Source organism: Dromaius novaehollandiae, chromosome 3 (genome assembly GCF_036370855.1).
Source record: "Dromaius novaehollandiae isolate bDroNov1 chromosome 3, bDroNov1.hap1, whole genome shotgun sequence".
NCBI classification, from domain to species: Eukaryota; Metazoa; Chordata; class Aves; order Casuariiformes; family Dromaiidae; genus Dromaius; species Dromaius novaehollandiae.
Genome location: NC_088100.1, coordinates 56,772,608 through 56,916,786, shown reverse-complemented (window position 1 = coordinate 56,916,786; position 144,179 = coordinate 56,772,608). Strand labels below are relative to the sequence as shown.

General features: G+C 36.9%; 1 protein-coding gene across 4 annotated transcripts; it reads left to right on the top strand.

Annotated features, from left to right (window-relative positions):
* Window positions 1-29,554: 29,554 nt before the first annotated feature.
* TBC1D32 (TBC1 domain family member 32) lies at window positions 29,555-127,656 on the top strand. Of its 4 annotated transcripts, none has more exons than XR_010388349.1 (34): window positions 29,555-29,885; window positions 32,225-32,379; window positions 35,815-35,976; window positions 38,930-39,107; window positions 39,767-39,838; window positions 41,088-41,213; window positions 42,147-42,225; window positions 42,364-42,464; window positions 42,559-42,620; window positions 43,134-43,266; window positions 44,011-44,070; window positions 45,577-45,676; window positions 45,927-46,064; window positions 47,440-47,532; window positions 47,830-47,972; window positions 52,107-52,234; window positions 53,341-53,542; window positions 56,463-56,545; window positions 57,210-57,348; window positions 58,070-58,160; window positions 59,591-59,709; window positions 60,431-60,547; window positions 65,885-65,973; window positions 79,170-79,292; window positions 80,491-80,599; window positions 81,452-81,545; window positions 91,320-91,445; window positions 100,350-100,433; window positions 112,565-112,634; window positions 113,505-113,620; window positions 114,583-114,737; window positions 116,394-116,534; window positions 118,117-118,233; window positions 118,474-118,601. XR_010388349.1 is itself a non-coding variant. In XM_064508929.1 (34 exons), exons 1-34 carry the CDS (start codon window positions 29,778-29,780, stop codon window positions 126,156-126,158), a joined length of 3,927 nt encoding a protein of 1,308 aa, XP_064364999.1. In that variant the 5' UTR covers window positions 29,555-29,777; the 3' UTR covers window positions 126,159-127,656. The 4 variants fall into 4 exon arrangements, 3 of the variants coding, with proteins under 3 accessions (XP_064364999.1, XP_064364998.1, XP_064364997.1); XM_064508929.1 differs by lacking the exon at window positions 118,117-118,233 and adding an exon at window positions 126,039-127,656 and having other exon boundaries at window positions 57,288-57,348; window positions 118,474-118,662; XM_064508928.1 differs by lacking the exon at window positions 118,117-118,233 and adding an exon at window positions 126,039-127,656 and having other exon boundaries at window positions 58,073-58,160; window positions 118,474-118,662.
* The last annotated feature ends 16,523 nt before the right edge of the window (window positions 127,657-144,179 follow it).

The window sequence follows — 144,179 nt, the reverse complement described above, 5'->3', positions numbered from 1 at the left end:
TGGACAAATACAGGAATTTAGGACACCTAAGATGCATTTAGACACCAACATGTAGATATCTAAATGTAGATTTCTTAATGTGAAACTCACCCTTAAAGCTTGATTCAACTGCACATTATATTTGGGTACCCACCTCAGCTCCAGGTGCTGCCCCAGAAAAGCATGCATCTTGCACAGATCCTGTCATATCTACCCACCTCATGTACCAAGCACGTACCAAGCTCCCTAGCATGTTTAAAATGCACTAGATATCTGTGTTCGTGCAGCCAAATCAAACTCTACAAGTCTATAATTCAAAACTGTCATTAAAAAAATGTGCATGTAGTGGACTCCTAAACATAGCACGTACCTCTGAGTTTGATCAAGAATTCCCAAGCATCTACATTCTGGCTCCTGTGAATTTTCTGTACTTATTCCAGTAAAGTTTAGTGCTATATGTCCTAGTGTGTGTGTGTGTGTGTGTGTGTGTGTGTGTGTGTGTGTGTGTGTGTGTGTGTGTTTTATTAACAGGCAGATTATTTTCCTATCATTATCTTAATATTGTTCCAAAGCATGTTCAGTACATCTGCAGGGTACTTTACAATCCTTATTGCCAATGAAAACTCACAAATACCAAGCAAGATGGCTTTGCATTGCACAGTTCTGCACAGCACTGTTTCACATAGCCAACGGAGTAACGCATGCGATACTCCATCACTATGAGCCCAGGTAAGGCAGGAAGCAATTTTATGAGACTCTGCTCATCCCTACCAAGTTGTCACTAAACTGAATGCTCTTATTAATTGCTAGTTGTACTCTCTTTCTCAATACTGGTGATACAGAAATGAATGACCTCAATGTAGTCGGAGCTGAAGTGAAGGCTAGTGATTGCTGCAAAAGCCTCTGCGGCAGGACGGGAAGAGTTGCAGGTCTTGAGAAGCAGTAGGGCCTCTAGTGCCAAAAGACTCAATAGGAAGAGAAGGGCTGTGAGTGTAAGGATTCATTTCTTCTTCTTGGCAAAGCTCTTGGGAGGAACCACTGGAAGTCACTCAAACGTTAAAAACAGTTACTGAATACTCAGACGTAGAGCTACTGTTTGAGTTACACATCAGTGTGTGGGTGCACTTGTATCCCAGAGCGTCTGTTGGGGAGAAGGGGCTAAGCAGTTGCATAACAAAAGTGCTCTAGCAGAAAAACTATATAACATAAAGTCTATGAATCCATGACTTAACATGGACCACACCCTAGTTAATTCAGTTTGTGTTTTCTTTTGGCTCCTGGGTATGTGACTCATAATTGCTGAGATTTCTGAATGTTCATTTTAGCCTGATTCTCCTGTCAGTTACCATATTACAAATGGAGGATGACTTCCAAAAGACTAACTTACTAGTGTAAAATAAGCAAAAATATGGAAAGAATCAAATAATTTTAGATTGCCCACATGCCTTCCAACCATTTACCTGGGTATTACCAATCTCTCCCATTTAATCCCCTGTGAATCTGTTTACTTACGCTTCTAGTTAGCAGTTTCTCCAGTAAAGAATGTAATTTTCCTCATTTTCTTATTCCCAGAGTCACAGAATCATCTTAAAGAACCAAGTTCAATATTTTATAAAATAGCAGCTCCATACCCTACTTCCATTTAGCAGTTTTCATTAATGTAAATGCTTTTAAACAAGTTAAGTGTTATGCCTTTATTATGTTTGAGATTTACAGTTCTAAATGCATTAAGATTTACTTTGCAGGATACTTAGCAATCATGGCAGGTTATCAGGGTAAAAATAGTAACAAGTGCAAGGATGCAAATCAGTGAGTTTATAGAGCAGAAAGGCAAATTAAGGAACCTTGAGCACTGAGAAAGTTGTGGGAAAATATTAAACTGAAAAAGCTCAGTAATGACAGTCTGACATTTTTGAAGAGATGTGCTAAGGTATGTCAAGAGAATAACTGGAGGCATTAGTTTGTGGCTGAAATTAACACTTTGTTGTTCGAAACCGTGTATGCAAACATTTCAAGGGTAAAATACTAGCTACAGAGAAAACTGTTTGTGAGCAGTGCCAAGCTAAAAAGCATAGGACAAAGCCCATGAGAGTATGGGTACAAAGAATTCCTCATAGAGGGATCCAGCTATGGAAAGAAAATCAGAAGAGATTAGAATCTGACCTTTAGGAAACACAGCAAAACCTTAAACAGAGAGGATTTTCTATTCTGAAGAAGGACCCCTCCTGGCACTGAGAAATAACAATCTCCCCCCCAAACCCTTGCAGAAGTCTGAGAAATAATAAAACAAATTATTAGGATCTAAAAAGGTAAAAAACACACATCTAAGGCCAAGCAAAGATCTACAATGAAAAAGAAAGCTGTCGGAGTCTCTTTGAATTCCTCTAGGGCTATCAGTGCTGCTATTGTTTAGCATAAAAGATGATCGGATACTATGATATTGAATTGCAGAATAGAACTCTATTGGGAGTTATTTTCAAGACAGGAGCAATGCAACTGGCTAAACAAAATGTAAATCTGATTATCTGTCCTCTCCCAAAGGTTGATGTTTCTGCCGCATCAAAAACAAAATGAAACAAAACAAAACAAGCATGGACCAGAAAAACCTCCTGAAATATCCCATGGGGAAAAATCTTTGACAGGCATGAGGACAGCAGTTATGACCTTAAGGGCCAGCTTTCAAAGGGCTTTCAACTTGATAAATTGAGTATGCAGTCTGCAGGAACAAACAGGATCTAGGCTTGCAGATAAGATTTTGCAATGTTCTCAGATCACTGCTGGGTCAGTCACTAACATGCAGTGGATATATAGAGAGTTTAATGTCCTCTTGTAAGGTTGGTATGACGGGTTATTTCCTTCTCTAATTCTACGACAGCATATGTTAATCTATGAACAACTTATAACATTAACATATGAAAGAATGTTCCACACTCTATATCCAGCAAGACAAGGTTTCCATCAACAAGTGCAGATGGCACTAAACAATAAGTTTACTTATTGTTTCTGAACTCTGTCAGTGGGAGCACAACTTTGAGTGCACTACCAGGGAAAAAGCATCCCATTATTTATTTATAATGCTAACTTTAATTTCATTGTGGTCTTGTCTTATTTCACCTTACCTCTTTCTTTTTAGCCCCGCTACACCTTTTCCTCTTTTTCTCTAGGTCTTTCATGCTGGTCTTTCTATCTCTCTTTCCTCCCTCCTACTCCAGCAAAAAGCATCTGTTCTGAGTTTGCAAGAGGCTGCAGGTTTTACTGTGTTTTCTGGCATGTCTAAAGCTGTGGATTTTTTTTCAAAAAAGTTAAACTGGAAGAAAGAAAACTTTTTATGCAGCTTCCTTAAACAGAAATTTCAACTTTCAATTTGCTGCTGTAATGGCCAAGCACCACAGGATATACTGGCACACTCAGAGAACAGATGCCATTAGTTGGAGAGGAATGGTATTAAAAAAAGAGCTGGAATGTTTTAGCCATAAAGCATGTTTTTCTTGTGATGCTACAATGGCTCTTTTAATTGCTTATGTTTGTGAGGCTTCTCTCATCACATGGAGTTGATGCCAGTATCAGCGACTGCAAACATGTGGCCTGAGATTTTAAAAAGTGATTGGAGGTGATATGTGCAAAGGAAATACTCAGCAAATTTCAGGGCATGAATACATAGTACTTCCTAATAAGCAGGCCCCACCAAATTTTCCTGAAAAATGCTTAAGCACCCCTAAAATCAACTATCTTTTTGGAAAATTATGGCTTTAGCATTTTATTGTCCTCATGCTATGTCACTCTGAAGGAGCAGTTTACAATAACCTTTCTCATGCTGAGTAGAACATTGTCCCACACACGATCCCACTGAACTTCTCAAGTCATTTACAACATGATCAAAGTGAGCAGAAGAATCACAGCATGGCTTATTACATTTAAAAGGCCACCCCTACCACTTTAAATAACCTAGATCAGCTGGGGTTTTATTTTATGCCCTTGGCTTCCTTCAGCAGCCACCGCAAAATCAGCATGGCAGGAATGATCTCTCCATTTCAACAAAAGTCCAGCCTCTCGGCCCTTCCACTATCTTGGATGCAACCACCACTATCCTGTCACTCAGGCCATAGACTGAACTTTCTTCACATCCAGTCTTGTCATTAAAATGTATTGAGACATCACTGTGTATACATAATTCATTTTTTGTTCCCTTCCATCCAAAGACATTGTCAGGGCGCAGCGAGGGCTGTCTGCTCCCTAAAGGATACAATTGCACTGAACAATGCAGGATGCTCAGAATTAAGAGAAAGTTTTAGCTACAAGCGACATGCAAAATGAGGTCAGCATGGAAAAGACCATCAAGAAGCTGTGCTGGAGAAGGCAAAACAGTAAATGCAGTGTCTGTATAGGTTTTTTTGAATTAACAGAGAAAAAGTATTTTCTTGCAATTTGTTTTATTATACCTAACAAGTTTGTAATACCCCAGTGTTTTTTAAAAGCAAACACACAACCTCATCAATTTTTCCTATTTCCCTTTTATTTATATTGTTACAATGGAAGGTTTGCTATGAGACAGAAAAGCAGCCTCAGTAGAGAGAGGCAAAGACACCATGACTTTTTACAAAATCCATTCCAAAGACATAGCAAACATAGTAAGCTTATCTCAGTATGATATTTTACAGTCAGTGCTTAATATACTCAAGTTGCTGAATCCACCAAACCAGAATGTGGCACTGGCTAAGTGTCATCTCTGGTGGGAGAAGCAGGAGCTTAATGGCCAGCTCCTGCTTTCAGATTTTTTCTCTGATCCGGTGGAGGTTTACTTTGATCTCTGCATCCTATGCAGCTGCCTACTTGTTTTCTTCAATGGACCATGGTTTTCTTTTCTTCATACCAACTCAGGTGTAAGCTGAACATTTCATAGAGGGGGAGAGTTCTATATTAATGGCATAAGCATTATTTGTAATAAAAGTAATGGAAAGTTAAAATGTTTGCAGTAAACTTATGTAATGTGCAACTAGGAATATGGGGCCATGCTGTATGTATGGTACCATGCTCAAGGAAAAGCCTGAAGCAATGAAAACACTTGTTTGCTCCTAAGTATTTCTACCACCAGCATAGCATTATGTATAGATATACAGATACACAGAGAGCAACTGCTGTTTGCTTTCTTCAGTAATCTACTGAACACATGCACAGTCAGATGGGCCTACTGATGACTGCTTGGGCTCACGTCAGGGCCACAGGCTCAGGTATGAGGATGGAAGACTGTATGAGGTTAGTTGTACTGTGCATGTAATTAGGCACAGCAGACCATTACCAAGGGGAAAAATCCCCCAGCCCTGCTGATTCAGTGGGGATCATACCACTGATGCCCAGGGAGCAGGTTTCCTCCACAGGCAGCTTGTGTTCAGAAGGGAACACATTTAGGATTTAAATTGCGTATCGCTTCATTTCCGTAAATAATAATCTTTTTCCTTTGAATGAAGAAGTGTAGCAGCTTAGGATAGACTCACAATGTCAACTCTTTGGATTTTTTCCCACAAAAAATATCAAGGAAAGGAACTTGTACTGAACTGTTACCTGCACTGAAATGGAGCTCAGCTATCACTGCAGCACTATCTCCCCAGCCCCATTAGACTTCCTAAGAGCTATCTGCAATTTTGCAACTGCTCAGGAACACCGAGAAAATAAGATTTTATTATTATCTGGTCCCACTAAAAATAACTGAAAAAGATTCTATAGCCTAGAAAAAACTGTAGGAATATGAATGAAGTTAACTCTATCTTGTCCATCAGTTGTTTAGTATTTTGAAGAATAAGAATTTCTTTCAAGGTTTTCCGCTGTCCCACCAAGCCTCAACCAAATATTCATTAGCTAAATAAATGATGTTTATATTTACTGTTTTGTCCTGAAGATCTGGGCAAATTTAGGTTTTGATGGTTTTTGGTTTTTTTCCCCCACTACTTTGCACAGGCTGCACAGCCAAACTTTTTCAATGCAGTTTCAACTTTTTAAGGAGTTACAGTCAGTGAGGCAACCTGGCCCTACATTACAACCCTCTTGCTCTTTGCTGCCTTGCAGACATATCTGTCTTGCCGATTTCATGCTTCCCTGTTCTCCCTCACTTTAGCAGACCACCAGACCACAACCACAGGCACAGCGGGGAAATGTTCCTGTGATGTGGTTTCTGAAATTTGGCTTGGTTTTTGTTCACTTGGCAAAGCTTTACTCATTTCCATGCTCTGAGCCAATCCTGTTCCCAGTCAATGATAGTTGTGTACATGCATTTCAGTGCTGAATTTGGCTTTTTGCGTTCAGCTGGTTTCACAATGAATTTTCCTGACTCTGTGCACATTCTGGGAAATGAATTTATTTTTTAATAAGTAGTATTGACATTTAGCATTTTTAGTAAACAGATCTATTCCTACTTCAATTTGATTTTTTATTTTCTCTCACGTGAAAAAAAAAATAAAAAGAATCAAAGCCTCATTTCTAAAACTGTTCAGAGCCCACAGCAGATTAAATTTTCAGGTGAAGTATTACTCAGCCTTAGTAGATTTCAGTGATGTCTGATATCTCAGGTGAGTAGTTTAAGAGTTATTTACATTGTAAGAAAAGTCTTTCAAATCAAACAAACAACTAGCATCATTTCCAAACGTTTCCATTTCAGAATGCAGCCATTGCCAAAGATATAGCAGAAAAATGCTTCAAAAATCACCAAAGACTGGATGAGGAAAAAGCAGTTAAGTCCTGTGGTCTGTGACATCTTATCTGCAGTTCAGGACCAGCCATAGACCTGGCATTTCATTAGAAATCTCAACAAAAAATATTGAATCACAGAGTCATAAACAGTTCAGGCTGGAAGGGAGCTCAGGAGGTCTCTGGTGCAGCCCCTGCTCAAGCCGGCTCAGTTGTGCAGTTAGATCCAGCTGCTCAGGGCTGCATTCAGTTGGGTGTGGAAAATCTCCAAGGATGGAGCCAGCACACCACCAGCCTGTCCTCGATGGGAAAAGGCTTGTCCATACACCCTGTCCGAATCCCTCTCGTTTCGGATCCTGCCCGTTGTCCTGGCTCTGCTGTCCCAACCCCTCCCCACAGCACCGGGCACACGCTGCCCCCGCAACCATCTCTCCCTACCATCTGACCCAGGCTTGGCCCCTCGGCCTCCCTGCACAGGGCCAGGGCTCCAGTCCCCACCAGCCCGGTAGCCCCCACCGAACTCGCTCTGATTTATCGACATCTCTCCTGGAGTAGGGGGTCCAAGACCAGACACAGCCCTGAGATGTGGTTTAATGGGCGCTGCATAAGTGGGATGCTCCCTTCCCTTGATGGCCTGACCGTGCCCCTGCTTGTACAGCCCTGCACACTGGTGGCCCTCGCTGCTGCCTGGGCACTGCTGGCTCCTGTGCAGTTCACTGGGCACCGGAGCCCCAGGGCTTCCCGCAGAGCTGCTCCATCCTCGAACCCATTGACTGCGCCCTCCAGTTTGCTGTCATCTACAAGCTTGACAAGAGCGCAGTCCATCACTTTCTCCAGGTCATTGACAACGATAACAAACAGAACAAATCCCAGGCAGACCCCTGTGGTACTCCACTGTTATGAGCCTCCAGGCAGAGTATGATCCATTAACCACTGTCCTTTGAGCCTGATCATCCAACTTTTTTTTTTTTTAAATACATCTAGTTGTTCACCCATCCAGACAGCAATGTCCCAACTTACAAAAATATCATGGGAGATACTGTTGGAAGCTTTGCCGAAGTCAAGGTAAGTGACATCTGCTCTCCTCCCCTTGCTCACAAATCTAGTCATTTTGACATAGAAGGCACTCAGGTTGGTCAGGCATGATTAGTCCATTTATCAATGCTGGCTGTTTCCAGTCACCTCCTCCTCCCTCAAGTGCCCCAAAATGTGCTCCAAGAGGCCTCGCTCCATGATTTTCCCAGGGACTGGAGTCTTCTGGAGACTCCAGAGTGGTAGAGATCATTCCAATATTGCAGTAAAATATATTGTATTGCATTTCCTTCTAATCTACTAAATGGATTTGAAATCTAAAAGTGGGATACAACATCTAGTTAACCACTTAAATTCATTTTAAGTTGATGCCTTTAGGTATCCTGTTCATTAAATTCTACTTCTTTCACATGAGCTTTTTTTTTGTCCATTACATGACAGTGGAATTTAAAGCTTGGGCTACACAATCCCGCCAAAGCTGATGAATATATCCAAGAGCAACTTTTTTTCCAGAAGATATGTGGTGACCATAATAGTGTCATTTGAAATCATTAACAAAAAAAGTCTTTAGTTCCATGTATTATTAGAGTTGTACATATATATTCATGTGCCCCTAACTGTCTATATTAAAACAACCTGATCTATAATTTGAAGTGTTAAACATGAAAAAGTTGGGAAATACTATGCTTACAATTGCTTGTGCACCCATTTGTGTATTAAGCCTGTGTTTGGGGTATGAGGCCAATCCTAGTATACATGAATGCCCCCCCGAGATGTCTGGAAGATGGTTTTAAATTCATTTGACATTTCCAGATTTTCAAGGGTTCAACCCAGAAAATATTTTTTCAGTATATGCCTTCTTGCTTGCAACTATTATTTTTATGCTCTGAATGTAGACTGCGACAGGGACTGTCTTTCTGTTCTGTGTTTAGACACCACCTAGAGCAATACAGTCCTTGTGGATGTCTGAGGCTCCCAGCAGTAGCAAAAGAGAGGGATAGAGAGCAGATACGAAGCTGCTAAGTTCTACTCCTAGATACAGTGTCACATAACTTTCCTTTCTCCCTTCCCTTCTACCTACCCACATAGCTCTATATGATGAAAATGGGGGTAGTAATTCTCTCTTCTGCCCGTATAGGGTACTGGGGATAGTTAAGAAGAAGCTGGATTTTCTTCTCCTCCTCCCTCTCTGTATCATACTGCAGGGGAACAGAGGGGTTTGGGGCAGTGCCTGCAGCAGATTTGGAGGTGGAACTCCCTCCATTGTTTCAACCGTGTATTTTGGCATCACACATGGACTGCATTAGGAAGAAAAACTGTTTCTGCTTTGGTTTCTGAATCAGTCAAGCTATGCAGCTCCATGGTTTGTGAATATCTGGCTTGCTGCCATAAATTTTTCCTGTGGTTCATGGGTGAAAGAATGGAAATGGCAACATCAAACATTTATACCCCAGCAGAAGCAAGGCAGAAGTTAACAGAACAAAAAAGAGATACTTCTTTAACCACTCCTTCTCCTCAAAATCCTCCTGCAAATAATATAAAATGAAAATGTCTCATAGGAAGAGCTGTAAGAATGTTAATAATGGAAAGTGTTAAGAAACCAAGATATATAATCCCCACTTCACTGGGTTTCGCGCCAGTGACAAAAGGAGTAGAACCCTAATATTCTGGAATTAGGAAGATTAAATTAAATGTCAATATAGGAAAATAGGGGTAAAATAATTTCATTCTTAAATATGTTTCTGAAGGCTGCTTTTAACTGTGCCATTACCCAGCACAAATGAGGATATAGTTTTTAAGGAAGCAAGCCCTTAACTTTTTCTTTCAAGTCTTCTATAAAGACCTTAACATTGGCCCAGCAAGAGATATTCACTACCGCATTCATTGAAGAACAGACTTCATTTGGCTTGAAGTCCAACAAGAATAAATATGTAGTTCATGAATGAGCCAACAGGTCAAATTCAATGTCTGGAATAATTTTATTGAGTCAAATTCAATGGTGTGGTCTCCAAAGGCACATTTGCTCAACTGCCTTGGAAACAAAGTGGACAAAACAGCAAAAGATGCTATTTTGTAACATTTAATTTAAAATCAGCTGTGCTCCTAGGAACACTGGTAATCTCTGGAGCACCAAGCAAGTTAAATCGGCAGATATCTCTACAGAAAATACTTGTTTTAAACCCCAGACAAAAACTTTCATTTTCCATTCAGTTCAAATTTCCATTCCTCCATTTTTTTCCATGCAATCTATTCAATACTTTTAAAGAAGATTGCTTTGAACAAAAACACAGACAAAAATTCCTGCATATCCCTTTCCTTTTGCTCATAGGTAAACCACCTGGTTTGATCGTTTAGGATGCTTAGCTTTGTAACATCTCCTGCCTTTCATGGCCTTGAAACAATTTTTATCATCTCCTTTGTATATTTCAGTGGTGTCTCTTTCTCTCTAATAAAACTGCTGCAGACCATCACACATGTATGGTCAGAACATTTCTAGTCCCAGGAAGACAGTAATTTAGTTTTCCCCACTTTTAAAGTTTTATATTTAGTAGAGACCCTTTCTTCAAATGTTGGTCCTCAGAGCCATATCCAAACCCAAGGCTACTACTGAAAACATATCCAGCAGGGACCTGGACTAACAGATTAATAAACTAATAAATAATAGTGGGAGACTACTAAGTAGATTCCTTACTCTCGAAGGAATTTCTGAAGTGAGGTTCCCATAAATTAAGATGGGCAAATTGGTGACATGGAAGAAAAAGGAGTTCCACATTCATAAATCAAGATCTAGCACCTCATGCTCTACCCACTATTCTTCTTAAGCCATTGCACAAAGTGTGAAGACACTGCAAGACGATACATGAAAGAATTGGAGATGTCAGCTGCTAAAACCTCTAGGATTTATTTTACACCTTTAATAGGCTGGGAGGGTAAGAGTAGAAAGATCTTAGGGAATCCATTCTTATTCTGTTAACCTCTTCTAAGCTACAGTAAGAATGTTTGCCAACATTTAGAAAGGCACTTTTGCTTAAGAAACATCCAAATGAATAATCTTGTTTTTGACACACAGCACCCTCCAAGCAGAAAACATCGCGTCAATGGCTTCTCCTCATGAGACTAAGGACAGAGGAGGTCAAATTCATGTCCAGAGAAATACAAGTGGTCTCTTTTTGATTAGATTCCATACTGTTAGTTTCTTACTTAGTATATGGTAACAATCACAGAGTTTGTTCATGGTCATTTCTCAAATTCCATTGACAGAGGTCAGAGTATGTTTTAAAGCAAGACAGTTTTTTATATGCAAGACCTGCAGGAATCCTCTCCAAGCCTGAAACTGAGAAGCATATGGGACAATTCACCATTTGCTTGCCTGAATGTCTGATGATCTTCTTAGTTTCATCCTCTTTCCAGTTCTCTTGGACTCATGAATCTCATGAATCTTGGATCTCATGAATCAGATATGATAAATTATTTGAGGACTTGGTTTTGACATGAATGGTTTTGTCTTCTCTCCTTGCTTCAATTCAGTTAGCATTGAACAAACTGCTTATCTGACTCATATTATGGTTCATTGATTGTGAATTCCGGCTGTCTAAAATTGCAAAATTATCATTGTTGCAGCCACCCTTTTTCCACTTATGAAGGATGATGCTGGATTTTTTTTTTCTAAATCAGATTCTTTTTAACATATCCGTTGGCAGAGATATAGAAGAAGAAAAATTACAGAGTCAAGAAATCATAACAAAACAAGAGAGAGTAGAAGATTATAAATACCAACCAACAACACCTCATCTGTGGATCAGTTTGCATAGATTTTATACATTATTCATCCAGCATAACTTTAAAGCACAGACTCAGCACATCACACACCCAAGAATTTAAAACCATACTAGATTCTAGTTATCAGAAAGAAGTAAAAGTCCCCAGAGAATTTTCTGCTTTAGTCTTAAAGCCTGGTAAAATGGCAAAATTGCATCTTGAGGTGAAAAGTAACTGGCAAAACACAATTACAGAAGAAGGCTTTTTCTGAAAGTTAAGTCAACAACTCATGAATACCTAGGTGTACATAGTTAGGAGATACATGCCAAGATGAGAATTAGGAGCTCTAAGCTTTCCAAAGTAATTTCTTCAATAGTTCATTAAAAACATAAATATCCCGCAGATGTTTATGGTCATCCCACAGATGCCCACATTGTTGTATCAATTTATCAGTCAAATGTTGAAATTTGAATAGGACAATTTGGCTAATAGGTTTAGAGTTCTAAAATTAATTTCAACATTATTGAATGAAGAAGAGGTTCAGTGAAGAGTAACTGGAAGGGTCAGAGAGCTGGGAGTAATCATTAACAAGAACTGAAAGTGCTAAATATATTGAGCTTAGCAAAAGGTTGACTAAATGGTAATGCAGCCACAGTCACAAATATTTTAAAAATGTTAATCTCAATATGACATAGATACAAGGTAATGCTGGAAAGAATTGGCTAAATATCAGGAAAAAAGGCGAGAATGAGATTTTCTAGAGGAAAAAATGAATAAAGTTGCATAGGGAACATTTGGCTCAGGAGGCATCCCTGTAAATTTGCTCTAAGAAGTCTTCGTTTGGGGACAGATGGAGCGTATGAGTGAGTTGGCCACTATCTTTGTTAAAAAAAAAACCCAAAAACAAAAAAGTTTTTTTGTGAAAAGGGAGCAAGATTTCTTAATATTACCATCAGTGAAAAAGAAATTAGATTTTAAATAGCTCAAGACAAGAATCAAGAAAGAGCTCCTCATTGTAGCCCTAGCTACCACTAACTCTAACAGCATACAAATGTTCTGGGGAATTATGGTGAGCTTTTACATTCCTTAGGATTGTTGGATATGGTTACTATGGTGTATAGAAAGAAATTCTGACCAATGCAACTAGTCCCGTGGTCTCTCAGACACTATCCAAACTTCTTTGAAATTATCAGGAGTCTTTCCCCTGACTTAAATAGGCTCTGGCCTTCTCTCACAATGAAATGAAGCTACGGGTAGCACCCAAAGTTCAGGGAGGCCCAGGGAATGAGACGCCAACCTCTCTATGCCTAACCAAGGGAGAGGAACATTAGGAAGGGAGGAGTCTAGGCAGGCCTTCCTTGTAAAGAAGAAAAGCAACTGTTGAGTTTTCTTCCTCGAAGTACATCTAAGGTAATGATACATGCTGGGGCCCTGCTCAAAATTGATAGGGCTAAGAGAAGGGAAAGGGATTGTAGGAGGCTGAGCCAAGGAATAGGAACGCTGAGATAGGAGAGAACTGCACAGCAGAGGAGAATGAAAAATGCAGAGGCAGCACTTCCACAGAGCTCCTTTTAGAGCTGCAAGAATTTAAGATGGGCTATGTACCTTATGAATTTCTCTCCGTTTCCTTTTCACTAGGTTCATATTACAAATTCAAGCAAAACTATGCAGCTGAGGTAACAGAGGGAAAAGAAAATCGTTTTCTTTCTTAAGGACCTTCCATCTAGCCTTTGTTTTGCTGGCAAGGGGAAATAAGCAGGCCAATTCTGAGGAAAAAATAATAATGCAAATTATAGACATATAAAAAGCAGTATATCGTATAGTAGTATATCCTATAATAATACTGTGAGCTTTAAGGTTCTTAAGAACTCAGAACTTCTCTGACTACATATAAAATGTAATGTTCTGGAAATGTACATGACAAAATAAATGAGGAAAAAGACTAATATGTTCTCATGTTTGATCTTCTCCAGTAGATAATAACATTTGGTTCTTTTCTCATTTAAGCATTGAAAGCAGTTACCCCATGGTGTCAAAAAGAGATGTGTTCCTGGCTTTTTGCCCCAGCAACCTGTTTAAAAGCAGCTGAGGACATTATTAAGGGAAAAGAGTTTAAGGCTTTCAGTTTCTTCTCTTAGAGTCTATTGTTCCAAACACAGCAAGACTTGTATTTATACTAGCTGAACAAAGTTCATGGCTTGGCTTTTCCTGAGAAATGGTGTAAGGACTAAATAAGCTTACAAAGAAAAAGAAAAAAAAAACACCCACTGCAGGTAAGGTAGCTTCTTTTCAGTACTGATTTAAAAGGACCCAGGACAACAGGGATCACCTGTGGTATGCCTACCCACAATTCATCAGCTCAGAGACACTGCAAGAGCATCAGAATGCTGCTTAATCTCAGAGTTACAGAAGCAGAACATCCAGAATAAGAAATTAATGGAAAACTGTGTGCTTGCAGTGGACATTTACTGTGTGGAGTCAGAAAAATGACAGTCCACTCCCTTCTTTTGTCACTACCTTGAGTGACACATACTCAGTGGTATATAACCATCCAGAAGGGTCCTACCTCAGAACAGCAGCTTTGTGGGCCTCAACACTCACTACCAACTTCAAGTGGCAGAAATGAAAATTTGAAGCACGTCATGGTTTCTGTCCTTCTATTAAATTTAGAGATTTTAATATAGTTCCCTGGCAAGGGACTTATGCCCAATATAAGTGGAGATAGAAGTTTGCAACCGATTCTGCCATAGAAATATCATGTATAACATGCCACATGCCCTCAAACATATTGTACAGTTAAAGGCATAGAGCAACCACAAACTATAAACATCGCCAGTTAACTCAGTAAAACTTATTCTTCCCCTTCTGTGGGGTATAGATATTTATAAGTTAAATTTCTTTTCCCAGTCATAATGATCTATCCACCTACCTACCTATTAGATTAAATGAAAGACAAAGTAGGGGAATACTTGCCAACTCTCCACCAAACAAATTTATCCAGCAGAAAGTGAACAGCTAAGACAATTTTGTTAGAGCTTGATAAAATCAGAAAATATTGCTATATTTATTAATAGTTATTCTACATAGCATAACTATACCTGAAGATACTTATAGCTTAACCTGGAAGAGTTCTTCTGCTCAGAAAAACCTTGCAGTTGAAGATACATAATCAGAAAAGATGATTAAATATGGCATGGGATAAATGGCTCCTTTCAATATAGGGCTATATTACTGTGTGTGGAGCAGAATGGCTCCTCTGAGAAAGGGATTATGCGAACAGATGTGAAGAAATAGAACATGCACATCAGAAATCTGTTGACATCAATAATAATAATAATGTAGTCACATAATGGAAACAGCATAATACACAGCTAGACTGATATTGTAGACTCTTCAGCTCATGGTGCTAACATGAATCTATGCTACAGTTATAAACTGAAGGATAACCAAGGGAACTGGCATAACTACAAATAATCTATTGCATCTCAGTTTCCTTTTATTACTGATGCTCTGTTCAGTTTGTTTTACTTGATAGAAACTATTAGAGAGAAAGTGGCTTAATCTATTGATTTTATTACAAAACCAGCAAGGAATCTGTAAGACTGTGATTAGCTGCAACTGTGCTAAACATTTCAAAGCTTACTTCAGCAGAAGGAAGCCATATATATCTCTGAAATTATCCATCTACACCAGGCTTTGAAATCCTTAGGGAAATGTCAGACTACTCTGTAGTTAGAAAGTTCTTAAAAGTAAGAATGACTATTAACGCATTCAAAAAAGTCTTCCATGTACTCCACTAACGTGTTATTTACAGCATGGAATGTATTGACAGCTCTATTTCTGAGCTGCAGCTTGTGTTAACAGCATTTTAACTTGAGAGTTAATCAGCATCTCCCTTCCACTGCACAAAGGCAGCCTTAAAATTTGTCTTCTGGGAGGCTACAAGGCTTGTCAGTCACAGACTAACTGTGTAACCACTGCTGAGGGGACTGTCCCTCATCAGGGTACACAATGCATTTGGCCAGTAGTGACTTTAGTGGAAAGTTTTTGTCTGCTTCCCACTGTCAGCCAGTTCTGTACAAATATTTACTCAAATGGGATAAATAGTAGAAATAATTTTTGAAAGAAACAGAAATTTGGTTTATTAGGACTGTGGAAACATAGTGCCAGACATTTAAAAGTATAATCCAGCCACAACATTTAGATTCTATTTAAACCTAAACTATTTTTGTAACTTATTTTTGATGAATCAGCCTTTTAAAAATCTTTATGTAAACTGTACTTTGGATTTATATGCAAATACTACCCTTTGTAAATGTTGGAATATATTCTTACCACTCTTTGTTGACACTTAGTACAGTTTACAAGCAGCCAAAGTATTTACCTTTCAGATTATTCCTGGATCTTTTGATGGTAAATAGCATCCAAAGTAAGGAAAGTGCTACCTTTTAGTATAACAATAAAATAAACAAGCTTGGGGACCACAAAGGTCCCTCTGCTAACACACAGGCAAGGAGGCTAATATAAACAAGATTTGTTAGGTTGATTTTATTCAGATTATTTACTTAGTATGTGCAATAAGAAGAGATTGGACAATTAGCTGTATTATAAATGAGCTACTTCAAAGACAGCTAAAATATGTCAAAAGTCATTTTCCCTTTTGTTGTTCCTAGCTGACCAAAATGGAAGTTTTTCTCAAGTTGCATGGAAAACAGAATTATAGAATCTGCTAGCCATTCTGGAGGTTCCCAGAAAAAGAATGGTACTCTTGAGACTGGAACTGAAGTGAAATTTCTGAATCATGTTAAATTCAAAATGAGTAAAAAAGCAATCTCATAAAGACCTGTTAAGCTTCTCTACTAGACCAAATATGCTCAGGAAAAAATAAGACTGGGAAAGGGACTGTGGGCATCCCTCTGCTTGCAAAAGAATTGTTTCCTATTCTCTTCTGCCCTAGATAAGGGCAAAGAATCTTCCATCCTTTTATATGCCATATGCTACTCCTGAAGTAATTGATGTTTTTTAAACTCAGGTTATATTTGGACTAACTTCTACCTACTCTCATGCAAGTTTCCACACTTAAACAAGTGCTCTTGTGTTAGAGATATCTTCATCCCTGTCCAGTAACCTCAAATGATCCAAAGAGTCAGTAAGACTATGGAAAAGTAAACTTGCAGTCAGAGTTAATGGAGTGAGATAAGAACTGAGCATGGCTATAGCCTTACACATATTAAACGGCTAGTTACAGTGAAAAGTCCTTGTGCTCACCTTTTAAGAGGAAGGGAGATTCAAATTCTAGTTTGTGTTGCTTCAGACTTCCAGGATGTCTTTCCACACCCTGGATAGCAGGTAATGCTCAAAGTTATTATTTAACTGAAATGTCTGCAACATCCATCCTGCTTTTTGGTGTGGTCTATAATTAAGTACCTAAGATACCTCATATCGAGGATGTCAGGTACAGTCAGCTTCATTTATGGATTGCTCACAGCAAGAATTCACAAGACACTCCCACTGAGGAAAAACATCTGCCTAACATGCAGAAAAATATAAATATAAAACCCCTACAGCAACACATTTTTACATTATACACAGTATAATGCCCTAGCTCACACCATTTGCTGTTAGCACATCCTGTACAAAAACCCGCAAGCAATGCATTTTAAATGCAAACACACAGAATAAGATATAGTGGAATAATAGTGCTATAACACACAGACAAAAAATTATTTTCTTTTTCTCAGCATCAAATCAAGTCTTGTTTAAGGAGATACTAACAATATTTAAGTGTCAAGGACTCAGATGTTTTAAAGAACTAAGACAAAACTCTATATAATACTAAAAAGGCTAGTAAATGTAACAAGGTTTATCTGGGGAGAAGCTTAGCTTATTCCCACTTTTTTTTTTTTTTTTTAATGTCTGCTTTATTCCTTGGTGGTGCTGAAGCAAATTAGCAACATGGGGAAAGTACTAGGGGAAAACAGAAGGTGTACATTAATTTCACACCTGATTATTAATTAATTTGCTTAGGCTGTGCTGGAATAATCAGCACTTGAACAGCTTCGCTTGTTCTCAATGAGCTGCTGCAGTCGCTCTGTTTAAAATTCCATGGGGGTCACAATTGCAGCAGGCTGAATAGTAATGATTGCAGAGTGCCTCCACTGGCCTTTCCTTCATGCAGCCTGCCCCATGCTCACTTTTAAAGCACCAAGTGTGATTATGTCTCTAACACCAAAGTAGGTAGATGTAATTTCTTTCTGATAGTTGAGTTATACCAGCATAAACCTGGAGGAAAAGTGAATTTAGGTGAAGTAGCTCAATTTGTCTAGCATCGCTGTTAAATCATGAGTGTCAAGACAAAGCCAGCATTACCGACATTGGAAATATTATCCAGGACAAGTGAATTTGCATAATGTAGCACAAACAGAGCCTTGGTGCTCTGATACAAGCAATGAAGTGTTAGGAGATGACAGGTTCTGCTAACTTCTTAAATATCACACAAATCATCTCTGACAGACAGATGATATAAAAGGCTGGCTGAAATTTTCCATTATGCAGCCTCTTTTTCAGATAAAACTTCTAAAATATAGTACATATAAGCATTTTCTTGTACATTTCATCCAGTTTGCCTTTCACTCCCTTCTGTATACCATGTGGGTTGTAATTTGCTACAACATCTGTCTGATGAAAAGCCTTTCATTTATGCAAAATAAATGGCAACTTGAAAAACAGCACTGTGCTCGTATAAAGATATGATACATCCTTAACATCCTATCCTTACTATAATATCCTTGGTATCAGAACATGGTGTAAGAACTGCTATTGACCTTCGGTAGAGAAGCAAGCACATGTGCAAAATGGAAAATATGTAAGACAACATTTTAAAAGGAACTCTGGTATAAACAGGACTAGGTGAACTTTATACTCCAAATTAAAAATGAGGATGCACCCTCCTCTTGCAACATAAGGATCCCAAATGCTGCACATCTCTTTCTCCGTCAGTCCCACAGAGCTCACTGATATTATTTAGCTCAGTCCTATAAACTGGGAATCCAGTGCAAATAAATGTGCCCCCAGGAGGGTGTTACAGTTGGTGAGGAGTATGCTCAAATGAGCAGAACTTTCTTCTTCTCCTGCTGAGATTTTGCTGAGGAGGTTGAGATTCTCCAAGGAGAAAGGGAAAATCAACAAGAGGGAGCTTGACTCTGCAGAATCACTAAGACATTTTGCTGGGAGTGAAATGATGGGATCAAGTCTCTAGTGTTAGTGTTATGCATTTTATATTAAATAGTCACTGGATTTAGGAGCAGCAACAGTGAAAATACTGACACTCTGACATCAGTGCTTAAACTCTATGCTACAAAATCAAGCTCCATCCTGGTATGCCTGCGGCTGTTCTCTTGACTCTTGCTCAGGCTTTGGGCATAACACGTGGTTCACGCTAAGGCCTGGTGTATGCTGGGAGCAGCACCATTAAACTAAAGCAAGAGAGACATGTATGCCAGACACTCAAGGACAGAAAGAACAAGGTCTGCTATCCTTGTAGTTTTACAAGTAACCACTTTTTAGCTCCTCATGAGACTGAAATTCTTCAGAATTAAGCAAGATTTTGCCCAGTAACCGAAACAACCATAGGGATGGTATAGATCAAAAGTTTGAGCTGGAAGGTGCAAATACATCCGTTCACCCAAAGAGCCTTTGAAGTGTATCCATCAGCAGCTGGACTGTGGAGGCTCTCGTGCTTTCTGGTGTAGTTCAGGGGATGCCCACATTGTGGTGGAGGAGGAAGGATGAGTGCTCTTGCCATCAGCTAACTATTTTGCTCGTAAGTGCATGAATTAATGAAGTAACAAATTAGAGAATTCAGAATTTAGGCTAGTCTATTGAAAAGGGATTGAGCCTTGTTTGCTTTCTACCTAATGAGCTCATGAGTTTCATTCACACAGTATGTTGTCCTGTAAATTTGAGAGATGCAAACAAATGCCCTCTTCAGCTTCAGGTTATTTATACTCTACTGCATGCAATAACACTGTGTTGGGCAACTTCCTTCTCCTCCCTGCCACGCTTAGATTAAAGACTGCTGATAGAGACATTCTGCTGGGAGAAGAAGGTTTGGGGTCCCTTAAGTTGAAGGATTTGTAATATAGAGATCTTCTACTGCCAAAGTCTCCTCATACAGAGCTAGGATACACTCTGAAAGGACATCAGGAGCTTTGCCAAGTTTATTCAAGAAATCTTCATGGGCACTTAGTCTCCACAGAGAAAGTGGACTCTGAATACCGAGCAGATAGAGGCACATGCCTGCACCCCGAAATACGGCACCAAAGCTCCAGAGTGGAGCAGGATTTCAGGCACACTACCTCACTTTTGATTTCCTACCTGCAGCTTGTTTGCTCGGGATGCTGGGGGAAGACAAAAGAGCAAACAGCAATGAGCTGAGGGCCTTGGGTCACCAAACCTTCCCATACACTGCCTAAGAAATGCTATTTCATGGTTCCTTTTTTGATACCAGGTCCCATTTTGGAATCAGGTGCATAAAAGGAGAGCCTTGCAGCATATTTTTTTCTTGATCCAACTGTAAATAATTACAATCATCTGCAGAGAGCAACTCACCTCAGTAAACTCAACTAGGTATTTGAATCTCTTGTGGGATGGGTATTGGAATGTTCTGGTTAATTTGTACAAATGTTATATATGGGTAAATAAGAGAAAGAATAAATGGTTCAGTTCTGCAAAATGAGATTCTTGTCATTCGTTACCCTCAAAGACAACTGAGAATGTGCAATAACCCTAAGGACTGATCTCCAAGTAACCTCTGAGGCAGAGCATTACAAGGATAAGCTAATTTTAAAAATCAGGTGTAAAAGCCATAAAATTCTAGCAGAGCTTATTTCCTACTTTATACCAAGATCTATGTTTGTATAAAATTTCATGAAAATTGTATCTAATTTACCATGGGTTATTTCTTGAATAAGAAGTAGGAAGAAAGGGAATAATATTTTGCCTATATTTTTATATTATTTTCATCACAGTAGGCAACCTACCTGTAATAAAAAAATGCAGTAACTCTGTTCTGCAATGTTATGTTTATTGTATTGAGTTATATACAATATAATATACATCGACACCATATGGTGCATAAACAGTAAAATAAGGAGTATGAAACACAATAGCATTGCAATTATTTACTGCTATAAACACTATAAAGCATCAAAGAAGCTAGTGAAATTATGCTGAAAACTAAGCAGGAATGTTTTTTAAAGCTTTTTGAGAACTTTGCCAAGAACTACTCAGCAGTAAGTACATCCTCCTGAAAACTGAGGGTGGATTTTCCACTGGAGAAAATTGCCATAGCTCTATCAGCATGAATCAAGTTAATCAACATACACCAGCTTATAGTGTATATCCACACGGATTCTTCCTTTCAGGGATCTCATTATTTTCCAGTGCAAGCCAGAGAACAGTGCTGAGCAGAAAGAGCATGCTAAAAGGGGAAAAGACTTTAAAATATTAATTGACACATTATGAACATACTTTGCATTGCTATCATAGCTCTCATCCAAGAATTCCAAAGAGATTAATCAGTCTTCAATCAGGTCGTAAGTTCACAAAAGCCAATTTACAGATGAGATATTCATTACATGAAAGAACTGAAGATTAGATTCGTCCTTACCAAATCAAAATGTGCTTATATGTCCTCTGACTGTAAAGATAGGTTATGAAGCTCCTGACTCTCACCATTAGCTGACATTTCCCATCCCAGAATCCCAGCTCTCTTCTCAGTGGTACTGATCTGTACACTGCAAGTCTGGTGCAGTAAACACGAGGGCTCACAAGCTTGGAAAAACCTACCTCCTAAATCAAGAGATTCCCACCTGGCAGATTTAAATAAATTTCCGACCCAGGAGAACAGGGAGTAGGTGTATGTTTTTGCAGGTAGTTGTCCCAAATCGGTATGCGCAAATAAATTCCCTAGATGGAGGAGGTAGTTCCTTTAACTGAATTGAAGAGATGAGTTTTCTGACCTGAAGAGGAAGCAGAGGGGTGCACATAGGTATTATTTGAAAGCTGCCCAGTTTTCTTAGTTTAGAGATAGAGATTAAAAAAAATCCAGAGATGTTACATCAGACTGACTGTGATGTTCAATGTCCTGGTTGGCAGGAGGCAAGATTTGTCTACCTGAAAGTACATTTGCACTCTTTTGCATCCTAAATCACTGGCAGAAAGCACTACTAATCTTATGCCTGCTCTGTAGATAGATTACTTAATTTTGCTGAAAGCCACATAGCTTCCATGAAAATTACATTTTTTTTCTCAGAGTACTAAAATAAAGTAAAATATGGCTAATATTTTATTTCCTTGACAATACCTCTCTGGGACAATGATTTAGGCTGGGATAATATGTGCATTACAAAATCTGTAACAGTTGCTGAGAAGGTGTATCAAGAAATGAAAGTTTATTTTATTCCTTGCTGAAATGAGTTGGACTGATAAAACCATATCTCTTTGGACTTCTACTCTTGCTATGAGACAATTAGAATGAATGTCAATGAAAATATTAAGTATTCTGTTTGTTACTTGGAGAGTTATGTTATTATTTGTGACAGAAATATATTTGCAGACTTACTGAATCAAATTCATCCTTAACATAATTCCACTAAAATTTATGGGAATTATACCGTAGATGAGTCTGGCCTGTTAACAGGAACATATGTAACACATAACTTTTTACTTCTTTGAGGGAATAGGATTCATTACATTAAGGGATGTTTGTGTGTTACCAGTTGGATTCTGTCATCCAACAGATTCTGTCAACAACAATCTTAAAATCAGTTTTCATTAAAAGATCAGATTTTTTTGTGCAAAGGCATTTGGGACTGGTGTTTTTCTTCATCCACCTTTCTTTACTTCAGCCACTGCATTTGTTTAGAGAAGCTCCAAAAACTTTTCTCAGATGTAGTATTAGTAGAACCCCAGATATAATTTAATTAAAATTAAAAAGAGTAAAAAAAAAGTAAATGCAGTGCTTTCCTGAATTTAAATAAACTGTAAAAAACTCAAGCAATGTTTTTAATTTTTATTTAAAGCATCATTTTGAGGGGTGAAGAAGTCACAGTTTGCTACAATGCTAAATATTCGAAATATAAAGCACGCACTACTGTATGTCCAGTACATATAATTTATGTACAGAGGAACATAACATGGCAAACTAAGGGCCAAATTCTGTCCTCCTAGGCAAACATTATTAAAATGGTCTGAGAGCATTATTAAAAAGCTGCTCTGAGAGCGGAGTTTTGTTACTTTTCAATCATTTTAAAGAAATTGCAGAAATGAAGAGAACAAAGATTTCTAAGCATCATATCTGGTTAGATTAATCTGTGTTCCTAGAATAAAACCCTTAAAAGCAAGACTATAGCTTAATTTATATTAACAATGTAATATAAAATTAGTGTTAAGCAGCACATGTCTGAAGTTTGACTGCAAACATTTGGATTACGGAAAGCACTCTGTGGGGTGCTCTAGAGAGGAACAATATTTTGTTTGATACTGATATTCATAACTATACCAGGGGCAAGTAAAATTCTAGTATTTCTTGATGGATACAATTTTGATATGAAGGATGGCAAGCAGAGGATAGAGAAAGTGTGGCTGCTCTACAGCAAATCATTTACACAGGCTTTAGAGTACAGATGGGTCTAATAAAAGAAGTGATAGCAATGACACTTTTTAGGTAAACCGAAGACAGACAGAAATCCGAAGAGGACTAACTGTAGGTGTCTGCAGCAGAACACCACATCAGCAGTTGAGAAGAACTGATGAATGAGTTCTGAAACACCAGTGTGGCAGGTGCAGGAATTAAGGCTAAGCTTTGCAGAAAATCTCAAGCAAGTTACTATTGATCAGAGATATTGTAAAACCGATGAACATAAAATCAGGCAGTTATAAAAATATTCAGTTTCAGGATGATTTTGGAAGTACCATATTGCATGGCAGTATGGACAGTAATTGGGGAGGACAAGACAAAAGACAGATGATTGTAACATGTAGGAGTCCTTATGTACAGACACAACAAAAGGCCACCAGGTTTGCTGAGCAGACGCCTTAAGAAGCATAGTGTAATAAGAATACATTTAAAATTGTAGCTTTCTTGTTCCATGCACCTTTATGTGGGGAATCACTCACATAGGAACTTACATTTAAAACCAGTGGAGTTCCTTCCTTACTTTTCCCTCAGCGTGATACATTCAGCTCCCAAAGTAAAAGACGACTATTGACTTGGCTCAGTAAAAGAAATATTTCACAATTATGCAAAGCATACTGAGTCTAAAGCAAAAGGAGAAGTGTTAATGATGATTTTTGAATTAAAATACTGTGCTGCTGCTGCTGCTGTGAGGTACAGGTAGCCTGAGTGACTCTAACAGTGATTAGAAATGATTAAGATCAAATGGAGGAATGGAACTGAAAGGAATCCTATAGACTGGCTGTAATCATCCCTCAGTGATCCTGGACAAATTTACAGTGTTTTGAAGTGCTAATGTAGTGCCCACACATTAACTGAACAATTCACTTCAGAAAAAATATATGTGATCCAAAGTTCACTGGAGTCAATGGAATAGGTAATTTTAATTGCAAGCAAGAGTAAAATGTTAATTCAAAATATTTAATACTTACTTTAGGAATATTCCTTTAGCCGCTGATTTTTTACCAGACAGAAGAACAAACAACACCTCCCTCCAAGTCAACATATTTTCTTCATATTCTATGTTGATATTGCACATTGTATGTGCACAACTATAACATCTGTGCAATCAAATTTTGATTTTAGTATACTATAAATAACAATAGACATCTACTTATATGCTGTTTTTCTCATATATTAATTCAGATGATTATAAATAAGTATTGAAAAGTCCTATTAGACTGCTCTCCTGTACATTTACATTTAAACGAAAGCAATGTTCCATGTCAATAGGTTCAAAAGTCAACCTGCGCACAACTGTTGAGTATTGCTGCCACCTTCAGGAAACCCATGATAAAAAAAGACCCCAACACATTAACTAGAAGAGGAACGGCAAATAAATCAGAGACTTGGTTATTGTGCTTTACTTCAAATAGAGACATTAATTTTCATAATGGCATATAAAGCTAATTTTCTTATCCTCATTTGCCAACAGGAAAGCAGGATTCCAGTGTTAAGAGATTTGCCTAAGGCCATTAACAGTCAGTGACACATATGTCTTTAGCTCCTTGAAGTTTCACCTAGAAAAATTTGTGGATCACAAACCATTTGTTTGTCATTTGTTAATGTGTATTTTCATTGAAACTTATTTTGTCATTGATTCTTCGAGGCAGTTACTTAGCATTTCAATGCAGATTTTATCTGCTGAACTGAACCTCAGTTCTAGTTGCTTCTACAAGGAAAATGTAGGTTGCTAAAGCCTTGCTTTTTTCCCCTTTTTCAATCATGCACAGAGTATCTACTGCAAACTTCTTTACAAAATATATGTGGAAAATCAGAGTCTATAAATTCACTATGCTAATTTTTTTAATCAATAAAATTCCTAATTGTTATTGGACAGGATGGTTCTGAGTTGGTGCTTTACAGTGTTATGCCAGAGTCCTATTGATTTCCTGCCACTTTCCAGTCAATTGTTTTCCTCAGAAGTAAGAAATCAGGAATAGCAATGTAAGATCTTCAGCCTTTATGAAGTATTAGCAAAACTACACCAAACACAGAAATTGACCCAACTTTCATTTTTTGTTTCTTGTAAGAGCTTACCTGTGACTTATCTTGGCTTAGCTCTCACTAGTAAGGTACAAACTCATCTGATGTAACTTTAGACCGAAGTCATGATTGTTAAAGTTTTTTTAACCAAACACATGTAAATTCCATGTATGTGTTCAGTACACATGTACTGTGTACACAGATCTTGTAAGCGCACATGCTTTAACACAGGCCTTGCAAGTAGAGGTGAAAGTACTAAGTGATCCAACCTGGTACTTCCACGTCCATTCACCCACTGTTTCCTTATCATTTTTTAAAGGAAACATTTGGCAACAGATTAGTATTTCCCTAGAGCGCATAGGGACAAATGCAGGGTCTGTGAAATGGAAAATTTCCTCTGGAGATTCCTTAAAAGGATGTTCCCGTCAGCAGTAAGATTTTAAGCAGTTTCCTTTATGATTCTTACGAAAGATTATGATGTAATGAGCAATCAAAACATGCTCATTGTTCCTCTAAATTTGGGAAACTTAGAAGTGACATCGTCATCAACAAAACAGGGCAGAAGTGGAATCACCTCAAGCATACGCATGAAAACAAAGAAGTGTCTATGGGACAGTATTATGGGGAAAGCTCTCATGCCCTTTCTGGGAAACAGGCATGCCGGGGTGCCTCTCTGAAGTGCCTGTACAATAATGTGCACAGCAAGGGGAACAAACTGGAGGAATTAGAAATCTGTGTACAGTTATAGGGCTACAGTCACACTGGGTTCATGGAGATGTAGTGGGATAGCTTACATGGCTGGAGTCCTGCCATGGATGGACATAGGCTCTTTAGGAAGGACAGGGTGGGATGGCGAGGAGGAGGAGTTGTCCTGTATGTGAAAGAGCAAGAGGAGTGTCTGGGATGCTGCCTGGGGATGGGTGAGGGGCCAGCTGAGAGATTATGGGTCAGGATTAGTGGCAGACTAATGTCGGCAACACTGTGTTGGGTATCTGTTACACACCCCCTATTCAGGAAGAGAAGTACCTGAAGTCTTCCTCAGATAATTGGTAGAAGCCTCACATTCACAGGCCCAAATCCTCACAGGGAACTTGAGCAGCCTATGGTCTCCTCTGGTATCTGCTGGAGGGACAACACAGCAGGGCACAAGCAATTTAGGAGGTTTCTCCCATGCACCGATGACAACTTCCTAACACAGGTGATCGGGTCGCTGACAAGGGGAAATGTTCTGCTGGATGTCATACTTAAACGAGGAAGGACTAGTCAGGGATGTGAAAATCAGGGCAGCGTTAGCTGAAGCGACCATGAGATGGTGGAGTTTAGGATCCTGTGAGGAGAGAACAAGACAAAAAGCAGGATCACAACCCTAGACTTCAGGAGAGCAGACCTGTTCAGGGATCTGCTTGGAAGAATCCCATGGGAGATGGTCCTGGAGAGAAGAGGGGTCCAGCAGAGCTGGTTGATATTCAGGGATCACCTCCTCCCAGCTCAAGAGTGGTCCATCTCAACAAACAGGAAATCAAGCAAAGGTGGCAGGACGCTGGCATGGATGAACAAGGAGCTCCTGACAAAACTCAAACATAAAGACGACATGTACAAGAGGTGGAAGAAGGGACAAGTGAGTGAGGAGGATTATAGAGACCCTGTCCAAGCATGCAGGGATGGGGTTAAAATAACCAAAGCCACCTGGAGTTGAATCTGGTGGCGGACATGAAGGGCAACAAGAAAGGCTTCTACCTAAGGAGCCTAAGAACAGAAGGGAGGCTGTGAAAAAAGTGAGTGTGCTGCTAAATGGGGTAGAGGACCTGGTGAAAAAGGACATAGAAAAGGCAGAGACATAGAATGTCACCTTTGCCTCAGTCTTCACTAGCAAGACCAGCCATGAGCAATCCCAGATCCCTGAGACCAGAGGGAAAGTCTGGAGCAATGAAGCCTTATCCTTCGTGGAGAGGGATCAGGTTAGGGAGCACTTAAACAAACTGGGACCTGATAGGATGCACCCACGAATGCTGAGGGAGCTGGCCAATGTCACTGTGAAGCCACTCTCAGCTCTCTTCGAAAGGTCACGGTGATTGCGAGAGGTTCCTGAGGACTGGAAGAGAGCAAACGTCACCCCATGTTCAAGAAGGGCAAGAAGCAGGATGCACTCCTACCATTAGCTGTAAAGAAGATTCCTCTGTTGTCCATGGGTTTCTCCTTTGTGAACTCTTACATTGGAGGAATACTTTATACTTACAGAAATTTGGAAGAAACTGGTCCCAAGGTTGGTATTTCAAATTCTGGGGCATGTTCAAGGTAGGAAGAGAGAATCTTCTTATTATCAAGTATGGAAATTCTCTGTAATATTTAAATGACTGACATCCCTGTAATATTTCACACTTTGAAACTTATGCCTACCTTATATCCTACAAGGTACAGACAGTAAACATTCCAAGAACAAATACATTCTAAGTACATTTGTTCTTCCCTTAATTATCCTCTAGTTCCTCTATTTAAATTAGTGGCAGAAGTCCACACTGTGATGTTCTAAGAACCCTGAAATCCTAACAGAACTTGTTCATATATCATGTCTTCCCGAGCTACGGTTAGGAGCCAGGGGTCTTCCTGTGTGGACAACTGGGGAGAACATATGGAAAATTTTTGTCATTGAGAAGCATGCTTGGCTACAGAAGACAATGAAATTGCACTAGTATGAAATACACATGAGCAATTTCACAGTGATTGCAACCTCTCTCATGTGATTGACATGCATGTAAAAATAATGTACGACAGAGCAGTGTCGCTCACTCTGGAGTAGCATCCCCATGCTCCCTAGTTAGTGATCATGCCAAACGGTACCTCTGATCTGCCAACTCTGCTGAGGAAGAAGGGCTCCAGGCCCTCAGTAGTCACTAAACATGTGCCAAAAGCAGCTGAATGAAATGCAGAAGGTGGAAGAAGGTAGTTTCAGAAGCGCCACAGACACCATGAAAACATCTTGCTATGATGCCACTGCAATTACAATTTACGATGCTTTATAAGATAGGAAAGGCATGCTAACATGAAAGATCTTACATTAAGGACTAGGGACCCTGACAATTACGTTATTGGGCCTATTTATTCCACACTGGCCAAAAAACTGAGATGCTGTCACCTCTGTCAGCACTTGCAGTAAAACAAAAGCTGCAAAGGGAGGAAATAGAAATGCTGTACCACAGCATAGCACTTCTCAGTTGATACCTGGACAGAAAGAAAGCAAACTTCTCTGTTGCCCTTGGAAGAAGAGCCTGGCATAGGCCAAGCATAAGCTGCTACTGCTTGTAGCCAGTTCCAAACAGTGCACTTGGAAGACCTGGAGACTGCAAGACAGAGCTAATAAGACTCTGGTTAGTCTACCGAAGATCCTGTTCCTTTCAGAAGCTGCAATCAGTGCAGCAATGAAGCAGATAATTGTTTTCTGCATGTCTGAGGGCACTGGCCACTTCCAAGAGCTTTAGAAAGCAGTGCCAGAGAGGCTCCATGGCAATGGATCAAAATCTTGTTTCTGAGGAACTAACAATAAGACAAGTGTGTGTTTCAATTCCTGAATCATCACTGTTTTATAAAAATATTGCATTTTACGAGTTTGGCCACAACTTGCTAGTAGCTCTACTGTGGTAGAGTGGATACCTACATTTAAGCAGAGGTCTATTAACTGAAGGGATTACAGATTCACTTACAAAAATATTTCAATACAAAAGATCAGCATTACTGACATTATCAAAATCATTAGAAAAATAAGAATAAAAGTTAAAAATGTATATTGTTTCACCTTACATGCAGGCACTGTAAACCATAATCTGTTGATTATGTATGTTAACTGTAACACACCTCTGGCTTGTTACAGCTAAGCTACTGAAAAATGATTTCAAAACCAAGTGTTTTCACAGTTCTCTGTTGCGCATTAATTTGTATGTAGAATGGAAAAAGTCTCATTTGGAGTTTTACAATATTTCCTCCTTCCCATGGATAAGAGTTAAAAGAGCACAGAACAAGATCTTGCCACGCGTATTTTCATTTATTAAGACATTCTGCTCCCTTGCTGATGTAAATTGATAGTAACCACGTTAGTGCACTCCCTTGATTTTAATGGAAAACCAACGCAACACAAAACCACCAGGGCCACCGGTTCCCCATCTGAATGAGGTTGGAAGGCGTGAGTCCTTACCCGCCAAACTGCAGTATGTAAGCTTAGCTAAGTCTGAATGTTTCATAAACACCAGGTTTCCCGATCAATGAGTCCCAGCTACCCAAGCCACGGATTTCTCCGTGGAAAATTCGCCTGCGCGCAGAGCAAGGCGCTTCGGTTTGCCGGATTAGAAGCGAAGGGGCAGACCCGCCCTTCGCGAGGTCTGCGCTATTTCCCCGCTTTACGTAATTCGGCCGACAACGCAAAAAACACCCAAACAGGTCGCAGCCAAGGGAAGTGTCGGAGACCCTGACACCGAGCTAAACACTCCCGCCCGGCGGCAGGAGTCCCTCCGCGGGAGAGCAGCCCCAGAGCGCCAGCGCTCCGAGCGGCCAGGGGCAAGAGCAGCCAACCGGCCGCAGCCGCCCGCAGCCGCCGCGGCCCCGCCGGCCTCTCGCGATGTTGCTAGGGGCCCTGCGAGACTCGGCGGCGGCGGCGGTTGCTACGGGCTGTGGCGCGGAGAGACGCGCCGGGAGCCCGGACGAGGAGGGCGGCCAGCGCCGCAAGGTGATTCGCCCTCGCGCTGCGGCCGCGGCGGGATCCGTGCGGGCCGCGGGCCGAGCCCCGGCGCTGTTGCAGCGAGGGCCGCGCTGGAGCGGCGCCATCTCCGTGGGCGCCTGGCGGCCGGGAGGAGGAGGGAGCGCGGGTCGGGCCGGGCGGCGCCCTCCCCGCGGGGTGCCGGGGAGCAGGCTTGTCCGCCGAGGGGTGTAGTGGGGCGCCGCGGGGCGCTCCGGCCGGGGCAGTACGCGGCGCCGCCGGGGCGGGCGGAGGTGCGGGGCGTGGCAGAGGGCGGCGGGGGAGGCTTGCGCTCCCTTCCCGGCCCGTTAAAAAAGAAAAGGTATTTTGTTGCGTGTGCTGTCGCTGGGGGTTGCCAGCAGCGCGGGCGAGGAAGTGCAATTATAGGCGAGGAAAACTGAGAGAAGTAGGGACCTTTGGACTATTCATTCTTCTCTTAACTGGAGGCATTAGTTTGTGGCTGAAATTAACACTTTGTTGTTCGAAACCTTGCCTCAGTCAAAGCCTCCGTCAAAAGCTTGTTTAAAAATCCTTGTCAGAAGAATAACCGCTCTCCAACAGGAAACGAAGCCTCAGCCTATAGTTTTGGGCACAGTCTTTCAAGTTCTGGGACAGTTTCCATAAAATAAATTTTACAACAATTTATTTCTGTAAAAAAAATTGTAAAATAAAAAAAAGGCTCAGACTGCACAAAACGAGACTTGGTATAATGCTTCTTTAGAGGGAAACGTGGCAATTAAAGGTTTGTGGGGAAAACTGAATGAGGAGTGTGCCTACTGAAAAAACACACCACAAAGCCTTTGCAAATGAATTTTAAGATGAGTATCTCTGTTGGTGATTACGTAAGTGGAAGAACACTTTTCAAAGCAGACTGGAGATGAAACTGCAGTATTCATGATTTGTGTTTATAAATGTTCTGGAATGGTACTTCACGTTGCTTGCTAGCCAGTAGCCAGATATTTGCACTTTAAAAAAAAGTCTAGTTTTACCAAAATGCTAAGTGAAGTTTTTTGCAGGGTGATATGATACCAAGGTCAAAATGTAAGATTTATGACAGTGATTTATTTAGACCTACACTGACTGTACCTACACAGTACACTGACCTTGATTGAATGTCTAGAGACTAGAATTTATAAGAAAGAGGGACTGCAAACGAGGAAGTTGAGAGAATATCACAAGGGGTTTCATTTTTTATTTTAATGCCATTTCTGGTATGATGATTGAGTTAATTTTGAATTATGTTTGATCAAAATAAAACATTCAGCAACTGTGCTCCTTACCATGGAGAACTGCTAAATCAGCTACCCATTACGTTCAGTAAAGGGTAACTCCTCCAGTTGGTGCTGTATGGCTTTGATTATTTTTTTGTTAGTTAATAGTATTTAAGTCTGAAGAGTGATTTATTATATTGTCTCTTCCAACCGTGCATATCATTTATTCACAGGTGCTTACAGAGTTTTTGATTGACTTTTTTTTAAAAAAAATCTCTAAATCATTCCTCCTCAAATAGATTAGAAATATGTAAGATGTAACTGCCACAGGGGATTGGAAGTATTCCTTGGCATATGAAAAAGTTTAAGCCATTAACTTAGGTTGGTTAATTAATTAATTTAGAAATGGAATTTTGATTTCTTTTTTCTTTTTTTTTTTTTTTTGAAAACTAGAGAATTGAACTGATAAGACACCGTCTTCTAGACTTGACTGATATTTCTCACTGCTGCTGCTCCCGCTTTTTCCCAGTAGTTGTAGTGCTGAATTGGTAAATCTCTGTCAGGTCACTCCGCTGTTGATTACCACAGGCAAATTAAACTGCTGTGACAATTTCGCCTGGCCCCTTCCGTCATGGACACTGCAGCAGCTCTGAGTGGAGGGATCCAAAAATCAGAACTGAGTAGTAAGAGTATATGAGATGAAGCTTAGAGACTTTTAGAGGTTTCTTATCGTGATATAGCCGTTCCATCTGTATAACCTCCTTTTTAGCTTGTTTTCTTTTTTACTAATTACGGTGGAGTCTTGTGCCTATTAGGTGAGCACATCCAAAATATTCAGGATTTTCTTAATGCAATATGTGGGTTAAGAGTATTGTACTGTGATAACAGGAGGTCCATTAAAACTGATTAGATTGGTTTGAATCTAGTTTGTCTGGAGATAGGCCCTATCAAAAGAGATAACCACAGGCAGAAAGTACTTGATAGAGAATATAGTCTCGTACTGTTCATAACAGGAAAAAAGTGATAATTTAAGGCTTTGATGCTTTTCTTAGAATTTTAAGGGAAAAAACTCTCTAAGAAATATGAAAGCATGTTATTCTTATCATTTACTTAATACAGATGTCTCACTTTACAAGTGAAGATGAAGCTCTGTTACAGTCTATGCTTAGACAGTTGCTGCAGAGTGTGAAGGAAAAAATCACAGGAGCCCCATCAGTAGAATGTGCAGAAGAGATTCTGTTGCATTTGGAGGAGACCGATGAAAATTTTCACAAGTAAAAATAATTTTGCTATTTTTAGTGCTTTGAAAGAGGTTAAATATGTTTAACTATGTTATTTATGGGAAATTGTTACAATTTATATTGATGCGTGTGAATGCATATGCATTTTCATGTAGTTTCCTGTGGCTAATCAACTCTAGAAAGATATTAATTTAGAGGGTAAAGTGAATCTTGATATTTTTCAATTTTTTTGTTATATATATTATTGTGACTGTAATGATAATTGAGGAACTGTTTGTGAGAGGGAAACTCACAAAACTAGCTAACTTGGCCAACTCTAATGTACTAAATGCACAGGCAAACAGAAGCTAGAAGAAATCCTAACTGAAGAATGTCAGTCAGTATTTTTAACACCTGCTAGGCAAAATAGTTTTGCTTGTTAGAATAAGGTACGTTTTCGAAAGACTGTTTGGCCGCAATCTATAATTGTTCTCTGTGGACTATATTATCCAACCCTTCTATATCTTGTCAGACAGTTGTGATTTTTAATGTACATTGTGAATGAAGCAGAAATATATCCCTTTCTCATTTCTGTTAAATCAAGCTTGGCAGTGTCATCTCGCTGACATGCCGTCTGGAATTTCCTGAGCCTACACTTCTCTTTCCGTTCCATAGTAGTCAAATATATTCCTAAACTACAAGATGTAGAATTTTTTTTTTACTACATGGGGGATTTTTAGGACAAATCTAAGCTATGTCAAGAGAATATCACGCTAAATGACCTTGAAGACATTTTAATAAGTCAGATCACAGAACTCAGGTCCTTCTGTCATTTTAACTCTTATGTATTTGCATCTTCTTGAGATGATAAATGATTTAGATTTTAGTTCATTTTTAATTTGTATTATGTATTGCAGCAGATAACACTTTTAATATGTTGGCAATTATTCAGAATTTGAATACTACATGAGAGTAAAAAAGGCTGGTTGAAAATATATCAAAATTAAAAATGACTTTTTTTTTGAAAGTAACACATTTTCATTTAGGTGAAGACACATACAATAAAAAAAAATCTGTCAATATGTCTTCTGAACAGCTACTAGAAAAATACTGAATATGAGGGGTCTCTGTTTCTACAGCTGGTAGAAAAGATGCATAGCTTCTCCATTTAGAACAGTGAAACCATGGCAGCCATTATTCTGTCTAGTATATTACAACATCAGGGATTACAAGTATATTTACTTTTCTTGAGAGAAGTTTTAACTTATGTATAAATTTAAATAAAAGTCCAGTGATGCTTCAAATACTGAATGGGAGCATTACTGTCTGGTGTTGGAATATTTTTGGAGGCATTCTAATTTTAGCATATCCATGATCTGTGGCAATACAGATTTTTTCATGGAAGCTCAGAGAGGTCAAATGGAGATTTGTTAGTGATGCCATTAAGAAACTTTCTCCTTGACCCTCACCCTACCCCTTCAGACTTCAAGGTCCTTTATTAGAAGTATGTGCTTTTGCTTTGCACAGTATACCAGTGCAGCTCTGCATTTTCATCAGCACTGTTTCTGCCCCATAGTTATTCTGCCTCAGTAATTCTATTGGATTTTGAGGCCTTTAAACTTTGTTCCCGTTTTGATGTGGAAGAAAGAGGAACGTGGGGTCCTCAGAAATCTAATAAAAAGGCAAATTGAATCAAATTCAAAATTTATGTGCAGTGCTAGAAAATCAGAACTTTTTACTGTGTAAATAGCATGGTTTGTGTTTTGATCTTTTGTTTGTTTTCTTAAATACTTAAGGTTTTCTTAGCACTTTTTTTCCTGGTGCTTCCTTTGTAAGCTCTGACAACTCAGTTTGACTTGCTTCTTCATGTAAAGTAGTAGTTCTGTGAATGTTGAAACCCCTATTTTGTTACAAACCATTTTAATGCTGGTAGAATAATTAAAGATCAACACTATGGCAGCAAGCAGACATAAACTTAGTGGCAAGCTAAGCGATACAGCCTTTCCATGCAGGATTGATGATGTGATTGGCGTGTATTTGAGAATGAAGGCAGTCACTGCAAAAATATGTACCCTGAAAATGTTACTGTCATAAAACAAATGGGAGGAATTTTTATGAAAGCTTTCGTTCAGTAGAGAGTAATGTGCAATTTCATTATTGCAGTAGTAAAAAGCTACTTGAGGACAATCGAAAACACAAACAAAAGTAAACATGAGCAGAAGAGTTGCAATTTTTTTGAGATATATTTCTGTTACCTTCATTAAGATCAGAAATGATGTCGGAAGGGAAATGCATAGGAAATGGAAAAAAAATAGGGCTCTTATATCTGATAGAACTTTGGATAGGAAATGCAGTGAAAAAGTATGTATTGTGACACAAAAAAGTGAACATAAAGTTGTCTTTTACCTTGAATGTAGTCTGTTTTTTCTAAATATCTGTGAAAGGTAAAAGCTGCCAACTGTTGGAACGGTTGCTTTTATTTACATTTGCATTTTATAACATTGGACTTTGTATGTACATAATGAATTTTTTTTTTATTTGAGTGTGCTCACTCTGTGCATTGATGCTAATTCATGTTAAGTACTTGAATATATGCTCTTGGTATAATGAAAATATAATGATGCCTCTACTGTTTTAATATGATTACATTTTTCTGTGGATCGCTGTGTGCTTCATCCCTTATACAATTTGGAATATTAACAAAAAACCTGTTTGTATGTTCTGGACACTATCTCTAAGCAATTTTTGCTGCTAAGATAGTGTCTGAAGAGTAATGCCCAGTGAACGGTGTTCATTGTTGAAATTCTCACCAATTATTCTTTTTAAAAACTGTTACATCTCTATAAATATTCAGTAGTCAGAATGCAAAATGCCTTTTTTTTAACCGTTAAACATGTAAATGTAATCATAGATAGGTAGTTTATCAGTTTGGTTCAGTAAGACCTTCGGCATACTATCATGACACACAGACTTGCTTAGGCCTTAGCTAACTCATCTTAAGGCCTTAACTCATCTGCTAGAATAATTTGTAAAGGGAGTTTTCTGTGTTTTTTTTCATTTTATATGTAAACCATACAAATGATACTTCCAAACAGGTATGCCTTCAGACAGCGCTGTGTTCAGCATACTTGAATAAATTTTTCTTTTTGAAATTTAAATTTAAGATTTAGTGGTATTTCATTATTTTTGTCCACAAAACCTTAAATTGTGTTTGGGTAGATTTTTACATTTAGAAGAAGCACAAAGGGAAATTAGAAACTATTTGGTAATATTCCTTCATAGAATATACTGATAATGAATGTATTAAAGAAAATCAAAGCTGATTGTGTTTTTTGCACAGCTGAAGTTTGTTTTCCTTTCAGTTGTAAACACTTATGTTACAGTTAGAGATCTGGGAGAAAAAAATAGCTATATTAATATAATACTGAAAATGTTTGACGGTGAGCTCAAGAAAATACGTTACATTCTAATTTTGGGTATTTGTTGCAGCTATGAATTTGTGAAATACCTTAGACAATATATAAATAATACTCTGGGATCTGTGATTGAAGAAGAAACAGAAAAATGTACTTCTGCTCAAAATCAGGGTGAAGTATCTGGCTATGACACTCTTGTTCAGCGTGTTACTAAGAAGACCCGTGAATCGAAAGAGTGAGTATATACACATAATTCGCATGTTTGTTTCTTTTTGGTCTTTGTATTCATTTTTCTTTTCTAGAGCTTATTTTGAAAATATAAATTCTCAACTGTAACGGTTACAAAAGTGATTCTTTTCTTTTAAATATCAGTGCTAAGCATTTCAGATTTTCCTAGTCCTTAGATTGCTATTCGTCATGCTTGTTCTTACACTGGAAATAAGAGTATGAACTGTTGCATAAAAAGACTGGTAGCACATCTGTCAAGATATTGAGACATCTAGATTTGGAGTTGGAGGGGTACGATTTGAGAGAGAGGAGTCACTACTTGATAGTACTTCGCTAGTTGCATATTAAATTCAGTTGTGATGTATAAGTTGGCCTAAAGGAGAAATTTTTTTCAAGTATTACCGTATGGTAATTTCCTTAGATATGAATAGATATTATGCCTGACAGTGGTTTTAAAAAATAAAAAAGTATTAAAACACAGGTATTTTTCTAAGATCACCAGAAACTCTTTTCCCTTCTTGTGGGTATTAAAATAACTTTTCCTTGGAATATTGGGGCTGGTAGCTTTCTACTGAATTTTCATGCTTCAGATTTCAATTTTGCTTATGCAAATAGTTGTTATCATTCTTTAAAGCTTTGGTAGGTCGTACTTACAAAATGGCTTTTATTAGGTACAGCTGTTATTTCCAGAAAGTATGTGAAACTTCACAACTTTAATTTATATATCACTTTTTTTTGGTGCTTCTGTTTCAAAGCAGGAGAATAAAAGCAAATTGTAAAAATGACAGAATTATCTCTTACTAAATCTGTAAATCTGAAGTTAAAAACTGCTTCAGAAATTGTGGCTCTTCATACTTCAAACAACTTGTTTTTCTCCAATTTGAAACAGAAATGTGCTTTGTCACAGCTGCTGTGATTCCAGTTAGAAAAAAGAATGCTATTTAGAGTCAGTGTTCATGTTAATGTGTTGTAGAGAAAGAAACAAAGGAAGAAGATTCATGTCTTTCACTTGTTTTAGCCCCTAAAGTAATTTTATACAGTACTACAGCCAAAATGTTTTTTCTTCGTTCATTTTTATTGCACAATCTAAAATTCATTTCAGTCTCTCTTTGTAGTGGAATTCAGTTTTTACTATGATGTCTATTGTTTATTATATGTTCTTAATAAGAAAGAAATTAAATGATAGTGTATGTGTCTGTTTCAGGAGATTTTATTTTCTCTTTGTTTCTAGAAGATTTCATACGTAGGATACAAGAAGAAATCCTATATGAAACATGCTTTTATAGGGCCTTTTCTTGTCATCTGTTCCCAAGCATTTTGAATCACAGAATGGTTGAGGTTGGAAGGGACCTCTTGAGATCATCTAGTCCAACCCCTCTGCTCAAGTATGGTCACCTAGAACATGTTTCCTGGGACGGTGTCCAGATGGCTTTTGAATACCTCCAAGGAAGGAGACTCCACAGTCTCTCTGGGCAACCTGTTCCAGTGCTCTGTCACCCTCACAGTAAAGAAATTTTTCCATATGTTCAGACGGAGCTTGCTGTGTTCCAGTTTGTGCCTGTTCCCTCTCATCCTGTTGCTGGGCGCCGCTGAGTAGAGCCTGGCTCCATCCTTTCTATGCCTTCCCTTCAGATACTTACGCAAATTGATAAGATCCCCCCTCAGGCAGCTCTTCTCCAGGCTGAAGAGTCCCAACTCTCTCAGCCTTTCCTCATATGACAGATGCTCCAGTCCTTTAATCATCTTAGCAGCCCTTTGCTGGACTTGCTCCAGTACGCCCATGTCTCTCTTGTATTGGGGAGCCTACAACTGGATGTAGTCCAGATGTGGTCTCACCAGGGCTGAGTAGAGGGGGAGGATCACCTCCCTGGTTGAGTCTCATTAGGTCTTGCTGTGATAATCTTGATATTATTTCAAGATCATTCAAAGTTCAGTTTTTATTATTTGTAACTTTTTTCAGGTGGTTAGGATGTATAAAGATATTTTTGTAGAAAAATGCATTATGAAATTTGACTGCTTAGTGAAACATTCTGTATTTTCTGTAGTACAGTCACTTATGTTTAGAAAGTAGTTTGTAATCAGCCATACCTGGCTTTTATTTTCACTTTCAAAATAGCTATTAAGATGACTGTTTTTCAAATCATGCTCTTTATGTCTTTGTGTTTTGATGGTCAGGATCTTATGGTTCCTGTGCTCATTAAAGTTGACAGTAGAAGCTCCAATGAACTAAATATGTTTCTGTGTCTTACATCTTTAATTAGAGTTCAAGGAGGATATTAAAGCACAATACAATAATTGATATTATCTTTGGTGACTGTAAAATAAATAATAGTAGTCTTAAAAACTAATTTGAAATAAAATACCAAAATTTTACAGTGGCATTTTTTTCTGAGGCTGCTTTTATTTTGAATTGTTTCCTTGTGGAAATTATTATTCAATCTATGTAATTGAAAAAAATCCTGGTTTTGTTGAAAAAAAAACTTGCATTGTGTGCATGATCTCTACTTAGAATTTTGAATCAGGAGGTTGTATTCTCTTGTATTGGTTCTGCTCAGGGCTTATATCAGAAGAAAAATTGCATGTTGAACTTGAAGAAGCATAAACAGTAGCAAGTATCAGAGCTGATCTTTTTTTGGGGGGGGGATTCTCCCTTTAGGGAGGTTCATATTGTTCCTTTTTAAGAACCTCTTAGTATAGGATTATGTTAGCGGTGGTTTCATTGAGAGGTTTTAGAAAGGCGTAAAGGAGTTTTATTATAATCTTAAAATAGTTATCTAAAATATCTAAGATATATGCATGTTTTGTTGCTGATTTTGTATTTGTATTTGTTTTATTTTCCTTCACGATCATTCAGTGAGTTCAGTTCTAAGTGGCATTACACCATATTCAGTTATTCAGGATTTCATTTGTAATTTTTTTTCCCATTCTATCTAATATTAAATATCATCTTTACTTTGAAGGTACAGAGAAATGATGCTTGCCTTGAAGAATGTCATGATGGTTGTGGTAGAATCTTTGATTAACAAGTTTGAAGAAGATCGGATGCATAATAAGGAGCTGGATAGTAAAACTTACAAAGAATGTCAAAGTGGTTATTATACAGACAACTGCTCTGACAGTGACTCCTCATTCAACCAAGTACAATGTGTTTTCTGTCTATGTTATGAAATAAGCATGAAACTGAAAATATGTAAAGTTCCTGTGTAGTTGGTGGAGATTGAGAGGCAGCCCTAGAAAGTGATTCATCCTCCCTGTCTTTGATACCTGTCCTAAAATGAATGGATTGCCATTCTTCTACTCAAGTACTGAGCTTATACTAGATGTCTAAACTTTAGACAATGTATGCTAGATGAAAGTATCCTGCCCCTATACTCTAAAGTACCTGTTCAACTATTATAAAAAAAAAAAAAAACAAAATGAGAAAAGCAATACATTATCTAAGTTTTTGTGATTTTTACTGTAGGAGCTAAGTAATGTGCAGTTCATATGCAGACTGCTGCACTATTCTATATTACTGAATGAATTATTTTAAGATAATTATTATAAGATATTTTAGAAAGATAGAGTAAACTTCTAAATAAAACATAAGCAAAATGTATAAAAGTATTCTGTTGCTGTAAATTTAACTTTGGCCAAACAGAAAACACTTAGAATGTTGATTTTAATGTCAAATTAGGATAAATGTTAAAATACTAATTATTAAAAGTAAGTTAGATATCCAGAAGACTGATGATTTTAATCTTCTGCTGTTCATTTTAATAAGATATACTAATCATAATTTTAAATGCGTGTTACAGAGTTACACGTTCATGAATCAAGAACAATTGCAGCTGCTTGCAGAAAGGCTAGACCCTATTCAGCCTAAGGAAGTAAGTTTAAAGGAAGAAATAAAAACTTGTTGATACAAACAAATATTTATGGTATGTTGGAAAACAGAGTGCATGTACATAACCCTGCTATGCTTATGTGCATAAGTGAAAGCTTGTCTCTGTTGGTTCATGTGTCTTGACTTCAGTGCAGTGAGTATTTCATTATTCATATCTATCTGGCTCAAAAGCTGTTGTTGCAACAAGTATCTTATTTTTTTATGATGAGATCATATATTATAGATGAGCACTCTTAGTTTGGAAAAGGTTGTATGAAAAATAAAATCCCTGAAGCTTGGCTTCCTGTATGCATGCCCTTTGCCCCTCTTGATAACTTCATGTATTTTGTGATACCATTATCAGAAAAGAGATATGCCTACTGATTTGCCAGCAAACTGCTGCCAAATGGAATATATAGTGTCCAAGTTAGATTTGTCTTTCTGGCAGTACTAATATGGCTCTCTAACCACTACTCAGCCGCTGATACTTTTGAAGCTTGCAGAAACATTATTTTGAGAGCTCTCTCTCTCTCTTTTAGTAAGATTTGCTTGCAGTCATTGAGAGAGAGCTCTCAAAATAATGATTGCAAGCAAATCATACTATTTTGAGAGCTTTCTCGCTTAGTAAGATTTTCTTGCAATTGTCCAGCAACCGAAGAAGTCATAGCAGTTAAAAATTTGATGCTATTTAATATTTTTTGACTTCCCTACAGTTGATTTCAGTACTATGAAATAAATGAGCAGAAACTACATTTGTGTATAAGTAGAACAAACCCAGATATATGAAGTTATTTAGGTTATAAAGCTGATGAAATTTCAATGGTAGGATATGAAAAGTGTCTGGTAACTCATTTTTCCACTTTTCCTTACTGACTTTTCACAAAACTGCTAGACTCAGTTGTAGCATTTGAATGATAAAAGAAAATGATTCTTGCTGTATTGCCTGATAACAAAATATTTGATTACAAGCAGAATGTAAAATAGAAATAAACATAATCCTTCCGTCGAGTATTGAAAACCTAATTGTATAAAATGGTTTTGTTGCTTCTTAAAATGTACACTTTTTGTTCTTCTCACTGATGTAGTGTTTTGTCCAAATCACCATAAGAGCATGGCGATTAAATATTTTGGAACTCCTTATCTGTTCTACAGCCAAGGCTTGTTCCTTCCTTCCTCCAAAGGATATTGTAAGTTACTTATTTGAGAGGTTGTTGTTGACAGATTTGTGTTGTTTATCTTTTTGACTGCTTCAGGTGCGCCAAGAAGCATTGCAGACACTGTGCTCTGCCCCTCCGTCTGATATACTGAACTCTGAGAGTTGGCCCAGTCTGCGTAAGCATCTAACGATGTCTCTGTCAGATCCTGATGCAACTTTCAGTGTAAGCTAATGTTCTGTATTCAGTTAACAGATGTTTAGCTGTAATAAAGAGTACTGAAGATGAATAAAAAGTTACGTGTATATTATGGGTAGTCCAGCAGTGTCCAGAGGCATTTGCTGTTATTTGTGCACATATCAGATAAACCGGTTTTGAAGGAAAAGAACTGTCTGGTTCCAATGGGTCTTGATTTAAAGGTGGCTGCAACAGGACTTTAGAGACATGAGTACTCCTTTATATGTTTTTAATGGGGAATGAAGAGGTTCGAATGTCTTTTAACAAAGTAAAATGAAAAAAAAAATGACAAACTGTTCTGTAAAACATTTCATGTTAATATTTCCTATTTAAGTCAGGTATGTACTTCACGACAGTAAGAAAATGATGCTGCTAATGATGCACAGATGCTGATGAGGGAAAATGTATGGTACCTTTTTAAAATACTGTTAGACTGTTTGTTCTGCAAATTAAGTGTTTTTATTTTTTTTCCTGCTTTCAATTTTAAAGTACTTCTCAAATAAATATAAAAGCTACCCCAACAGCTGTCATCTATTTCTGTTTTGTAGTTTAGTAGGTCTACCACTGGTTTCAAAGCAGTGCTAGTATAAGAGTCACTCGCATGTTTAATAACATAAAAAGTAGCATTAATGAAAAAACGCAGTAGTATTCCTGACCTCCTGCTTTGTAGATCAGTGAGGCTTTGCATTGGTGCCATCAGTTGTAGTATTCAAGTAAAATTTCCTTGGGACTATACATTTCCATAGCTCCAAACAATGCATTTTTATAAAATAGCTCTACTGTATGTGAAGCATATCTGAACAATAAGTAATATTAAAAATCATCAGTACATATTAGTGATTGTGCAATACACTGAACGTGTACGTCCATTATGTATGTGTTAATATAATACATTGCTTGTTGACTCTTTTTATCCCTTAGGAGAAAATTTTGAGATTCTATGCAAAAACCTTTTCTTCTTCTCCCTTTAATATGACAAGAGAAGTATATACAAGTTTAGGTATGTGCACTAAATTACATTTAAGACTTCATGATTCATGTACTTCCTGAAAATCAGTTACATTTTACTATGAAACAGTCTAATACAGTCTGTTTTGCCACTATTGACATGGAGTTTTGTTTTTTCTTTTTTTTTTAGCAAAACACTTGGAGTTGTGTTTTCTTTCCGGAGAATATTATCTTCCTATTTCTGCTGGTCTGGATGTATCTAATACAGACATAAATCATTTACTGAAAAAGGTATAAATGAGCTTTCCATACCTTCTGTCATTTATTATCATAACTGAAACACCATGCATTATTTATTTTTTAATTATAACCCTTACATTAACAGGTGCGCCTTTTAAATGAGTACCAAAAGGAAGCTCCATCTTTCTGGATCCGTCATCCTGAAAAGTATGTCACTTTCAATAATGTATTACTGTTTCTAAATTTAATGATTTTGAACATGTAATGAATACATATAATTTTAACAAAAGAATGGTGACAGGATATGCAGATGACTGGTTGGTGTTAAGCAGGAAAATAGAAATACAGGGGAAAGTGAAATAGGGAAGTTGCATAGGAGTAGTCATGGGTCATCTTAAGCCGCTTACCTTGCTTTTAAAGTGTCTTGAATACTTTGTTACAAAAAATAATTTAGATGTTTTACAAAGTAATAAGTGTAATATTTAGCACTTAAAAATATGCAATCATTTTGGAGAATACCAGCATGTTGCTATTAAGTTTATTCCCAGTAGCATAACAAGCATTATTAACCTTATGAGATCAAATTAAAGATAACATGATTGATATTTATTATTTATTTGAACAATAAGAGGTTTACAGTAAATTCATTTCTCAATATTACTGTTGGAAAGTTTTAACTGATTTTTGGTTTTTTGTTTTTTTTTCTGTTTGTGTCAAAAGATACATGGAAGAAATAGTGGAGTGTACCTTGTCACTGTTGTCAGTAAAATGTGAGCCTAGTCCAGAGTTTTTGAGTCCAGTCTATTTCTTGGCTCTGCTAGATATCAAAGCTGTTTGGTTCAAAAAATGGACGGTAAGCAAAAAACAAACAAAAAAAACCCTCAAAACACTTGCTGATGTCTGACATGCATCCTAAAAAGCTGATTTATGAATATTAGTATCATAGACCTATAGTAAGCTGATAATGGCCTGTAATATGCACTGTAGTTAAGAAAGTCTGGTTTCTTAGGGATGTATGTCCTTTGCCCTTTAACCCTACTCTCTCCTTCCATTTCTGTTCAGGTACCAGTTTTTTAAAAATTTCTGGGAAGTTTATGCTCTTTAAGACTTAAATCCCTTTGTCATAATTGACTGAAGTCCACCAAAAGATGCAAATGGTTCTGTGAAATAAATGATGAGCAAGAGAGGCATGAAAGTACAGTTAGATATGTTAGAATATATGCAACTTGCTAATTCCCCATGGACATTAGGGCATTATGCAGCCTACCATGTTTAGCCTTATAATTCATGATTTACACAATGTCATATAAACATGTAGTCTAAAATTTCAGCATGGTTTTTGATTTTCTGTTTTACAGATTGTTCCACTACACATTGCACATGTTTTCCTAATGGAAAATATGTTTGTTTGTACTGTAGGGCAAACAAAAGGCCCAGTTCAGTGTAATGCTGGTTTACACTTGCTGGAGTTTAATTCATCAAGTATGTTGCTGTGCACAGGATCCCCAGTGGAACAGAACTGGAGTTAATTTTAATTTTTGTATTCAAATGTAAAGCTATTTTTGAAGTTTACATTAGTTTTTCTTTGTAATTTTAGCATGCATATTACAGCAGAACAGTGGTACTTAGACTTTTGGAAAAGAAGTATAAATCTTTGGTAAGTCTATAATTATGGTTGTCATGTTCTACCTGGAACTTGTTTTTGCTTTGTACACTGTAGTTTGAACTTTTTCCCCCCTTTTTTCCTTTTGTCAGAGCTGTTCCCTCTTCTTTATCTAGATGAGTCTTTTTGATTTAATTATTATTTTTTGTTTTTATTAAATACACCATTGTTATATGCAAAGAAGGGTATGTGAGCTGATCTGAGTAAGGGGAAATTTGTATGCTTTATAGCAGGTGTTTATTATTTATTAAGTCTTTATGTTGCATTCATATTGCATTCATTTTTAGAATTATTTCTATAAATGTAGGGAAAAAATAGAAGGTGCATAAAAACTTTCATAAAAACTATACGCTGAATTTAGATTTTTGTTGGGAAGAGACTCAAACCATCGTAGTATTTAAGTTCTGATACAAAGCATTAGGGATTCAAAGTGATAGCAGAATGTATCAAACTGGAAAATGTATAGTAATGTGGCTCCTAATGCTATTGTATGTTCTGTATGGGAAGATCTCTCCACTAGGATGGAAATTTCATCTATTTCAATGAAACTAATATAGATATGAGGTCCATTTATTATAGAACAAGACTTTTTGTAAAATATTCTTACACAAATTAATAAATGTAGAATGTATATGACTGATAAAACCTTAAGATGGGAAATAAGGATAAGAAGCTATAATAAAGATGGGTGTGTTTGACTTGTTTATCTGTATGCATAGCACAGAGCATAGAATTAGGCATGGTTGTGCAGCAAAAAGTATAAATGGGAAGTCCATTATAACAAGGCGGTCTAATATAATCTATAAGCATAGGGTAAGCTTACAATTATATATATTTTTTATTTAGTACGTATGTGTATTTATTTTACTTCAGCTTTTTCCATGTGCACATATTACTCTCAGCATATGTGAAAAATATCTTAGCAGCTCCAAAATATAATAGTTACAAGCTTACTTCTTTGGTCATATGCTATATTTGTTATTAATTTTTAAATCTGTGCTGATAAAATTAAAACTTTTGATGTACAATGATTAGGCAATAGCGATACAATAATGATACATCAGTTTTGCAAAAACAATAATAGCACTAGCAGCACACAAAAACCAAACTTAGTGTTTCCTAATGCAGATATATTTTAGACAAAGGTTTTCACATGTAGATACTGACAGGTTTCCGTATTAATCTATATTTGGTTGCTATATTATCATTATCATTAATTTCTCAAAATACTTATGTGTTCTTTCTCCTCTTCTTCGTAGATTGATTATTTTAGTGCTTATAGAACTGAAGTTTCTGATGATGCATTTTAGTAGCACCATAAAATTTTACCTCCTTTGGTTTGCCTCTTCATGCAAACCACTGAAACGTGAGCAGTTGTTGCGGTGATGTGAATATTTAGATTCTTGCTTTAAGAGGTAGTACTTGGATATAAAAGAAAACAAATTTATTGTAAAATGACAACCATTTTATTACTTTGCGGGGTTTTTTTTTTTTTGATAGATTAATGCAGCTGTCCAGCAATGTCTTGACTACTTTGAGTTTTGCAAGTCAGCAGTTGACAGAACTCCTAGAGTCAGCATTTTTTCCCAGCAGCGCTGTAGTAAGTAACTTTGCATGTATTGCATTACAAGCACGTGCATCTACATTCTCTAGGTCTTTGAGTACACTGTATTGAAAGGAAGACAAACTGTTGTTTTTCACCAAAAAAGCATTTTATGTAAGTCTTCTGAGAGAGCTGTAAGAGCAGTGGTCACTTACTTACACTGTATGTCTTTATACTTAAAGTGATCCACGCATATTGTAGTAGTTGTTCAAATGGGTGTTCTAATTTTTTGGTTTTATTGTTAAAGGTGAGAAGCAGAAGTTTTCTTACACTGGACCAGATTTGCAGTACATCTATTTTGTGCATTCACTGTGCCTTTTAGGAAGATTGTTGATTTATAAGCAAGGCCGAAATCTTTTTCCAGTACAGCTGAAAAACAGAAAAGGTAAGGGGAGGGCTGAGAAAAATGTAACCTGTTAAATAACAGGATATCTGTCAATATTGTGGATTTATAAGACAATACTCTGTTCAGCAATTCTTTACCTGGAAACCTTTGTTAAAAGATGGCATGGGTAATCTTGAGCATCAGCACCATTTTTTAAATCTCTGATAGAAATAATTGAATAGTTAACTTTCGTCCTTACATTTCGTACATGAATTTCATGTTAAGGGAGAATTGCCTCAATATATAAGTGATTCAGTGTTTCTAGATATGGATAATATCTTTTGTTAAATTAGTTGTTATAATCAGTTGAAAAAGAGACAGATGTTCAGGATCAAAACTGTTTTTCAGATGTGAAACAAAATCAGTATTTCAGGCTAAATACAGATGGAAAACAATTGCTCTGAGTTTAACTTATTAATGTAATTGTTAAACCATTGTAGAGGAAAAGATTGGTACTGTGGAGCAGAGGTATTAATAAGGAGAGAAGAGATGAGATCGTAAAGCCCTCTGAAGCCCAGAGAAATCTGTATACAGTGGTGCATTGTGCAGGATTGGCAAATACAGGTGTGTGAGGAAAACTATTGTGCCATGACATTAATGTCTCTACTAGTTCAATATAGATTGCATAGTATTTATGGATACTAGTTCTGAGACTTGTCTTTTGAAGGTATTTTGTACCTCTAGTTTGAGTGTCGAGACTTGAGAGGTCCAGTGTAAAGTGGTTGTCTTGTTGGAAAGAAATATCCACTACTGATTGAGTCGTTTGTGGATTGGCTGCATATTCCAGTCAAGCAGTGATCCATTGATTATGCTTACCTTTTTCCTCTCCCCTACAAAAGATAATGATCTTACCATCTATCCTCTTAATAGAGTCCTTTTCAGTTTCACAGATGCCAACCCTTTTCTCACAAATTGCCTGATTTATTAACATAATTACATTAAACTCAGAGAAGTAGTTCCTAACCTGCATTTAGCTGAACATTTATTGTTTTTGTTTCAAACCTGAGGAGTTTGTGTGTCTGACAGTTTCTCTCTTTTCCAGTTGTATCACTTTAAATTAATAGAAAGGTAATGCTTTTTCCTACGACCATGTATCCAGCATTCTCAAACTTTGGCTGCTGTCTATTTCAGTGGAAGACATGGTAAGATTGCAATTGGCTAAGCTGGGAACGAGATCAAGCTTTATAAGTTGAACATGAACTACTATGGTAGAGACCCTGGGAGATGCATGTCCTTTACTTCATCATTGTATATAATGTTGATGTTTTCAGTAAAAGAAAGCATTGCTTATGCATGTTTACAAAATCCACTTTATTTGTAACATTAAAGCCGCATGCTAATTTCCAGATTATGTTTTTCTTTCTTTTTTTTATAGATCGTGTATCACTATCAGATCTGTTGATATTATTTACTGAGCTTATTTATTACTCTCCAAGTTACCCAAAGACAGCTTTGACAGTGCAAACAGGTATATGTTTATTTAATATAAACTAATATATTCAATAATAATGAGTCATTTGATAACTTTTATGTTTTATAATTTTTAATTTGGGTAAGCATATAATAGCGTATAAGTAAGGGTAAACAAATAATAGCAGTATCTGTGCACGTTTTTCCTTCCTGCCTCCTTTTTCCTTCCTGCATCTAATTGTATTAAATCAGTTCTTAATGAAGTTATGGTTCAGAAGTATCTACATAAGCTGTACAGATATATTCATGTATATGTAAGTTAAAAATACAAATAAATACTTCTTGTGTTTGCCAGACAATTATTCTCCAGCAAGCCTTGTTACAGAGATTCTGCAAGTTTTTTGTGACCAAATGGGATCTGCTGCTGAATGTTTATATACTGATGCAGTGATAGATGCCCTACTTCATCCTGTTCAAAGCTTACTGAGTGGCACAGAGGTTTGTAGTAGTCTGTCAAATACTTAAACCTATATAGGATCATCATGTTATATATTTGCTATATAGAAGATGTATATAGTTATGTGGTATCACATCTGCTTTTTTTTTTTTTTTAATCCACAAGACACGTGAAAGCATAGGATATTTTCTTTCATGGGTGCTTATCTGCTCGTTACTTAAAAGGAAATGTACTTTTATTCATTTTAAAATTCAGCTTGCAACTTGAAGTTAGGTGTTCTCAAAGTGTAGAATAGGTAAAACATAATACTTCATAGAAAATTTTTGTTTTTTAAGTTAGAAAAAGGGAGAGGATTTTTTTTTTAACATCCCCATTAGATGTAAAAACTTTGAAGTATTAGCTGCGCTTAGGTACTTGAAAGCCTAATTGTACTTTGCTTTAAGTTTCAGCCCATCCCATTACTTTTTGTTTTAACTGATACAGTGTCACTGATCTAGGTGACAGTAAGTCTCTGGACAGAGACATGAGGATGAGGGCCCTTAATGCACAAGGAGTACATTAGGAGCCTGAGCTGTCCTATATAGAGAGTCTTTGAGAGAAATTAATAGCCAGGATGCTTTGAATTGACCTCCTGAGATTATAAAGGGAGCCCAGGATCTTAACTTATGTACCTTATTTAGATTCTTGAATTGTGTCAATACCCCTCTAATTATTTCTTTTACTGTGGTTTGTTTGTTTTTCAGAAAAGATTATATTCTTCATATTGATTCTTGTATATATTCTTATCTATATATTTTTAAAAAACATTGAAATATTTTTGTAAGTGTAAATAATTGGTTTCAAAAAATAGTTTTATATAGATATTTCTATAATGCTTAAAACCATGGTCGTACCACACGTGATCATGTCAATAATTTCAGTCTTAGTCTTTTGTAAGTACCTGCACTGAGTACAGTAGCATTATTTATAAATACGTTACACATATTAGAAGGATATATGCACACAATTCTGCAATATTGACACTTCAAGTTGTCTTGTTATTATTTTACACTGCAAAGATTTAATGCAGATATTTTAAATGACAAAAAAGGCTGAGCCTGTACATACTATGGACACTGATAGATGAATATAAAAATAGTACTAAATCAGTACTTCTTTGATCTGCCGTGACTGCGGCCTCTGTAATCCTTCAAGCAATTTCTATAGTCACGTTGTATTATAAAGCATACATAACTGTTTCTGTTCTTTACTGTACATTAGTAAATTATTATTAATTTCAGAAATAGTGACCTCAACCTTTAACAGTTCCTCCCTTTTCTTTTTCTTTCTGCTATGCCCAGTTGTTGCTCATGGGTAGCTGAGCTCTAATGAACTGTAAGCCCTCCTACACCTTAGTGTGGGCTTGTTTGGAAAAAAGCAGGTCATAGTCGGGGATATTTAATGCATACATGTAAATCTGTTATGTCTGCGCAGTGGCTGTTGTAGGCCCAAATCTGTATATGATTTGTAAATGTGGATTGTGTCCTAGTTGTTCTAATGAAGCTGCTGCACAAGTGCAAATTGATTTGCATCACAACTGGTAAGTGGATACTCAGAAAAGTCAGGATGACCCTCTTTTCCCTGTACAAGAATTGGGACTGTTTATCTGCTTCCCAACCAGGCCATTGGCACTTTCTAAACACCCTGAAATCCTAAGACCCCATGTAGGATGTGCTGTTTGTCTTTCTAATGCTGGACTGTGCTTATGTGATTTATCTCAAATGGAAGGCTGGACTGAAATATGGTAAGAAATAGTGATGCTGAAAACTTTGGTCGTCTGGCCACACATCTTTATTAACTTTGGGGGAGGAAGGGAACACGTTGGAGCTGCATGCAGTGGTCTCTCCTCAGTTGCACAGTGGGCCTAATGAGCAAGCACAGTACTGTTATTTGGGCTGTAAATCCACTCCAAAGAAGTGCAGGGCTTATATGCCTTTTAAGCAGAGTAGTATTGCTAATCTGTCCTATAGAGGGCTGGAGAAACTTGGTGGCCGTGAGCAGGAGTTGTCAGATTTTGTGGGCAGCAGTAGTGACCTTTTGGGCTCTGTAGCCTCTGAATTGCTGCTCAAGCATAGCTGATGTAGAACATTATATTCACATTTTAAGTAAATAAAGTACTGTCTTTTTGTAAAAAAGTCTGTTTTTTTTGTCTTGCACAGGGAAAGTAAAATGAAAGTACTCTGTGAAGAAACAGGGACGGCACAGTACACTCCTTTCTTAGAATCTTGGTGTCTCCCAGTAACCTAAAAATAAAAGTTTAGAGAGACAGATTTTTAGCACTCTGTATTACTGAAAATTTTAACTAAAAACCAAAGTCCTAATCATATTTCTAAGTTCCATAGTCCACAGGTATTAATAGTAAATGCCTTAAGTTTTAAAGTAATAAGACCGTTTATTTTTCCTCAGTGCACCATATAGAATATAGAGCTACCTATAAGAGAAGAAACAGGAAATGAATTGTATAGCACTTTAAAATCCTGTTTCCCATGAATCCTGCTGTCCTTGATGGACGAATGAGAAAGATTTAAGCGGTAGACTTTAACTTTAGAATGGTGGTGCTTATTCCCCACTTTGACATATTAGGTATTTAACAAGCATTACTGGGAAACAGTCCTCCTTACCTTCAGCTCTCTCTAGAAACTTCCTTAAAATTCATCTCACTGTTGATTCCTCTCTATTTTCCCTGTCATGGATGGGTGGAAGTTACCAAAGGGAATTCCTCCCTTTGAAAACTGTGTAATTCTTCTTTGTAAAGTACATCATTTACATGTAAGTCCTGGGAATTGGGAGTGTTTCCCCATTCCTGGGTGGAAAGGTACACTCTAGTTATCTCACGACTGTACACTGAGAAAGGAGCTGGATGTGCACTGTTTTCTGAGGCGTGTGGACAGGAACAGAGTTTCAGTGAGCATCTTTAGGACGCTTGGAACAAGCCCTGCAGAACTGCAGCTGCTGGATACTGACCCTGGGCACATCTTCCCCCTTCTTCCGCTCTCTCAGGATTGGCTGCCTGGGCTCAGGGCCAACTTAGGTAATGGTGTGCAGCCAAAACAATCACTGGGCTGTAGCTGACCCTGATTAACTGTCTCTGCACCTGATCCTGACCCTAACTCAGCTTTGTGGCTTGACTTTGGACCTGCCTCACCTTCATGGGCTTGTCTAGGGATTTGAACTGTTGGCTGAACCTGGCTACCATGACTGGACCAGGTCTGCTTCCCTTGCTTGGGTAGTGTGGGATTGCCCGTCCATTTGATGGGGAGGCCTCTGCCTCTATCTGTCTGCCTTGCATCACATCTGGCTCCCCTTCCCATGCAGAGCTGCCTGCCCTTGCTGCTACCTGAGAGGGTCTTCGCGGAGCACCGTGCTCTGCTTGCCCACTGTTGGCATGCTTGATTCACTTACTAATGAGCAATGGCCAATTCAGCATTTATTCAGATAGGACGTTCACCAGCGAGTGTACTGGACAGAGCAGTCTAAATCCCAGGGTTAAATGTTCAGGACCTATTGATTACAGCCCAGATGTTCCTACGCGGTCTCTGATGTGCGTAGGAAGTTGCCAGATGATTACTGGTTTGCTCTAGTGGGGAAGACTTGCCTGCTAATTTCAAAGCAAATGACTGTTTAGGCCTACCTCATCCTAGAAAGAAACATGCTTGTGCTGTGACTTTGGGAAAGAGGGAGAAATAAGCAAGAGCAAGATTTTGAAGACAGAATTTAAGTGAGGTAGACAAACAAGATCTTGTGAAATTAGTTTTCCAATTCTAGCCAAAGGATTGGTAATTCTTATGCAGCAAAAAGGGCATTGCCATCTTTCTCACCTTGATTAAGATACTGTTTTTATGCTCTTAGCAGGCTTATCAGGAATCTTTCCACATTGACTGTGGGGGGAAAAGGAGTTAAGAAATGTCTGTTTTCCATATATGTGCAGTCTGTGGACTTGTGCCATAATCATTAAAAGTGGTAATTATTGCCGTTTGTGATGAAGATTTGAATGTAGCCTACTTGCTTACTTTGTTGAACCATTAAGCAGTCATTAGAAAAATGACCTTCAGGTTCTGCATACACAAGCCAGACTTGAGTAAACAGGTTTCACAAAAGTATTGAATTTTAAACTTTTTTTTTTGGCTCCCAAACAGATGCATATAAATTGTCTTGAAACCACTTTAATTCACGTAGCAGATATTTTGGCAAGGATTGCTGCTGTAGAAGATGGTCTTTCTCTTCTTCTTTATGGAGGAAATGAAAACTCTTCCAAAGAAGATAGGTAAGAGTACATTAATGAATTACATTAGTCATAGAAAATGAGACTTGCTTTCCCTTTTTTCATTTATTTATAACATGCCATATGTTTTGTTTATGCTTTGAGTAACAGTATATGATTATCAGGTAAGATAGGAAGTGTGTTAGAGAATGTATTATGGAGACAGTTGTGTGACTAGCTGGGGAAATGGCACTTTTGAGAAATACTTCTTATTAAAGGAGATTTCTGTGGTTTACATGTTTTTCTTATTCATGTGAGAGAGTGCTTTCCTGTCTCTGAATGTAGTTCCAGTGTGTTCATTGTGTTACTGTTAAGGCCAAAGGCCTCTCCTCTGTGTGTTTTCTTTGAAATAAATATTAAAAATCAACCTTTTTTATTGGAAGAATAGATTTAATGTGCCGTTTGGATCAGCAGTTAAGAGACATACTTTTTAATACAGCATGAGGGACAGATCGCTCATCAGAAGCTGACATACATAACAGCGTAACTAACTTAGGAGCCTGTGTGACCCAGTGGGTAGCATATTGTTAGATGATGCTAAACAGAGCAGTAAAATTGAGAGTAGCCTTTGAAAGTAACTAAGCTGCAGGTCGTGAAATAAGCTGAAAAGCCACAGTTATATGAAATGTGTGGGGGAAGCTGGAGGTGTTGGAAGTGAAAGATAGTGATTTGCAGAAAAAGGTGTCCTTTGGGTTACTAACCTAGAAGACTTCAGAAGCAAATCTCAGATAGGGAAAAAGAAGAACAAGGACAGATTTTGCCCCCTTATATCAAGAAGGATAGTACTGATTTAGCAAAAGCTAAAATGACTGTCTTGTTCTTCCTGGCTGGACTCTTTCTATAAAGATACACCCTATGTAGCTTGTGGCTGCGTGGGCTAGATGGAAGGCAATGGATCCATTTTTGTTTTATGTGGACCAGTAGCCAGAGTAAAATCACTTGCCCTGCATTTTCTTCTGTTCTGAATGGTGTTAAAGGGATTAACATAATGGGCTAGAGTTTCTTTCCATTACTCTTATAAAAATTTAAGTAAGCTTATGCAAAGGATTTGTTTCAAGCTTTATTGGTGACTATAAAACAACATTTTAAAAGTGTTATTTTATTTCTAGTCCTACAGCTGTTCATGTAATTGTTGAGTTTACAAAGAACCTTCTTCATGACGACATTTCTCTTTTATCTGGATCCGAGCTTTTGCCAGTTGTTAAAGGGGCTTTCATTTTTGTATGTCGTCAGATGTACAGAACCTATGAAGGCCTGCAGGTGCTTATTCCTTATGGCTTGCATGAATCTATTGCAGAGGCCTGGAAAAAGGTAAATCTCATTTGGGATTGGGAAGACTAGCCAAATCTTACTGTAAGAGTTTTGCTTTGTGTAATAGTTGTTTTTTGGTTTAGATTGTTTATATTTAAGTAGTGAAATAAGAATGCTTGGAAATTCATTCTTGTTCTAAAAATTAAGTTCTATTTTTCAAATTTTCCTTCTGTATGTGAACTTGGCAGGGGCTTAGTTTAAGACTTCTGTGTTTTAATGTGAAACCAGGAACTTTGAAGAGGTATAGGTAGGTCTGTCATTCATAGATTAACTTCTTTCTAACCATTGTCCTTGATAGAGGTCATCTGATACCATAATAGCCCGTATCCACCACAGATCTGGTCATCACTCTTTGCTTTGGATATATGGAAAGAAAAAACTTCCAAGATGTGGTCTTAGTAATTTTTAGGATAAGCTAGTTAGTTTTATGGGGAAATAGGAGGAAAAACAAATTTCAAATGTTTGATTTATTTGGTTAGATGCCATTGGAATATTCTCAAGAGACCTTATGAGTTGTACAGGCAGGAGTTCTTCTCTCATTTGCATATTTGGATATTTTACCAAAGTGTTAAAAGTGTAGCTTCAGTCTGATTGCTAGTCTAATATTTTTTTCTGCCTGAAAGAGCTTGAGCCCAGCAGTTCTGCTGTATATTGTGCATGTATTGAACATGCTTCATTCACTAAACTTTTCTAGTTTTGTTGTTCCGATGGCCATATACAGTGTGAAAATTCTTACCTGTGATTAAAACCATATAGTTGACCTGGAAAAATGTCTCTGGATGCAGCAATAGCAGTTTTCAGTAAGTTCACAGTGAAATAAAATTCAAACAAATATTTGAATTGTTAACATTACATAAGGATAGTATACAAAACTTCAGCTTTGACTTCCAGCTTAACCGAAAGTGTATTTAAAGTATAGGTATTAAAAATTTTAATGGAAAAAATGAAATAAAATTGTTTAACTAAAGAAATGGAACCATCTTTTTTTTTTCCTCCAGTGACTCTAAAATGTTTGCTTAAAGGCAAAGGATCAGACCAAGCTGGAAAAAAAGTTTACTAAACGAGTAAAGAAAGAGAGAGATCTGAATACAAGGGGAGCAGAATGGAACAATTATTCTTCCTATAAATGCTATATACTTTTATTATAATCAGAAATTTTAGAAATGCAAGCAGTCACAATGTATATTGAGGCAGAAAATACCAGAAATAAATAATTTGAATAGAAGAGAGACTTTAAATCATCAGCTTGTTGTGGATATTTCACTACTTTCACATATGAATATTACTATGAAAGCATAAATTTTTAGTTGAAAATAAAATATATTGTTACTTAGAATCATAACTATATCACAGTAAACTAAGTTTCTCAGCAAAGAATGTCTTTTTGAAACTAATGTTGCATTGAGAACCCTAGAATTTTGCTGAATTGAGTTTAGTTTAACTGAATCATGCAGTAATTTACATAAGTCTCTCTTTTGGTGCTTTCCTATTATGTAACTAGTCAGTCTTGCTTGAACTAACTTGTTACTCTAATGTTTATTGTATGCAGTCTCTCATATGCTTTTGATGGACATTTCCAGTTATTTGCTCTAAAGTACCGTAACAGGTACTCATACACAGAAGACTTCTGTGAGCATTAAAATCCTTTGCTATAGTATAGAACATCACTTAGACAAATTGTTTTGACACATACAAGATAAATAGGATGAATGTGTAAAATTAAAAAATCCTCAAACATTTAACTGACAAAATGCCATTTCTTCATGTCATTTTGGAGGTCAAGTTGAGACTGAAGTGCTGTTTGCGTATTCAGGACTTCAGGAACCAACAAGCTAGTACACCAAAGTCAAGTTTTCAACTCTGCCATCTTGATTGTTTTTTAATAGTTTTCCATCATTGGCCTGCTTTAAAACAGCTATGGTTTATAAAATAGTATACCATTTATAGTGTAGCTAAAAGATTGGACTTTGATTTAAAAAAAAAAAGTTTTATGCAAGCACTAGTTACAAGTTTTTAATAGAAAGACTAGTGATTTGTTTCCTCCTATTTTACATGTCTCTTGGAGACTTAATACTGATGGACAAACAATTTTTTTTTCAGGCCAGATCCTGGTAAGAATTCTGGGACAAACTGACAATATTGCACAGATAAAGGATATTTGACAGATCTAGGGCCACTAATTACTTTAATAGAGGAGTCTTTTCTGGACAAATTAGATGATGTGTTTATAACTGTAACTTTGCTATGTTCACTGAAATTAACATCTGTATTATATAATGTGTAGTGCTCACTTTCATTTGAATGAATAGTGCAATATGCTTCTCATCCCTAGAAACATAGAAAGCTTAAATTGTTGATCTTAAATATTAGGTGTTTTCCCAAAAGTTATTTTCAGATATCATTTAAATTATTGTCCCCATCAAATATAGATATATATGTGTGTGGATATGTATGTGCGTGTGTGTGGATATGTGGGTTTTTGACAGAATTATGTAGTTAATTTGCTACTGAGAAGTACATGCATAGAGAGGTGTGTGTGTGTGTATGTGTGTATATATATATATATATATATATATATATATATAAATCTACACACAAACATACATACATACTTTTTTGCGTGACATTTTGTGACTTTGGGAGTCTAATTAAAAAGTAAATAACAAAAATTAAAAAGCATTTTAAGAAATACTTTAAAAATATAATCAGCTTTATAATGGTTTATACCTGAGGAAAAAGTGGAAAATAAGTTTTTCTGGATAAAGAATGGAATGGAATGGTATATTTTCTACCAAAGGCTAGATTAGAGGTTGCTCCCCTTTTTGCTATTTTTTTAATAAGAACTAGGGAGGTCTAGTTCAAAAATGATGTAAATGAACAGTAAATTTGGTTGTTTATTTATTTATTTTAATTTTCACAGACAAGTTTGCTTTCAGAAAGAATTCCCACTCCTGTAACTGGTGCAAACTCTCCCTCATCAATAAGTCAAGAGTCAAAACACATGTAAGTGTTGATGCTTAATTTAGGCACATGCGCTACTACTTCGCTGATGTTTGAAGCATCTTATAACACTGTGTTTTCTTAGCCTTTTGCCAATGTCATCGGAGCAATGTCATCCTAGCATGGGTCTCTGTAGAGTTACAAAATTATTCTTGACCTTTCAGCACCTTTGTTTTCAGAAATTCTGGACCAGTTTCTAGCAGAAGCTTTTTTCTCCTCAAACACATGTAAAAATAGTTTTAATAATTTGTGAGCTTTTATTAGTTGCTCATAGTGTTTTTCCATTGGTGAGAAATTCTGTGCCTGCTTTGCCAATTTGTAACTTCCACACTAATACCTTAGAAGATTTGCCCAGACTCAGATAGTAAGTCATCAGTACATTTAAGAGTGGTATAAGTCTTTTGGTTCCTGAAGGAATTATCTATATATTACGTGCTTCTCTCTCATTATTGAACTTTAGTTCTGCCAGCTTGGGTTTCGATTTTGTACAGAATAGTCTAGTATATGTTGTAACTTTCCCAAATACTGCTTTTACTAACATAACATAGGCATAGTCCAGTGAACAAGGCATTTTTGCCTTTCAAAGAAACCAGTTGTAGTGTTTCTGTTGTTTTTTCCATGCTTTTTTTTTTCAACTCTTTTAATGACTTTAATGCTGCTCTTACAGTTCATTATTGGAAGAGACTTTGTTAGATGCCTTACTAAATTTTTCTGCCACACCAAAAGGACTATTTCTGCTTCATAGTACAGGGACCATGAATGACTGTGTGACTTTTATGTTCAGCAGTATATCAAAAAAAAAACAGGTAAGCATTACAGAGTGTGTAGAATAATTTTTTTTTAATTACTGTAATAAAATAAAAGAAAGAAAACAATAAGAAGCAAATAAAACCATAACACATTTTTGTTTAATTTTTGCAAAAATTAATTTAATATGTAGCTCATCAACCTTGGTGCTTGCCACATAGATTTAATTTTGTTGCATGTCGCTTATCTTCAGAATGCCAGACATATATTCAGGTATGATAACATTTTACTGTAAAGTTTGAAATGAAAAGCAAAAGATTTTTTTTGTTGTTGTTCTAAGTTCAACTTCTTCTAAACCAAGGCTGGTAGGTGGTGATAAAATCTAGGTACGATATGCAGTATTTAAAGTGCTAACATGTTCAACACCAAAAACATATGTTTTAAGGCGGAAAAACAGATAATGATATGGAAGTCCTACTGAATGGTGCAAAGGATGTTACAATATTAAAGTTTTTTTTCTTTGCTGATGCTGTATGTCCCAAATAACATACTATTTGTCATTTCTACTTTATCAAGTGAAGTATTTTATCAAATATGTTTGGGTTATAATCTGACCATGGCACACCTGTAGAGGATAATTTTTATGAACTGTTCAAGTATAATGATACCACAGATTACATTCTGTAAACAAGTATAAGAAAGATCTGCATTTAAAAGATCATTTAAGAGTTCCATGCACTCTGATATCACTAACACTTTGCTCTTTATATTTGTTACTAGCAGGCAAGTGAATGTGAAGAATTTGGTAATGGAGTCATTGTTACACAAATGGCAACAACACCAACAGGTGCAGTAGCTCTGCAGAGTTCAGGTAATTAGAAAGGCAATTTTATTATGAGTAGTTACTTGCTATAGTTTCCAACATTAGAAAAAGATTGTGAGAACAACGTTAAAAAAGATGAACTGACTGGAATAATTATATAGTATTAGCAAATGTCTTGATTTCTTCTTGTTAGGAATTTGTTCTTTCAATTTCTTAAGTCATTCACTTATCTTGCTGCAGTTATTTTGTTTCTTACAGTATGCAAAATCTTTTTTTCATGGTTTGGGTTTCCAGAAATTTTCCGTATATGCATAAATGCATTTATGACTGTTAAGAATAAGCTGCTAACAAATTGCAGGTGGTCATTGATCCACAGATGAGAATTAATAAGTGTTGATTTCTGTAACTGGTATGCAATTTCCCATGGCTATTGACTGCTCAAAGAGTGAGAGAGTGCACAGACCTGAGTGTCATTGGTTCTTATATGCAATAGTGAGATGGAATTGAGATTTTTCTGAATTCTTATATGCCAGCCCATGCCAAAAAGTCCCTTCAGATTCCTTCTCAGATAACTCAACTGTTGTCATACCATACAGGGGCCTACATAGTCAGTATGTTAACAAGAATCTTACCAATAAAGTAAAGCAGCATCTTAGGTTGTTAAGGAAGTCCATGAGGCACAGAAGTTGCAAATTCTCTCTCAATATCTAGAAGTGGTTGGTGTTTAATTAAAATACTTGACTGAAAGACTGTCACAAAGGCAAGTAAATTATGCCAGTCAAGGAAACTGGTTGTTAATTGTTTGTAATTTACACTTCTGGGATCTTTCTGAAATTAAGGAGTAAATGTACTTAATTCCATCTGTCCTGTTTAAGGTTCTCAGCTAAGTCACTTGTTGTGGCCTTTAGCATCAAAGACACATGGTAGACCAGAAATAATCAATGTCAAGTTCAGCATTGATTTTCAACCCTGAGAAGAGGTTGTGTAGTGTCTGTAAAGTTGTTATTAATAGTCATTTACATCTGGAGATTTCTGAGTTAGATGGCTATCTTTCCCCATCTTTTTTATTTAATATTTAACATTTTAGATTCAGTTAACAGTATTTTTTTTAAAAAGATTTTTCAGTGCTTTGAAACTTACCATTATGGTATGTTTTCATTTATTGGTGAGTTAAAGTAAATTTTGTATTTTTTAAATCATGGGGTCAACACTACAGAAGCACTAATCTGGAGGAATTAACTTAAGGAAGGCTAGCAGCTTATTTACATTGAAAGATGCAATATATATAAATATCCTACTCTTACAAAATATTCTTTGCAAACTGCTGCTGTAGATTTTAGGCTGAATATAAGCAGAACACTGTAGAAAGGTAGGCTGACTGAAGGATTGTGCATAGGGGGAATAAAATGTTTTTTTGTGTGACTTTTTCTTTCTGGTATTCTTGCCATTCTCGTGATTAGAACAAAAATTTGTTTTAGGCTTTATAAAAGCACTTGTAACTGAACTATGGGCTCTTCTGGAATGTGGAAAAGATGACGTGAGGATAACTCAACCCAGATATACTCCAGTCGATCCTATTGACCAAAGCTGTCAAAAGGTGAGAAGTTACTTGAGGGAGGAGAGAATAATTTAATAATATTTTTCTATATTGGCAGAGAATACAGCATTATATTTTATCTAGGATGTTTACCTTTATGATTTTTTTTTTATCACAACTATACATGCTTCTAGGCATGTGGGGCTAAATTGGTGAAATACATTAGTCAGTGACTTGCTGAAAGAGTTCTTGTATTGCATGGTGGGTCACAATGCCAAGGAACCATTAAAGTCAGTATAAAATAATAAATAGCAATCACAACAAAAGTGAAAGTCTTAAAATACTGTCTATTAGTTCAAGTCTCTGAATATTGTAGAAAGATCAGTTATCCCTGTGTTTTAGAATACGTTCTGTGCCTCTGAATTTTACAGGTACACAATAAAGAAAGTATTGCAGCTTTCAAAAGAATTCTGAAGTCATTTTCAGAATTATATTTCATTTACATCGGTGGAAAAAAACCTCAGCTTTTACTAAGCCATCTGTTTGTATAATTTGACAGTTTATACCTATTTCACAGATATTGCTGCCCTTTTCAATTGTAGATAAACCTGCCAGGTTTGCAGCATTATTTTGGGCAGCTCTATGCACGTCAAGTTCAGCCTACGTAGAAAATAAACTTGAATTAAATGCCAAGTAATTTTATAAATATGTTTGATTATACTTACTTGACTAATAACCTCTTTCCTCCACCCATTCTTTTTTTCCTTTTTTCCTTCACTAGTCTTTTCTGTCTCTGATAAACTTGCTCACCTATCCTGCAGTTTTTGAACTCCTGAGTAAACAAGATATGCCTAATAAACGAGTGTATTCACTCCGTGAAATTCCTACAGACATAATTGTAAGTATACTTTTTCTTTTGAAAGAAAAATAAACACTTCTATAAAGATATTTTTTTCTTGAGAAAATAATAGTAAAATAAATTATTTCTTATTATTACTGAAAGATGTTGAAGTTTTCTGCATTTTGTATTATATACAGCATGAGGGCAGTATATGCACATATCACTTCAGGTTAACCTAAATTTTCATTTTGAAGTCCTAAAGATAGTGTGAAATTTGTTGTCCAATTTAAAGATCTTTCCTGGCTTGTATTAGAAATGCGTTTTTCCAGGAAAAAGTGACTTATATGAATACCTGTGTGTGTGCATACAATTGCATGCCTATACACGTGTTTTGTATAATACTGTTTTATCATACTATCTGTGGATTCAAACAAAATGTTAGAAAGTCAGTCTTTCCTAATAGCACAGACCATTCACACAAACATAAAATCACTAATTGGAAAATTATTGATTAAGGCATATTTTAGTCTTAAAATAGTATTACTATTTTAGTAGTTTAGCATTATCATGTATTATTTACATATCCTGTATGTCGAAATATCCTATATTATTTAGTAGCTACTATTATCCTTTATCCAACCACAATCCATTTCTTTTTTTCTTACTACAAATCACAAGCAATTGAGCTGCAGTTAAAATTAGATCTTTGCTAATGAGTCAGCACTTTGAATTGATGTTGCATGAAAGTGTTCAGTGTAAACTCTGGATTGATGGTACTTTAAGTTGTTTAGACAGTGTGTATTGTAGTAGTGTTTGTTTTGTTTGGAAGGGTTTTGTTGTTTAGCTGATTTCAGGAGGAAATGCGGTGATAGGATTCTTTCATCCAATCTACTCAGTGTTGGTATGTCCACTAATGGATAGTTTTGTTCAGTAATAAGGTTTCCTAAGGCACTAGAACCAGGGGAGATGTGTGCTGAAGGTGGTATATATTTGAGAACCATCAGGTTGGGGTAGATCTTAAGTAATAATTTTGTGGTTTTTGAAGGCCTATGTCACTTGGATGGTTGAGGAGCTTCAACAGTTTGGTGGAATATTTTAGGTTTCCAAAAATGGCAATACTGGTATTACTGTTGAAAGTTACCTGAACAGCTGTAGATATAGGTGTTTTGGATGGGGTTTGTTTCACTTACACAATTGTCTTTTAGACAGTAGTTAAGTCTAAGACACCCAGGACGAAGTAGTTAATGGAAGGGAAACAGGTTGTTTAAGGGGACATTCATCTAACCTTAATTTAAATCTAATGCATAGGTCTAAGTACTCAGAAAACTTTGGGGGTTAGGTAGACATAGAGGTCTATTGCAACCATATTTCTGGTCACTGACTGCAAATAATTAAAGCATTTAACTGGATAGAGCTATGGTTATAAAGCAAAGTAAAAGCAATTTCAGTGCCACTAGAAGATTTGGAGTAAAATCTTCCATCATACATCATCCGAGTATGCAGGGATGAAAGTAGGAAGGCCAAGGCCCACCTGGAGCTTAATCTGGCAAGGGATGTCAAGGACAGCAAGAAAGGCTTCTTTAAATACATCAGTAACAAAAGGAAGACTAGGGAGAATGTGGGCCCACTACTGAATGGGGCAGGGGGCCTGGTGACAAAGGCTACAGAGAAGGCAGAGATGCTGAATGCCTTCTTTGCTTCAGTCTTTACTGCTAAGACCAGCCCTCAGGAATCCCAGTCCCTTGAGGCCAAGGAGAAAGTCTGGAGAAAGGAAGACTTTCTCTTGGTGGAGGAGGATTGGATTAGAGATCATTTATGCAAACTTGACATCCACAAGTCCGTGAGTCCTGATGGGATGCACCCCTAAGTGCTGAGGGAGCTGGCGGATGTCGTTGCTAGGCCACTCTCACTCATCTCTGAAAGGACATGGTGATCAGCAGAGGTGCCTGAGGGCTGGAAGAAAGCTCATGTCACTCCAGCCTTCAAAACAGGCAAGGAGGAGGACCCAGAGAACTACAGGCCAGTCAGCCTCACCCTGATCTGTGGGAAGGCGATGGAGCAGCTCATCCTGGATGCTATGCATGTGAAGGATAAGATGATGATCAGGAGTAGTCAGCATGGATTCCCAAGGGGGAAATCATGCTTAACAAATCTGATAGCCTTCTGTGACGGGATGACTAGCTAGGTGGATGAGGGGAGAGCAGTGGATGTTGTCTGTCTTGACTTCAGGAAGGCTTTTGGCACTGTCTCCCATAACATCCTCATAGGCAAGCTCAGGAGGTGGGGGCTAGATGAGTGGACAGTGAGGTGGATGGAGAAGTGACTGAATGGCAAAGCTCAGTGGCGCAAAGTCCAGTTGGAGGTCTGTAGCCAGCAGTGTCCCCCAGGGGCCAATACTGGGTCCAGTCTTGTTCAACTTCTTCATGAATGACCTGGATGAAGGGACAGAGTGCACCCTCAGCAAGTTTGCTGATGATCCAAAACCGAGAGGCGTGGCTGATCCACCAGAGGGCTGTGCTGCCATTCAGAGGGACCTGGACAGGCTGGAGAGCTGGGCTGAGAGGAGCCTCATGAAGTTCAGTGAAGGGAAGTGCAGGGTCCTGTCCCTAGGGAAGAATAACCCCATGCAGCAGTGCAGCCTGGGATCTGGAAAGCAGCTCTGCGGAGAAGGGTGTGGGAGTCCTGGCGGACAACAAGTTGACCGTGAGCCAGCAATGTGCCCTTCAGGCCAAGGAGGCCGATGGAATCCTGCGCTGCATTAGGCAGAGTATTGCCAGCAGGTCAATGGAGCTGATCCTCCCTCTCTACTCAGCCCCGGTGAGGCCACATCTGGAGTACTGTGTACTGTGTGCAGCTGTGGGCTCCCCCATACAAGAGAGACATGGGCATAGTGGGGCAGTTCCAGCGAAGGGCTGCTAAGATGGTGAAGGAACTGGAGCATCTGTCATATGAGGAAAGGCTGAGAGAGCTGGGCCTGTTCAGCCTGGAGAAGAGAAGGCTGAGGGGGGATCTTGTCAGTGCCTTTAAATATCTGAAGGGAGAGTGTCAAGAGGATGGGGCCAGACTTTTTTCGGTGTTGCCCAGTGATAAGACGAGAGGCCATGGGCACAAACTGAAACACAGAAAGGTCTGTCTGAACATGAGGAAAAACGTCTTTACTGTGAGGGTGAGTGAGCAGTGGAAGAGGTTGCCCAGAGAAGCCGCGGATTCTCCTTCCTTAGAGGTACTCAGAACCCACCTGGACGTGATCCTGTGCAACGTGCTGTAGATGACTCCTGCTTGAGCAGGGGGGTTGGGCTAGATGATCTGCAGAGGTCCCTTCCAACTTCAACCATTCTGTGAAAATCTAATTGATTTGTATGCTTTGTCCTTCTATATTTTTGTATCATGTCACATCACCACAGAATTTGACTTGTGCTATTTATGCTGAACCATATTTGATAATGCACAGAACTTAGTATGCTCTTTGTTTCTTAAACATACAGGATTTAAACATTATTTCTCCCCTTAGTATTTGTGGCTAACTAGTTAAATCATTGGCTGAACAGATTATCAGTTGGGCTTTTACTACTTTTAATAGTTCATTAGTTAGGTTTTGATTTTGTTGCCTTAAGAAAGTTGATATGGCCTTTTCTTAATCCATGCCAGTTTTTTCCCTAAATTTGTTGAGTACAAATATTTTATAAAATGGAGCAGGTGAATCACCATCCTTCTTCATGCCTCCACTCTACCTTTGAGAGGTTTCACAGGTACAGAGTTGCAAGAGAATCTAGCTTGAAATGTACCCTCCGAATCTGCATCTTTGAAAGGCACTTTTCAGCTAGGTGAAATTCTTCTCCAGTGATTATGGAGAATCTAACTTATATTTAGCTACTTTACTCTTAGGTATTTAAATTCGATAACATTCTACCATAATATTTATGTTTTATTTAACTTTTTTTTTTGATTTATCTGCACATTTTTCTGATCAGACCCTCTGATCTTCCTTCCTGATACCCCAATTCAAAGTTTTAACTCTTTTGCCAGTAGTCCTATACCTCTGCCTCCCCTTTCTCCTGCTTTACAGGCTCCAAGCCTGGATGCATAGATGAGAGAAGGAAGTTGTTGCCAAAGAAATATAGCTTGGCATTTGACTCTCTGTACCTGCAAATATATAAAAAGCCCGAAAACCTTAAATGAATCAATTGTATTGATTTTATTGCCAGCTACTGATTTTTTTTATAATGTATCAACAGCCTTGAGGTCAAAGTTGAATTGTTTTATTGTGAATTTTAATGTGAATTTTTTCTAGTCTATGGAGAAAGCACATTCTTTGCAGCTCTTTCCCCCAACTTCCCCCCAAAAATCTAATAGGTAAAATACGGTTTCACTTTATTTTAAATACAAATACATTTTAAGATGACAGTTTGCTTTAGAAAATTTTAATTTTTTTGTGCTACTGTGCATTTTACTTGTGTTTACTTCATTGTATTTATTGAAATATAAATTTTAGTTGGTTTCATGAAAGTATGGATCCTAAATTTTTTCCAATATGATATTGATCACGCATTGCTTTAAACAGTTGAATAATAATTCCCTCTGCTGTCTCTGGCCATACAGAAACAGAAAAAAAGAAATAAACAGAAATTATAGTTTGGATTTAATCCAGATTTTAAAAAGCCCTTAAAGACTTTGCAGTTTGTTTCTTCTGACCATAATGTAGCAATCGGTTTCTAAGAAGATAACATCAATGGATGTTTTTGTGCGATTCTTACTCTTTTTTAATGAAGTTATTGCTTTAGAAGCAATTTGGATATGCAGTAAACCAGAGGGGATTTGTGGAAGAAATAGGAAACCGCCTTAGGTCATTGTCTATTATGGTAGACTCTGTAAGATGAAAGAGATAAGACTCAACATCCAAGCTAGACCTTGCTATACACAGGATTGATAGCCATGCTTCAAAGCATTTAGTCCTATCTAGGGTTAGGGAGGGTGTTATGCTAAAGGTATTGCTCTTTTGGTCTGGTGTGGCTTATTAATCATACTTCTATGTTAATTTCATCAAAATAGTTAGATATATACACATTTCATCTATATAATAAACAGTTTTATCATGGGTTAATATTAAATATGAAGTAGAATACTTGATATGCTAGGATCTTTTTGTATGTTTGGGAATTTTTTTTTTCCTACTTAGCAAGTTGTTTTGTTTCCCAGTCTTCTGTACTGTTTCTTTTTGCCTTTGACTTTTATGGTGGAAAGCACCTCCTGTTACAAAAATAATTTAAAGGTATTTCTTCTCTTAATCATAGATTTCATTCTGTAATAAACATCCCTATGAAACTATTATGTATACAAAAATCTGAAGACATGCACGAGTTTTGTTTGTTTGTTTGTTTTTACTACTTTTGGCAGGATATCATTGACAGGCTTATAATTTTGAATTCAGAAGCTAAAATTCACTCCTTATTCAGTTATGAACAAGCACATATATTTGGTCTGAGGTAAGATGTTCTTTTTTTATCCTTCGGTCACAACAGCTAAATAGGATACAACATGCTTGTATTCATTGCTTCCAATAAGCTAATGTTGTTTGGGTTTTATTATGCGTGAAGATGAAATTCACTTTTTCTTGAACATAGGAAGATTGAATGAAAACTACATCCTACAAAGTGAGAATACCAATGAATCTAATCTTATTACAGTAAATGGATATATTGTAATATGATAAACAGTAATAGAAATTGCTTATTGTTATTTTGTCTAGTTGATTGAAAAGGAAATGTGGTATATCCATCATAGTGCATAAAACAAAAATCGTACCAAAGTACTAAAATAAACAAAGTATTTTATATCATGCTTCTATGAGGCTTTGGTTTGTCTAGTCTTCCTGCAGTCAATTTTTTTTTTCAATGTGTCAGTTCAGTTGTCACTATCTTCACCAATACTCATTTTGAGAAGGACAGTATCACTGAATCCCAAATATTTCTAGAACCTGAAGGAACACTTCAAATTTGCTCACTCTGTCATGCTCATTTAAATGTGTTACAATATTTTAACAAAGAAATCATAGCTTCTCTATTTTGTTGTTTTTTTCAAAGCTGAAGAATACATAAATTTATTAGTTCACATTTTTTTAGTAGTTTATACAGTATATACAGTACAGTTAAAATAAAATCTCTGTTGGATTGTACTTCATAGTATAGAAAATTTTGATAACCTTGCTTGGGCAGGTTAAGGATCAATGGATTATGTACTGAAAAGTTAGCTCTCTTTAGCCGTGTTTGTACTATAGTATCAGAATAAAATGATTGTATACTATGGAATTAATAATCATAAATTATAGTACAACTTGCTGATAAAGATGAGCATGGAGGAGATGAACAGTGACAGAATTTGGAGTTGGGAGGTGTATGATTTTGTCCTGTAAATCTGGAGTTACAAGTACTGTTTTGGAAGAAGTCACTAGCTGAATAGGAGTGAGAAGTCCTAAGATGGAATTAGCAAATAAAGATGTTATTAGGTATTCAGGATTATGCTGACTTCATAGAAGACTTGACAGAACTCCCACTCATTTAATTAGGGATAAGGAAAAGTGAGGTGTTTTGAAGTTTAAAATATTCGTTTTGCTTTTAGAATGTTTTCTACCATTGTAAGGTGCTGCCTTAAAGAGGTAAAAGAAGAGACTTCTGCTGTGATATTGGGAACCCTTGTAGGTTGTAGGCAGAAATGAGTTACTTGGCCTGAATGTAGAAGCAATTAATTCCCATAATGTAAGACAGAGCATTACACAAATTCATGAATCCTGTGTTGAAGTTGCATTGAATGCTTATAATATTTTTAACAAGGCCTATATCTTGTGAAGCAACTGAACTACCCATAACTGCTCGTATAAGCAATGTAACTAGTCCATCCATAATCACCTAGAAGAAGCCACCTATTTAAGCAGATAAGATGAGCTTTACAGTTCACCACAGAAATGAAATTTTCTACTGGACCCTGACCAAGTCAAAAAGCAAGTGGAAATCCAGGGAATGTTTGATGTTCCTCTTTTTCAGTTCATATATAAAGTTACACTGCCAAGTTTCAAGAAAAGATTAATATTTTATTTTTAGTGTGGAAACTTCCATATCTACCATAAAAGTGGTAGATATCTTCATTATTAAGTCATAACCAAATAAAGGAAAGATTCTTAAAAGGTTTAAATGTCATTTTCAGTAGAGGCTTTTTTCTTCCACAGAGGCTTTTGGAATCTCAATAATACCAGCACTTCATACTTAACTTCATATTTAGCAGATTCAGTCTTTACCGTATTTTACAGGAGCCCTCCCCCCCCCGCCCCGCCACTACCCCTTTCGTTGGCTTCTGTATAAAAGAAAACAAGATACAATTTAGGGATTATGAAATGTGCCTGTGCCTATCACAAATAATGTAAGTGTGTGTTTTCTTAGTGGTTAATGGCTTTTCAAGAGCATGTGGGGCTTGCTATACAAATATTTTTTGCAAATAATAGAGAGTAGGTGCATATCAACCTTTAACTGTGACTGATTCAACTGCCAGCACAAAGCAAATTTGTATTATTACATAGGTATTCAGAGATCGCTGTTGAAATGATCTTGGAATTCTGGCTTATTGTTGCATGTGTCATATTGTTTGCAGTACTAAAATTTGCAAGAAACTCTTACCTATATTATTTTAGTGTGAAAGGTGTGTAGTTTATTTAAAGTACCTTTTGAAACTAAGTTCCTTAAACTTTTTTCTCAGCACTGCTGACTACAGACACCTGTGTTCTATAAAATAAACCTTGTCTTATGTAGTTGATATGCTCCCTGATCAAATGCCATCAAGGATAGATATCAAGTTCAGTAGCAGGTAAAACAAATATAGTATCAGGTGTCGAACAGATTTAAATATCTAAAAAGTTAATTAGAACACATCTACATTTCTCTTCACCACTGTGTAGAAGCAAAATATTTATGCGTTTGTGATGTCTTATCATTGAAAGTGAAGTTTTATGACAGTTTAATCATGGTGAAACATTTGTCTACAAACATTTCTTTTTGTTAGATTTAACACCATTAATGCAACTAAATGCAGCTATGTATGTTAAGCTCTTCACAGGGTCTACACAGCCATATACTTGGTTATTTGGTCAGATATCATCGTGCGTTATTTGGTCGGGTACCATGCATGACTCACTTAGAACACTGCTGCTGAGCTGCAGATCTGTTTAGCTTACAGGTTATACTCTGAGGTCTTGTAATTCCTTTTATAGTTCAAAGGAGTTACAGATCTGCTTATCTGAATGTTAAGCAAATTCTGCAATTTACAGCTACATTTTTCTCTATGTGTATACTGTACTTAAGTGGTTTTAAAATTCTTTTAGTTATTAAGTGTATAATTGTGTTTAAAACTTAAACTTATAGACATTTCCCTAGTCTTTTTAATCAAAAAAACATAGGCGTATCTATATATTTTTAATGATGATACATTGTTTTCTAGTAGTTGTTTGTTTTCATTTTGAATAAGTATGAATTCCAAATTTCCAACTATTATTTTGGAGGACAATCCTGCAAAGGCTCAGCTGTCAACTTTCCTGTTCAAGTTTTCCTGCTCTGTTAGTGATGTGCATGCAGTAGAAGTCAAAGACATGTTCTGTGGGAAACTAGATGTGGTTTTGCATAGCCAATGTCTCTCAGCCTATAAAGAATGCTCTTTAGAGTGCATTTGTACAGACTGGGTCCTTTGATCAAGGTGAAATACTCAGTTCTGCGGTAAGTAATTTCCTAGTGTGAACTTATTTTTTGTAATTCTTACCTTGGAAGTAAGTATCCTCACATAAGATTTTTCTTCAGTAGTTTCGCAGACGTGGATGGTTCATCGTTCCTGAATGTTTGCTAGGTCATTGTGTTTGGATCCAGAAGGAGACTGTGTATTTGAAACCCTTTGAGTCTTGAAGGTTCAAGAAAGTGTAATTTTCTGAGGGCGCTTCTAGGTGTCTGTTTTCTAATTGAGGTTCAGTGTCTGTTTTCTAGTTGAGGGTTAAACAGTTTGACACATAAAAGTGAGTCTCACAATTCTCATTCATACAGTGCAGATTTTTCTGATCTGGTATTCCTTAAATTGCAGCTATTCTGATACTCCTCTAGAACGAAGTTTATTCACTTGAAGCCCCTTTTCAGTCGATGGTTTTTATTCAAAATGGAAATGTTATGCAAGAAGTTGGGAATAAGAATAGAAAAGTGAAAGTATATAGACAGTTCCTAATTTGTTTATAGAAAGATTTTCAAATTGTCAGTTCAACTTCAAAGCAGATTTAGACTTCTTTAGAAACTTTCTCAGTCAGATTATGTTGGTCAGTAAAAGAATGCCGAAAGCTGTTTCAGCCACTATTTTGTACAGCCTGAACATATGGGTATGCAGGAACTCATGCAAAATTCTCTGTAGTCAGTGTACTGTAGAAGATTCTGAATGTAGACTGCTGTCAGAGCACAATTCCTAGAAAAAAAGGAATTTACAGCAATAATCAAACTAATAAATTTTTAACATACTACACACAAAGAGAATTTTCTTAGTTTAATGACCAGCTTTATTTCTTTGACATGGGTGTACCCAGTCATCCTGGACATGAGAAAGAGCAATTATCTGAAAAGTGTGACACTACAGATCTTAACCACCTTCCTTTTAAGGCTGAACTCTTTGAATTGCTGTGGGTTATATTAACAAAAGAATTAAGTAAACACTGGTAACACTTTTTCTTTCAGACTGATGAATTATATGGCATCAAGGCAACTTATCTAATATTTCAGCAAAGTGAATACATCCATGAGCTGTGAGCTTTTACAGCTTGTCAAGAAAATATATGCATAGCACATTTTCAGAGCCTCTGCCTAAAGCATTATTCAAGCATTTATGTAGCGATGTTCTCTCTATTTAGAAACCTGAGTTTTCTGTGAATTTGAGAGTGATATTGTGTTGTTTGCTTGATGAAAAAGTGGCAAAGTTCCAAGTTTTTACCTTGGATAACCAACCTAGTGCCCCTAAAAAATATCAATACTCCAAAGTATAGTCCAAAGTAAGTCTGAAGATATTCAGTGGGTGTTGGCTTGCATAAAAGCAGAAGGAGAAATATGGTTACTGGGAATAGGTGTGGACTGTGGGCAGCGGGAGGGGATTGGATTTGGCCTATGGGGGGAGCTTTGCAAAAATTTTCTTTGTTCAACGTAGTACATATATATCATATACCATTACTGAAAAATGGTTTGTTTTCCTGTTGCAGATAACTGTGGAAAATATGGTAAGATTACAGTAATAGGTATCTGAATACTTCAAAAAGGCAAAAAAAGAAAGCTTGCTTTGTTTAGCGATCTTATGTGCATATGGTACTATCCAGTTTCTTCAGTGGCTTATTATGGCTATAAGTGAATAAACTGCCTAAATATTATCAGATCCAAAGACCTTTTGTATGTGCATTCAAACTCGGAAGAATGTTTATTAGCCCTACACTTGTTCCCTGGAACGCCTCATGGTAGTGGGCCCCAAGAGACAGTGACGGTGCTCTGGTCAAGAGTTTGGCTATCCACAGGAAAACACCTGGAAAACTCAGAGAGTAAAATCCTTTTTTTCAGATATGCAAATTGAGGCTATTTAATTTTAAAGGCAGAATGTGCTTGCTTAGTATTACAGTCTTCTGAAGATAGCCTGTTTTGTAGACTGCAGTCAGTCTACTGACATCTGCCTCGACAATGTGTATTAGTTAAAAATTTCATCTAGTACACTCCAGTGGAATCCAAGTGAATGTATTAAATCTTACAGTCATGTGATTGTTAGGCAAGGGAGAACTTCATGGGTTTTGGAAATCCAGATAATAAACACTTGCAATCTTTTGCATTGTATTTTCATCTTCATTGTAAATATGCCCTCTTATATATAATTATATTTTAATAATGAGGTAACTGCAGCATAATTTATTCCCTTAATTGTCCTTATTTTATTTGTATTGCTCATTAACAGAATGTGTGATTTTAATGATTGCAGCACAATAGAAGGGGCATTAATGAACTTGGTCTATAAAGGCAGAAGGCATGAATCCTTAATATTATTTTCCTCAGGTCAACATGCTATTCAGATTTACCCCTTTTCTCTGTAACAAAATGTCTCCAACCTTATGATTAGCAGATGCTTTTTAAAGGTGTTCTCATATAATTCTTTGAAAGTTCATGCATTATAAATTGAAGTGAGACTTTTCATATAAAAGTGTTTTTTGTGTATAACTTTTTTTTAATCAAGTTAAGTTTTCCCTTAAGAAAGCATGGCATTCTTTTATGGATTTCATGTTTTTTTTCTCCATCTTCCTTGTGGAGCCAAGAAACAAGGCTAAACCTCTTGTCTTTGAAATATCTTTATTTTAAATATACTGACATAGCCAGTGAACACTGTAGTCTGATATGTCTGATGGATCTTTTCATCACCAACTTTTGAATGACAGGGCCAATATATCTACTTCTGCAATAAAATCTGTGATGCTATTGATTAGATGTACTCAAGAAACCCTTCTCATGCTGATGACATGGCATTCACTTAGATACAGTTATGTCTTTGTGAATGAAAGAAAGCCATGAACAGTAGTTTCTCCTGCCTTGTGCCTTAAGGTTAGAGGAGGGAAGAATATGATGAGAGAAGTGAAGAATCAAGTCTGACAACATTTCTTCCTTCCTCCAAATCTACCAGATTCGACTTGTCATAGCTTGAAAGACTGAAAGACTGTGTAGTCTTCCAGTTACTTTTTACCAAGCCTTATTTAGTTAAATAAGGAGAAGTGATTGAGTTAACAATTAACTAATGAGCCATTCTCTATTATAAGTGTGTTTTCTGTTTTGCCAGAGATAAACAGTTCTTTGGAAAGCAACCTAGTTCCTCTAAGTGTGCATGTTGGACGTGTGTGAGGGAAAGGACTTGTGCAATAGTGATCACTGGGGAGTGCACATTTGTCCTGTAAATCTTTGTCGCCTGTTTAATAATCCAAGGATAAAAGAGGACAGAACCTTCTATTATTAGTAGAGATGGGGAGTTGCAACAGGATAGTGTTCATCTGTTTCCACGTTATGTTGTAATATAGTTCATGTAGTTTGTGGTTAGTTTATATGTTAGTAGAAGTCTGTCAGGTTTATTAATTTAGAACGGTTTAAAATAAATAGTATCAGCAGATCATGTGATGGGATTACATCACTTATTGATTGATGTGTTTGGGTTTTTTTATTAATTAGTTCATATTGAGGGAAATTAAAATGCTTCACTTTCTGCAATTTAAAATGTGCTTCACTTCTGAGTTCCCTGTGCTGGCAAGTGACGCTCGTGAAAAGCATTTTTGTTTAGCTAGGGAGAATCTCTTGACAGTCATGTTACATGTGATTTGTAAATACATCCAATAGCTAAAGTGCTGTAGGTACTCTTTTGAAAATCTTTTCATGTGGAAAACATCGTAAGGAATATATTAGTCCCTCAGTTTTCTTGCTAGGAGAAGTGTGGTTGCCCTAAGGTAGTATCTTCCAGTACCCCAGTATCAGAGGTGTAACTCAAGGTATTGATAAATACTTTGTATCCAGAGGATCCCATATTCTTTTCAAAACCAGTATGAATGAGCTTTTTCCTTCTGTGGGTCAGTTAAAAGCCTTGATGCTTGAGAACACCACTTGGGAGGGCTGTTCTCTCTGCTCATTATTAATGACCTTTGTTTTATCAGCAAAGATACCGTGTGAGGGAGACTTCCAAGTGTCCCTTGTGATCTAAACCTGACTGAGCAGCTTTTGGCTTCTTTTTTTTTTTTACTAGCCGTTGTACTTTGTCTACTGGTCTGGCACACTTGATCCTAATTGCAACTGACTGTTTGGATCTGCATTCTCATTGGAGCTCAGGCAGTTTTTTGGAGTATAATAAAGAATAAATCAAATTGGTGATGTAGATTCTGATGTTAAACATGTTGAGGCTATCCCCCATGATGATGACACTGGAATTACTTAAGGAAAAATTTGTTTTGGAATTTTCTGTTGGTATCCCTGTTCATTTAACAAGAAGGTCTCCTGCTACTGCAAAGAAATGGTGCTAGGTTCTTTTTTCCTATGGTAGATGGACTTGTTCCACTTATGAAATTTGTTTTACCTTCTTTTGCTAGGGCAATTACAACTACTGTATCCAAGAACGGTATCTTGCATCTTTCACAGCCAGCAGAGCATTTGCAGGCATCCCTGAAGCGAGGACAGACTATGAAATTAAGTTTGGAAAGGACATAAGATATGAAAGTAAGGAAGACTGGGTTATGGGGTGTAGTGGGAGCTGTGGAAAACTGGAATTGGAATTATCATAATAAAAGATGGTGGTAGAGAGGCATGGTTTGAGCTTGGAAGAAAAACATGTAACTGAGGAAATGAAACTAGAAGCAACACCAAATTATTTTGTGTTCATAAAAGGAGCTTAACTGAGAAATTTGAGAAATACTGTAGTAAGCCATCTTCATAATGGGTGCTTTTTAATAAAACAGAGAAATTCATAGGTGGCTTCATTATATTATTTTCAGAGGAACAAAATTTAAATAGAGGAAAAATAAAAATTGACAGGATATTTTTTAGCAGCTAGAATTATTACTAGAAGTTTTATTTCCCTTGAAAGGTCTTCCATTCTTCTATAGTTATACATATCATTTGATTCCACTTACCAAAACCAAGGGGTAGTCAGCTTAAATCAGTGCCTAAGTTCCAGTTAGCATGCTTTTCTTCAAACTGTAGATTTCTACAGTGAAGTAGTAGATGTGAAATTATGGTTAGTGGGGGAGAATTGAGGAAGCAACCTCAAGAAAAATACAGGTGACATAGGAAAGGAAAATGTGGAATTCAGAAACAGCCAGCACTCCCGGCTGTATCCTGTCAGGTCCCATGGACTTGTGTGTGCTCAGTTTGTTCAAATGTTCCCTGACCTGATCCTTCTCAACCAAGGGTTGCTCCAGACTTTCCCATGGTCTCAGGGCCTTGAGATTCCTGAAAGCTAGTCTTAACAGGTAAAGACCGAGGTGAAGAAGGCGTTAAGTACTTTGGGCTTTTCTGTGTCCCTTCTCTCTAGTACCCCTTCCCCATTCAGCTGTGGGCCCATATTTTCTCTAGCCTTTGGCTGCTAATGCCTCACCTCGATCTGTGGGAAGGCGATGGAGCAGCTCATCCTGGATGCCATCTCCATGCATGTGAAGGATAAGATGATGATCAGGAGTAGTCAGCATGGATTCCCAAAGGGGAAATCATGCTTAACAAATCTGATAGCCTTCTGTGACGGGATGACTAGCTAGGTGGATGAGGGGAGAGCAGTGGATGTTGTCTGTCTTGACTTCAGGAAGGCTTTTGGCACTGTCTTCCATAACATCCTCATAGGCAAGCTCAGGAGGTGGGGGCTAGATGAGTGGACAGTGAGGTGGATGGAGAAGTGGCTGAATGGCAAAGCTCAGTGGCACAAAGTCCAGTTGGAGGTCTGTAGCCAGCAGTGTCCCCCAGGGGCCAATACTGGGTCCAGTCTTGTTCAACTTCTTCATGAATGACCTGGATGAAGGGACAGAGTGCACCCTCAGCAAGTTTGCTGATGATCCAAAACCGAGAGGCGTGGCTGATCCACCAGAGGGCTGTGCTGCCATTCAGAGGGACCTGGACAGGCTGGAGAGCTGGGCTGAGAGGAGCCTCATGAAGTTCAGTGAAGGGAAGTGCAGGGTCCTGTCCCTAGGGAAGAATAACCCCATGCAGCAGTGCAGCCTGGGATCTGGAAAGCAGCTCTGCGGAGAAGGGTGTGGGAGTCCTGGCGGACAACAAGTTGACCGTGAGCCAGCAATGTGCCCTTCAGGCCAAGGAGACCGATGGAATCCTGCGCTGCATTAGGCAGAGTATTGCCAGCAGGTCAATGGAGCTGATCCTCCCTCTCTACTCAGCCCCGGTGAGGCCACATCTGGAGTACTGTGTACTGTGTGCAGCTGTGGGCTCCCCCATACAAGAGAGACATGGGCATAGTGGGGCAGTTCCAGCGAAGGGCTGCTAAGATGGTGAAGGAACTGGAGCATCTGTCATATGAGGAAAGGCTGAGAGAGCTGGGCCTGTTCAGCCTGGAGAAGAGAAGGCTGAGGGGGGATCTTGTCAGTGCCTTTAAATATCTGAAGGGAGAGTGTCAAGAGGATGGGGCCAGACTTTTTTCGGTGTTGCCCAGTGATAAGACGAGAGGCCATGGGCACAAACTGAAACACAGAAAGGTCTGTCTGAACATGAGGAAAAACGTCTTTACTGTGAGGGTGAGTGAGCAGTGGAAGAGGTTGCCCAGAGAAGCCGCGGATTCTCCTTCCTTAGAGGTACTCAGAACCCACCTGGACGTGATCCTGTGCAACGTGCTGTAGATGACTCCTGCTTGAGCAGGGGGGTTGGGCTAGATGATCTGCAGAGGTCCCTTCCAACCTCAACCGTTGTGTGTCTGTGTCTGAAGCCCTTCATGTCTCTGCCCAGATGCATTCCAGATGGCCTTTGGCTTTCCCAGCCCCATCCTTGCATGCTTGGACAGTGTCTCTGCATTCCTCCTGAGTCACCTGTCCCTGCTTCTGCCTCTTTTACACTTGCTTTTTTATGTTTAAGTTTAGTCAGGACCTCCTTGGTTATCGATGCCAGCCTCCTGCCATCTTTGCTTGATTTCCTGTTTGCTGAGGTGGACCGTTCTTGAGCTTGGAGGAGGTGATCCTTGAAAATCAACTGGGTTTGGACCCCTCTTCTCTCCAGAGGTGTTTCCTGTTGGATTCTTCCAACAGATCCACGAAGAGGCCAGAGTCTGCTCTCCTGAAGTTCAGGGTTATGACCCTGCTTTTTGTCTTGTTCCCTCCTCACAGGATCCTCGACCTCTCCACCGTCTCGTTATTGCCTCAGCTAACGCTGCCCCCAACTTCAACCATCCCTGACTAATCCTTCCTTGTTTGTAACTATGAGATCCAGCAGAGCGCTGCCCCTTATCAGCAACTCGATCACCTGTATTAGGAAGTTGTCATCAGTGCATGGGAGAAACCTCCTAAATTGCTTATGCCCTGCTGTGTTGTCCCTCCAGCAGATACCAGAGGAGTCCACAGGCTGCTCAAGTCTCCTGTGAAGATCCAGGCCTGTGAATGTGAGGTTTCTTCCAGTTGTCTGAAGAATGCATAATATACTACTACTTCCTGATCAGGCAGTCTGTAGCAGACGCCCACCCCGGTGTTGCTCATGTTGGTCTAGTTCTGACCCATAATCTCTCAGCTGGCCCCTCACCCATCCCCAGGCAGCGCTTCAGGCACTCCTGCTCTGTCATACATAGGGCAGCTCCACCTCCTCACCATCCCAGCCTGTCCTCCTTAAAGAGCCTGTGTCCATTCATGGCAGCACTCCATTGTGTGAACTGTCCCACCATGTCTCTTTTACAAGACTGTGATGCATGCAGATTTCTAAATCCTCCTGTTTGGTCCCCTTGCTGCATGCATTTGTGTATAGGCACTTCCTGTGGGCGCTGTTCCAGGGAAATAGCAAGAAAATACAGAAGTATACTGCTGTAATGGTCCTTCTCTGCTCTGAACTTTCATCCCCTCCATATATTTGTATTTCAGAAGCAAATTTCTCTTTTCTCTTTTGAGCTTTTTGTATGTGATCGTAGTTCAATGCAAATAATATTTGAACATTTGAAGAAAAACGGTTAATTTGGTTTTGAAATTTGCTGAAAGGAGGGAATTTTTAAAATATATTTTAGACTTTGTTTTGTTTTTAAAGTAGACGGTAGAATCCTCAAACAAAACATTGCTGAAACTTGGAAGATATGCTTTAATTTTATTGTATATATTTGGCCAGGTTTTATAGCCTTTTCATAATCGTGCACTCCCTATAGGTAGGATGTTGGGCTAAGTGGTCTGCTCCAATTCTTATGTCTCAAACATGGGGGAAAAAAAAGCAGCCATATTCAGGCATGCTCAGAAATATGCAGACTATAAAATGTGATTTTTTTAATTTTAATTTTTAGTCTATGCTTTGAATTTTTTTTTATACTTTATTAGTTTGGAAGGTGGAGAAAGGGAATATTACCTTTTATCAAGTATCTATACTTCAAGGACTGTATTTTTAATTGCATTTTTTAGTGTAGATGAAAATTTCAGTAGAATGCTCCAGTAGAGACTGCTTACATTAGGAACTGCTATATTTTGTCATTTAACCTACCACTGTCCCTCTCTACCTAACTCTGTTTATGGTTTGTTTGGGGTTTTTTTGCTCTGCCTTCTGTACCAAAGGAGATGCTATAAACAAGTGTTTTTTAACTGCTGGAAGTCTCAGTCAGGTTCTTTGCCATTAAAAGTTATCATAATTAACAGAATGAATTTTGTATCTTCATAACGGTTCTAATGTTCTTTGTATATATTTCTCTTTCTTCTATACAACAATAAATGTAGTTGAACTGTCATTTCTTCTTCTGTGCTTTAGAGAAATACTGAGAATGATCCAATGTCAGGAAATAGTTAATAGAAAATAAATAGATCTTGAAGAGAATTGAAACTGAGCAGATCAAAGTTATTAACAAACAAATAAACAAACATAGTCTTGGCTATTTATTCCTTGGTTACAATTTTGTGAATTTGTAGATATTAAATATACCCACAGAATGGCTTGCAAATTTTGGCTGCTGTCAGTAGAAGCATATTGAGAATTACATGGAAGAAAATTAGCCTTGACTAACAGTCCAGAAATTTCACACAATACGTATTCTCTAGTTCGTATAAAGTCTTACGTGAATGCAAAATATAGTGCTACGGCTTAATTTATGATGTGTTTTATGGCTTTGATAAACTGAAAATAAAAATAGCAACAAGAATATTTAGTCATATCATTTTCCATGAATAGGAAGCCTCCAATGAAATTATTCTGTTGCTATATTAGAGTGAATAGATTATATTACTTTTTTTTTTTAAATACTAATTTGGATTGCTCTTGCTCATATTTTCATGAAATATGTTGAAGTAGAGCACTGTCACTGTTAATTTGGTCTGAAGTTATAAAAGAAAATTATATTTAATGTGGTGTCATGTGTTCTTGTGATTATTAACTTAATTTACCACAGCTGTTCGTTTCTCTGACAGTATTAAAAAAAGAAAAAACTCCAAAGAGATGTATTGTTTTTGTTACATGTTAAAGCTTTTGTTGCTTTTGATCTATGTTAAATTTGATTATACAGAAGTGCTTAAAAGACTATTTTCTAATGGAAAGATGTATTTTTATCTTGATTTTATTTTCCCCGAGGATGACTTGGTTCTAAGTTGCCTTACCAGCCTATTGTTGTATAATTTCTTCACGTTTCACGTAGAATCTCATATTAAGTCTGTGTCATGCTTGTTTTTTGTGATATAAACACAAAGCAGACTGAGCTGCCAGTGAATGTTTTCTCTGCTTGTTCAGTGCACAGGAAAAATCTGTTGGGAACCACTCTCCGTTTACTTAGGGCTGTGCCACTTGGGTAGCTAAAAAGAATATAAAAGAGTGCACCTGACCTGGTTCTGTCTGGATATTTTCAAGCATTTATTTATTTATTTATTTCATTTTGAGATCTCATAAACATGTTCACCTTTGTCTTATTGTGCATTGCTGGCTTCCTGACTGATGTGGTGTCATTTCAATGTGTCCTTCTACAGGTTGTTAAATGTGCTATGCTGTGAGCTGGATACCCTGTTACTTTTAGAGACTCAGTATAAAGTGTCACAGGTTTTACTAACTGCTCAGGAGGAAAATGTTATAGAAACTTCTGAAGGAGCAGGGTAAGAAGTGACCAATATAAATGTTATTTCAACTGTAAAACACTTTTCCTGAAAGCATTTTTATACTTTACTGGCTATTCTCATACAAATGCTGTCACTGAAATTAGCTTCTAATATATGTAAGTTTACTTACATGTGTGTTTGTTATCAATCTTAAATTATGAAAAGATGTAGCAATGTTCTTTCTCTCTCTTCCACTTCAATTGTGTAAGAAAAAAAACCTACATTCTTCTCATTTTTATGGTCATTAAGAGTTATTTTCTAAAGAAAAAGAGTAGTGTGTACAAAACTTGTGGCTGTAAATATGATTTTCAAATTGTAATATTATTTTATATATATTATATATAATAACGTATAGCAACATATTAAAGGTATCATCAAAACCTAGATTTTTGTATTTATAACTTAATCAACTCTCCAACTTCTGTGACTTTTCATTGCTGACTTTTAAATAAAATTGTGCAATGCATCCTTTCAAGAGCAAAACTACCAGGAAAAGTCTAAATGACTGTCCACCAGTGCTCTGCACATAGTCACAGATAGTTTATTTCCTGTTTTCCTGTTTCGCAGCATGTTGAATGTTAAGAACTTCCCACTTCCTCTGTTTGCTATATGGGACAGGTACAGAGCTTACATCAAACAATATGGACTGAATGTCAGCAGATGTAGATCATTGTTCCATGCCTGTTGAGGGTGAGAGCTACTCCTTACACCAAGTTTCTAAACCTCTGTTTATAAAAACTGATTTTTATTCCTTTTTAAAACTCTTGTACCTGGAGCTACACAGTGACTTCAGACAACTTGGGTCTGCCTTTAGTTCTGAATAGCTCTGCTTTTTCAAGGAAGCAGGAATTTGCTGGTTGGCCAAATCAGGAGCTAAATTTGGCACTTCGTTAACAGTCTTCTGCCCTGACTGAGCGTGTGGGCATAACAACAGTTCTGAAATTTTCTGCTCGTGAACAATACTTGCTTAGATGTTTCCAATCAGTAGGAGATAGGGGGAGTAAAAAGTTAGGACAGTACTTTCGGACATCTCAGGGTAGTTCATGCTTCTGTTTATTTCTTCATGCTTATGTGTTGTGCAAGTCTTGCTTTAACCCTGGTGTGTCTCTAAAGTTATTTTTCTTTAATATTTTCTGAATGAAATGATGGTAAATCAGTGGTTCTGATTTTGTTTTGTATCTTTTTTCTCCACCAGAGGTTTTATAATTGATGGTGTGTCAATTGAGAGAAACCATGTTCTTGTTAGGATAAATCTTATTGGAGGACCAGAGGAAAGGATTTTGCCTTTAAGAGCACTAGATAAGGTTAGAGTGTAAAGTTTAACAGTTTCTCTTTCCGTAACTCCTGCCTTTATTAATTGAACTTTTTTGTTGATAATTCAGGTCATGAATATTATTTAACATTAAGAAATACAGCTCACCTTTGGTTTAATAAAGAGCTAACATTTTTAAGAAGAGATGTGCTGAAAAAAATGTATTGTTCTTGGTGTCTGGGGTTTGGCATGTGCCTAGAGCATGCCATGTTCAAATCAGATTTTTGTGCTGGTATATTTAAATGCTGCTTCTCCCACTATGAAAATGAATGCAGTTTGTGCAATTTTTTATTTTTATATACTTGTGTTTTCCATCTGTTAAGTCTTCCTTTTATGTGATTGTTTTTCCCTGCCTGCATTTTCATCTGCAGTATCTAATACCTGTAGCTTTCATCGGTGTTCTAACAATGCAGTGTTTGTTAAGCAGTTCCTTTAAGTGTTCTGCTTCTCACTGGCTGTCACTCTTACGAAGATGAGGTGCGAATTACTGTCAGCATAGCAAAGACAGCTAGATCAATGTGTAATGATGGAAATACAGTTTTGTTTTTTTGTTTTTTGTTTCTTTTTTTTTTTTGAGAACTGCAATTTCCCTTTTGGTTGGAAAAAAAATACTAAAATCAAAACTGTCAATGGTCTTTACCAGCACAGGTTCTGGTTCAAATGCTTTTTGGATTTTTGCATCCTGTAACTTTTCTTTTAATTGCGGAATGTCTCATCTTAAATACTAGTATCAGGAATAGTTTTGGTGCATAGGCAATAATTCAGTGAACTTCACCTTAGTGTTAATCAAGCAACTGCAGTTAATTCATCTCCTAACTTAATCTCTTTCTGGTCATGTTTCTAGGGGAGTGATCCATATCCTTGGCCAATGTTTTCATCGTTCCCTTTGCCAAAGTGCTATCGTTCGAAAATTCCTAGGAAAGCTGATTTCAGACAAGGTACAGAACATGCAAATAGTGTAGAAGTCAGACAAGCATCTCTGATTTATTTTTTTTCTTTTTTCAGATTATAATCTCGTAAATACTTCAGGATCATTTTTGGCTGTGTACTGTTGGCTGCATTTGTAGCTAAATAAGTTGGTTTGATTTTGCTTGTCTTGTTTTGTCAATCTACAAAGCTCTGTTTAGTAATCTAATTCTTATGCAAAGTTCAAGATTAACCTTTTGGCTAGTCTCAGGTGGATGACTCATGAGATATATTTATATCAACTCTCTAGTAACTGAAGCAAAACAGTACAGTTAAGCTACATATTTTTTTGTGTGCTATTTTCTTGATTCAGATCCCTGTGTTTACAAAACTTGGTGGTATGTGAAATAGACAGTGTTTAGGAGAGTTGCTTTCCACATTGAACATCAGTTTGGAATGTGGGCAGACTGAAGAATCCCTTGAAGATCTAGGCAAAGCAGTTTAAGTCATATAAAAGAATCTATTTTCAGGTTTTAATTTGTATAGATGATGCAGAAGAATCTGGTAAATTGTTTGTAGTAAATAAATCATTCCGTGTGTTTGTTCATGTTCACTATATCCTTGAGATGTATTTATTAGAAATTACTTGTGAATTTCTTTAGCAGATGCAGATTTTCAAAAGTGATAGAAATTAAGAGTATGCATTATGAGTAGAACAAATGTAAAATATTCTGTTTATAGATATATAGAAAAATAACATTATTAAAAGTTGGCAAATTTGTCAGGAATAAATCAGTCTAATTTCCTTCTCTGGCAAGACAAAAGGCCAGGTAATTATGTAAGATGAGAAAATTTTCTATATCTTTACCTTAGTAACACTAAGGTTACATGATTCTCAATGGAATTTTCGTAAGCCAAGAATTTAAAAAAAAGTTCTAGATCGAATCACCATAAAATGGATGCACATTTGTTTTAAAAAATGTCTTTAAGGAGCAGTCACTGCTGTTACCAGATTGGAAAAGCATATTTTGATCCCACAGAATCTTTCTCAGTTTCCTTGTTTGGAGCAGCTCTGTTACTCATCAGTAGCAAGTTGGATATTGGAACAGAGGTTGTATTTGTCACTTTTGGGGATGACAACCAACTGGGAATAGAGCTTGGTGAAGTCTTGTCAAGTAACACTAGATTTGCTAAAAAGAAACTTCAAGGGTTTGCAGATAATTTTGAAATATTGAAATATTTTTATTTGAAATGGCATTTTTGGTATTAAAGGTAACAAGTAAAAGTTTTTGTAACTTGGAAATGAACAAAACATTTAGTTTCAAGTCAAATAGAACTTAAAAAATGCTCCAACACATTCATTCAATTCAGTATCATTTAAAAAACACTGGTTCCTCTATCAAACCGCCAAAAAAATATATTTATAAAAGACAGGAGATAAATCTTCCAGTCAGTTGAACCTGGTGAGTCTTTGGGTGGAGTACCTCTAGCCTACCCTGGGCTCCACAGTCTGAGGAAAACGTACATTTGAGAGATTCTAGAGCACAGTGACAAGAATGGTAAGTGACTTTGAAGCATGATATGTGTGTACAGATTGGACTAATTGGAATTGGCTAATGCTGAAAAGACAGAGGTGATGCAGGTCTCTGACTATATCACGGGGGGTTGTGAAGAGGGCAGATTGATTTAGTTTCCATGTCCCTTTGCAGAAAAAGGAATAGCTGGTTGAACTGGCAATAAAGGTTTGTCACAAATTAAAAAAAATTCTAACAGGATGCATCTGGAAATCATGAAATATTTGTTCGAGGTTTTAAGAACAACTTTTCTGAAGTTGTGAATATTCAGAATTTATGTTGTGTTGTTACTCAGGCAACTAGCTTTGAGTTTTTAAGAACAGCCTAGAGAAGTAGTTCTTTGATTTTTTTAATTCCGCTTCGGTGCAAGATGGACAGGGCTCACACAGACTTCATCTGAATGGCAAAAGTTCTGCAGCCATGTGAACACTTCTACTTTGTATGAGTGTGATTGAATGACTTCATTGTTGTATTTCTCGCTAATAAGGTATGGCCAGCACAGTATTTCTGTAGCATCCTGAAGATGTCTGTATTCGGATTCCATGCAGTGGAGTTTTTTTTATGTAACCTGTGTGGTATCATTTCTGTCCTCTATTTGGGTAGCGTATAGTACGTGAATAATTAAAACTGCTGGATTCTTAGCTCTGTGTAAGAATGTCGCACTTCTTTGGCTGAAATGGAAAAGTTTATAACTATAGGTTTTGTTCTCTGTCCTCACCTCTTATTTACCTCCTCTCTTCTTACCCAGGAGACAGACACCTGAAGAGAAGGTCACCTTTTCTTTTTCCTTTCAAAATTGGTTTCTTGTCCTATTGTTGTGCTGTTAGCTGTGAAAATATAATCTGAGGATTTTTTGTGTGTGTGTGGTTTTCTGTTTTTTTTTTTTTTTTTTTTTGGTAAGTGGTATCTGTGGAATGGATATTGGAGATTGCTGGGGAAGGAAGAAAAAAGTTTACAAAGGTGCCCGCAGAAATGCTATTACTGTCTCTGAACATGTTTTCTTTTTGACCCTTCCTTCAGATGGTGCTTAAGGACAGATGCAATAACGGAACCTTTATTTCCTAGGTGTCTCTCTTAGGACAAATGCAGGTTGTCTTTTTGAGCGCGAGCCAAAATTACTGAGTGAATATTTTGGATCCAGACTGGTTGTTCCTCTCTGAAGAGGTTATGGTCTACTGAGGTCAGGGAGCAGTAAGCTTCATTTCCATGGAACCAGACCTCATGTAGCTTAAGGAGGTAGCTAATATAACAGAAACTATAGATAAGGTAACATGTGCTGGGTCGTCATTGAAAAAGGCTTATTCACACTGAATTTTCTGCCAAGAAAACCCAAGAAGTAGTTTTTTCTTATATCTCTTCCTTCTTTTGAAGGACAGTAGTAAACATGCAGCAGTGGCACCTTTCTGGTTTGAACAGTTTGGGTATGGGGGAAGACTAATTAGCTGTAAGAAAAAGCAGAGCAGTGCTAACTCTGCAGAGTGACTCGAACATATGTTTCCCAGTAGCAAAGCCTAAAGCCTGCTTCTCAGAGAGCACTCATTATTATGTACTATGTCCTGATGTGGTGCTCTCAAACACACTGGCAACTGGATATTTTGCCTTGCTAGATTGAAAATGAAGTTACCATTTATGCAGGCAAAATTAGTACCTAAATTCCTCCATTTTATGGTGGTACTTTGAATGGGTAGAGTCACCCAAAGGATATATTTGTATTTAAGGAAAATCTGTAGTGATTCACTCTTAAAAAATATCTGCCCTTTTTTTGCAGGTATTAGGAATTTGTCTGTATTGTATATGTTGCCTTAGGAAAGGATATGTGGAAAAATAAATTTGCAGACTTGCGATTTAATTTGCATTAATTATTGCGACGAGTATTTAGAGTTGGAAAACTATTGGATGGCTGTATATTAATGCTTCATTTCTTTCAAATATAGTGAAGCTTCAAATGATTTATGGAGATCATTATTTACATGTGGAAATTAATTATGCTATTTCCACCTGTTTGCACTGCAGCAAGATACCCTGTTGCTTTTCTTTTGTCTTAATTGTTCAATTATTATTTCAGTAACATAATTTGAGAAGGAACTGTTAAGTGCTTTTGAAAGGGTGATACAGCCCTTTGTCATTCAGAGTACAGCTATTAAAAATAGTGGATTTTTTGCTTGTAATATTTACTGTAGATTATTTAAACTTAAATAACTGTAATATTCACTCTTCTGTTTCCTCAAAGATCTTTGCTTTCCTTCTCCCAGCTCTGCAGTTTTGACAGTTGTTGTTCAGCATACCTGAACACTGGAGTCCATAAGTTTCCTACAATAATACTTAGCATTTTCCTTATATATACACACCCTATTCCTTAAGCTTACTCTCTTCTTGACTTGTGCAGTCCAGAATTGCTACCAAAAATATTTTATGATAATGTTCTCAAAACATTTTTGGTATTTTGTCTCAGCCATTGTTCTCAGAGTTCTGCCTGTGCTTTACACTCTGACTTGAATGAGAGCATGCTGCTATGTTTTGAAGTTGTTTTTTTTTTGTTTCAGATATCTTTTCAGCCATGGTTTTTAGATATTCACCTGAAATTATCAATCTCTGTTATATTCATCTGTCGAAGAACAGGCTATGTCAGCTTTCCTGCTTTCCTGTTTTCTCTTTTAATTTAACACAAATATCTCCATCACTTTCACTTCTGTGACTCGTCCTCCTTTCTATTTTTGGCTTAGCCTTCATGTATAGCTTGTCATCTTCTACTCTTTTAGGAAAGATAAAAGATAAAAAAGTGAACAAGTCTATTTGAAATGTATGTTGTGTTTGATAAAATATATATCCCTGTATGGATTTTTCAGTAATATTCAAATTAATTTAGTCGGGTTGCCGTTACCCATTACTTAAGATCTTGAATAAGATACATGTAGATTTATAGATTTTAGTCTGTTAGTCACAGAAAAACACTCTCGTTCTCACAAAATACAATCAGATGAGAAAGGACATGTGGCATTTCTGATGTATGCTATAGCATTTATGAATTTTCCTAGGTCTTGCCCACTTCAGACACAAAAGCTAACTGAAGAATAATTTGAAGCAGTTTCTTTTATGGAATGAGATCAGTTTAAGCTTACAGAAACTTTTGGTGTGGTGGTTAAGATTTTGTACACACAGGTACACTCTAGGATGATTATAGTGCAGTTTCATGGCTTGCTAAGCTGATGGAAGTGGTTAATGTTTTGACAAGGCTACACGAAGTTACCAGTGCTAGCACAAAGGAAGAGGATGGGAAAATATAGCCACATACAGGAAGAAAGTCTGGACTGCAGCCAATGACTTAAACTGGCATAAGCTTGTCTTTAACTGCACAGTTAGGGCATGACTTCTTGTTATGGGTAAGCCTGTTTAATAGCTCACTGACATTGGAAGAGGAAGGTCTTACTTATTTCCCTCCCTACCTGTTCCTTTCTTTTTTTCTTCCTATTATTGTTTTTTCTTCCTCTGTCCCCTCACGACACAATCTTTCACTCCTTCAGCAGTTCTGGCATTTCTTACAAAATAAGCCAATTCAAGTCATTAATGTAGCAAAAATAGTGAACCCATTTAGTGATATACCAGAAAAGAGGTAAAAGAGGAGCAGGACTTCTCCCTTTTGGCATTAGCAAGTTTTTCAAAATATCTCCAGCCAGAACATGAAAGCACACCCTTAGTAACAAGCAATAAGTATAGCCCAGCACTGAGAGATAATTGAAGTTCCAGCCATGTGATAATGTCATGGGGAAAGTTACATTTACCTACTAACTTGTGAAAGTTAGCTGGCATTTAATTTGTGTAATAAGGTTTTTTTAAAAAAAAAAAAAACACAATTTTCACTCAAAAATAAAATCATCATGCTCTTAGATGTATGTTTTATTGTGATGACCTGCTGGAGGAAGTGATAGTGAATGTTTAATGACAAACTGTTAGGAGAAGTAGTGGTCTCGCTGGAAGAAGATAAGACAACGTGCCATGAGTTGCCACAGTATGATACCAGTTATGGTAGGTAATGGATATATTAAATGCATGGTTATGCTACAGGAACTTGGTTGCCTGGGTCTAAAGTTTGTCTCACTTTCATTTGAGTTTGAACATTTTTCAGCTCTGTGAGGATCTTAAATATTGAATCTTTCTTGACTGGGGAGAAAAATCTATTGGTAATATAAGTGCCATCCCTGAAGAAAAATGAGTTCTTGTTTTCCGTCGATTGCTTGCCTCTCACTATTTTGATAACAGAATTGAAAATTAAGTGTTAACTTGGCAGTTGTGATGAGTAGGTAGTTAGTATTTTACAGAAAGTATTTACTCTTGGATTTTTTCACCTCTCCAGACGTTTTTCAGACTCCTATGCACATATCTACATCAGTTACATGTGGTACACATTTCAAGTGTCTTAAGCTTCATTTTCTTTGCTAAATATTGCCTTCCCAGAAGAGCCTTAAGATAAATACAGTGGTCTCTAGTCTTCAGCAAAATTTCAGAATCCATCCTAGCGATGGAACATATATTAGCATTGTAAAAGGCTACAACTTTAAAGAAGTTTTGGATCCATTGACTCTGCTAGCTACTAGCATGTACACTTTTCAGTGATCAGGGATATAAGTGAGCCAGATAAATAGTATTTGGAGAAACATGGAGTTTCATAGGAAGGGAAGTTTGGGGAAGACTGACCTCAGAATGTGTCAAATGAAGGGACCAAGCGGTTATATAGTGTAGCTAAAGCCCTACAGGTTGTACTGTAGGCAAAATAAAGATTTTATTTTGTAAAAGCTGCAGTTAGAGGAAGAGTATTGGAAAGACAAATGTACAAACAGCTATTGAGGGTAACTGTGGAAAGAAAACCAGGGATCAGATGAAGATACCAGGAGGAACCAACAGAGATGGAAGGGTGATGGTCTTAAAATCCTGCTGTTGAAATTCTTGGGGAATTTTTGTAGAAGTAGTATTTTGTTTGGAGGAGCCAAAATTTCACTGTGATCTCTTTATTTGTTGAGGTGACTGCCCAGATCTCAGCTTCTAGTTTCTGGTCCTCAGCTGCCAAACTGAATTGCTAAATCTTCTGGGAAGTAAAATAGTTGTTTAACTTGCAGAGGAGTATTGCTTTACAGTTCTAAGATTTTCTTCAACCATCACCTTTTATAAAAATAGCAGTGAAGGGGAGAGAAAGAACTAGAAATCCTATTGATACTACAAGTGTGAATCCTTCTTCACATCAAATTTTCTTAATCACAGAAGCCATTCTTAGTGTCAGTGCATGTTATTTGGAAAGATACTGACTGAGGATTTAGTTATTTGAGGATAACAAAGGAATTTCATGTTAATTAATTTGGAAGAATTGTTAATGTTAATAATTAAGTTACTATAATGAGCTTTTCTGAAATACTGTTTATTGTTTTAATGAATTCCAATGACGGGGGACAATCTGCTGACATAAAGTGTTAATCTTTAGGCTAGTTTAAGATAAATTATATGCAATATAGTAATTCTGTTAAAATATTTTAATCATCTTAAAAGAATAAAAGCATTTGCAAATAGCATTTTGATTGTGTCATTTACTGGAAAAATGAATTAAAAGATTATGGAGAAGTAAAAATGACAGCAAATACTGCAAATAGCCATAGACTGGCTAAAATGCTTGTCAAATCTTAAATTAGAAGTCACCTTCGTGAACAGGATATGAATTTCTATAATGGTATATTTCAAAACATAGAAATGGAACAAAGGTAAGTTTGCAAAATATGAAGAATTCTTCATTATCTTAGTGAATGGTCAGTAGCAGTTCAGGCTGTGATCCTTTAATAATGGTGGGAACTGGATCATCCCACAGCAAATGCAGAGTGCACACAGCTGTTCAAGTGCATGCATGTACACTCATCTTATTACTGGATATAGCCTTTAATTTTCCCTCAAAGATTAGCTTTTAACAACTGTGGCAACATTTTTTCTGATCAGTTCTATAAATATTTTCCACACTAGAAAAAATTAAAAGTTGACAGGCAGAAGAAATGTTCTGTATTGTTCCAAAGGAATGAAGAGTGCAAGTAGAAATTCTCAGGTTCATTTTTATTAGGGAAACAAGAAGTTTTCGTTATCTTTCAGGGTTGTCCTGGAACTTTCCCACCAGGGCAGCTGTCAGTGATGCAGAAATCCTAGCAACCTTAACTATTCTGGGAACCAAGTAGCCTGAGAAGAGACATTCCTATTGATTGTTTCCATTTTGTAGGATCAGTAATTTCTATTAGAAAACTGTTTTTAGTCAATTTTATCTTACATAAAATTACTTTATTAAATTACTAGGCATTTGAACTTAAAATTTGTTCTGCCTTTTGGTTAAAAACAAAACCGAACAGTCACCCCTTCCCAGTCACCCCTTCCCATTATATCAGCATTTTCTAACAAATTGTGCATATGGGAAGAAATTACTTTCTCTCTTTTTGACAAAGCATATGTATACAACATTCTTTTAATTACTACTTTGCATTACCCAGTATGCTGTGTCATCGTGTGTCAAACTAGCTTGCTTGTGTTTATTGTTCAGTCTGAATTCCAAGACAGAAATTTTTCTTGCAGAAGATGTTTGATTTAAAGACAGAATTCTTGTGGCTCTAAGTACAAACATTGAAAGCCAACCTAACGTTTTCATCTGTGATGATTACATGCTGGTTTTTTATTTGTCAGTATCGTTTTCCTGTTTTCAAGCCCCTATTAGAGTTAGCTAGTTGTGAAATTTACTGCCTCAGCCTGTGATATTGTATTTTAGAAAAGTCGTAAAGTATGTGTAATTTCCTCTAGCTTTGTAGAAAATAGAGGAAGAAAAAGCATTTTATAGCTAAGAGAGAAGAGAACATACTTATTCTCCTTTTGTTATTGCCTCGGTGCTAGTTTTAATTTTGAAGGCATGTCTCCCTATTGTATAGGAAAAGAGAATATGGTTTTAATAACAAAGTGACAGTAACAGCAAGGAGCTATCTTTGAAACTCTTGCTTTGTGTTAAAAAGAATTCTTTCATAAAGACTTTTTGTTAAACAGTTACACGAATTTGTTTCATAAGCAAACTGAACTCATAATGAAAGATGTTATCTGGTATCTTTGTGCCTCATATGTAACAGCACTATACCAAAAGACCCTGTTTTAATAGTGCTTGGGAACAAAGTCAAGTGTTGAAAAGTTAGAAAATGCCTGAATTAAATTGTTTCAGCTTTTGACAACACCAAAAAAGGGCCCGTGGCCCTCAGCTGGAGGGGGTTGGGTGTCCCTAGAATCTTCAGAGAAGACCATGTGAAATACTGAGAAGTTTTTATGAATACTATGAATAAACAGAATTGTAAGTTGACTATTAGTGTGCATTTCAGTGACAGCAAAAGTAAACTTTTAGTTTGATGATGTGTCTCCATTTTGAGTCCCTGGGCTAAAGCTGGGAATTTCTAGAGATCATAATGAAGCTAGTATAAAAATTCTCATAGCATTGGCAACCCAGTATATTTTTCCAAAAATTTGCTTGATGTATATGCCTAGCAACCTGAAGGCCTATCATCTATCCAGACTAGAAGCATCTGAAGGAAACCTGCTCATAGAAAGAGGCAGGAATTTTCCATGGAGCACTGTTATCTTGCCATCAACCATGTTTCATTTCATGTTCAACAAAATAGTGCTGCCACTTTAGTTTTCTTAGGAATTTGATGATATTTGGTGGAGCTCTGATTTCTCCCATTCCTCCCCTATTTTTTTTATTCTCAGAGTCATTAAATTACATGGAAATATCAAACTATTTTATTTAAAATAAATTTCACCTCTTATTGTTTGGGGACAGGGGGGTTATAAAATGTAGGAGTGATAAAAGATGTGCCTCAGGAACACCTTAAATGTTCAAAACCTTACAAGTAAATGGAATGAAAATTTTTTTTCTATATAAAGCGGAATGTCATCAACTTTAGGACTAAGTGCTTCTCCAGTATAATTGTCATAGGATAAGGGATACTTTGTTGGTCTTTTCTTCCTGATGTGTGAGGGCTGCCAAAATATTAGGCAATGACAAGGCTTTCAGCTGCATCTGACTCTACTGTTTTTCTCTGAAGCAGTTTCTCGTTTCTGAATGCATCTACTACATCCCTATGGTAGTTTGTAGCTTACAGCTTTTTATTACTTAGCATAGTTTAAAAAAAAAAGCCAAAATTACATTACAGAGCAATGCTTATTCTTCTTTTATTCTAGATAACGATCTGGACAAGCTCTTATCACTTTTAAAAAATCCAGATAAACAAACTGGTTGGGCAGAAAACTGTAGAAAACAGTTCTGCAAAGTCATGAAAGCCAAACCTGATATCATCAGTGGAACGAGTGAGTATTGCTTATTGATTTAAACAAAAGCAAACAAAAGCCATTAGAAGAATTTTTTTTTAATTCATTGAGAATTATATTATCTTTATAATTAGTCAATTTTGTATTGATTATGAGAATTATTTCAATGTGATTTGCTTATGAAAACAAGATTTATGCCTCATGTTCTGTTTGTATCTCTCTATGTGCATCACCCCTGTGAATAACTTTTAAACCCACCGTTTGTTTTGTGCAAAATCTGACAGAGGAAGAGGGCTCAAAGCCTTTCCTTCAGGTCTTCTAAAGGTCCTTGATTGTGGCATTCGGAAAGTGGAAAGGAGAGCTTGAGAGGAAAGATAAGCACTTCCCAGACATCAGTGAATTACATTGAAGGGGAAAATAAATAATATGAATAGCCAATTTTGGTAGAAGTTTTCAGAACTAAGCCTTACTAAACATCAATGCATGCACTCATTCAGGTTTTTCTCTTTCTGTGTGTATTTCCTGATGAATAATGAGCTTGTGCTGCACCGTTGGTATGAATCAGTTAAAACAACAAACCAACCAAAACAAGACCAACAATTACCTATATGACATCAATCACTGGAAATCAGACTTAATAACCAGCTTGTAATATAATATAAACTTGTATAGCAATGAAGAAACTATGTGCAGTTCTTTAAGAATTCTGATTATAGAAGATGCTCAATACATAGTCTGATCTTTTGCTTACATATTCCAAAGACTCCCATTTAAATTGTTTAGAAAACTAATCAATACAACTGACAGTCAAGATAGAAGAAATATATTCTATGTGAGATCAAAGTAACACAGCATGGTGTTTTGTATAAGAGACCTGAATTTTACCATAACTTACAGAGCCATATGAAAATTTTAGGGCCTAAGGAAGTCATTTATAGAGGAATTGATGCAGTATAAAAATAATTAATAAGAAACCTGACACTTGTGTGAATGTGATTAAAGTCCATAATTACTGAAATTTTCAAAATTCTCCGAGCTTTCTGTTTAGTCAGAGCTTTTACCTTCCATGTGGAGGAATGTGTGTGCGTAGACAGAATATGCATGTATTTGTTTATAATATATGTATGTGTTTATTGTGTACATTATAGTGTACACATCCACAAATGCATGTATTCATCCAGAAAGAAAGAGACCTTTGTAAAACAGGTGAACAAATGGAGATTCATAAGCTGAAACACTGAATATACTTTATAAGAACTTCTGCTGCTGTAAGAAAAATAAATTGAGGAGAGCCATTAAAAAAAAAACTGCTCAGTGAATTACTAGTTTTATAACTAGTTTATAAGAAACATGCAAGAAAAGTAAACATACCTTTTTTGCTAGAAAAATCTAGATTTTTTTAATGTTACACATTGTGAAGCACAAATAATTTAGTCTTTGCAAAATCAATTTATGTGAATGCAGCATATTTTCTAGACAGATATCTTCTTGGATTATAAGAAATTAATGTTGAAAATTGTTAGTCTGTCTTCCCGCATGTAAAAGAAATTATTTGTTGACAAAACCTGTTTTTATATAAAAACAGAACATTCATTTAAAATAGTTGGCTTACAAAGAAAAAGAAAATAGAATTCTATTCTTTTATGCTTTGTCGTAGGCTATACACAGCCTCAAAGCCTGTGTAGGTTATTTCCTGTAATTTTACTGGAGGTACCAGTAGCTAGAATTAGGAATTTAAAGGGAATCACTAGAATTTGTTAACCCAAAAGGAAGAGATTAGGGTTTCTTTTGAATAACTGTTTCTAGCTGAGATGGAACAATTGGGAGTAAAAGTATGCAAGAAAGGTATCCATGAAATTTTTTATGCCTCACAGCAGCTTCTGCAAGTGCATTCACAAACCACACAAACAAGTAAAGTGTGAATATGGAAACAGACTGGCTTAATGAAATGCTAAATTAAAAAATACTACTAAAGAATAGTAATAACTAAGTGAAAGTAGTGTTGCTCTAAGGTGAACTCAAAGCTGTTGTTTTAATGAGGCAGATCTGCATGCAGATATTTCAGAAACAGCAGTATTTCTGCTAGCTCTGTGGTTTGAGACATTATATTCACTGAAACTATTTTATGAGAGACAGCTGTGCTGCTAGGTGTCTTCTGAAACCTCTCCCAAATTTGAGAGAACTGAAAGGCCTTAATCCAGATCCCAAGAAAGCAAATCTTTACCTTCAGTCACAGCTAGAGCAAACTGTAAGGATTACAGAGATAAGATGCATACTCAAAAATATGCTTCCTGTTCTGGGCTCTTTTCCCTAGGACAAGGGAGACTAACATTAACAGAAATGGAATCAGAACATAACCAGCAAAGACAGTATTGAAGGCAATGACTGTATAGTGTAGCACATATTTACGTGAAAACATTTTGGGATCTGGTGCCAGGATTATCAGATGCTGAATCTATAGAACCTGCTAAAATTCTATCAGAACATCCTTAAGCAAACTGTATAGTGTCAATACCCATCATTTACTTTCCTCATATTGACCGACTGGAGCTTCTAAGTTATTTCTGTGGTCAAGCATCAAGATCCAGTTTTGAATCTTTTCTGGAACTGTTAAAAGGACATAGGAACCTTTCACAGGCTTGTATCTCTTTTAATGTGGCAGGACTGAAAGTGAGGACTCTTCTTTGTCTTCTAGTAAAAGATCTTACTCTAGACAAGGAGCTTCCACTTTCTGTTGTTTTAAGCACAGACACAGGACTTCTAGTCATTCTTTCTGTAAAGGTGAAACAGATTTGTGGATCCCAGGGAAATTGTCGCGTGACATTAAGCTGCTTTGCCATGTGTCTTTAAGTCACTCAGATCAGCTAGACAGCCACTGATACAGCCCTTCGTCAGGTCTTGGCCTCTTTTGGACTTGTTGAGGCAGTCTGCATGTTGCAATACACGTGGTCTCCCTGAAGCACTGTTAGTACCTCTAGATAAGAATTTTCTCTATATTGGAATCGACACTTTGGCAGAAAAAGAAACAGCCAAGTGAACTTCTGCAAGGATAGGTTAAATTTATATGGAAAATTTTTAAGCCTTATGAATCTAGGCTTAGTATATTACAAGTGTTCAGTTCATTCATAGGGCAGGGAGCTATTTTTTTTGAACTAGTGATCTCAGCTTGACTGTCTCATCCGTGCCTTTTCAGTTGTCTCCTTATCCTTCAGGTGAGACAGAAGGCATGTCTGTTGTTTGCAGTCCCACTTCTTATCCTTTCTTATCTGTTCCCAGTTAACAATGTCATATCTGCAGGTGATTTCTCTCCAGTCTGGGCACATACAACAACTTTAATCCTCTCCTCATTTAGGAGACTTTAAACCCTAAATAAGAAAAAATGGGGGTGTTGCAGAGATCATAAAACTGTGTGCTAACATTCTTTCATCCATCATGGGAGATAATCAGTCTCAAAATCCTAGGTTTTTTTCCTCATACCTTATAACTGTATATCCATATGGGGATATGGATAAGGATCGTGAACCCAGCTACAGTGTCCTGCTCCATGGAGGCATTTAGAGTTTCTGCGGCATGTTCTTCCTGAGAAATCTGGACTTAGATTGCCATTATTCTTTAGGATCTATTTACCTCCAAAATGTTCTCTCTCTCAAAAGAGAAAAAAGGCAGTATCTTCTTTATGGTGATTTTTATCTTCAGGGAGTTACTCTTTTAGTCTCAGCTAGTATTGATGACTTTTAAAAACTTGAAAAACATAGTGAGAAGCTCTTGAAATTGCTGAGATGTTGCTGGAAAATGCTGTTTGGGTTTGTTTTGTTGTTGTTTTTTTTTTTTTTAACAGGGAGTTGAATGGTTGCTGAAAGCAGAGTGATTATGATCAACAAAGCATTTTGGAATCCCATTAATGCTTTGTGAGCTCTGCACTGTCTGAAGTAGCTATGTCAAAACATGGTGATGAAAAAGACTATGATCCTTTGAGGAAATGTCATTGTCTGTGATGTTTGTGTTCTACAGCCTTTAGCAGTCACTGCATAAAGTTGAAAGTAACTGTAGAACTTACCTCATAGGATGAAGAATCAAAAAGATGGGTATTTTCAATAGGTATGACTTTTTTTGTTTTATTTTGTTCCTCTTCAGGATAACAAAATATTAAACTTTTGCCATGTATCAAAGTAGCCTAATATTTTTAATGATAGTGTAATAATTGGATAAATGTTGAGCAGACCCAGGAAAAGAATTGAATTGTTCCCTCATCAGCAGGAGTTGTGAATGTAGCTTATAAGTATATGTATATAACCTACATGTAGTTTATAAGGTACACCTGTAGGCTACCAGAGTCTCAGCAAGGAGGGTGTCTTAGTTGTCAGCACTCTGCCTGTATATAAAAATAAAAATGATAAGTAGGGACTTCAGTTTTGATGAACAGGATCTTTCTGATTCAAAGAAAATGAGATACTACATTTCTAGAGCCATTAGAACATTGGTAACATGTTCTCTCCTTTTTAGGAGAAAATGGTTTTAACTTCAGCCTTCATTAGGTGGAAGACTTAACTTCAGCCTGCAGAGTAGTCTTCCATAGGCTCTCTTTATAAGTGTGAGAGAAACTTCTCCCAGCTGTGATTTCAAAAAGGCAAATCAGAGCAACTGAGTTAGATTTCCATTCTAAATTGGTCCTCAGATGAGCCTGTTTTTCTCTGTAAGAACCAATTAAGTTTTCTAAGCTCAGTTTCATCTTTTTTAAATATTCCCCAAATCTTCTGTCTCTAAGATCACTCAATTAGATCTAGACTCTGTTATCTGCTCCCTTTTTTTTAGTATGACCAAATTCAAAGTATTGCATTTGCAAAAGAGGATTTTAAAATTATACAAAAAAGATGTTTACCTTTTTATGTCTTTGCCTGATTTTTGAAGGAGGCTTGTTTTAGAATTAAAATGAAACAGTAGGTCTTTCAGGTTATGTAGGAAGAAAAATTGCAAATCAGAATTTCTTTCTTGTCTTCCAAAGCAGTTTGGAATAACTTCCAAAGGAAAATCTTTCATGCAGTGTAAGCGCATGTGAATGTGAATGTGCATGCATGTGAGTGAAGATTACACTATTTGATTAGTGTTGAATTTGAAAAGATTGTTTTCCATTAATAAAGAAGATATTACGTTATAGTATGTTGTTTTCTTCTTCTCAAAGAGAATGCAGGTGGTTCCTTTGCCATTTCAATGTATAATAATTGAAAATCTCTCCCACTGATCCTGGGAATTCAAGAAGGGCCTCCCCATTGATGCCATTAAGAATGGAATTGCTGGCAATGTTTTTTGTAGATTTATTAAATTGAAGTTGATGGAGTTAAGAATTTCTGACACTACTGTTACAAAAAGAAACTAACTGTTCAAGATTTTCACTCTTGAATTTGTAACCTCTAACACAAGTCATGAAAGACTACTGTTAACTCTTGAGAGGTGTTTTTTTCTGTTTGTTTGTTTGCTTGGTTTAAACTCCTTTGAAGCATCTGAGAGTTAGTATAGAATATGATCAAGTTACATTACAGGATCTAAAAAGTTCTGATGCTTTTGTTACTAAACATAAGGCCGCTCTCTAGTGGCACCTTGTAGTTTTTTACCTTTCTGGCTTAAACCTTTTAGAGTGTGGGTACTAGGTAACCTCTCCTGGTTACTCCTCTTATTAACAGTTTGAATCATATGTTTTTTTTAATCAGTACTCTTACATTGTTTAAAAGCAATTTAGATTATTTGCCTTTTGTGCATTAATTCTTTGTGAATGACTTCAAATGAGTGCTGTTACAGCAATCCTGATTTTGCTGCACAATGAACTTTTCTAAATTTGGTTTGTATGCTTTTTCAGTTGAATGAAAAATCACTGAGGCAGTTTCTATCTCATAAACATTTCCAGAAAGTATGTAAATAACAGCTAATTGACTTAGTATTAAAACACAAAAATTAAAATAATGTAGAACAACTACTTGTCATTTTACATGAACATTCTCTTGGAAGAGACTATGTCTTGTGAAAACCCTCTATTTGTGTATTAACCAAATTCGTTTTGATACACTCCACTTATGTGTCTTTTCCTCTCTCAAACTTGATTAAAAGCTTTCAAAGATCCTGATAGGCACTTAGATAAATACTTTTAAATGGTGGAAGTCAATTTTGTGCTTGAGTTTCAAAAAATCGCTTAGTAGTTGAGCTGTCACTTCTCCCAATAACTCAAGCACTGAACTGAAATATTTGACTGTTAGGTCAAGCATGTGGATGCCTTCCAACAAAAAGGGAACAAATATGCAGTGTTCTGATGCAATTTTAAATTTTGTGAATTACGCAGTATTTTATTCTTTTAACATTGCTCCTGTTTGTTACTACATCATGGAATATTTCAGTAATCTCAATATGAACAGTCATGCACTAAGCATATATGTGCTTACAGAGTTTAAGCTTAAACTTCTACTTTTTGCTATCTATAGCTCTGGTTCACTGGGGTGTTTTGTTTTACTTGCACAAGTATTTATTGTTGTTTGTGGACCAAATTCCACTAAGCATATTAGTTAAGTTGTTTCCAGAATGTAAAAGTAAGCAAGGAAAAAAAAAATAGGCATATATCTATGCTATTCCATAAAAATTAATTAAAATGTTAATCTGCACTGGAAAACTTCTTTGGCATCCTTAGAAGAGAGAGGGGTGGGGGAAGCTTTTGATGCAGCATGATTTCAAAGACAGATGTTACATTTTCAGAGTGCCTAAAATATTGTGGGAACAGCAATAACTTTTCCATACTCATACAGTAAATGATATCATTTTTTGAAGAACTCTACAACTAACTCTTCAGTGCAGTTTACCTTTCCAAGTGTAAACCTTTTTTTTTGTTGTTGTTGGTTTTTTTGCTTTTTGTTTTTTTTTTGTTTAAAAAAATTCTGAAGGCTGTAAAGAGATCATTTATTCTGGTACTCACAAAATGAATAAACTGTAGTTCTTTAAAATAAATTGCTTTTTGCTAATCCATTTTATTAGGTTTATTAGAGACACGTTTAAAAAATGTTATATAATGTTTAATTATCAGTTTCTTCTGCCTGTAAAGAAAGTGGAAGAACAAAATTTATATGCATAATTTCTTTGTTTTGATTTAGCAAGAGATGGCTGCTTGTGTTTATAAAATAGTCTTCTGCAATGCAAAATTAATTTTGTTACTGTTGGAATTGGCTGCTTTAACTGTAAACTATGTTTAGCTGTTGTAGTGAAACTTTTTTTCCCCCATCAACAAAATAATACCAAAATTCAAGCTTTTGAAAAACTTTTTGGACTAATTCATGACCATGAAACGACTGTGTGAGTTTGTTCCTACTGTTAGACAAATATTATATTCCTGTAAATGTTTTAGGTAACTAATCAGGAAAAGTCATGATTTAATGTCAATATGTTAGCTTAAAGTGATCGGAGGAAGACTAAATTATTGACTTTATGAGATTTTTCTTCATTATTTTTCTGGCATAACAGGCATCAGACTGTGGGCAGAGCTGATGTTCTGTCTTCCGCCTCCTCACTCAGAAAATAGCTTGCACTACAGTCTCCCATGTTAATTTTCCTGTCAGGAGGGCTAGTTCCACAGTTCTGTGTCTTTCCATTGCCACCTCCACCACAGACTGCTATGCCTTGCTTGTGTTGCTACAACCATTTGTACAGCTACCATCTAAAACGGTTTAGTGAAACTGTCTGGTTTAAAAACAACAAAACCACCCGTGGGTGCACAGAGATTATGTGCGGGAATGGGTGAGCAGAGGCTGAGAGAGTACAGCTCGAGTCCTGTTGTACTGAGGTGCTACCAAGGAAATTATAGCATGCAGACTGAAGACAGGAAATCCCGAAGGTAACTACTCTTATTACTCTCTAAATCCACTTCCTTGCTTTGGATTGTTGTGAAAAGAAAGTTGCAACACTAATCTTTAAATTCAATTTACCATGCAGCTGTCTTGGGAAGGCATTTACTTATTAAAAAAAAAAAAAAAAGTTAATTGTTGCTATCTTGAATTCTTAATATGGGTCATCTCAGTATGGACTTCCTCTATGCAATATGCATAAAGGCCTCCTTGTATCCTTTTGTCTGAATCTGTAAGATACTGTGTTCAGTTGCAGGAGTATCAAGCTTACAGAATCAAGGATTGGGAACGGTCTTTGCTAATGATTTTTCACTGAGAGTTGCCGCTAATTTCCTGGTTAATATTCTGTTAAGGTGTGAGATATGATGTCTTATAGATATGATTTCTTACATAGCAACCAGATTTCAGCATCTGGCTTATCTATGCAGTAACTGTAGACTTAGAGCTTCCATTTGGTAAGAATCGAGCAAGAACTTTATGGTCATCATAAAACATAGACTTTCCCAAAGGAAATTCTCCTGTCACTTAAAATTAAGTGTGTAATTTTTATCTTGTGATGGCATAGGCGATTTTACATTGTTTATTGGAAATGGCTCTTAAAAGTTCATTAACTTTTATTGATACAGAGGTTTTTTGCTTTCCTGTCTACACACACAGACACACACACACAGACACACACACACAGACACACACACACAGACACACACACACACACAGACAAATGGCATAAGTATTGTAGCTTAATTATAGTTAATTTTCATTTTATACTGATACGGTGTAACAAATTTGGTAGTAATCCTTGGAGGATATAAAGATAATATGTTATTCCCTTTCAGCTTACACTGAACATATTCTCAGTAAAGCTATTAAAATTTAATTTAAGTTAGGAATGACGTTAGGAATATAAAAGCACAATGCATGCTTTGAATTGTTCCCCCATAAAAACATGAATAAACATGCAGCTATTCAGATAGCTTTATTTACTCTCATACTGTCATCTTGTAAGGTAATGTAGTTTTACATTTTGTTCATTGCCTCTAATGTTTTAATGGATTTTTGCCTTTTGTAGTTTTGGCAGAATTAATCGAAAAGTTCGTGTCACATCTTTCTGAAAGCCCATCGGATTGTTATTTCAGCACAGGAGACAATAAAGGTCAGTTTCCTAATAATTCATTACCTTGCAGCCGCTTCATATTTCAATTACTTTTCTTTTTAAATGTATCTGTAACATTTTGGGGGTTGTTGAAAATATTCTCTAACAGTTCCGAAATTCATTACTTAACTGATGGGAAATACCTTGTTTTGGAGGAAAAGATGATGTACTTGAGGAAATAGTGCAGATAATTATGAGTGATGTTAGTGATGTGTTCCCATATTTCTGTATGGACAGTGAAGAGATGGAGATGCAATATAGGTGAGGGTATGACTTAAAGTGTTTGTTGACATCTATTATAGGATGATCTGCATAACTGATGGCATAAATATTTAAGATGGTGTCAGTAATTGGGCTTATTTGTTGAAAGCCTCATAATGGTTGATCACCCCAAAAGTATGGCAGTTATATTGGGTATGCATTAAAAATAATGCTTTAGTTGAACGAACAGAGTAATGAGTGTTAAGTTTATCACCGATGTCTCACTTACAGCCAAGAATAAAGGACAAAAGATAAAGTTAATCTATTCTGACTGTAAAGTAATAAACTTTAATATTTGAAAAAAATCTTACAAAATGGGAAGATTTAGATGCATTTTTAATATCTACCCAAAAATGTAATTTTGTTCCTTACTATCTGTCCAGGACTATTCTCCAAGGTTGTGGTTCAGTTATTTAGAGTATTTATTCTCCCACTAATGCTGGAGAATTAAACTCACTTTGGGGACAGCCTGGCATTTATACTATTACTTTACTGGCACGTCCATAGAATGCAGATACAGTGTCCTTGGGGATTTCAGATTTGCTTTTGAAGTTTGAAAGCATAAAATCATTTTAGTAACTTAGAGGGCTTTTTTCTTTTATGTGGTGGCCTTGCCTTTACCCGTCTACCTGCTGAAAGCTTGCTAATGGAATATTCTTAATTTTACTTGAGAATCACTCCCTTTGCTTATAGACTTGCTGAAGTGCCAGTTCTTCTGCCACTATGTGCATTCTCCTCAAAAGATCAGTTCTTATAAAATTGAATCCCAACATTCTTCTAGACCATACCCATTAAGAGTTCTTTTGTGACCTGTATCAGTTTGTCATTTAGGTTTCAACTTCTCAGGAAGCACAACAAGCAACAACAGTCTTCTCATGGCCTCATAAAACTTGGTATTTATGTATTTCTAACATTTCTCAGTTCAAGTAATGACTCAGACGATTCCTTTAAAAGCCCTCATAATGTCTTCATGGCTTTAGCTGACACCTAGAGCGCCCCTCTTGCTCCCCTCTGTGCATTTCTTTAGGTCATAGTTCAAGGTATCACACACTTAGCAATATGGAAGGCGCAGGTTCAGTTTCCTTTTCGGTCCTGGGGGATGCACATCTACCATTTCCTTGGAGAACCCAACAGACTTAGCTTTTCAAGATTATCTTAGTCTTTCCCATTAGAGCTCTTCTGCCTTGTATAAATAAGGCAAAAACTAACTGGAGAAGGAGCTGACAACTAATGTCCAACCTTTCAAGTGGACGTATTGTCTAGCAAACTAGAGCATCTTGCCCTTACCTAACCTTAGTGGCCAAGTGCTTCCTCCATTGTGAAAGAGCTCTAATAAAGGTAGGGTGTTCTCCTTACTCCGTTGACTTAGAAGTGGAGAACCTTAGTTCCAATCCATTCTCCTCAGCCTGTTTCCAAGCTACAATTTAAAACAAGTGCAGGAAGGTTGAACCTGGGTCTTCTACTCACTGATCTGTGATTTCACCATGAACCATATGATGGAGGTGGCAACAGCCACTGCACACTGTAGTTTTAACTTGGATTTGCAATTAATTCCTGGATAACTGAAGCTGCCTTTTTGAGTTTACTGTTGACTGGAAAAAAAATTTGCTTGTATCTGTTCAGGAGGGAAGTTCAAGTTCTTCTCATTTATCCTAATTCGAGGGAATTATTATTATTCCTAGATAAAGAGACAGAAAAAGGGAGAAGGCAAGGTTCGTCTGAAATATATTGTTAGTCTTGAAGAAATACAAGGTTTGGAAATCCTGTGACAATCACGTGCATTAAATTCATTTTTTGGAACTGAAAATCCCAAAGAATAGACATGGCTGATGAATGATTTTCATTTACAAATGCTTTTGAGGTTCCATGTGTTTTAATGAGGACAAGTTTGGAAATGGGAGAGTGAGAGGCCTTATCTAAGATAACCAGTAGTCTGATGGTCAAAACACTGATGTGAAATGCAGGTAAGGGGCAGGTATTCCTTTCATGTTTTCTTTCCCTGTCAGCAACACTATTGCCAGAGATTCTTTTGGAGAAGAGTTCTCCAGTCCAGGAAGGAGTGTTGTTCAATCAAGCAGAATATGTTTCAACTTGGTTGTATTTCAAGTTTTATAGGAATAGTAATAGTATTTAGTAGTAATAGTAATTAAAATTTCTCAGCACATTTTTCAGGCAGGTATCGAAATGAGTATTGTCTGTGAAGACTAGTTTAGACCAATGAAGTCATACTGATTAACATTAAATGAAACAGAAATCTGGCTGTAAAATTGAATCTATGATTGTACTCCACTCTGGAAGATTTAAAGGGCTTGACTGTAAGATTCAGTTGTATAGCTGAATTACACTCATTGTAGATTCTTTTTTACATCATAAAACATGCAGTGTGGCATTGCTATAAAAATAGGAAATATGCTTTGAGACCCAAAGTCTGTACTCACACTTCCTGTGTTTGTACAGAAGGGACAAACAAAATATGCTCAAATATTTATGAGACTTTTTTTCTTTAAAATTAGGTTTCCTACTCTCTCAGTGATTAAATAATGATTGCCTAGGTTTATGTAAATTTCTCAGGATTTTTTCCAGGGTTTCTAAAGGTGGGAATTTCTCCAAGAACCACAATTAATTCTTGAATGCCATGTTACTTCAGAGCATCTTGCCATTATAAGTGTTACCTAAGCTAACTCCTGAAACTGCTGTTACAGTAGAGATATCTTGCTGGTTTAGGTAGCAGCTAATGAGTTGTTAGAAGGTAAGCCATATTTCAGATGTGTCTCCTAGCCCCAGATCCACATAAGCCAAACATACACTTGACAAGTCTAGGTGTGTCCACCATTCTCTCTCAAATAAATTTGGGACTGAGGGACTGGACAGCTGTTTAATTTTAATGAAGAGAAGCTACAATTTTCATGAAAGTAGATTCAGTCAGTAAAATGCATAGATATTCAATGTTTATCATGTTTCTTGAAATGAGAAATTGATTATCTTAAAATATGACAGCTTTCTAAACCTGTAGGTAGTTGTAATTAGAATAACACAGTCATCTGTTGTGGAATCCCTCAGGATTTCAGTCTATTAAAAAAATTGCAAATATGGAAAAATCAAATTAGTTTGGGTTGTTATCATTTGCAAGATAAGAAAGAAGGAAAAATGACTGATAAGCCACTATGCAGTTGCAATGTTTAATTATAAACAGTAACACAAATCTTACTTGAAGTTTACTTTCTGCTAGCAGCAATGATATTGCTCTGATGTGGATTCAGATGAGAGTAAAGACACGCATAATATGGACATTAAATGTTAATGAACTCTGTCTATCTCCTTTCCCACAATTATTACTTTCCAGTTTGCTTTTATTTTTCTTTAAAAATAAACCATAATCAGTGAAAGCCAGATCATTGATGCCTAGCTGCAATAGGATGGCAAGAAACTTAAATTTGCTGTAATATTAAAATAGACATTGTGCACTAGGGGTATGAAGTTCTTAAATGGGAAGCTGTCAGTATAGTGTTTCTCAGAGGGAATAACAGATGAGAAATGCAGGACTACACCCCAAATTTAGTGCGCTGAAGGAGAAGGAAGGGCATTCTTCCCTTCCTCCTGTATCATTTGATGAGTGCATCTCTTTAAAGACTCACTTTAAATATACTGTTAACAAAAGGCATTTTTCCTGTTCCCAATTTGTATTTTTTAATAAAAAAAATGTGATTGGACTGAAAATGTGATTCTTTCTTAGGGATGTTGCTTCCAAAGACAGTTTGAATATTTGTGATGACCACTGCTCAGAGAGGAAGTTCTAGATACAAATATTCTGATCTTTTACTGTTAGCACAAGAAATCTGTCTGATGACATAACAGATGCATTTAATAGTCAAGATGGAATTGCACTTGAGATTACCTAGCTCTGAAGAGTAGTAAGCAGCCTTCTCCAGCAGATATTCTTGGATCTTGTATTCATTGTCTCTTCATTCACAGTTTAATTCCAACAATAGGCATATGGGGGGATATTGAAAGGGGATTTTTTTTTAAAGACAATCCAAGCAAGGAATATGGGATTCAGCCTGTTGGAAGTAGTCTAGATGAGTCTTGGTTGGAGAAGATGCCACCATCAAAGAACAATAGTAAAATGGCAGAAGAGAAATAGTGAGAAATGTATGACTTCTGCTCTGCCCCAACTCCAAATAATGTTTTAGAACAGAAACCCTTTATAAGGACATCAGAAGGAGAGAGGATAGGAAAAATAAAGGCTTATGCTAACACCTTGGGCACCTGCCTACCTACAGTGTCAATGTTTAGACACCTCTTGAAGAAGAAAAGCTGTAAGTAAAAAAAAAAAAAAACAAAAAAAACCCAAAAAAAACTGTCCTTTATTTAAATGAAAAGATGGTTAAATTTTCAGTTTCATAATTTCCATTTATATGGGCAAAGCCTATGGTTAGAGAACTGAGCACAAAAATAACCACATACCATAAAGGTTTTTGAAGCAGCTGCAACAATTATGCAGGTACCTCTGATTATCATTGGATTTTCACAAACTACTGTTGCGTTATTATTTACATGGTTCCTTTGAATTGAAAGTAATTTCCATCCATACGAAGAAAATTAATCTTTTTTACCATAATTAAAGTTAAAATGTTAACATTTATGCAAAAATTATTTATACAGCCATAGAAATACTTGGCCTGGGCACCAAGGAGTGGGAAAAAATTAATAACGTGAGCAACATCTTTAGTCATTTTTTCCACTTAGTATGAAAGGGAAGCCAATTGTTTCTTTGAAGTAAGAGCAGTTAAACAGGGAAATAAGCTATTACCTAAAGACCATGGATGTTTTAGGGAATATACATGACATTTGGAAATCAACCTTTAATTTTAGAACTATTTGAGCTCTGCATCCAGTTATTTCAGTATGAATACAGTGTTGTCCATCTGCTGACTTAACCATATAAAAGATCCTTCAAGATAGGAGGAAATATGGATAAGAAAACAATCTTTCAGATGAATTACAGAGTAAAATAAATTGATGTATTAAAGCCTGAGCTAAATAAGAATACTACTACTGGCTTGTGTTTGCTACTTAAATAACTTACTCTGAAGCATCTGTGGCTGTTGATTGAGTTTAACGATACTATTTAATTGCCTTTGCATATCATGCTTTGTGGGATGTCCCTTTTTGTGCTCCTGGATGCTAAAAAACTTTTTGAGAATTACCGCCACTGAGACACTTGAAATAGGCATAATCAGGGTTATTAAGATCAGTCTAATCCCATGACCGTGAAGATGGGAAAGCAAGAAAACTCTGAGATTCATCTTCCACTTTTTCCTAATCCCTTTTGACATTTACCATCCCTGAGAGTTTTCACAGGAAGACCTGGAGCAGAGAGACTACAGTACTCAATTGGTCCATCATTTCCTATTGATAAAAGTTGAAAACCTTCAAATTCCTTTCGATCTCTGGATATTGTTCTGCATCCAAAAACAAAACAAACAAAGGAAAAGGATCTGTAAGCAGAATTTAATTCCCAGTTCTCCCTAGGGTCCCCTGATTTGCAGCTGGAAAACTAAACTCATAGAACTGTCCAGGATGCATAGAATTACTTATTTATGAAGACTGAATAGGCAATAGCAGTGAAGCATTCCTTACCTACCTAGGAATCAGTGATTTAGGCTAACTGAACCACAGAGGGTAAGTTGCTGCATAAGCTCTCTTTGCCTTTTTGCCCTTGTTTTAGGTATATGCTCTCTACCCCTACTGTTCCCCCCACTCAAGCAAAAGGACTCCTAATTCTAGCTCTTCTTGGCTCCATTTGGAACACTGAGTTTGAGTTAGAGGTGAATTTTGGGAGGAATATAGGAATGTTGTCAAGAGTGTGAAGGGATGTGGTTGAGGAGCTTCAACAGTTTGGTGGAATATTTTAGGTTTCCAAAAATGGCAATACTGGTATTACTGTTGAAAGTTACCTGAACAGCTGTAGATATAGGTGTTTTGGATGGGGTTTGTTTCACTTACACAATTGTCTTTTAGACAGTAGTTAAGTCTAAGACACCCAGGACGAAGTAGTTAATGGAAGGGAAACAGGTTGTTTAAGGGGACATTCATCTAACCTTAATTTAAATCTAATGCATAGGTCTAAGTACTCAGAAAACTTTGGGGGTTAGGTAGACATAGAGGTCTATTGCAACCATATTTCTGGTCACTGACTGCAAATAATTAAAGCATTTAACTGGATAGAGCTATGGTTATAAAGCAAAGTAAAAGCAATTTCAGTGCCACTAGAAGATTTGGAGTAAAATCTTCCATCATACATCATCCGAGTATGCAGGGATGAAAGTAGGAAGGCCAAGGCCCACCTGGAGCTTAATCTGGCAAGGGATGTCAAGGACAGCAAGAAAGGCTTCTTTAAATACATCAGTAACAAAAGGAAGACTAGGGAGAATGTGGGCCCACTACTGAATGGGGCAGGGGGCCTGGTGACAAAGGCTACAGAGAAGGCAGAGATGCTGAATGCCTTCTTTGCTTCAGTCTTTACTGCTAAGACCAGCCCTCAGGAATCCCAGTCCCTTGAGGCCAAGGAGAAAGTCTGGAGAAAGGAAGACTTTCTCTTGGTGGAGGAGGATTGGATTAGAGATCATTTATGCAAACTTGACATCCACAAGTCCGTGAGTCCTGATGGGATGCACCCCTAAGTGCTGAGGGAGCTGGCGGATGTCGTTGCTAGGCCACTCTCACTCATCTCTGAAAGGACATGGTGATCAGCAGAGGTGCCTGAGGGCTGGAAGAAAGCTCATGTCACTCCAGCCTTCAAAACAGGCAAGGAGGAGGACCCAGAGAACTACAGGCCAGTCAGCCTCACCCTGATCTGTGGGAAGGCGATGGAGCAGCTCATCCTGGATGCTATGCATGTGAAGGATAAGATGATGATCAGGAGTAGTCAGCATGGATTCCCAAAGGGGAAATCATGCTTAACAAATCTGATAGCCTTCTGTGACGGGATGACTAGCTAGGTGGATGAGGGGAGAGCAGTGGATGTTGTCTGTCTTGACTTCAGGAAGGCTTTTGGCACTGTCTCCCATAACATCCTCATAGGCAAGCTCAGGAGGTGGGGGCTAGATGAGTGGACAGTGAGGTGGATGGAGAAGTGACTGAATGGCAAAGCTCAGTGGCGCAAAGTCCAGTTGGAGGTCTGTAGCCAGCAGTGTCCCCCAGGGGCCAATACTGGGTCCAGTCTTGTTCAACTTCTTCATGAATGACCTGGATGAAGGGACAGAGTGCACCCTCAGCAAGTTTGCTGATGATCCAAAACCGAGAGGCGTGGCTGATCCACCAGAGGGCTGTGCTGCCATTCAGAGGGACCTGGACAGGCTGGAGAGCTGGGCTGAGAGGAGCCTCATGAAGTTCAGTGAAGGGAAGTGCAGGGTCCTGTCCCTAGGGAAGAATAACCCCATGCAGCAGTGCAGCCTGGGATCTGGAAAGCAGCTCTGCGGAGAAGGGTGTGGGAGTCCTGGCGGACAACAAGTTGACCGTGAGCCAGCAATGTGCCCTTCAGGCCAAGGAGACCGATGGAATCCTGCGCTGCATTAGGCAGAGTATTGCCAGCAGGTCAATGGAGCTGATCCTCCCTCTCTACTCAGCCCCGGTGAGGCCACATCTGGAGTACTGTGTACTGTGTGCAGCTGTGGGCTCCCCCATACAAGAGAGACATGGGCATAGTGGGGCAGTTCCAGCGAAGGGCTGCTAAGATGGTGAAGGAACTGGAGCATCTGTCATATGAGGAAAGGCTGAGAGAGCTGGGCCTGTTCAGCCTGGAGAAGAGAAGGCTGAGGGGGGATCTTGTCAGTGCCTTTAAATATCTGAAGGGAGAGTGTCAAGAGGATGGGGCCAGACTTTTTTCGGTGTTGCCCAGTGATAAGACGAGAGGCCATGGGCACAAACTGAAACACAGAAAGGTCTGTCTGAACATGAGGAAAAACGTCTTTACTGTGAGGGTGAGTGAGCAGTGGAAGAGGTTGCCCAGAGAAGCCGCGGATTCTCCTTCCTTAGAGGTACTCAGAACCCACCTGGATGTGATCCTGTGCAACATGCTGTAGATGACTCCTGCTTGAGCAGGGGGGTTGGGCTAGATGATCTCCAGAGGTCCCTTCCAACTTCAAGCCATTTTGTGATCCTGTGATAAATTGATAAAAATCTTAGAGTAAGTGAAAAGACGGATAGGGGGTTACTAATCATTCTGGGAAAGAGAAAGAAATTGTAATCACTTAGAAAATAAGACAAATCAGAATTGCCCTTCTTTTGAGAAGGTTTGAAAACGAGGGAAAGGAACTTGTGATGAAAGAAAAAGGCAAGTGTTGGAAAGAAGAAGTAGTTATAGAAATTGTAATAAAGAAAGTACTGAAGAAAAAGATAATGTTCTACAGTTTTCACTTACTGTGTTCATTTCTTTTTCTGTTTAAAGTTATCCCTGGCAATTAATAGTTCGCAATCTTTGGCTCTTGAAGGTGTTTCAGAACAAGCATTTTCTATTTTGAATGAGCAAAAATAGTGTTAATAGTGTTAAATAGTGGATGTTTTAAAAAGTATTGAGAGAAGGCATACCGATATTTCTTATGATTGTCTTATCTGAAGGGTGTTTGGTAGGTTGTTAGTGAAAAGTGTGATTGCATGGCTAAATAAAATGTATCATTTATATTTAAAAATGGTCCACCCCTACTGCTGTTTTATTTTATGCATTTTAGAATGAGAGGCAAAGTCTACTTTTTAATGTGATATTTTTATTATAAATCTTCAGAGCTCCTAGAGAAGTATATGGAATTCTGATATCCTTCTAGTTATTAGTTTTGATTTGGATTAACTTCCATTTTACAATACTTCACTTTTTTTAAGTAAGAAATTTAAAACTTTTCTTCAATATAGAAATGTTGTTACCTATGAACTATAAATGGAAAGCTATTCCATATTTTATTAATCCTTTCCTTGCATTAGATAAATAAAAAAGAAATTGCCAAAGCAAGATGTTCATTCCATTTAATAAAAACAGCAATGCTGTATCATGTCCTCATCTAATTCAGTGTTCAGAGATGTGCTTTGTCCTTTGAGGATAAATGGCATTCTTATTTATAAAATTGATCTTTCGATACCTTTTTTTGGAACCCATTGTGTTTCAAGGCAGTAGTTATATCAGGTTTATTGATAAATATCTGTCAGATGAGTTTTGCAGAAAATTGAACTCAGTGTATTAAATCAGAGGTATTGTGGGCATCATTACAATCCATGAATAAAAAGTTGACTAGTAAGCTTGCAGGAATACGTTAAACGCACTATTGTAATCTGCACTATTTCAGTGTCCCACTTAGTAATAATAATTTTCTAAGCTTAAAGGAGCAGTTAAGGTTTCTAAGCCTGATCAGGGGGAAGTAGTCCTTTGTGTATTCTAAATGACTTCATAGTTTTCTAAAGCCTACTATTCCCAGTCTATTAATTGGAAAACAAAATGGAAAATCAAGACTTTTGACACAGGACAAAGGACTACAATTTGTATGTTCCCATTGCAAGCTGTGGATTGGCAATAACTCAACTGCCTGGTGTACAGAGCTATGATTATATCAAATATGCTGGTGTACAAAAGCAAGAGGTTTTGCCTTGAGAAGGTGATATATAATATCGCATTGTTATTCAGTCCAAACTCCATGTTAATTTTATCTTCTTTCACAATACGGATGAAAATATCAAAGGGAAAACCGATAAGGGGAAAACCCTTTACAGCAACTAAGACATTATTATAGTGGAGAAAAGGCAGTGAAAACCAATGAAATCGGTTATGTTCTTTTAACATTAATAGGCAATAAGCATTCGGTACTTGCTATAGGCTGTTGCAAAATGAAAGCAGTGGCCCAGATCAGGGGTTGTGCTGCGGCTGTTCCTCAGGACACCACTGTCAGGCTCTGCTACCAGCTCCAACCTCACCAGCCACGGGAGGATCGCCTCGAAGCAAAGGCTGGGATTCCTTCTGGTTTAGAGATTGCTGAGTCGTTTCCCTCTCTCCTGCCATTAAATATGGTGTTGAGAGGACTGAATTAACCACTAGCCATTCGAACTCCCCCCCCCCGGTTTGTCGTCAGTCATGTGGCCTAGGATATAGTATGTCTCTGGCCTTCACAATTGCAAATAAGAACCTGGAAACAAATCGAGTGTGTGTTAGTATTGTAATTGCTGCATGAGTAAACAGCTTGGAACAGTACCTGAAAAAGATGTGAACTGTTCCACTCAACTCAGTGTTTTTTGTTCTTGTTCTTTTATTTTTATTATTTTTTTAACTGAAATGCCCTGTGATTTTAAATATGTTTCCTCATGGATTTTGTCTCTGGTATGCTATGCATAATATATTTGACCTTCTGTCATTGAGGAAAAAAAAAGTCCTTGATATGGGATTGTTATTTTGATCCCATCAACTTACCGAATAACTTAATCTTACTCAAAGAACAGTTGATTTTTCTTACCTATAAAAGTTATTTCTCAAAAGGACAAGGTCAGTTTCTCATATCCCTAACACTTAAATCGCTGTATTTTAGTAAAGCTATTTCAAAAGAGGTTTTTTTTTTTTTGCTTCTCATATTCCTGCTCCTGAATTTTATTGCTTCATTGTTAAGTGTAATTTTGCTGTATTGTTTTCTTCAAGAAAATTTCAATCATCTACTTCATGTGATCTGAAAGGGCACTTTTTGTTTTTTCTTGAGCTTTTTCTCTTGACCAGAGGCATTTCTTCCCTTAACTACAAACATTTTATTTTAATGGCCTTAGTATCGTTGTTTGCTTGCGAGTAGCATAGAGTGTTTACCTGAATGAGTAGCTAGGGAATTCTTCAGTTTCATTTCTTTATCTGAGAAGGATATAGAAAAAAATATATATCAAGTTAATGTATGATCTCCTTCCTCCAAGTAGTATTTGTACGTTAACCACTTGCATGAATACATTTTGATTTCTGCTGGCATATATATTATTTTCATTTTTAACAAAATGTCAGTTTTTAGAATTTTTTTTAAAATTAATTTTGATTTTTGGATTTTTAATAGCACTTTGGTTTGATTTTATATTAGCACTTTGTCTGAAAAAAGAAAAAATAAGGGTTTAAGCCCTCAGCTTTGTAACTCATAACACTTTATTGGGTTGTAATTTTTTTCTGAGATACAGTTATCACTGATGAGATGTGTACACAAGAGAGAGAGAATGCATTGTCTTTTGCATTTAGAATGTAAAATTTTGAGAAAATATTAATGAGAGGTTGCGTTAATTCAGAATTTTTTCAATTTGTCTATCTTAGAGGTTTTTATATTCAGTAAGGGCACAAAATGGGATATGTACTGCTGCCTGAAAGAACAATACACAGAAGTACTTGTAGGATTTTTTTTTTTTAATTCAGCATTTATAATGGATTCTGTGAGATTCATAACAGAATAGAACTTTTGTTAACAGGGTTGACTTTACCACTTGGAAACTTTAAGGCCATTGGAATGGAAGAAAGTAGATCAGAAAATACTGTCTTTTCTGAATTCCGTGCCAAAAGGGATGAACTTGTATTAAGAAACAGATCTGAAAGAGCTGTTGGTTGTTCTCGATGTGTTGTAAAGCTACAGATAACCATATAAAAAGTGGATGTCTTCTTATAAAGAAAGTGTTTTTAATAAAAGGAAAAAAAAAAAGAGGGATGCAGTTGTATGCAAGTTATTGATGCATCATTTGCAAACACCACTAAACTCATTTTAAATATAAAAGTTCTTCAAAATTGCTATTAATACATACATTAAAAAAGTTTCATACTAGTTTTCAGTTAAAATCATATTTAGAATAACACTTTTTAATTTTTTTTTCTTTTGTTTTAGCTACTGATGCAAATGTGAAGAATGAAAGCCTTTCATCTGTGCAGCAGCTCGGTGTTGAAATGACAGTCAGGTAGATAGTATTAAAATACTTCCCTAGTGTACTTCTAGAATCTGTTTGATTTTTCTTGGAATGACTCTAATGATACTTAATCCATCAACTCAGTGCTTTATACCATTTAAACCTAAAGATCATCTTTGAGAAAATGAATTCTGAGTCTCAAAATGAAAAAGGTATTAGTACATAATTAAGTTATCTTTACAAATTATATAGGTTATTACTGTAGTAAGAGCTAATTGCAAATTGTTAGTAAGATTTACTGCTAAAATTACATTATCCTGAGTTACATGTCTTTTTTTCCTCACATTACTTCTCTTAATGGCTCTGTTTAGCTAAGCTTAGTTATATGCCATTTACACATTTTATCTAGCTGGTAACTTGCAGAGCCATGATGAAGGAAAAGTTAATGTGTCTGTAGTTCCACAGATTGTTATCTTTAGCTTTAATATTTGAATTCTGGTGCTACTAATAACACTTAAAAAATACCTTTAGCTGGAATATTAAATAATGTGTATGAAGAAAATGAATCATGTATGATTACACAGAATGAAATGAATCATGTATGGTTACTCAGCCCACCCCTATATCCCCCTCAGTTGCTAAAACTCTTAACTGGGGAAATTCAACTAGAAAAGCTTTTAAAGTGGGGAAATTGTAAAACGGAGTAGTAAATGTTTGGTGAGTGTCCCTCCTAAATAAAAAATAATAGTTGCTAGTAAACTATTACAAATTTATGCATATATTACAACATACTACTTGTTAAGAACAGTGCTGTGACTGCTTAACTGTCACAGGCCTATTAAGTATGAGTTTCTGCATTTTAGGAATTTTGAAAAATATATTCAACCTTTAAACAATCTTTTTTTAATATTTTTACGTCAGATATGGCAAATACTTGAACTTGCTAAAAGAACATGCTGAAAATGAGCTGTCCTTAGTCCTAATGAATTGTGAGAAATTTCTGAAACAACAGCAAACAACTGTAGTATCCTCGCTTTGTATCCTTTCTTGACAACATGAATTATATTGCCTGAAAAATGCCAGTGGAATTTCAAGTCTCACTTTGTGTTTTTGGTGGTGATGTAGATGTGTAATATATTCTGAATGAAAAAAATACACTTCTACTGTGAAATTTTGTTAAGCTAAAATACACACCAGATGCACGCTTGAAGATCTTCATCCTTGGTTCTTATAGTTTGTTAAAATATGTTACAAGTCTCATTCATAAACTGTTTAGGGTAGAATCAAAATGTGGTAAGAGTCTAGAACATTGCAGCTTTGAGCTTTAATGAGTATTTGTGGTATTCCCAGAGTGCTGACAGTGTTAGTGATCTTTAATGATCCATATATAATCTATGATTGTAATTTGATCAGCAAGAATTTTTTGACTTCTGACTTTTTAGATTTACTATGGAACTTTTTAAAAATAAAAATAGCCCTTTGGAAGTTTTACTACATTTTTATGCATTAGAATTACTTACTACTATTAAAACACATTTCAAGTATATTAGTCAAAATATACTTCATCACCCTTTAAAGCTTTTCTTTTACTTTCTTGCTGTTTCTTTCCTTAATTATCACAACTCCTGTTTTCCTCCTTTTCTACCATTTTCCTTTCTTTCACTATAAGGATACTTGTTTTGATGTGTGTTTTTGGTTTATTTCTGTATTTACAAATTTTGGGGTTTTGTTCTCTTTTGTTGATTTGGTTTGATAATTTAGGGATTACTGGAAAAAAGTAAAGAATATAGGGAAAACAGCTTAAATCACTTCTTTTAATTCAGGTTTAGAGGCAGCCGTATCTCTAGACTTTTTATTCAGAAAGCTGCCTTCTGTGCAGCTGTGTTCCCTATGTCCTATCTGTGACAACATTTTGACACGGGGAGGGAGGAGGGCTGCATGTCTTGCATGGTAGTGGAAAGAAGTTTTTTTGCCAGAGTTCCTTAACTTTCTCATGCAGGTTGCTTGCAGGGAGCTTATGCTGGCTACGATTGGTTTGCATCTTCTGTGTTTCTGATAATGTCAGGAGACAGGGAGAAGACATTAACATTTCTTCAGCGATTTTCACGCCTTCTCATTTCAGCATTTCTCTGGCTGCCAAGACTGCATATATCTGTAAGCATATAAAGTCTGTTCTTCCTGAAGGACAACTTGGAAGTTTTTTAAAGGACAGTTTATCACTTTCCGCAGGGTTTTTTTTTGTTATGCATTAACATTTCATTAAAGCCCTCTAAGTGAATGCATGTCCCTGAAAAATTCTCTCAGAAAAATATAGATTTGACATTTGCTCAAGTGGTTATTTAAAAGTAGTGAAAGAACAGGGGGACTGATGGTAATGGCAGTGTTACTGAATTTTAAAGCTGGCAATAGAATAAACTTTGTTAGTGGCATTAAATTCCGTGTGAAAGCTGTGATACTGTTGAATGGCCTTTTTATTCTTATTGCAGTGTAGAAGTTCATCTTTTTATTAGTAAAGCTAGCAGATTTGTGGATAAAAATATTTAAATATATTTAACAACTTTGAAAATTGTTACTGCCCAGATGCTTGAATGCTTTGTAATTTTAAGTGATTAGTGTTTTCAGTCAAGCTTGTAGTATAAACAACATCATTCCATCTTTTGTTAGATCTGATAGCATCTATTTAAAATAATAACCTTTCAGTTTATCATATTGTCTGATTGTTTTGGATTTAGCCTACCAACTATAGTCTTTACTAGAGAATTCTGGGATTATAAAAAAAAACCCAGATTAGATTCTATACCTCTTCTTCATGAAAGCCTCTATATTAATTCCAACTGGTTTATCTTTTCGCCAGAAATGACTGTATTGGATCCACTTAGAGCATGGAGTCCAGCCCTGAAATTGTTCCAACACAATGAAATTTTGCTGCACTGTGTGAACACAATTGTGCTGAACATCATCAGTGCTGAGAACTCCAGTGTCTTCTTCCTTACTAAAACTAGTCAGCATGGCAGGCAGGCTACTGCAGTTCATTCTCAATACATAAACGGTTTGTCTTTCGTAATATATCTTGAAAACATAAAGAGAAAATTGAATATTCACTTTATTTCCACAATGTAAATAAATAAATAAAATAAAAAGTCAAAACATGAATGAGCAATTATCCAGACATTAGATTGTAATGCTGCCTACCTGAGAACGAGGAAGGAAGATTCAAAGGAATGTACATTGACCTTATAGCACTAATCCAAAGATTCATTACCTAGAAACCAAACTCTGACATCCAGAGCTTTCCACACTGATAACCTCTGTTCCTTTTGCTGCACAAAATAGAATTTCACTCATTCCAGCCATGCATACCACCAAGAAATTTCCACACAGAATACAGCTTTAGATACTACAGAAGTTCCACTCTTCACCCACCAGTAAAGAGGCAAAAAATTCTTTTTTGTTTGTTTAAAATACAACAACAACAGTTTCTGTGTCCCTGCTTTGACAGCTAAAGCATATGTGCAATAAAGAATTAAATTGCTAATGGAAAGGAACAGCTGGCATATATTTTCTAACAGTTTCTAACTTCGGCTTTTTCTTAATTTAACTGTATGTTTTTCCTGATGGCAGTACCGGCTTTTTATGTATTTGCTTATTTTATTTATTCATGTTTCAATAATAACTACAGGGAATATCTTGTCTTACTAGTAAATGTGTATATATATATTTTTTTACATATCCGCTTCAGAAAGGTGTTTTAAAATAATACAGTTTTGTAGTCTGCAATCATTTTCACTGGTGGTTTTTTTTCTTAATCAGATGCACCTGCCTATTACCACAGTGGAATCTGGCATCCATCCAGTCTATTTTTGCAGCGCTCACTACATTGAGAGGTTGCTGAAAGCTGAGTTGCCACTTGTCTCTTCCGCCTTCCACATGTCTGGTTTCACTCCATCCCAGGTAACTGATGAAAGCCTATCAAAGTAACATTAGACTTAAATCCACAAAATCAAGGACATTCAGAGTTAAAATTGACACTGTTGTGCTTTTCCTATACAGCAAGCAATAAACCTCAGTCACAGTGAAATAATTTAAGAATAATGTTTTAACCTTCTTCCACACCAAACAAATTATTATTTGTTATCTGTCGTGGTTATGTGGTGGTTATGAAACTGGGAGTAAGAGATAGTATTGCATGCAGAGTGACTTAAAGCATTTGAAAACAGAAATCAGTTAACTTCATTAGAATAATGGCTGTGTACTGCAGCTGATGATCTTCCATTAAATGTTCATACAAAATCTTGATAAAAAATGCTAGATACAAAAAACTCAGATTTATAGATAAAAGTAATTAAAATATCTTATTTTCTGGAATAATTTTCTAAATTTTTCATGGAATAGAAATGAGTAATTAGAATAGGTATATAATAAAAAGTAGTTTGGGTGATATTAGAGCAATTTTTTTTTTTACTGGCTACCACAACTATTCCAATCAAGTTAAAAAACCCTGCTCCTCTATATAAAATAGATTTTACTGGAGAAGAGTATTTCACCATAATGTTAGCTTTCATTTTCCCTTTTTATTACAGTGTTTTGGAAATACAGAATACTATATATGGAGCATTGCTTGTAAAGACTAGTCATGATGAAGCATAAACAGCTTCATCACCACAGTAAGAGAGCTTATGGCTCTATTAAATTACTGTTCCAAGGCAAGAAAAATATTTTTCATCTTACGCCTTCAAAATAACATTTTGTCACGAGGTTTGCGGCTTAAAAGTGTTCTTAGTGGGGATGGATACCAGTGTGTTCCACATATTGCTTAAAAAGTCAGTTTGAGATTTAGGGTTTCAGGAGAGAAGAGTGATAAATGAGGGGTTTCATCTCAGCATAGGAATAATGAGGCATTTATAAGGTCCTGGTTTGGGGTGGGAAAACACAAGGGGACAGCCATTCCCTTCCTTGAGTATTCTTGTGTAAGTCAGCCTGTGTGCTCTTAAGTTTGCACTTGCTACATAGTGAACTACGTAGCATTCTAAACTGCTAAGAAGGTTTTATTATTGAATGTGTTACTGAAATGCCACTAGTGGGAGCCACTGTGATAAGCACATACCTTTGTCTATGTGATTTTCCAGTTTTATTGGGAGGGGAACAAACAAGCCCCGAACTGTGAAAACAACTCTGACGTCTTTAAGTGCTTGTGTACACGAATAAATAAATAACTGAATGCAGATTTCATTGGAGAGTATGGCTGCTGTCATCTATTTAGAATCTCCGTATTTTCTGCAACTGCATATTTTTAAACACTTTAAGGATTGATTAGCAGATTTGTGTCTACAACTAAAGAAAATGTTCTGTACACTTCCTCATACATTGTGAGTTAGAACTGGAAAAAGGAATTGCTAAATGTGTTCCATCCCCATTTCATTAAATGCAAAAGTGCCTTATGGAAGGGCGCAGCATTCATTTATAAGGCAAATAACTTTTAATGTAAAGGAGAGTCTACATTAAACACACCTTCATCACCCTCATTACCCTCTAGGCCACATGAAAAAAAAAAAGTCCTGAGAAAACTCAACATACAAAGAATGACAGCTTTCTCCTTCACTGGACTTTGAGTTTTATGTTTCAGCTTCAAGAGTTGCCAGAATATATTCAGGTAAGTCAGATGCAGGCTGTTCTATTTAGCAGAACTCATTGGTGTTCTGTTCAGAGCCTGTAATTATTAAAATGGTGATTTTTTTTGTATTCTGTTGTAGTTTTATCCCTTTTATTTTCGTAAGTAGCGGCCATGTTATAGGAAAAGGGGCTGTAGTATAAAATGTTAAGCAATAATGTGATTAAATTATGACTGAAGATCTACAGCAATTTAAATGTATACAATTTCATTCTCATCTAGATCTGTTTACAATGGATAACTCAGTGTTTCTGGAACTACATGGACTGGAGTGAGATCTGTCATTACATTGCCACATGTATTTTCCTTGGTCCTGATTATCAGATATACATGTGTATAGCTGTTTTCAGACACCTACAGCAAGACATTCTGAAGCACACTGAAGCCCAGGATCTTCAGGTTTTTCTCAAAGTAAGGGTTTCTTTTTTAATCTTTCGACTGCTGAAGGGAAGCAAAACTCTCTAAACTGGAAATAAATATATTAATCTGAAATGCAGATTAAATTTCACTTATTGATTTTAAGTGAGTGAGATGATCATACTTCAATTTTATTTACTTCCTGGCAGGAAAAGGTAGTATAGTATTTTGCAGAGAATAGTATTCCTACATATTGTCCTGATCAGCGCCCTTTGTAATCAATGTAAATAGTCACATTAAGTCCCCAGGGAGATTGATTCAATTCCCCCTGTGTGGTCCCCATCGTATTAAATTAGGTATTCTCCAGAGAGATGGGTTTACGCAGTGGTCGCCTACAGAAGCTTGAAGAGATGAAGCACAAAGTTCAGTGAGCTGTGTTATTTTGACCAGCTGCCAAATGCTATACTCCTAGCCTCTCTTAGCTAATAGGCAACTGCATTCTGTGAGTACATTAAAACTGTGACAGACCAATTGAAAAGAAGGTGAACTCTCAACTTGGAATCTGATTCAAGTTGATAAAATGTAGATTCATATATGTTGTTTTTCTCTCTATTGTGCTGGATATATAAAAGCAAGTTGGGATGAGACAGACGCACAATTCTTTGATGTTCAGGTTCTTGACACACTGTATTTGATCCCACACACCTTTATATCAAAATTAAGTCAAAAATTACAGCTGTTCACAGCAAAATCAGTGATTTTCGATCTCTAATTTAATTACGGGGCATTAAGGGATCAGTTATTTTGGATATCACTGCATCCACTTTGGATCCACTGCATCATAGTAGACTTGAGATTGAATAAATTTGTGAAATTTGTGGCAGCCCTGCATTTGAAAGATGTTGGTACAATTCTTCTGACTCGGTAATACTCAGCTTCCAGGTTATTACAACCTCCAGACTGTGTGTGTGTCTGATTTTGCTTATTTTATTTCTGTGATACTTTATGGGATTACTGTGGGTAGGTATGTTTGTGCAACAGGTGACTTATATATAACGGATGTGGTAAATGAAATTTCAGTACTGACTTTTTAATTTTCCTGCAGCTTAGCTGTGGGCAGGAAAAAAATGTGATTGTTGTGGCTTGTTTGTTTTTTTCTTCTTTGTTTGTCATTGCATTTCCCATACCTGAATGGGCAGAACTGATCAATGTCGTGAGTAAACATGGCTTAATAACAGTATTATCTTGCTGTATTTTTCTTTCTAATTCATAAATAATATTGATTGATTGAATCAAGCTCAGCTGAGTTGCATTTATGAAAGTGGTTGTAAAAAGAGCAAAAAGATGAATATACCAGTGTGAGCTCCATTCTATTTTTTGAACACCAGCTATAGATTCACTAGAGGAACTGCAGAATATAATATATGAAATTGCTTATCTCCTGGCTGGTGCAAACCTCCATGCTGGTTCTGAACAGATAAGTAATGCCTCAGAGAAAGAGGGGGTGGGTCACCACCTCCAAGAACAAAGTTATGGCTTATGCTATTGGTTCATCCAGTAATTCATAATGTTAATGTCTTCACCAGTATAATTACTGTGGTTTGAATTTTTGCTTTTATTGGCCATCATCCTAGTAACTGATAAAAGTCAGGTATTGAGGCTCATATAGCAGCATTTCAATTGGTTGGAAGTTATTGTTAATCACCACAAAAAACTCCATTGACTACAAAAAGCACATTTTGACTGATAGCTGAGAGTATGTGTGTTTGGGAGGGGGGGGATGTTTTATATTTACTGTTTCAAAAAAATTAAAGTCCCTGAATAACATGCTCTGCTTCCTTATGAGCACTGGTATGCCAGTATCTGTGAGCAAGACACTGGGCTAACCATCAACAGGTGCACAGTTCCAAGCTCTTAATAGCAGTAAGTTTCATTGAAGTCCATAGTTACTGGAGAAAGGGTGTGATGCACTCCATTATCCAGTGCAGTATGGCAATAATGATTCATACTTTAAAAAAAAAAAAAAAATTCATACAATAAGCTATCAGAAGTTCTGCTTTGTTTGGGCTTTGAGCATGGTTGCCTGGAAGAAGCTATGTGATAATTTAAACATACCTACATAAGCAACAGATGATTATTTTTGACAGAGCTTGCTTTGTGGAAGGATCTTTGCACTGTTCTGGAGTAGCTCCAAGTCCCATGCTCCTGCTGGTCCTGCCACTGACTTACACAGGGCACATACAATATAAACATATCATGAATTGACCTATGCTCCCCAATATGTCAGCATAGGTGAGAGGATATATCAGCTCTTTCGTCCACCTCCTGTCTTGTGGTGATGAAGTGGTTGGGGATGACTTGTGCTTTCATCAAACTATGAAACCCTTTTGGTAAAATTTTACATTTACCCTTTGATTGTTGTATGTGTAAAAGTCTCATAGTCTCATTTTTTTAATACAATGGTGAATTAAAATAGAGGAGAAAATTAGGTCAGAAGCATAAGAGTGACCAAATACAGTAAATATTTACTACATACTATTGAGAAGTTGAAGATCTAAGTAATTTGTTTCTCTTTGATACAACTCTAGAATGACAAAAGCAGTATACAGTGAGGAACCTTCATTGACAAATAACACCACAGTGTGAAGTGTGCCTATTTTGTTCATTATTTTTCAGACTAACATTCTGACATGATACAAAAATGTTTCCAAAAAAAGATACATATTTTTCTCTTTGGAGCCATCAAAACACCTATCGCTATGTATAATTAGAATTTATTTTTTGGAAGTGAGGTTAAGCCATTCATTCCCAATTTTGCTCTGTTGACCTGTCACCTTTGTCCTTAAACTATTATGTTTTACTGGATACCTACTAATGCTGTTGTGCAAGAAAATTCGTACTCCGGAAATCCAGTTTCAGTTAACACTTCAATAGGAGTATTTTAATAAATGTTTTGAGTGAAATCGATAGCTAGACGTGAAGAAAGTAGAAGCTAAGACAGAGTATGTCATATATCACGTGGGAACTAGCAAAGGCAATATTATGAATTGCAATATCAAGCATGCTTATAGAGTAATAACTGCATATCCAAGATTCAGATATACTGAACATATCTCACACACATATACTTCTTCAGTTATGGTGGAACTGTGATCAGTGTTCCTAGAATGTCCACAATTATAAAATATTTTCACTGAATTTCAGGCTGTTTATACATTTTAATATTTTTTTTACATCTAAGGATTGTGCAGTTAATATCTATTTATAGCTTCTAATTAAATGGGGGGATTGTGTTTCTATAGCATTCAAGACATTTCTTTCTCTCACAAGATACTTCATATTCTTTGGTGTTTTATAAATTATGTTCAATTATTGGTTTCTTTTTGCGGATACTTTTTAGCTATACATGCAGTTGTGAATAGATAAAAAAATATTTGAATCTTCCTTCCCAAGATATTTTGGTTTTTTTCCTCCAGTCTTTTTTTTTCTTCCAGTCAAAATTCCTTTGAAAACATATGCCTGCATGTTAGTCTGTCCTAACATCATCTTCTGACTAGTTTGCGTCAGACTTTTTTATCCTTATATGTGAATAATATATCAGCTCAGCCATTTTCCTTGAAAATGTTTGCTACACAGTCTAATGAGAACATCTTTTTGTTTGACGTGGTTTCTCAGGGAGAAACATTTACACCAGTTCATCACTCAGCAGATGCAGCTGCTTATCTAAAACAAAGGTCACCCTCTGGTCCCCTTTGTGCTGAGATAAAGTCAGTTCTCTGTGCAACAGCTGTGGTTAATGAGTCACATCCTGTGTTATTCCTGAGCTTCATGGGTACCTCACCCTTGCCCATCTCCTGTGAGCCTTTGTCCATTGTAGGGGCTTATTGGTTGGTCGCAAAGACGGACTTTATAGAAGACAGAATTTGTATGTTGTCACCTATAGCGTAAACAGGCCAAAGATTTGGAATGATACCGTTTGTCGCGGCCCGAAAGGAGTCATTCAGGACGACTTCCCTCCCATTGGGACCAACGACCAAGTTCGTGATGCCCTTGGACTGAATTAAGGTGAAACGACACCAGCCAACCAGTTTTAAGATTTATTAACACAAAGATAAGGCATGTGGTCAAATAGGATCAACTAAGTAGACAAGTCCCGTGTCACACATTTCAAACAGATCTTACCAACATTCAACAAAAGAGAGGGAAAAAGGGGGGGGGGGGAGAGAGAGAAAGAGGGAAAAAAGATATCACCACCTGTGGATCCAGCGGCGTCCTGTTGGTCCTCTTCCTTTGGGAGTCTCGGTGGTGGTGGGGGCTCCCGTCTGGTGGTAGGTGGGTCCTCTTCACCCTGGGTGTAAGTTTTGGCTATGCACGTGCAGTAATTACAGCTCGAGCAGGGTCCGACCCTAGGTTCCTACTGAAAAGCTCGGAGCCAAATCAAGGCAAATTAAATAAATAATTTGTAATGACACGTGTGCAGTGATTACAGCTCGAGTTGGGTGCCTCCGAAGAGGGACCCTGAACAAAGAGATCCCCAGGCAATTATAGCTTTTTTCAAATTAAGTTTCCCACCCCCACGTGGTAGTTCAGACCAATAGTAATTTTTTGGGTCTGAGGTCTCTTGCTCCTTATTGGATCTCATTGTTGTTCCTAGGCAGGCTGTTTCTTTTCTCCCTTATCTTTTCTGTTGCAGCTTCTGCCAACAGGTGTATCTTTCTTCCTCGGGTCCTGCCATCATCTCTCAAGGTCTTGACAAAGAGGTAGTAACTCCAGCAATTAGCACTGTTTCAGCAGTGCACAGGAATGCAAATTGCTGGTAACTCCCTTATCATTCCCGCCTGCGCCAGCTCTGGGGCCCTTTCTCACTGAACTAGGGAGTGCAGCCTAAGGCTTCAGCAAATTTAGCTACTCATGCTAAGCAAGTTTTATAGAAGTTGTGCTAAAAACGGACAATAACTTACAGTCCAGATCCCAAAGTCTCTGCCCAATTGTGGTCTCGTTCAGTGCAGTCTCGGGGGGGGGGGGGGGGGGGGGGTCGCAGCAGCCCAGTCCTGTTTCCGCCAGGGACAGATGGCTTGTTTGGGGTTGTGGCCTGCCTGCACCCCATGCACCAAGAAATGTTTAAGGCAAAAAATTCATTCATCTGTCCGCCACACCGTTAAATAAATAATGATGTACTATACATTAGTGTACTACTGGAGTATTTGCAATTCACTAAGTGACAGCCATAGATGGAAGAGTTAGTTAATGACTCACTTAAACATTACCTTTGCTGTTCATAGCTCTTAATTCATCTAAAGAAGAAAAATATGATTCATTTTATTCATTGCTTTATCTATATTATGGGTTTCATGTGTGTTTATTTAGGTTTAAGGCCTGCAATACCATTGGTCAGCTACTATTTTGTTGAAATACACAAATTCAGGGTTGAGTTTTAGGCTGTAATTTCTCAGCACAGTGTTTGCAAATGCTGATTACTGTAGTGAAGCAATTCTGTCCAACGTGGAAGTCTAAACTGCTGAAAACAAAATCAATATTAAAAAAAGTAACCTTGAATATTCATTTTTATAATTTTTCTTGAACTTCGTACTAGCAGTGGTCACTTGCTGTATGAGCAAGTAAGTCCTGCACATGAGAAAAAAAAGAAACTGGAGACAACTTTGCTGTCAATTCAGATGATATTACGCCTAACACTTAAAATGGGTAAAACAGTCACCCTTCCAGCCTGTCTTCCTAGAGACAAAAAATAGAAGACAAACTGTGAGCGAGATCTTGTATTACTCTATACTTTGCCTTTCCTATGTGTCAAGAGGATGTGGAAGTAATGAGTTGTCAATTATTAGTTTTTTCTCCGTCAGGATCTTTCTGTGAGCCAGGATGCAATAGCATCAGTTATGATTCCCTTTAAGATATCTTGATGTTTCAACATTAAATGAATGCTACATTACTGCTGGGTCTTTTACTAATCCTTCTGTGGAAGGATGAAGCTTTAGCGTTTCCGCATAGGAACCAAAAATACTGTAACCTGCTGCCTAAATAAACCCAACGTGACTGTCTTGACTTCTTTGGTTTACTGTTGCTGGTCTGGATAAAATAGACTATTTGTAATCGCAAACATTAGGTCAGTATATCAGTCTCCTCCCGGAATAATTTAGCTACTCTTCATTTTGCTTTCTGTGGGTATGGGCCATATTATTACCAACTAAATTGCTGACCAGTAATATAATACATGCACACATTTAATCAATATAGGAATTGACTGCTTAAAAAAAATACACACACACATACATATATATATATACACACACACACACACACACACACACACACACACACACACACACACACACACACACACACACGTACACACACATACTACAATCCGCTGAGTCAGTTTTCTTCTCCAGTGCAGTCATTCCTCTCTTAGTGCACACAGAGCAACTTAGAAGGTAAAATCATGCCCTTGCTTTCACTTGTGGGTAAAGCAGGAAAAATATAATGTTCATGTTCACAAACTGAGGTACAGGTTTCTAAGAGGAGGCAGATGTTCTTAAGAGAATGCTACTTAGCAGAGAGGCGCAGTTCAAACAGCAGCACACATAACATGCTGACAAATAGTTTCTCACACCTAGGGCCTTTTTGCAGCACATGCTGCCAGCAGTGGTAATGCTGCTGAGTGGATAGTGGACACACGCGCATAGTCCCTATTCAGAACAGCAACTAAATGCACCACAGTGTGAGCGCTAGGCTCTTTTCAGGATCCTGCTTGCTGCTGTGCATCCACCAGAATCCCTTCCTCCCTCCCTCTAGTATATCAGCCACAAGAAAGAAATCATCCTACCCCTCTTGTCCCCTGGGCCACCTTCTTTTACTCAAGGTTTTAGAGTTAGCAAGAATTACTCTTTTGTGATAATGCAGAAGTGTTTTATTCTGTTTGTCTTTAAGCACTTTGTAAAAACTGTAAAAACAGATTTTAAAAATAAATATCTACTGTTGCTGTCCTGGTTTTATTGGGAACCTAACTGGATATAAAAGCCACATTAACAAACTTTAATAGGCCCTGTACCAGTATTAAAAAAAAAAAAAAACCACACCTTTAAAAGAATATTTTAGTATCTGACTTTGCCTTTTTAAAGCTTACTTTGCTTTCCTTAAAAAAAATATTCATCTGGCATGTTGTCCAAAAGGATATGAACAAGCTCCATCTGAAAAAGCTATTTGTTATCAACGGTGTAATTAGGAAGAACTGTCTAGAAGTAGGTATACCAATTTTTTATTTCCAAATGAAATGTAATAAAATGTGTGTATTTTAAGCAATCAGGTAGTGACAAGCAGAACAAAATGAACCATTGTCAGCAGCCTGGAATTCATTAAATTTGAATCATGTATCTTTTTCCTAGCTAATAAATGTTTTGTGTGTATTTGTGCAGGAAGAAGCCATCCATGGATTTCGAGTGAGTGATTATTTAGCATATATGGAAAGTTTGGAGCCAATCTACAGGCCAGTGCTGCTGAAAGACATGAGGAATATCAGAGTGCAGAATGCATAGATAAAGCAAACAAGCATGTTATTTTCCAGTTTTGGTTACCTTCTTTAAAAGGATGCTGATTGTCTGATACATCAATCTCCATAAAAATAAGTCAGGCTGTGTACATGTACATACTGTAAAATAAATGAAGTTTTTTAGAATATAGTTCCTGCAAAAGGACTTAATCTAAATTGGATGACCTGAAATAGCATATTTTCCCAGATAGACTATGTGCATAGTCTTGTTTTTGTTTGGCAGAAGATAGCTTCAGAACGTGCCTGTAGATTGCTGAAGTGTGTTGTTTATAATGCCTGGGACCTGTTTCTAAAGCACTGCATTATTTTCATCTCTTTGAAACATGAAGGAAGGCAGTGGTCCACAAAGACCTGACAAAGTGATTTTTCTTACAAGCAACTCCAAATTTGTGTATGAGAAGTGAACAACTGCAAAACAAATACCCTGTATGCAGTTGTTCTGACTTTGTGGATAAAGTTGAGAAAATGAGGTGACCAGATACATGCAATGAAAATGCCCTTTTTCTCCTAATAAATCATTTTGTCATAAACAGCTGTTTGTAACATACACTTTCAATATGTGGAAGTGAAAGACAAGGCCCTGCACAACCTGGTCTAACTGGACCTGCTTTGAGCAGGAGGTTAGACTAGAGGACCTCTGGAGGTCCCTTCCATCCTACGCTGTTCTATGATTGTAAAATAGCGAAAGCTATTAGTGTTCATGCTTTTTACTTACCCATGCTTGATTAAAGTTAGGATAGTTACCAACTATCTAGTAAGGTATCTACCAACTAGTAGGTAACTAGTTACCTACTCAGAGGAGGTTATATTCATAGTTTGCCTGAGCTTCATCTCCTGTTTTTTCTTCTGTGTTCTGCACTAGCACATTTGAAAGATTAAGGGGGTGGGGGCGGGGGGAAGAGTTTGTCCTAACATTCTGAAACAACACCAGGCTCTAAACAAAATCTTACTTTCACTGTATGTGTTTATATGGGATGCATCCTGGATAGCAGGTTTTGGCTTTCTCTCATCAAGGTACTTGCAAAAAAATTCTGTACTTTCAAACTGATCTAGTAGCACTCATGTTGCCTGGTCAGACACTATGCAAGTATGTGCACATTCATTTTCATATAGAGAAGATAAGTAAAAAATGATACTTAAGTTACATGAACAGATGAAGAAAAATACTACTTCCAAATATTAGTACAATTTTTATATCATTTAAATTTAGAAAGTAATTTGAATTTACTTTGCACTTGCAGTTATTTGTGTCTTGTTTCTGTTCTTTCTCAGACAGCTGTTAGTTTTCCGATTTGAGATCATGTTATTTTTTCCTCTTTAAACTTACTGCTAGCACTGAAAATTTTTCCTTCCTTACAGAGAAGACTGAAGACATTTGGGATTTTGGCCTTAACCATTTCTTTGTACACTGTAATTTTTAATATTTGCAGTTTTGTTCTTTTTCATTAAAAGATATCTCTAAAACAACTAGAAGTCAGTAATAATTTTGTACTTGAGTCACTTGTTTCTAAGCTAAAGAATTATGAATGAGCAAATGCATTCTGCAACTGTTTAGAATATCCTCCTGCCCCAAAATATTAGATCTTTAAATTAATAAACACAAAACTTCCTTGTTCTTGACAGCCTTTGGGAGGTGGAAAAAAAAAATCTGTTGCTAAGACTTCGATCTCCACCTCTCATGGTCACATTTGTTCTTTTTGTTTTATATCTCAGAAAAAAGTGATCCTTTTTAAAGATTCTGTTTTCATTCATAGCAGACAGGGAAACTGATAAGCTTTATCTATGCTTGCTTTTCCTCATCAATGAAATGCAAGAATTAAGGCTGATAGATGTATTCTAACACCACTGCTGTGTAGGTAAAACTTCCACACCAAAATTTCACTAAAGTAATAAAAATGTTTCACTAAAATAAATATTAAGAAATTAATAATAAATGTGTGTATCAATTTATAGTTGTTTTCCTGAAACGAGTTTCAAAGCACCAGGCTTGATTTTAAGTCAGTAATACTCAATTTGATGACAACATGTTCCTATAATAAATACTACAGTTGGCCTGATAGGAATTAATAGGATTGCATTTGATTGAAATTGTGGCCTATACAATGATAGCTATTAGGAAGCAGGAGGGCTTTCTTCAGCATTTGCAAGTAATCAAATGACGTAGGTGGACAACAACAACATCCCATCTTTTGACCTTTGAACATTTTTCATACAATCTGTCAGATCTGCATGAAAATTTTAAAAAGAAAATATCAAGTAGAAATCTAACCTTTACAGCGACTGGATGAGTTTAGATGAAAGGTAGACATTTAAGATAATAGTTTATTAACTGCAGAAGTTCATAATCACATTTAAATTAAAGTAGAACAGTAGTTTATATTTCTTCTCCAAATTTGTTACAATAATGCCTTGAAAGGGGTTGGGGGCAGGGGGGAACGGGACAGTGTGGTCTGTTTGGGGTATACCTCTGATAATGGATTTCTTCTCCAGTAGAGAGAAAATTTGTATAAGAGCAAGTTTTCTTTGCAAGTACTTAAGCCCAGAGGTCTTTTATCTTAGCATTCACTGTGGACATTCTTTCATATCCCCCTTCTCTTCATACTGCCTCCACCAGAGCAAAAGTGGGTAAAGCAATTCCTACCCATCATGAACCAAGCTGAAGCTTCCTCTCCCCTTCTCCTCCCCTTAGTACTTGTAGATTGCATAATTTCTTCACTTTCTTTTGCCTTTTTTTAATCTGCTCTTTTCTACTGTATTTTGTTGGCCTCTTTTCTATTCAGGGTTTTTCATCTGTTCTTCCAGGTATTCTCTCAGTAGACAAGATAATTTCTATTTATTACAACCTCCATTCCACAATATTTTTTCTTTTATATTAAAAGTGGCATTATGGTGATATGGACTTTCACCTGCTTTTTGCACACTACCTCACCAGTAGAATTTTCTGGTTTCGAGCTCCACCTTACGCATGACCCATATTCCCTGGCTGAGCTTGTTCCTACACATGGATCAGGCTACAGGAAAAATGTTTAGACTCTCTTCATGTCTGTTGGATTAGCTCAGTCTACAAGGCTAGGACATTGGCTTAGAAACTCTTAGGAGCATCGCAAAGCAGAACTGTCCATCCATGATTAAGACACTCATCTGTTCTGTGTCTCTAATTTCCAATTTGCAGCATCCAAGAGTAACAAGGGGGAGCTGGGGTGTGTGTACACTTACAGGTAACTTTAAAATTACACGTTTCTAATCTATCCTGCAGCATTTTTAACAATCTGTTATATTGTTGTACCCTTTTACTGAGGATTTTATTGTTTAAATTTTATCTAGCACAGTTGTCCAAAACAGAAATACAAATACATATTTTGAACCAGACATCATGGACCGCACTAGGTGCAGAACTGGCATGTATTGCATGCTGGTGCTCACAGCCTTTCCCGTAGAGTAACAGTAATGATGTTGCTGAAAATACTCATTTATCCATACAGGTAGCTTTGACTGGTCATCTCTGACTTTGGGCTGAAGGCTGGGTTTTTCTTTTGTAATTATTTCACAGATTTGATCTTCTGACAATTCCCTCTGCTTTAGGCATTATGCTCTATAAATACCAGCATTGTATTTTACTACTCAACATTTCTCTAAGGTTTTCGTGCAGTGCCACTTCTAACCTTGTCATTTTCTTCTTTCTGGGGTTGTTCAAAGGTAATATCCGATACAGGGGATCATCCTCCTCATGCTGGTGGCAAATAAGAAGCAGCAGGTACAAAGGTTGCTCTATGAGGAAATTTCTGGTATAATGGCTTCTGAAGTATCTAAATCTCACACTGAAATACCAAGGGAGACAAAGGAAGAAAGAGGTGAGAACTGTCATAATAAAGCTAGCTGTTGGTAAACCAAGTGTTGTTCAAGAGTCAAGAGTTCAAGAGTTGTAGTAGATGTAGAATTGGTTTTAAATGCTATACTCACTTCAGAATGTTTAAAAATTATTTTGAAAGGAATTCCTTTGCTATAATCATGTCTAAAGCTCTTACAACAGACTTAGCCAATAAATCTAGTGGAAAGAGTAGTTAGATTTCCTGGACTTCAACTGGAAAATGTTATCCAGTTGATCTATTAACAATTTTATATCAGGTGATAGAGCAGGATAAAAAGGCGCAAAAGGAATCTGGATAGGTTCTAAAACTGGTGCATAACTCCTCTTGGGAGTTGTCACAAAAGTCACTAAGGACTCCTACTCTCATGGTCAGCTGGCTTGCTAGCAGCCAGTTGGTCAATGACTATTATTTTCTCTTCATGTATTAGAAGTGAGAAGCAGTCTGCTTCCAGAAGTATCACAATGAGTAGGAATTTCTTAGCTGAAAGCTGAGTTAATGGAAGAAAGCAAGTACTAGCTTTTGTGGAGATTTTGCATAGAGATTTGTACTATGGCGTCATCTCTAGACCCCTTTTCAAGCCCACACACAGACTTTTTTTAACACATTTCTGCAATGCATGTTCTTCGAAATGGTCATTCAGAAATTCAAACATAACAGAACCACGCTCTCACCTAGCCCTGCCTTGATCAAGGCTAGTGCAATACCTGCATTTACAAAGTTTTTCCAAGAAAATGCCTTAACTTTCATTTAAGATCTTAAGTTCCTACACTGCAACCTGTAGTTGCCCTCTGTCTAACAACATGTTCAGTGGCTGGCATCTAAGATGACATTGCAATTGGATGAAGTACAAGTGCTACTCCATAGACAACAGAAAATACTGGGTTATTGCTACCTGTGAAGGCATAAAAGATTCTTTGGTGTCATCAGTATCAAGTTTCTAAATAGCTTTTCAAAACACAAGAATGTTTTTGATTTAATCTTTGGCAATAAACTTGTTCTCACTCTGAGATACTCATTTTTCCTGAGTACATTTTCATCAACCATTCTAAAGTTTCTTGAAATTCTTGCCTCTTCCTCCCCCACAACCACAGAGTACCTGAAGGGCAAATACTGAATCTATTGATTTATTAGAAGATCTGTCATTTCATGGACTTAGTTCAGTTTCACCCAAAGTAATAGTTGCACTATTTCAATTTAAAATCAAATGCCCTGTTCTGTAACTCTCTTTGAAGAGATTTTTCACCTTGATAATTACTTCACACAGAAAGTTGGTAAATTGTCCTGTACCTTGCAATGTCATCAGAAACATCAAGGTACTGAAGGTCTGATATTACTTCTTAATAAAGTGATAAAAGATTCAGTTGCTCTAGCAAAAAGTTACTTACCATCTGTTTCCTACAAGTCTTTATTCTATGAAGTGTAAGTAGCTAGCATAATTGATCAAATGCCTTCTGCAGATAGTTTAATAACTAAGCAATATTAATTCCCCCAATAGATCCCAGTTACATAGGCAACATTACTAGGTGATATGACATAGGAAAAGTTAAGCATTAAGAAGTTCTTTATTTGGTTAAAGATCTAGGAAAAATATGTGGTTTTATCAACACACACGTTACCTTTACAAAATATTCGAATTCTCAAAATATTTTAATTAGAATTTTTGAAACTACAAAACAAGCATTTAAATAAATTCAATCGAAACCACAGATATTGAATTTAAACTTATCCAGTATCATTGCCACACTTTGCTGTGAGAAAAACTAAACATTACTGAAAAGTTCTTGAAAAATAACTTCACTAGATAAAATGAATGTGTGAAGACATACACATATTCAAATTATAAAATACATTAAAACTTACACCGAATTTTTTGTAACTATGTGTGACCTAGGAGTAAGCAGTACTGACAAAGGTTTTGCCACTGACTTCTGTTATCCTGACTGTGAATTTCATAAGTTCATGGGTTTAATTTACTATTGAGAAAAGAAGTGGTTCTGTGAACTGTGTTGGCTTACCTGTATTGACAAAAGCAGCTGGCAAGTACACAGAAAGAATTATGACAATGTTTGATGGAACTAAGTATTTGCCTGAAACCAGGGTCAAAGAATGTTAAGACTCTCATAAAATCTGTATTTTGAGCCTTAATAGCACCTTTTTTTTTTTCTGAATATCATAACTTTTGGGGGGGGATATTTCTCAAAACATACCCAAATGACAAACATGCAGGTGGTTAACCACTGGAAAGCTTATATAAGTGTATTTCAAAAATCTATGCATTTTGAGAGAGACTATGGTGGATGGCTTTTAAGCTACCAACTATAAACCATGAATTCCTTTATCAGCAACAGATATTTTTCAGGAAAATTAGTTCTTGTGCTAGGCATTTGGGTAAACCAGGGACTTTTACCAGCTAAATAGCTGCCACTTCATTCCTCATCCCTTGACAAAAAAAAAAAAAAAAAAAAAAAAAAAAAAAAAGGCACTGCAGAAATGACCCTTAATACCAACCACTTTCATCAATATTGCATCAAATCAATGCAGAGAGGTACAGTACACAGTAATCAGAGAGAGTGAGCCAAATAGAAATATAGAGGCTGGGTAGCAAATGCTGCCACTGACAAAGGCTATTTTTCCATTGCCTCCAGCAATTCTGTCAGCTGCAGTTTCCTTATCTGCAAAAAAGCTCCAGTAAAATAAGAGTCCGTGAAGGTGCTGGGATGATTAATTAGAGAATATTTGTAAAGCATTTAGTGTATGCAAATTCTATGTAAATGCTAAGTATTAATATCTGATACTAATATAAAACCCCATTGTTTCCTATATGACAGAAATAGAATATCAACACACATATCCCAGGTAGACAGAAACAGAGCTTGAAGTGATGGTAGCCAGGGAAATCAATGGTAACTCCTTTGGGTCAAGGACAGCCTAAAAACAAACCACCATCCTAGCAACAGATACTTGAAGACATGCTGACATGCCATGTTACCTCTGGTTTGAGGATTTCCTCATCCAGCCTTGCTGGCTTATAAATAGATTTCGCCCTTCATTCAACTTCCCTCTTTCAGAGAAATAATTAAACTTAGGAAAACTAAGTCTAAGTCCCTTTACTGAGCTCTGGAAGTTTTCTGTCTGAATCTATATTTACTTTTTTGGTTGCACCTTCCTACTTCTCTTTCCCTGCTTTTCATTTTGATTCTCGTATTTACTGTTTCTTCCCCTCTCAGGATTTTTTTCCCCTCTTACTTTCATCTGGCTCTCATTGTCCACAGTTCCCAAATCTAAGCATTAAAGGGTATGAAGTATTTCACTGCTTGTGACTAACAGGTGTAACTAAATATGATTTAAAATAAACATTATAAAAAAAATACACTAAAAAGACATCAACTTGGAAAAGTTGAGTAGTCAACTGTAGGGAGATACCACCCCCCAAAATAAGCTGTCGGTGGTTCTGACCCCGTCTCCTACTGCAGGGAGCTAACTACCACTGCCTCTGTCTGTCTGTCACCTCCTGCTAACCGTCAGCTTGGATGCCAAGCGGAATAGAGATATCTGTGTTACCCCTACAAGATGCATATTTTCCAGGTCACCTCCTCCTCCACCTCTGCAGCGTGACTCAGCTGTTTGAGATAAAATCAGTAATACACAAAAATTATTTTCACCTGTTCATGTTTGCCATGTCAACTTCTGTTGAGTAATTTTATTTCTGAAAACATTGAGTACATTTCTAAAATTCAAGTATCCCTTACTTGCTTTTGTAAAATGACACATCTGCAGATAGAAGCAGTTAAATTAACCCTGCTTCCTCCTTACCATTTATTCTGTTCATATGATGACAGAAATACTGAAAGTGGAAGCAGCTAGAAGATTTTTTTTTAAAATCTCAGTTTTGGTAGGAAAAAAGTAGATCAGGGTTAGATAGTTAAACTCTAAACTTGGTGTTCAGTGTTTTAAGATGTACAACTCAAATAGCCACTAGGTCAACAGATGAACGATCTCAGCTTCTCTAAAGCATTTTGTGTTAAAGTAACTTCTGGCTAATCCACAGAAACATTACATTGATTTCAAAAGGAGCTAAGTTAGGCCAAAGATTCCAGTATCTTTCTGAATAGGCTGAATTTCATTGTACCATGTTATCATTAATGAGAAGAGATTACAACTCAGGATAAAAGCAGAGGCACAGCTGAGTTGACATTCAGAAGAAATATGCCAGACTACAGGCAATGCTATAGTGTGATATAATGCAAATTAGTGACTCAAGGCTTCATTTGCAATTCCTGTGCATTTCACTACCTCTGGTGTGACTATTATCCTGTCCTGCTTGCCCATTGCCCTGTGATGTCCTGTTCCAGTCCCCACACTTGCAGGAAGCATACGTAAAAAAATAATCAAGTTAAGAAAAGAACTACAAGATGGATTAAATAAGGGTAAACCTGTCATATAGTTAGGGACCTATGCAGCATAGTCCAGTCAAGAGAAAGTTAAAGGTGATTTGATCATGATCTATAATTGTTTATGTGGAGAAGAGGTTTTTGACAACACCACTAATTTAGCCCCCCAAAAAATTCCAAACACAAAAAAAGCACATTGCCACCAAGAATTCATGAGATTTAGCAATAAGAAGCTGTGAAAACAGACTGAAAGAGCGGTTCATTTTTACTGTGAGGATAACTATTTAGCTGCACAAATTTAACTGTGGATACTTTGTCAAATCACTATTTTCAGTCAAGACTTGATATTTCAAGAATAAATGCATTCTAGAATACATGCCATTTTAAAATATATAATTTATTCTAGTGTAAGGTTCCACAGCCCAAGTTAGCTTTAACTCTGTGACACCTGATCTTTCTGTCCCTAAAGTGCATTTAAAAAAATAACATAAAATAAAAATAAAAAAAATCAGATCATATTAATGGGATATGATTATTTCCAATACTCTTTGATGCATTTTAATCAAATCATAAAAACTATAGGACCTAAACCAGGAATAATCTGAGGTAGCACAGGAAAAAGATTATATAAAGAATTTACAGTAGATGGTAATGACAGTACATATTTTCCATTTTGAATTATAATGCTGCAGACACAATTTTAACCAGCCTGAGCAGATAGAAAATCAAAACTTGTTTGAAACATAACATCATTATATTAGTGTCATAAGAAATAACTAGCATTTATTTCCTGTAATGAAGTCATTTGGAGAGCTGCAATATTTGTCTTGTTTCTGCAAATGTGTGGAGCGTATTCATGACACATCTACTGGTATTTTATTTATTAACTGGCCACTCATAAATAGACAGAGATATGGCTCTTACTTCAAAGCTAGGTTATTCAACCTAGTTCCAAAGATTTATAGTGCTGTTTCCAGATATACAGATCACGTCCTTTCAGATTGCGTTTTTGTTCAAATTCTAAGATAACACAGAAAGTGTTTTTTAATTTCAGACCATGACTGAGTACCAATTTTATTGCTTCAGCTAACAAGAACTGGTTCAGAAAGTTTCATATGCTCCAGATATTTTGATTCAGCAGACTATCAGGAAAAACCCTGCTTCCCTGTTCCTCTGATCCCAACCCACACTTTAGAGCATAATGCTGTTTGATTCTGTTTCGGTACCAAAAAAAAAAAAAAAAAAAAAAAAAAAAAAAAAAAAACCTGTCTTAAAGCTTAATGTACAAATGCATTGGTGCATAGGGAAGTATCACCACAGTTTGAAAAATTAGCTTAGAAGGGGTTAAATTTGGAGTTGACATTTGACTAATATTTCATCAGGTTAGTTTTCTGCTCAGAAATAGAATGAGACAGGGAGAATACATGAAATTCACTTAGAATGATGAATGGTGAAAGCAGGCATTTCTTCTGGTGGATTTTTAAAGAAATAAGCACAACAAACCCAAAAACTCCAAGGTAAATTGACCATTTGAAAGAAACCGGTTATTACGTTCTCAAAAGATTTCATCTGCTCTTGGCACTTCCTGTGCTCTAACTCAAAGCCTATTATGGTGTCAGATTCATCCATGATGTTGAAATTAGCTGCTTTTAAAATGGACTCTACTTTAGAAATTTATGCTTTAAATTAACATAGATATTAATAAACCAATGCAACAATGTATTTACACTACAGCATTCCTCTGTACCACCGCTGCAGGTGAGATCACTGCTGAAGAAAAGCAATATTGGTAATAAAATCAGGAGATGGAGGGTCTTACCACATTGATAAAATGAACATTAATTGAAAGGGGAAGAAGCCTTAAAACAAAACCCATTTGTCAACTGTTTTCTGCAGTAGAATATGAGAGCTTCCAGCAAAGCAGGAAAAGTGATGAGAGGGAAAAAAAGAAAAAAACGGGGAAAAAAAAGAGAATGTAATCATTTAACTAATTGTACTCATTTTTGTCATATTGGCATTCATCTTTTTGAACTTCCTTCTACTCAAAATTCTGGATGGTTTAGATAAGGAACCTTTTCTGGAGTTGACAGGACTATCTCCTGCAGCACAGTTTTCAGAGGGCATATTACAAGGATTTTTTACACCAACCTTCTCTTAGTTCCTAAAACGCAGTGTTGTGAACAATCCAGAATATTGTCACCATGGGCCTTCTAGATACAGCTCCTTCAGGTTATTACTTTGTCCAAAATCAATAGAACTTTTACTTACCTACTCTTCCTTTTCTAGCAGGACCAGATGTTAAAATGCTCTCTCTAGCTGTTGTGGGGATGTTGAAGAGGACGCATTACCAAGTCTCATCGAATACTTTCCAAAATAGTAATGACAACTTCTCTGCTCTGTCAGTCCTTTACTAGTTACTACCTTACACAGTCTTATCAGTAGTAGTTCCTAGTTGTTGATTTTTCCCCTCCTCTGCATAAGGTAATCTCCTTCCAGTTTTTATGCTGAAAATATGGGATAAATACTCCAAAATGCATTCACTTCAAAAAGGCCCTACTACATTTGGCATCCTATGGCACAGAAGACAAGTCAAAGAACAATCTCATATTGGAGCCAAAGAAACAACTTCTCCAAGCTGCTCATAACAAATGACCTTTATACCCTTACATACTCCATTGGAAAAACTTCTCCAAAACAAACAAGCAAGCAAACAACCCCAAAACCCCACAAGCTAGTAGCTGTCCATTCCTCCTAGGAAGTGTCTGGCTAACTTTCTGCATCTTAGGGGATTTGCCACGGGTCTTATGCAATAGGCAGCAACAGTTAAACATTTGGCTCAGAATGGGGTATCTGGAAAAAATAAGTAAGCTTTTAATTCATTTATCCACAGTTCATTTGAGGTACACCAAGTTTTCAGTCTCCTACGCTAGCTTATCCCCTAAAATCAATTCCAACTTTACTGAAGTGTCTTTTGTGAAGTTCTTTTAAAAAGCAAAATCTATAGACTACCCTACAAGGAAGTAATGACAAAAAATTGTCATGGGAAAAATAGCATCAGAGGCTCAGCTCTACTGAAAACATGACCAAGGTCAAAGTGTTCTGTAAGACAGAAAATCGTATATTACAAGTGTTGCAAAATTATACATGTTGATTGGATTATTTTTTGTCTTGCATGAATACATGAACATATGCTTGACCACCCTCACAGTGAAAAAAGGGTTTTCTTATGTTTAAATGGAGTTTCCTGTAAATGCCTGAACAAATGCAGAGTTTAAATATGCAAACCTGCCACAGATTACCACTACGGTTATTCTTAGGGCCAGCTGCTTTTCATCTGTGAGGTCAGAGTTTCAAATAGCTGGTGACAATATGATGCAATATTAACATGCCATGCTGAAGAAAACAATATCATCTTTCCCTTGCAAGCTGCTATCCTATTCACTACTGTGAATAATAATAGCACTTTCTGATGCAACAAATTTTGGACATCAGATTTTCACCAATTGTTTTCCAAAAGCTCAGTGATTGCTTTCAGTCAGGGAAAACCTCTTAAACGTCTCCCATAAACAACCCCACTCCCCATTATCCCACCTCAGTGAAATAATAAGGTATTATTTAGAAGACAACAGGATATTCTTCATATCATTGGGCCTCTTTCATACTGCTCGTTTCTCCAGTCTGATACTATCTTCTAGTCTGATTCAAAGGAGATTCAAAATGCAGTCCTTGGAGCAAGAGAGTACCAAAGACCCCCAAAGATATATTCTTACATGCTAAGACAACCTAATAACATGCTACCTTCCGTTATCCCCCTTCTCTCACGTTAAATGCTCTTACCACTTGCATCACACTTACTCTAGCATTGCCTATTGCAATGACAAAGTGTTTAAGGACAGGGAGAAAAAGGTATGAAGAATTCCTTGAATTATAGTAGATGTCTTATGGCTTATGTTTATGAAAAAGTCAAAGTCACAAAAATAATGTGATGCTCATGAAGGCAAGGGACCTAGCTGCACTTCAACACTTCAGAAAATCATGCCACTTTGCCATCTAACTACAGACAAAAGTAGGGAAAACTTTTTGTTTAATCTTTGTGATAATTTCATTAGTTATAGATTATGGTTTTTGTAAATTCAACTTCAAAAGTGTCAACAGTGAATACAAGCTATCATGATAAAACCTGCTGAGTCCTCTCTGCAAAAAGGTAGATTGAGGACTTTAGACTAGATGTGATGGTTAAGTCAATATTTAACTTCAGAGTTACTTAATCTAGCCAAAGAAATTTAAGCTTTAGCTGTTCTGCTTGCAAAGAAAATCTTCAAATTGTGAGTTTGGTGAACAACAAGGCAGGGCAGACAATTTAAAACAGTAGCTTGGAAAAGTATACACTTTTCTCTATTGGCCTCAAACTGACATTAAGATACATCAGTACTTTGTTAACAAAGATGCGGAAATAGAAATAACTACACAGATTTCTGTGGAAAGGCAAACATTTTCACAGGTTTTGGAGAAATCTCTTACTTTTATTAAATCCAGAGTAACCGATCCGTTAAGATCACAGGCTTTCTTCTGAGAGCGCTGAATGTTAGGTAAAGTTTCTAGTCAAGTGTCAATATGGAGAGGGAGAGCTCATAAAATTCAGTAGATGTTTTAGCAAACATACTGTGATCACTTGTGAGGTGAATATGCAGTTTGATAGATTGCAATTATTATCAGTTAAATGTTCAATTCTTTCCACAAAGTAATCAGCCAACAAAGATTAGCTTATTATGCAAACGCGGACAGCGAACACTGTGTGCACAGTGGTGTAGCAAAGATGCTGCACTGGCAGCAAGCTACTTAAGGTACAGAGAGAAGCCAGAATTTAAAACAGTCAATGTAATAATAAAAAACAATTAGAGGGAGTGTAAACATTAGGTCTGAGGCTAGGAAATTAGAAAAGAAATAACTATCAAATTAGTATTCCAGCATGGAGTTGGAAAGCAAGGCCTTTCAGAAAATAATCAGAGCACAGAGACCGCCAGAATTTAAATTTGCAGTTCCAGTGGATGTGAAAGTTTTGTCTGCTTGCAACAGAAATCAACCCCAAGGGATATATGAAATCAGCAGAGTTTTCACCCTACTGTAGAATACTATCTTCTATGCAATGCTGTCCTGCGTTTATGCAGCTGACAGTTTCCTGACCGAACATGAGTTAGTTAAAATTACCAGCGTGTTGAGCCTCAGGCATCTCTTTTGAGACCTCTTGCTGTTGAAGAGTCTTCCACAAACCCAAGGCAGGTATTAAAAACCCTCCGTGATCTGCCTGAGATCAAGCTCTTCCTGCCCTCGCTCCCTGGCTGCTCTGGGAGGGCTGGCAATCTCATCAAGAGCAGGCAAAGAAAGATGCATCTAACAACATCAGCACTGCCCAGGCTGTAAGGCAACAAGGCATGACTCAGCCCAGCTCAGGAAGCCTTTTAGACACACGAGTGCACATGTGCCCATGTCATGACCATGCAGCTTCCAGACAAGAGTGGCCAGCTTTGAGCTAGCGGGTAATTGCACATCACCACGCCAACCTAGCTGGTATCAGTCTGACTGAGAAAGAGCAAGCTCTGAACACCTTTGTATATCCTGAAATTGTTTACAAAATTCCTGCTGTTGGAATCAGAAAAATAATTAAAAAAATATCAACAAGAAGTCCTAGGTCTATAAATCTCTTTAGGTAAAGGTATTCCAGCAGCACTACCACAGAAAATGAAACCTGGAAACTGGCTTAAAGAAACATACCAAAGTTTGGTCACCTAATAACTTGTCATCCAATTCTCTGTATAGGCACTCAAATTACCATACGCACTCAAGGTTTTCACACATTTAGAAGGACCTAAGACTTTAAAACTGCTATTTGTACACTCCACTGACAAGATGGATGCGTGCCATAAGTATTTGGGGGATGGATAGTAAGGTTTTTCTCATATTCTTCTGATAAGGATGTTTGAATAGCTGTTCCACACCTCATTCTAATGACAATAGGAAAAAAGGTATTTATATCTTACAACTGTGATGATATTAGAATAGAGGCCGTTTCCCACAATACCACAAGAATTAGGACACAGCTATCTCTGAACCTTTTGGTCAATCTGCTTCTGATATCTTAAAAGTCACCGTTGAGCTCTGATCTAACACCAGAGACACCTCAGTCTCCTAAATTTCTGGTAGCAGGATCCCTGAACTGAATCCCATCCCATTTTAAACCCTTGTTCAAGCCAAGAGATGCAAGCTACAGCCAAGACCTTATTAAAATTCTAAAATTTACACTTGGTTTTCCCATAACTCCTAAACCTATTATACCGTATTATACCCTAAATTCTGGCTATAATGTCAGTCTGCCTCCCTGTGGACAAAAGCAGTCATCAGAGAAATTTATACCAGCAACTATAGCTACACATATAATATCTCTAAGGAAACTCTAAGGGTCTCTTTTTCACAACCTGTCACTGATAGCACTCTCCCTGTGTTTTACTATGACTAATCTTACAACTTTATCTCTGTTTTCCTACTACCTGTGCACATCACACTGAGCCTCTTTTATATTGCTTCAGTTTCCTTCAAGCTTGGTAACACTGGGGCTGCAGCAGGCTCAGGAATAACTGTGGTTTAAGCAGTAGAAATTCATTCATTACACCCCCAGAGATCTCCCACTCAAGCTTTACATCTAGTGACCCACCCAAAATTATATTAGCACTTAGGTAAATATTTAATTCAATTAGCCTTTCTGCCTAATCTCCAGGAGCTGGGCAGCAGCGTGTGCTGAGGTAGGTTGTGTGAAGCCCTAATTTGTCAGGCGCTCCACGATTGCATGTGCAGCTTCCAACATGGGCTCAACCCTGCTGAGTTTCCGGTAGGTTATTGGAAATATAAAAAGCCTCAGATTTTCTATAAAATGCCCTTTTTGAACTTTTGCCAAAACTAAAGTAAGCATTTTACATTCAAATCTAAGACTTTAAAAATTCAAAAGCAGCTAGGAAAGATTCATGTCTCCTTAGAGGAAAGCCACAACTGAAGATTTAACAGGTAGAATAAGACCAGTTCTGTGGGGGCTGCTCCAACAACCTCCTATACAAACCACACCAAAAACAATCAGCAACAATGTTCTGGAGATCCCTTCCAGATATCTGTATAAACAAATCTTAGTTTGTTTCAGCTTGCTTTTTCCTCCTCTCTTCTGCAGCACCGGCTAAAAGTTGTTACTTTCACTTGTTTTTTCCTTCCAACATCCTTTTTATGTGTTTTTTTCTGATATTGCTCATCACCTTTTCCCTATAATTTAGGAGGAAATCAAATACTGACTTCTTCTTCAAGTGTTACAGCGTCTTTGCTCTTCTTCCACCCAGGGAAATGAACAACTTTTTCTGGTGTTTTTTCCTAATTTATGTAACACTGGGGTAAAGTTTTTTGGTTTTTGGTTTTGTTTTTTTTTAACAAGTAATATTTACCTCATTCCCATTCTTTCAGATAGTCGCTTTCCTGATATACTGATGAATAGTGTGATGCAACTTTCACCATTGGTACAGCATCGTCAAGAGACAACCTGTAGCCATATTCAGCTCAAGACAATTTAAGAATTCAACAGTGGAAATCTCATTTATACTATCCCACTTGAAAAGTTAAATCAAATTGTAATACATGGTCAGCTGAACAGATAGCTATCGGGATTTACCACAGTGCCTGTATTAAGAAGGCATTATTACCAAAGCTATAGAGAAAAATTAGCTATATACATGTTTATACAGACTCCTTGACAAATGCTGAAATGATCAACCTTGAAGAGGTTCCCAAAGTCCTATTGCATTCAGATTTAATAGCCAGTCCTCAAAGTTGCTAACCACTAATGAAAACTCAATAAAATCTTAACCAAATATCAAGATATATTTTACTGAATGATAAAATGATACTTGCATGTAGCAAATGATACTTGCATGTAGTAGTAAAGTTCAGGATGTCAGCGATCAATTCTGGGGACTCATTTCTGAAGTACGGTACCAGTGAATCTAATGATTTGTCTTGCAGATGTACAAAACCAACCTAAAGACACCTCCACTTATATAATGAGTTATGGTCAGTTTTTACAGGCTGACACACAATTCTATTAATGGTTGTTATGTTAACCCGCCATACAGTGCTTGCCAAAGGATTTAACAGAAGATTGCTGTCTTACCTTAACTTTTTTCACAGTATATAGTTTCCTGCAGCAAGAGATTCAACACTCTCCTTAGGCTACAGCCCTCAGCATCACTAATCACTAGCCCTCATCTGCACAAATAAGCCAAGCATATTTTTTTGTTATGCACTAAAACTAGTTCCTCTCCAGGCTGCATTCAGACCAATCAATAAGTATTCATCTGTGTTTATAGTCTCAAGGCCTCTGTCTTTGTTACCATCCCAGGATTTTCATTTGACATCCTTAAGAAGATGGACCCTACGTGATGTTTCCTCAGATACGGTTACTGACATTCTTAGACATTCATAATGACAGGAATACATGCTTGTTCTAGGGTCACTAAAAATTCATTCTGTACAGCAGTGGTCCATTAAAGGAATATATACCCATACTATTTCCTCAGCTACTTGTTATAAGTATCTATCAATGTCAATATTATTGCAATAGGTTTGAATGTAGTTCTTTTTAAGTTATAATGTTCCTCTCTTCTTGTAATGCCTGTCCATTTATGTGTACTCCACTGTTAGGACAGGTAAAACAACTAGGTTTGGAACTTTTCAGTCTGCAATGTTTATTGCTACATCAGCAGAATACGCTTAAGTATCCTTTTGCCTCCCTCCTTCTTACCAAGCACAGCTACAAATAGGAGCTCTGGAGGTTGCTTTTCCATATGCATTTTGTAAAATAGATTAACCGTTAAATATACCATCTATCTAATGCACTAAGCATTTGCAGAAAATTTCCTTTTCATTACCAAAAAATGTTTTACTACATGGAACATACTTCTTATCATTTATATTGTCATGGCAGAAGGTAAATTCCCAAAGATAAAAACTTTCCCAGCCAATAAGCCACTCATGGCATTCAACAACATTTGATTTCACTGAGAAATGTAGCTGGCACGCAGATGTGTCACTGATATTTCTGTTTTGCAAAACACCCAGCAATCAGTAAAAATTAATCCTGACAAAGAGGTATTTCAGAGGTGGGTGCACCCTGTCACTGAGGTTAGTTGGCACTAATGACTAGCTTGTGGGGGGGCGGGTGGGGAAGAAGCATCTTGCAAAATGGTATGTTAGTGGATACCAACTCTCCTGCTATAAGCAAAGCAGTACTGGTTACGCCAGTGCAGACCATGGTGCTATCTGCACACACAACAACAGAGAAGTCATTAGCACTATCCACCGCCATGGCCCAGTGATTAGGGCTCAGAAGGATTCTTTCACTACTGTTGGACCACATCAGGTATGGAAATAACATGAAGTAGCAGATTGCACTATGACCCAGCACCGAGGGACCGTGACTTTAATAATGGGTACACAAGCTCCTTTGCATTAGCACTATTCCTACCAACTTTTCTCCATTCCTAGGGACATCAGAGCAGTGGAAACCCTTCACCAGTTATATTCTTGAATGAAAACACATAGGCTCTTCTTTTAAACTTCTTAAGGAGTCTATCAGCACCAATTAAGTACTACATACCTTCTTCCCCCTTAGAAAAAACAAATTCACAGGTAAGCTTCTGTTCCTCTTTTACCATCCTG

Bases quoted from the DNA above. Each gene is read 5' to 3' on its own strand.
- TBC1D32 (XM_064508927.1), top strand. From the start codon at position 29,778: ATGTTGCTAGGGGCCCTGCGAGACTCGGCGGCGGCGGCGGTTGCTACG. The intron at 52,235-53,340 runs GTAAGAGTACAT...TTTTATTTCTAG, and splicing joins AACTCTTCCAAAGAAGATAG to TCCTACAGCTGTTCATGTAA. The intron at 81,546-91,319 runs GTACAGAACATG...CTTTTATTCTAG, and splicing joins GAAAGCTGATTTCAGACAAG to ATAACGATCTGGACAAGCTC.